This window comes from Carassius auratus, unplaced genomic scaffold (assembly GCF_003368295.1).
Source record: "Carassius auratus strain Wakin unplaced genomic scaffold, ASM336829v1 scaf_tig00216111, whole genome shotgun sequence".
NCBI classification, from domain to species: Eukaryota; Metazoa; Chordata; class Actinopteri; order Cypriniformes; family Cyprinidae; genus Carassius; species Carassius auratus.
Window position 1 is genome coordinate 418,499 of NW_020528413.1, and position 144,179 is coordinate 562,677.

General features: G+C 36.3%; 4 protein-coding genes across 4 annotated transcripts; all 4 read right to left on the minus strand.

The window, feature by feature from the left end:
• Window positions 1–40,089: 40,089 nt before the first annotated feature.
• Window positions 40,090–80,295, minus strand: LOC113097118 (complement C3-like). The gene is made up of 41 exons (XM_026262319.1): window positions 80,161–80,295; window positions 78,240–78,435; window positions 77,928–78,090; window positions 77,768–77,841; window positions 77,493–77,581; window positions 76,144–76,226; window positions 75,951–76,038; window positions 75,657–75,762; window positions 74,325–74,445; window positions 74,121–74,236; window positions 73,840–73,986; window positions 73,493–73,696; window positions 63,319–63,510; window positions 63,086–63,241; window positions 62,849–62,978; window positions 62,246–62,317; window positions 57,623–57,817; window positions 57,297–57,411; window positions 57,124–57,215; window positions 56,773–56,912; window positions 56,441–56,650; window positions 55,046–55,103; window positions 54,422–54,508; window positions 54,137–54,340; window positions 53,976–54,051; window positions 51,171–51,330; window positions 46,409–46,504; window positions 46,128–46,278; window positions 45,585–45,748; window positions 45,278–45,436; window positions 44,435–44,494; window positions 44,251–44,341; window positions 43,914–43,962; window positions 43,741–43,831; window positions 43,213–43,302; window positions 42,818–42,923; window positions 41,453–41,542; window positions 41,283–41,363; window positions 41,086–41,169; window positions 40,661–40,796; window positions 40,090–40,264 (listed from the first exon to the last, which is right to left on the minus strand). The coding sequence occupies exons 1-41, from the start codon at window positions 80,229–80,231 to the stop codon at window positions 40,126–40,128; spliced, it is 4,932 nt and encodes a 1,643-aa protein (XP_026118104.1). The 5' UTR covers window positions 80,232–80,295; the 3' UTR covers window positions 40,090–40,125.
• Window positions 80,296–88,267: 7,972 nt separating this feature from the next.
• Window positions 88,268–90,770, minus strand: LOC113097115 (CD209 antigen). The gene is made up of 5 exons (XM_026262315.1): window positions 90,548–90,770; window positions 89,452–90,390; window positions 89,266–89,369; window positions 89,090–89,193; window positions 88,268–88,837 (listed from the first exon to the last, which is right to left on the minus strand). Exons 1-5 carry the CDS (start codon window positions 90,687–90,689, stop codon window positions 88,702–88,704), a joined length of 1,425 nt encoding a protein of 474 aa, XP_026118100.1. The 5' UTR covers window positions 90,690–90,770; the 3' UTR covers window positions 88,268–88,701.
• A 660-nt stretch (window positions 90,771–91,430) lies between these two features.
• On the minus strand, window positions 91,431–112,700 carry LOC113097116 (complement C3-like). The gene is made up of 41 exons (XM_026262316.1): window positions 112,592–112,700; window positions 111,479–111,674; window positions 111,150–111,312; window positions 110,990–111,063; window positions 110,715–110,803; window positions 110,160–110,242; window positions 109,967–110,054; window positions 109,671–109,776; window positions 109,355–109,475; window positions 109,121–109,236; window positions 108,848–108,994; window positions 108,500–108,703; window positions 107,690–107,881; window positions 107,457–107,612; window positions 107,226–107,355; window positions 107,014–107,085; window positions 105,871–106,065; window positions 105,544–105,658; window positions 105,371–105,462; window positions 105,021–105,160; window positions 104,689–104,898; window positions 104,402–104,459; window positions 103,752–103,838; window positions 103,467–103,670; window positions 103,306–103,381; window positions 103,044–103,203; window positions 101,319–101,414; window positions 101,037–101,187; window positions 100,475–100,638; window positions 100,172–100,330; window positions 98,513–98,572; window positions 98,321–98,411; window positions 97,932–97,980; window positions 97,640–97,730; window positions 94,138–94,227; window positions 93,771–93,876; window positions 93,089–93,183; window positions 92,923–93,004; window positions 92,685–92,768; window positions 92,270–92,405; window positions 91,431–91,842 (listed from the first exon to the last, which is right to left on the minus strand). The coding sequence occupies exons 1-41, from the start codon at window positions 112,660–112,662 to the stop codon at window positions 91,704–91,706; spliced, it is 4,938 nt and encodes a 1,645-aa protein (XP_026118101.1). The 5' UTR covers window positions 112,663–112,700; the 3' UTR covers window positions 91,431–91,703.
• Window positions 112,701–123,916: 11,216 nt separating this feature from the next.
• LOC113097117 (complement C3-like) lies at window positions 123,917–142,154 on the minus strand. Its single transcript, XM_026262318.1, has 41 exons — window positions 142,020–142,154; window positions 141,725–141,920; window positions 141,478–141,646; window positions 140,964–141,037; window positions 140,536–140,624; window positions 140,333–140,415; window positions 140,153–140,240; window positions 139,036–139,138; window positions 137,663–137,783; window positions 137,385–137,500; window positions 137,133–137,279; window positions 136,845–137,048; window positions 134,835–135,026; window positions 134,554–134,706; window positions 134,357–134,486; window positions 134,206–134,277; window positions 133,942–134,136; window positions 133,228–133,342; window positions 132,870–132,961; window positions 132,655–132,794; window positions 132,075–132,281; window positions 131,873–131,936; window positions 131,702–131,788; window positions 130,391–130,594; window positions 130,213–130,288; window positions 129,956–130,115; window positions 128,861–128,950; window positions 128,621–128,777; window positions 127,396–127,559; window positions 126,834–126,989; window positions 126,602–126,661; window positions 126,434–126,524; window positions 126,301–126,349; window positions 125,882–125,972; window positions 125,677–125,766; window positions 125,394–125,499; window positions 125,073–125,162; window positions 124,872–124,952; window positions 124,600–124,683; window positions 124,373–124,508; window positions 123,917–124,178 (listed from the first exon to the last, which is right to left on the minus strand). The coding sequence occupies exons 1-41, from the start codon at window positions 142,097–142,099 to the stop codon at window positions 124,037–124,039; spliced, it is 4,944 nt and encodes a 1,647-aa protein (XP_026118103.1). The 5' UTR covers window positions 142,100–142,154; the 3' UTR covers window positions 123,917–124,036.
• Window positions 142,155–144,179: the final 2,025 nt, after the last annotated feature.

Sequence of the window (144,179 nt, forward strand, 5' to 3'; positions counted from 1 at the left end):
TAACACTTGCTGTTATTAAGAATTACAGAGGATCTGATGATTTATTAGTTAAAATGATGCCACCATCATGGAGATCAGTGTTTTCTTTAGTTGGGCTCTTGACCCTTTTAATAATTCAAAGTAATTTACTTTTAAACCCTTGTGGTAGTGTTACATGGTAAATATTAACACATTGCTGAACTAAAAGCTTGAAATTGCAAATTAAACTGCTCTTTTATCATGCAAAACATTTAAATGACCTTCATGAGGGTGTCTCTCTTTAGTTTGTTACATGATGTTCAGCTATTACTAAACTACAACAAAAGTCCTATTAAACAAATATTATTGTAATGCTTAAATGGTGGGGGATTGTGCAGGCTCAAGATTTTAGACATGAGCACTTATCATATGATCCTCAACAGTGGTTACAATAATTATTCATGTTACAGTGCATGATGGGAGTTTTTTTACTATGGTGTTACCCAGCATGCACTTCAGCTTGAAGCGTTTTGTTGATTGTCACCATTGTTGAGATTCATATGCTGGGTCGTGATGTCTGTGCGTCTTATTAGGACAAGGTTTCAAAAATGTATATGCATTACATACATTATATTTCAAATTAAGGACCACTATTAAACCAACAGTTCATTTGAATGTGGCAGTTCCACAATGTAGGTTACTTAAAAACTGAACATATGTTAAATGAAATACTGGTGTTTTTTTTTTTTGGAAATAAACAGGCTGAGGCCTAATAATTAATAAAGACAGCTAGTAGGAGTTTTCTGCACTGCACTCTTTTGTAACAGCACATGCACTTTTGCAGAGAAATATCTAACACAAGAAGCCAAAGGCCAAGAGGACAACTGAAGTAAACACTGATCTCCATGATGGTGGCATCATTTTAACAAATACAACATCAGCATCTGATCCTTTGTAACGCACAATAATGGCAGGTGTTCATCACTAATGCACAATCATAATTTAATTAGTCTCTTAATTATCTCATTGACTTTAACTATTTGAGGATTTGGGATTTGACTTCAGACTAGTTTGTGACTTGAAAGGAATGACTTAGTTCCTCCTCTGGTGAAATCAGCTGCTGAGTTCATGGGTGGAATAAACATATGGCTTTTACTTACTGACCCCTGGACTATACACATCTGCCTGTAATAAATATATCTGCTTTTTTGCACTCTTTGGCCACCAGGTGGTACTGTGAGCAAATTAAGGCTCCAAAAATTAACCCTTTTGTCAACCACTTCACTGAAAAGCTGAAAGCTTCATGAGGGTTAATTTCTCCATCACTGCCAATGACCCCTTTACATTTTTGTGATTTTACAATAACTATTCTGTACACATTTAAATTTTGTTTAAAAAAAGCTACACAGTCCTTAAGTTGACATTTTCCCCCTCTACTCTAAATCTTTTGAATCACTGAACAGAAAGTTCCAAATGGAAGTGTAGTATCTGCACTCAACATATAACCATGACAATGCAGCACTGCATCCATGGCTCCAAACAAAATGTGTTTACTATGAATCTATCGTTATTTATTAATGCGTTTCATGGACACACAATATCAGAAAAAATAGAGTGAATCAAGGCAATCTAAATACTTTAGACTTCTGTAGTTTACAGTGATTGTCTCCTCAACACTTCAGATCAACAAACGAGACTCACGATAACAGCTAGATAATATCATTTTAATATAGAGCTGCTTTTGATGGAGCAAAACATGAACACATTTGAGGTGTGGTGTGCCACATTAGCCACTGCCCCAGATTACATTAATTCACCCATGAGAAACAGGATGTTTCTTTTCAATTGAATATTATCTTTTTGACTTTTTTAAATACATCAAATTATGAAATAGCACTGAAAACATTGAGGTGGATTCTTTAAACGGAAAGTATCAATCAGGTTTTCAAGGCAGGAACGTCAGTTAAAAATTTTAACATCACACTGAAAATTACTACATAATAGAAGTCTATTTCTCACAAATCCCCTTTAATATCATTGAGCATGGAATATCATTCCAATTGTTCGGGTCTGAAGAAAAGAAAGACTGCACTTCAACGCAGTCCTCCCTCCCAAACTGGTCATTCGGCTCACCACTGGACCAAAACCTGAATTAAATGTGACACATCAGTTCTTTATAATCCTATTTATTGCTCAAAAGTGTTTACTCATTCAGCAACCAATAAACAATTACATTTACATTTAGCAGATGATTTTATGACAAGACCCAGCAGGCACAGGATGTAGACTCCAATGTCGGTTAGACTTTGGATTTTGGTTGAAAATGAAAATCGTGTTGACGTCTAAATCCAACGACTGGGCAGATGCTGAATGTCGGCTGGAATAAACACCCCCCCCCCCCCAAAAAACAAACAAACAAACAAACAAACATAAAAACCGGTGAAATGCATGGCACTACACATATTACCAGCTTCACTTATTACTAACCAGTTTGACTTTATTTTTGTCAAATGTGTACATAAGTTATTTTTGAGAATTAACAGAGGTTTTTATGTTGATGTTTTATTTGAAAATGTTTGATCACCAGATCAGTGTTTGTTTTAGTTGGGTAGTTTGACTCTTGGCTTAATAAGTTAGTGGTTCCTGTAATATTGTTTACAGAAACACTTAATTTATTAGTATAAGGTGATATAGTTTTTGTTGTCATGAAGAAAATTGATTGAGGAATATTATTTTTCTCATCGTTGATCTAAAGCGGTTATTTATTTCTAATGAACAATATTCAAGAAATAATACTTCCATCCGTTCTGACATTCAGAATTTTCATTTTTAGATACAGTTTGGGAGAAAAATCTTTCTAGACACATAGACATCAATAATCAGTATATGAATCTCAACAATGGTGACATGCTTCATGGTATGCTGGGAGCCACCATAGTATAAAGCATGTCACCATTGTTGAGATTCATACGCTGATTGTTGATGTCTGTGTGTGTGTCAGCGTAGGTTAAGTTTTTTGAACTCATGTTTGTTAAAAGATATTAACTGATTGTTGTAATACTGCTGGATCTCATGTGACAGAAACACAGGGTTTGTAATATGAATGTACTAAAGAACCAACATAATTGTTAGATTAAAAAACATTGGTGAATCAGGTTATTTCATGATGATCATAAAACCATTTACAGATAATCACCTGATCTCATGTCATTGTAACTTTTTTTGATGCTGCAAATGTGCTTGACAAACAGTCACGGCAGCCACAAAAGACAATTAATATAATAAGTGTTAAGAGCCCAACTAATGGAAACACTAATCACTGTTATGGTGTTTAACTGTTATCCTGTTATGGAAATTAAACACATTAGATTTAATCCCCTGTTAATTTTAAGAGCTTTTGTAGACGTCTGACAGAAATAAAGTACTTCTGATTAGTAATAAGTGAAGCTGGTAATGCTGTTTGTGTAGTTGTTTTTTAATCCTCCTCTGCTGAGATCTTGAGATATTTAATGTGCTGCCATGCATTTCACCCTTTGTTGCAGTGTGGTGCTTATTCCAACCAAAATTCAACGTCTGTCTGATGTCGGAGTTTGACGTCAAACAATGTTGGCTTTAGACATCAACCCGACTTTCATTTTCAACCAAAATATGACGTCTGACTGACGTTGGATTAGTTGGAGTCCAACATCTTCCTGACGTCACATTGATGTACTGTGCCTGCTGGGGAGTAAGATAAGTAGTACAGAACAGAAAACTTTTTTTTTTCTTTGAATAGAATGCCTTAATAGGAATTGTGTTTTGTGCTTGTGGGAGGTTTTCAGAAGTTTTCTGAAGATTTGGATGGTTTATTTATTTATATTTGATTTTTTAAATAAACAAATAAATCCATAGTGGATTTATGTGAATGTTTTAGTACTCACCCTTGATTCAGTGGTGAATTATCCACCCATTTCATGTTGCCCTCGTTTTCAAGGTCAGACAAACCAATCCACACACTCTCCTTGACCATTGAAGATATGTGTCTCTGTGTGAGAAATCAGGAATAAAGCTTATTCCTCTCATTCAGTAACAGACACACAAACTCATGCACACAAACTCACCTGCTTCTCTTCAGTGTTGATAATGACTAGATCTGCTCCACGATCCCTGCAGTACTGTCTGCTGTCAGACCAGCTCTTTGCATCAGTGGACATGAACAAGTCATCTGGGCCTAAAAGAAACACATTTAATAAAAAAATAAATACATACATCTTGCAAACTTATTTTTACTGACCTTGTTTAGATCCTTTCTTTAGTTCATCACTCAAAGATGTGACTTTACTTTTCTCAGTAGTGAGATCTTTGACTCTGGCCTCCAGCTCCAGTTTCTTCTGACTCAAAGATTCAATGTTTCCCTGTAACTTTTTTTTCTCTTCGGTAAGATTGTTGACTCTGGTCTCCAGCTCCATGTACTTGTGACTACAAGAGCTGAAGTTGCTCTGCAGTTGGTCATTTTCAGTCATTAGATCAGTGTAATTGTCCTTTAACTCTTCAACTGTGTTCCTGTAACTCTTCATCAGGTCTCTCTCTGCTCTGATGGTGATGTGCTGCAGTACGATGAAGACCAGCAGAAGAACACAAATGAGCCCGAGACCCCCTGTAACCAACACCAAACATCTACTTCCTCCTGACGAATAGGAAGAAGACACAGAAATATTAATTAACAACAATCCACCACACATGATCAAATCTAACCTTTCACCCTACAGGAAAATATGTAATCAGAACCTATAAAAAAGAGAAGGTAAATAAAAAAATAAATAAAAAAATGAGTTAATATATTTAATATAGAAGCAAAAACTTTGACACTTTGTCCCTTGAAAGCCATGACTGATATATTAAATGAACAATTAAAAGCTCAAACCTCAGTGCCACCGCCTCTGCTTCGAACTTACCTTTGGGCTTACTTTGTTTTTGAACTTCTCTTTCAGTCTTAGGGTGACTCTGTGTTGGAGATCTAGATCTGTTATTAAGATTTCTGCATACATAAAAGGTCCCTGATTCCATTATTTACTCTTACTTACAGTAGAGTACAGTATGTGTGCATAGAAGAGCTGTGGTCTTTATAATGTTTAGCTTGTTTTTAAATAGTGCAAGCCCTACACAGGAAGTGGTTTCAGAGAAGGTTGATTAATAATGTACATAAATGTGACACTCAGAGACAAAGAGTGTGTGCTGATGTAAAACACGTAGTAATACTCTCCATAATGGTGATAGGAGAACTGTTGAATAAAGTCATTATTTTTGTTTTCTTTGTGCACAAAAAGTATTCTCGTAGATTCGTAAAATTTGAGTTTAACCACTGTCATCACATGGACTGTTTTTTCAATGTCCTTACTATGTTTCTGGGCCTTGATTGTGGTAGTAACCTTGCTGTCAATCCATTAATCACTGTCCTGCAACTGTATTTACAGTGTTAATATGGGATTTAAATCCTGCCATGATTCAAAACTGAAAATACAGTTCTGAAAGGTTGAAACTAAGTGTTTGAAAACTCAAAATCTTACAAAAAAAAGTTTCGCAAGTTCGAAAAATAAGATTTGCAAGCTTGCAAAATGTAAAAAAAATTAAAATATCTCTGCAAACATTATGTTGTTTTTGAGATTTCCTTCTTCAGAACTGCAACATCTTTTTACGATGTTGCGCAAAGAATTTTTCAGAGTTTCAAATTTGTCAGTGTTCTCCCACTGTATTAGATTGTTTTCCAGGTTAGAAACCTTGTAAATGGTGATCTGAAAAATGGTGTGCGAATGTGTGAAAAAAAGTGATTTGTGGCAGTGTTGTCACGCAGCTCTGCTCTGAAACTCTGAAACTCAGACTGAGCGAAAATGAAGCTTCGCAACCTCGTAACTAAAAAAAAAAAAGCCTGGAGGGAGGGCCTTCTGCTCTTGGCCAATGCTTTGCTGTCTGCTGACGTACAGTCCAATCACAAGTCGTATTTACCTGAAAGGTGGGATTGACCGACTGCTCCGCCAATGACAAAAGCGCACAGGATACGCAAACAGAGGATGCGCAGATTTCTGGCCACAAGACGGTCCCGGATGGCTTGCGGTCTGGTTCTAAAATAAGGTTACCAACTTGTCGCTGGAATTCACCATACAATTGCCAGTAGCCACTGAGTTTACCACTGATAGTCCGGCGGTGCATCAGTATACACACTTTCCTCACCTGGCGACTCACTTTCCTCACGCATTCCTCATGCATCCAAAATAATATTTAGATATTATATTTAAATATTCAGAAAGGTGTACAGTGTATGTTTTACTTTTATTAAAATATTTCAGTAAAATTATAAATAATTGCCTATTACAAATTTATGAATGCATGGTTAACTTTTTTCTGTAATCATAGCCTATATGTATTGAGACATTTTAAAATCTATATTTTGTAAAAATAATAAAAAATAAACCTGAATTATAATCTGTATTTTCATATATTATATAAGTAGTATATATATATATATATATGTGTGTGTGTGTGTGTGTGTGTATATATATTGTGAGCCGTGTCCCGGGCACCGATCAGCGTCACCCTGGCAACAGAGGAGATCCACCTGCACACAATCACCGCGGGCTGATCGGTCCCAGCTGAAACCGCTCAGAGGACGACTACAAAAGCTGCACCCGAGAAGACACGGGTGAGAAAGTTCTCCAGCAGAAAGCCAGCTAATGGTGTGTCTCTTACCTCTCCAGAAAGCGAGTGACCGACCAGCCCGCCACCTGAGCACCGAACACCGATTCTCCTTGCACTCAGCCGGCCGGAGAACAGGATCACGCAGCACCGAGGACGAGCACCGGACACCCCTGGCATCTTTACAAACACAACCACCAATAAATACACCCTCCGGGGCTTTAAACTTTCACCACAGCCTGCCGTGTGATTCTTCAGCCCGCGACTATATATATATATATATATATACACAACTTAAAACCGATCTTTTCCAAATGTATTTGACCCTCTAACTCTAACACTCACTATTCTTTAAAAAAAAAAAAAGAAGAAGAATATTAAGCTTTCTAATCTTTTGTATTCTATTGGTTTTCTTTTAGTATTAACAAAGGCAAAAAAAGACCTCTAACACTAGCTTGCTCTGTAATGTTTCTATTCTATCTGTTATCTGTATTTCTTTATTATATTGTTTAAAAGCTTTATGTGTAAGCTAACTGAAACTTGTTATAGAACTTGTATATTTGTTGTTTTTTATTGCTTCCATTATCCTCATACGCTGTTTGTGACGGATTGAGAGAGGATGCTTACATTTTGAGTCACCGACAAAAACCCAACAAAAACACGTCCTAAGAGTCCGAAAGCATTCACTTCGCAATGAAGCTTGCAGAATTAATAAATACATTTAGAATGTCCTTATAATTTAAGCCATGAAAAAAAAAATGTTTTACATTTTTATATTCATTGAACATTAATTCTTGAGTAGCCAGTAACCAGGTGCCAGTACTACCAGCCCCCACCCCGAAAAAGAAACTGAGTTGAGGAAAGTGAGTCGCCAGGTGAGGAAAGTGTGTATACTGATGCACCGCCGGACTATCAGTGGTAAACTTAGTGGCTGCTGGCAATTGTATGGTGAATTCCAGCGACAAGTTGGAAACCTTATTTTAAATTTTAGGACCGTTTATTTTGCGTATCCTGTGCGCTTTTGTCATTGGCGGAGCAGTCGGTCAATCCCACCTTTCAGGTAAATACGACTTGTGATTGGACTGTACGTCAGCAGACAGCAAAGCATTGGCCAAGAGCAGAAGGCCCTCCCTCCAGGCTTTTTTTTTTTTAGTTACGAGGTTGCGAAGCTTCATTTTCGCTCAGTCTGAGTTTCAGAGTTTCAGAGCAGAGCTGCGTGACAACACTGCCACAAATCACGTGAGTCGCAAACTCACAACTGTGTGAGCGTATCTCCGCAAAGTGGGTGTTGTAAACTCGGCTCTGAAAAAATAGTCTGCATAGGAGTGCAAATGTAATGTAATGTAATAAGTTTCGCCCTTTCGAACCTCTATTTTCAGAGTTTCAAAACTTTTTTTCACCTATTTGCACACCAGTTTTCAGATCACTATTTACAGAGTTTCAAATCTTGAAAACAAACTATACACTGGGAGAACAGTGACAAATTCGAAACCCTGAAAAAATGATTGCACAACACCATTAAAAAGAGTGTTGCACTTCTGAAGAAGGAAAACTCAAAAACAAAATTATGTTTGAAGAGATTTAATTTTTTTTACCACTTTGCAAGCCTGCAAAGCTCTGTTTTCAGAGTTTCAAAACTTTTTTTCACACATTCGCACACCATTTTTCAGATCACCATTTACAAGGTTTCTAACCTGGAAAACAATCTAATACAGTGGGAGAACACTGACAAATTTGAAACTCTGAAAAATTCTTTGCGCAACATCGTAAAAAAATGTTGCAGTTCTGAAGAAGGAAATCTCAAAAAACAACATAATGTTTGCAGAGATATTTTTATTTTTTTTACATTTTGCAAGCTTGCAAATCTTATTTTTCGAACTTGCGAAACTTTTTTTTGTAAGATTTTGAGTTTTCGAACACTTAGTTTCAACCTTTCAGAACTGTATTTTCAGTTTTGAATCATGGCAGGATTTAAATCCCATATGTTAATAGTGTAGTACATATAATATCATAGGTTTTTTTTTCAGTGAAACCAAATTTTTACATTTAGTGGAAAATCACAATCACACATGAAAATAACGTTTATTTCATTATTAAACTGGTTTACGTGACAGATTTATTCAAACATGATTAAAAATGAAGACCAATACAGGATACGTAAATAAACTGGTTAAATACAAATATAATGATCTCACACATACACAGCAAAAAATCCAGAGTGAAATTAACTCTGTTGGGAGTACATGTGAGACCACATTCAGGAGTGTGAAAGTGTTAAAATAGGATTGTTAAATTAACACTGAAGCAGAGTTAAAATTAATGAGATAATGAAGTGATTAATTGAGGGATGATTGACCATTATTGACGAGACCTGATGTGAACATGCAGAATCAACAAAGATGAAAATCACTATTTCTATGTCACCAGTGTTATTGGTCAGTGTTTGGTTTAGTTGGGCTCTTGAGCCTTACATTTTTAAAGTCAGATTTGGTTTGGCTGTTACAACTGAATAGTGACAAACAGACAAGAGAAAATCAAAACATGGGCATTCACCAAACTCAATTAAAGCCTATCATTGATTATAACAACCCTATGATTGTGATTAGTAAACAAACTACTAAAAGTAACATAAAAAATTACTGAAACAATTCAGCTAATAATTTATGCATGCTGCAATGCATCATGGGAGCCATGGATGAATTTTGATAGGTGGCACCCAGAATGCACTGCAACATGCTTTTTTGATTTTCACCATTGTTGAGATTCACAGGTTGATTCTTGATGTTTGCATGTCTAACAGAAAGACTCTTTTGAAAGATTTTTTTAACAGTTAAGAAATTCCTCAGATTGTTTTTAAAATGCCGGAAATACTTTGTTGAAGAATCATAGGGCTGCAATAATTAACAGTGTAACTTTAACTCAGTAGTTCAGGAATAACAATAGTCTTCGCTTGTCCACCAGTTTTAGAACTCAGTTATAACAGCCAATTAACTTTACCATTTTAGGGGTCAAGATCCCAACTAAAGCAAACACTGACCACTATAATTGTGACACCATTAAAATAGTGATTTTCGTCTTTGTTGATTCTGCATGTTAACATCAGGTACCGTCAATAATGGTCAATCATCACTCAATTAATCACTTAATTATCTCATTAACTTTAACTCTGCTTCAGTGTTTATTTAACACTCCTATTTTAACACTTTCACACTCCTGAGTGTGGTCTCACATGTACTCCCAGCAGAGTTAATTTCACTCAGATTTTTTTTGCTGTGTACAGGCTATCAAAATGCTCCTCTCTTTTTCTTTACATTCTTCCAAAGACACTCATCAGGAGTCAAAACATCTCTGTTACTGGCATTTCTCAACAGTTATAGTCAGTGAATCTGATCGTTATGATGATAACAGCTAGAATAAGGTCATGTTGTCATAGAGTTGTTTGTGATGAGCAAACCATGAGCACATCTGAGGTTTTGTGTCCCAGATCACTCTAATTCACCTCATGAGAAACAAGTTTATTATAGCACAAACACAAATAATGACAGTTTTATGTTTTCCTTTTAGTTGAAAACCCACTCATGATTTTTTTTATATTATAGAAAATGATTGCCATTAAATTAAGGTTGATATCATAAAAACAGTTCATATACGATGAAATTAGCTGAATATTATTAGCAATAATATCTCAACTGACCTGTGCAATTAATCCACCTTTGTCTTTAATAATAGGGGCTTTTAGAGAGTATTTTCTTTTAGGACAAAAATTGTGTAAAATTTGCAAACGAACATAGTCTGAAAAGTAAATAGAAAAAAATATTTATCTTAATGCGCTTAATAAAAAATCAGAAACATTGACAAATTGGCTCCCCAAGAACAATAAGTGTAACTCTGTGTCCTTTTGACCTTAAGATCTCTAATTCCATTATTCACTGTGTCTTACAGTGTGTCTTAACAGAGAAGCTGTGGTATTTTGAATGATGAACAGTGTTTAAATAATCCTAAACGCCCACGGGAAGACAGCGGGGAGTCATGGGTTTGTGCATGGACAGCATCAGAACTGACATGTTTCAGGCCCAGAAAGGTAGTGTAGAAAGAATATAGTTAAAATCGTCCATGTGACATCAGTGGTTCAATATTAAGTCGACAACTGACAACGAATAGAAGAAATAGTTGAATAAAGTCATTATTTTTGGTTTCTTTGAGTAGTCTGGTAATATGTATAGCTTTCAAAAATTATGGTTGAACCACTGATGCCACATGTACTTTTTTAACAATAGTCTTACTACCTTTCTGGGCCTTGCATGTGGTAGTACTCTTGCTGTGTTTGCAGGATCAGAAAGCTCATGGATTTCATAAATAATATCGTAATTTGTGTTTAGAAGATGAACAAAGGTCCTATGGGTTTGAAACAACATGAGGGTGATTCATTAATGACATAATTAGCATTTTTGGGTTAACTATCCCTTTAAGGGTAAACAAGGAATGTTTATTTGACCAAAACCATTACACATATATCTCTCCATGCATGGGCCTCAGGTGACTCCCTGTATTGCCTGTTGGATGGGCTGGCACTGATACAATCAACATGTGAGAAATGGTCGTATGCACGTAAAAGATGAGGTACGCTTAAAATTAAAATATAGAAGTGCATACTGGTCCACTTCGGGGACTGTGAATAATAAAAGTACACACATGACAAAGATGAATTCTTTTTCTCACTATTCCCTGTTTTCTATTTGAGCATTGAAGATCATTCCAGCTGTACAAGTTAAAAAACAAAACAAACACAAAAAAAAAAAAAACAGATAAGACATCAGTTTAATACAATCCTCTTGCTTAAGGTCTTTTTGCTTTCTAGCTCCTTAGAATGTGGAAATGAAATCTTCAAAGCCCTGGAAGCTGATTGTAGCCTAGTGTAAACAGATTCAAAGCCTTCCAAACAATCCTGCAATCTGCTGGCATAAAGCCTGGTATGTATATTGAGATGGGTATAAACCTGTACATACCTCAACTGAAAATGTTCCTGCACAGCAAAAAAAAATCTGAGTGAAATTAACTCTGCTGGGAGTACATGTGAGACCACACTCAGGAGTGTGAAAGTGTTAAAATAGGAGTGTTAAATTAACACTGAAGCAGAGTTAAAGTTAATGAGATAATTAAGTGATTAATTGAGTGATGATTGACCATTATTGACGGTACCTGATGTTAACATGCAGAATCAACAAACACGAAAATCACTATTTTAATGGTGTCACCATTATAGTGGTCAGTGTTTGCTTTAGTTGGGATCTTGACCCCTAAAACGTTAAAGTCAAATTTTAATTGGCTGTTATAACTGAGTTATAAAACTAATGGACAAGCAAAGACTATTGTTATTCCTGAACTACTGAGTTAAAGCTACACTGTTAATTATTGCAGACCTATGATTCTTCAAAAAAGTATTTCCAGCATTTTAAATACAATCTGAGGAATTTCTTAAGTTGTTAAAAAAATCTTTCCGTTAGACATGAAAAATCAAGAATCAACCTGTGAATCTCAACAATGGTGAAAATCAAAAAAGCATGTTGCAGTGCATTCTGGGTGCCACCTATAAAAATTCATCCATGGCTCCCATGATGCATTGCAGCATGCATAAATTATTAGCTGAATTGTTTCAGTAATTTTCTTTATTCTTACTAGTCTATTTTTTATGTTACTTTTAGTAGTTTGTTTACTAATCACAATCACAAGGTTGTTATAATCAGTGAGGTCAATCAAATCTGTTTAGGCTTTAATTGAGTTTGGTTAACTCTCATGTTTTGATTTTCTCTTGTCTGTTTGTCACAATTCAGTTGTAACAGCCAAACCAAATATGACTAGAAATGTAAGGCTCAAGAGCCCAACTAAACCAAACACTGACCACTATAATGGTGACATAGAGATAGTGATTTTCATCTTTGTTGATTCTGCATGTTCATATCAGGTCTCGTCAATAATGGGCAATCATCCCTCAATTAATCACTTAATTATCTCATTAACTTTAACTCAGATTCAGTGTTAATTTAACACTCCTATTTTAACACTTTCACACTCCTGAGTGTGGACTCACATGTACTCCCAACAGAGTTAATTTCACTCTGGATTTTTTGCTGTGTGAATGGGGGAACTTTTTGTTGCAATGGAAATACTACTTATCAGATTGTGCTGACAAAAATATAATTGCTTTGTTTTAATGGTAAGGGTAGGTATGGACGGTTAGGTTATGGTAGGGGTAGGGATTGAAACATGAATAAGATGCTGGTAGCACAATCTGATGGGTAGAATTTTTCGCTATCGATTTGTGCTACCTACCTTTTTAATGGGAGGTAACACAATCTGAGCTGATGTCATTTGTAGTTTAAATATAAAAGCTTTCGGAACAAAAAAATAAATAAAAATGCCTCACTAAACACTATACACCAAAAGACGAAAAAAAATGTATACTAAATAAATTTGCAAATAAACTTGAAAGCAGTTTCACAGAATATAACAGTGTAATAAATGCATGGCAAACAGAGGTTGTGAGCCTATTATAGGATTAAAAAATCACAAGTTTCACACAAATATTCATATTTTCCTTCCATTTGAATATCCACTTGGATATTCATTACAGAAAATTCTACAACAAAACTGATATCATGAAATAAATATTAACACAATTAAAGTAGCTAACTGGGTTCAAGTTAGAATGCTAAATCAGAAATGACAATAAAATTATTCCATAAAATAAAAGCATAACAAGACAGGATGACCCTATTTCTCACAAAGTGCTTTTTTAATATCTGAGCATGGGATATCATTCCAGGTGTTCAGGTTGGAACATTGTGTGCATAATTGCATTTCAATGCAGTCCTCATTTCCACCTGCATCATTTGACTCAAGTGGGAAAAAAACCCTAAAGAAAATATGACAGATTTTCAGCTATTCAGGACCCCAAGTATGTAAGCATCCCAAAGCTTTTACTTCTTAAGTAGTCAAGAAATTATAATTAGTTTGAACAAATGCAAAATGACTAACAAATGAGAAACACTTAATTGAGAAAGCAATAAGCTGCAAAAAAGGAAGTTGCAAGAGGTACAGTACGTACAGTACATATAATCTGACTGAGCAAACAGCATGCACATTTTGTGTGCTCTCAAAGGGCTCAGTGCTCAGAATTCAGCCCGACCCAGAGAACTCGCCCCATTCCATGCTGGGGCAGGAATAGTAAGGAGTAAGGTGTTGGGGTGGAGGAAGGATGCCAGAAAACTGTTGTGGGACAAAAGTAAGTATACAGCAAAATCTCGAGTGTTAATTTAACACTCTGAGTGTGGACTCATATAAACTCTGAAGCAGCGTTAAAGGGTTAGTTCACCCAGATAGCAAATTTATGTAATTAATAACTTACTCATGTTGTTTCAAACCCGTAAAACCTCCGTTTATCTTTGGAACACAGTTTAAGATATTTTAGATTTAGACGGAAAGCTCTCAGTCTGTTTTTTTCTATACATTTTGTAGGCATCTCCAGCAAGCAATTCTGATTTCTTTATTATTATTATTAAGGAGTCTTTATTTTAAATTGTTTTAAAACTATCCTGCAGACTATCCTGCAGACTTAATTCATGTTAGCTAATGTATTAACTAACATGAGCATACAATTAACAATACATTTAGTACAGTATTAATCTTTGTTAATGTTAATGAAAATACAGTCAGTGGTTCAGTTCGTTTGTTCACAGCTCATTAACTAATGTTAACCAATACAACTTGTATTTATAACAAATGCATAACAAAATGTGTTAAGTGCTGCAAAAAAGCAACTCGGTATGGGAAGGTGAAGTGAAGGGTCAAGAGCCCAACTAAAGCAAAAATTGAACTGAGGAAACTGGATATTTTTATATTCTTGAAATGTTACAAATCAATGTTGCTAGAATGTTGAACTTTAAATAAAAATTTAGTTGAAGGAACGTTTGAGGAACATAATAACTTTTAAAAACTTTCCCCTAACATCAATAAATCTGGAAAAAAGTTTATGTTCCTAGAACCAACACTGATTACATGGAGAACATTCTTGTAACATAATTCTGTTAGCTGGGCAGCTACATAATCAGACTTCAGTCTTTGCAGAGGTGGGAAGTCCAGGGGCCAAAGAGTAAAAGTCCTGCAATATTTTTGCTTCACCCATATACCCAGCAGCTGATTTCACCAGAGGAGGAACCAAGTCATTCCTTCAAAGTCACAAACAAGTCTCAAGTTAAATCCTAAATCCTCAAAGAGTTAAAGTTAATGAGATAATTAAGTGACTAATTAAATGGAGATTGTGCATTAGTGATGAACACCTACTGTTTACAACATCACTGAAGAAAAGAGAAACAAAAGAACTACAACAGACTTTAAGCATAGTCTTGGATGAAATCATTTGGAAGGAAAAAAAAAACTTTGTCACCATAATTGTGGTGAGTCCACCATCATGGAGATCAGTGTTTGCTTTAGTTGGGCTCTTGACCCTTTTAATAATTCAAAGTAATTCGCTTCTAAACACTTGCGGTTGTGTTACGTAGTAAACATTAACACATTGCTGAATTAAAATGTAATTGTCCCTTTTTTCATCTAAAACATTTTAATTAACTTCATGAAGGTGGCTCTCTTTGGTTTGTTTGTTCAGCAATTACTGAACTACAAAAAAGTCCTATTAAACAAATATTATTGTAATGCTTAAATATTGTGGGGGAAAAATTGTACAGGCTCGGGATTTTAGACATGAGCACTTATCATTTGATCCTCAACAGTGGTGAGAATAATTATTCATGCTACAGTGCATGATGGGAGTTTTTACTATAGTGTTACCCAGCATGCACTTCGGCTTGAAGCGTTTTGTTGATTGACACCATTGTTGAGATTCATATGCTGGGTCATGATGTCTGTGCGTCTTATTAGGAAAAGATTTCAAAAGTTTATATTTATTAAATACATTAGGAAATGTATTCATTATAGTGATTAAACCAACGGTTCCACAAGGTAGGTTATTTAAAAACTGAACATTTGTTAATAATAAATACATAAAATTGTTTTGGAAATAAACAGGCTGATGCCTAATAATTACTTTGTCATGTAAAACCAGCTAGTAACAGTTTTCGGCACTGCACTCATCGCACTGTTTTATAACAGCAGACATACTTTTACAGAGAAATATCTAACACAAGAAGCCAAAGGTCAAGAGCCCAACTGAAGCAAACACTGATCTCCATGATGGTGGCATAATTTTAACCAATAAAACATCAGCATCTGATCCTCTGTAACAGCTGGTGTTCATCACCAATGCACAATCATAATTTAATTAGTCTCTTAATTATCTCATTGACTTTAAATATTTGAGGACTTGGGATTTGAGTTGAGACCAGTTTGTGACTTGGAAGGAATGACTTGGTTCCTCCTCTGGTGAAATCAGCTGCTGAGTTCATGGGTCGAGCAAAAATGTGGCAGGGCTTTTACTTTCTGACCCCTGGACTGTCCAGCTCTGATAATAGCACACAATGTGCATGAATTGTTTTGAAAGATAAACAAATGATCCCATCCCAGGGTGGAAATGGAGTTTGAAATTATGTTTGACATAGATAGATAGACAGACCTCATTCTCTATGTCAGACAAACCAATCCACACAATGTGCTTGATGAAAGATGATATGAACCTCTGTGCATGTGCAAAACAGGAATAAGTGTGATTCCTTTCATTTATTAACAGCCACTCCAGCAAACTCACTCAAACAAAATCACCTACCAAACTCACTCAAACAAACTCACCTGCTTCTCTTCAGTGTTGATAATGACCAGATCCCCACCATGATCCCTGCAATACTGTCTGCTGTCAGACCAGCTCTTCTCCTCTTCACATACAAACAACTCATCTGGACCCCACAATCTGGCTGAGAGAAACACACTTTTATATATACAGAAGAAAAAGGTAAGTTTATTTTACAAAATCATTGATCCTGTTATTCCACTTCAGATTCCAATTCCTGTGTTGCTGCTTTCCATCAGAATTTAGTAAAAACTTTATGTAAAATCTTCCTTGTAATAAAAACAAACATTCCCACAATAATTACAACTTTTTCTCTGATAAATAATATTTTTTTCTTGTAATAATGACTTAAGCAGTGAAGTGTGATGATTTGAAGAAAGATGATATTTAAACCTGCTATCAAATATTTCAGTACTTTTTACAAGTAGGTATAACTGCAGATCAGAGATCTCCAAAATATGGCATGAACTCTAAAAGTAATGTTGAATTATGCAGAGGTGGGACTTTCAAGTCACAAGCAAGTCTTGAAGTTGTATCCCAAGTCCTCAAAGAGTTAAAGTTAATGCAAAATTAAGTTACTAATTAAATGATGATTGTGCACTAGTGATGAACATCTGCTGTTATTTAGAATTACAGATGATGGAATCTTGATGTTTTATTGTATAAAATGATGCCATCATCATGGAGATCAGTGTTTGCTTTAGTTGCGCTCTTGACACTTAAGTATTTTGCTTATCAGCAATTGCAGATAATTTTTGGTACTGCAGTGTATGATGGGAGTTTTACTATGTTGTTACCCAGCATTCATTAAAGCATGAACATTTTGTTGTTTGTCACCATTGCACCATGAGCTTCATCTGTTGGTTTATGATGTCTCTGTGTGTCTAAATATTACAAATCTTGATGTAAATTATACAGATAAAAAAATGTTAATTTTAAACATTAGAGCAGTATTTTGTTTGTATGCTACAGTTCTTAAGTGTTGATTTTGTAAAACCTATAACCAGACCACCACATGACGACTATCTCATCACATAAAAAAAGCTAATAGCTGTTTACTGCACATCACTTCACACGTTGTAACAGAACGAAGTCTAATATAGTCAAGGATCATGAGCCCAACTAAAGCAAACAATTATCTCCATGGTGGTGACATATTTTTAACCAAATAAAACATCAAGCTCTGAAATTCTGTAGTTCTTAATAACAGCAGGTGCTCATCACTAATGCACAGTCATCATTTAATTAGTCACTTAATTACCTCATTAACTTTTAACTCTTTGAGGACTTGGGATATGACTTGAAGACTTGCTTGTGACTTGAAAGTCCCACCTCTGTTGGTCAGTAAACATGGGTTGTAACTGCAAACACATTTTACAATGAACATGCTGAATTTATGACACCGACAGAATTATTGTAGGCTGTCTTCGATCGCAAGATTGTTTCACGATGCCAATCTTTCGTCTGGGACAGCAAAAAATCATGTAGTGTATCTCAGGCTTTAGAAAAAAACCTTGTCTGTGAAACCAGGGGCCAATATCTCATGATCTCAGCAGCATTACAGTTTGACTTTATTTCTGACATATGTCTAAGAATATTTCATTGAGAATGATCAAAGATTTAGATATAGATGGTTTAGTAAAAATTATGGATTAGTTTAAGTCACCGTTATAGAGAGCAGTGTTTGCTTTTATTGGGCTTTTTTTTTTTTTGACTTCAATTTGTTTTTGGATATATGTGTATTTCTTTAAAATACATTAGTCAAGAAAAACCAATAGACGATGCAGTTACATGATATTGTATGTGTGTGATAATATATTAATCAGCATAGAATGATCAGTCTTATTAGTTTAATTCAGAGTTTGGTTTATATGATGCCTTGTGTTTATATTTTTAATAGGAATGTGTTTTTGTAGTATGAGATCCAGCAGTACTGTGATAATCAGTTGTTAACTGGTTTTAGGAGAGAGTACAAAAGTTTTGTGAAACAACCATGCATTTTTCCACAAAAAAAAAAAAAAGTACATTTAGGGGTTCTGTATTATGAATAACAGAATCACTTTTTTTTTTACTTGGCTGGGGTAGCTTCCAAAGATTTGTACTAACCTCCTTCAGATGTTCCTTTCTTCAGTTCCTCACTCAGAGACTTGACTTTGCTTTCTAACTTCAGTTTCTGCTGATTAAAAGAGTCAATATTTCCTTGTAACAGTTTTTTCTCAGCAGTGAGATTGTTGACTGTGATCTCCAGCTGAAGTTGATCTGCAGTTGGTCATTTTCAGTCATTAGATCAGTGTAATTGTCCTTTAACTCTTCAACTGTGTTCTTGTAACTCTTCATCAGGTCTCTCTCTGCTCTGATGGATATGTGCTGCAGTATGATGAAGACCAGCAGAAGAACACAAATGAGCCGAGACCCACCGTGTTCAACACCAAACATCTACTTCCTCCTGACGAACAGGAATAAGACACAGAAATATTAATTAATAACATTTTTACTGCAAATGTAGATAGACATAACACTTCAAATCAACCTTTGTAAATAATTTTTCTTTGTTGGTAGATCAGTGATGAGGCTTTTGATATATATAAATTTTTTACCCTCTGGAGTCTAAGGGTATTTTTGGGGCCTGGAGAAGTTTTGTCATGCCCTGACATTTGTGTTTTTTTCAGTTTCTTATAAATATCTAAATGGGTAAAGGTTAAATGAATAAGTCCATGAGTTCTGTAAGTGTTATTCGACGCAACCACCGCTAGCCTAGCTTAGCACAAAGACTGGATGTAAATGGATAATGGTAGCATAGTAATCCCAATAAGTGCAAAATAATGCAAACATTTTCTTATTTACATGTTGTGATCTGTATAGTCACAGCGAGTACAAAAAACAAGGCTATATGAGACAGAGCCCATTTTTAATCGTATAAATACTGGGAACTATATTCTCACTAGGCGTAGGAGCACAGCTAACGTTACTTGGGCGGAGTGGCTACTTGGGCGGAGTGATTAGCTTATTGGGATTACAATGCTAACAGTATCCATTTACATTCAGTCTTTGTGCTAAGCTAGGCTAGAGGCTGGGGGATACTGTGAATAAGCTAAAGTCCCAAAAAGTCGGAGTGTTCCTTTAATCTCACTGTAATCAGCACAAACTCGGCTATAATAAAATGTGAAATGCATGTATGTACATGATTGTGTTTTTGAGAAAAAAAATATTATGCATGGTTAGTGAAAAACTAAAAATGTTAAAAAACTTGAAAAGGCCATAAAACACATACAGAACATTGGTTCCCGGGATTTTGAGAACTGGAGCTTGTAGCCTAGAATTTTTCTTTCTAAATTTTGTGAAAATCATCTTGTTTACTCACTCACAGCAAACAATATATTGATTTAAATTTTCTAACACACTTTTTGTTGGTAAAAGTCATATGTGAGTAGGCGTCAACTACCATGAATATCATTGTGATTTACACCTGAGAAGACAAAGGCCTGCATAATGAGCTGCATAATGAGCCTCTCATTCAGCTGTGCCACTGTGAGTGAGGAGTTACAAGAAAGAATGTGAGAACAAAATAAAAGTATATAATTTTATGTTTGTAGTTTATTAAGAATATATTTAATTATCCCACAACATAATTTAATATCCACTTGGGGGAGCAGTTAAACAGTTTATTAGAAACAATCATAGCTTTCAAACTAATTGTTTGGCATCATTACTCCAGTCACACAATCCTTCAGAAATCCTTTTAACAATCTTATTTTCTAAAAAAAAAAAAAAAAAAAACATTTATTGTTATTATCATTATTATTATTATTAGTGTTGAAAAGAGCTGAGCATATTTTTCTGGGTTTTTAGGGGGAATAAATTGAAAGAAAAGCATTGTTTTTACATTTGTTACATTTATCTATATGTTACATTTATATTATTTACATCAAGCTTTTGAATGGTATAGTATTGTATATTGTTATTGAAACTTCATAATGTTTCATTTGATTATACATTTAGTCAGGAATTATAGTTTGGAAAAATCTTTGGAAAAAGTCTAACTAGTAAAATGTTTACACGTTATGTGAAAACTAGTACAAGTATATAAATAAATATAAAGAAACTTACTCATGTTTATGATCTCTGCTGAATAAAGTGCTTCATTCTTTTTTTTCTGAGGAAATCCATTTCTCAAATCCTCAACCACATCACATATTTTTGGGATGAATTATGTCTTATTCCTCTCATCGCGAAGCAAACAGTAAAATAAAAAAAAAAACTTGAACAGTCTGGCTGCTTTTTCTTCTGTGTGGGCGTATTCAAGCCGCGCTTCAGTTTGAATCTGAATAGCGCGTTCACCGCGGGGGTGTGGTCACATTAGATATAATGAAGGGTGACATGAAAAACAGACCTCGCATTGTTTTCATATGGCTTACTTTATCACAGAATATCTGTTTTTGGCGGCACTTGTTTAGTTTAAAAATAGACATGTCAAGCTTTCTATAGATATTTCTCATGTCTTTTCGTTGAGTATTCACGGAGTTACAGTTCATTATAATAACGTGTTTGTAAAAGAAGATCAGCGCAGACAAAGGCTGCAGACAGCACACCTTGTTTGTTATCTTTATTTTATAAGTGCACAAAGTTTTGTTGTTATTATGTCTGTATCCAATAATCAATCAATCAATCAATCAATCACCTTTATTTATATAGTGCTTTAAACAAAATACATTGCGTCAAAGCACTGAACAACATTCATTTGGAAAACAGTGTCTCAATAATGCAAATTGATAGTTAAAGGCAGTTCATCATTGAATTCAGTTATGTCATCTCTGTTCAGTTTAAATAGTGTCTGTGCATTTATTTGCAATCAAGTCAATGATATCGCTGTAGATGAAGTGACCCCAACTAAGCAAGCCAGAGGCGACAGCGGCAAGGAACCGAAACTCCATCTGTGACAGAATGAAGAAAAAAACCTTGGGAGAAACCAGGCTCAGTTGGGGGGCCAGTTCTCCTCTGACCAGACGAAACCAGTAGTTCAATTCCAGGCTGCAGCAAAGTCAGATTGTGCAGAAGAATCATCTGTTTCTGTGGTCTTGTCCTGGTGGTCCTCTGAGACAAGGTCTTTACAGGGGATCTGTATCTGGGGCTCTAGTTGTCCTGGTCTCCGCTGTCTTTCAGGGCAGTAGAGGTCCTTTCTAGGTGCTGATCCACCATCTGGTCTGGATACGTACTGGATCCGGGCGACTGCAGTGACCCTCTGATCTGGATACAGACTGGATCTGGTGGCCACGGTGACCTCAGAACAAGAGAGAAACAGACAAATATTAGCGTAGATGCCATTCTTCTAATGATGTAGAAAGTACATAGGGTGTTATGTGAAGTGTATCCGGTTCCGGTTTACCTAATTAATGCAGCCTAAAAGTCCTTTAACGGATTTGGATATTAAAAGCATATTAGTATGTTATGTGTATGCCAGGTTAAAGAGACTGGTCTTTAATCTAGATTTAAACTGCAAGAGTGTGTCTGCCTCCCGAACAATGTTAGGTAGGTTATTCCAGAGTTTAGGCGCCAAATAGGAAAAGGATCTGCCGCCCGCAGTTGATTTTGATATTCTAGGTATTATCAAATTGCCTGAGTTTTGAGAACGTAGCGGACGTAGAGGAGTATAATGTAAAAGGAGCTCATTCAAATACTGAGGTGCTAAAGCATTCAGGGCTTTATAAGTAATAAGCAATATTTTAAAATCTATACGATGTTTGATAGGGAGCCAGTGCAGTGTGGACAGGACCGGGCTAATATGGTCATACTTCCTGGTTCTAGTAAGAACTCTTGCTGCTGCATTTTGGACTAGCTGTAGTTTGTTTACTAAGCGTGCAGAACAACCACCCAATAAAGCATTACAATAGTCTAACCTTGAAGTCATAAATGCATGGATTAACATTTCTGCATTTGACATTGAGAGCATAGGCCGTAATTTAGATATATTTTTGAGATGGAAAAATGCAGTTTTACAAATGCTAGAAACGTGGCTTTCTAAGGAAAGATTGCGATCAAGTAGCACACCTAGGTTCCTAACTGATGACGAAGAATTGACAGAGCAACCATCAAGTCTTAGACAGTGTTGTGTTCTAGGTTATTACAATCAGAGTGTTTAGGCCCTATGATTAACACCTCTAAAAAGTAGTCCCTTTACAGATTCGATTGATGTATTGCTCTTATCTGTACGACTAAAATTGAAAGTGTCATTTAAGTTCTTTTCGGGGTTATCAGGAGAAAATGACTCAAAACACATATATGCGTTAATCGACTAGAAAGGGTTAATGACAAACATCTGGAATTATTGCATATGTAAAACTTACTGTATAAGGAATCAATAATATATGCTGAAAATGAAAACAGAAAATAACACACACACACACACACACACAAAACGATTTAGCATTTCTCTTCCCCGAAAACACTAGCGATACCATATGCGATGCCACCTTTGTTTCAATTGAAACTTTCTGCTTACTTTGCTTTCCAGCTTTTCCTTCATCCTGGCAGTGACTCTGTGTTGGAGGTCTAGATCTGTTATTAATATTTCTGCATACATAAAAGGTCCCTGATTCCATTATTTGCTCGTACTTACAGTAGAGTACAGTATGTGTGCAAGGAAGAGCTGTGGTCTTTATAATGTGCAGCGTGTTTTTAAATAGTGCAAACCCTACACAGGAAGTGGTTTCATTAGTTCAGACTCAGAAAAATCTAGACTTTCATTCTCATTCTAAAACTTTCTGTAAACTCATACTACTGTATGGATGAATATTTGCATATTTAACCTCATCATTTCAAAGCAATGTGGTGTTTTTCATGTGATCATGTTAGCAGCTACAATATCCAACAAGAGCAACCTGTGGCGATCAAAATGGACTCAAACACCCTGAAACAGGCCTAATTGGACCTTTGTATTGATTGACAACTGACTGGGATTGAAAGGCCTACGTCGTCCGCTGGAACACTTTCTCTCGTGAAGGTGTGTACTACAGTTAGCTGAAACTAGAGATTACGGTTTATAAAGTTGTAAATATGGATATTTTTCTTACACAAACACATTTCTTCAGAAGTCCTTTAACCTGATAACTGTCACTCACGTTTTTGAAGATAGACATGAATGTGCATGATACAAACCTAAATTTTTATAATTCATGACTGAAAACATTTTGTAACATGATTTTGATGTACCATTTACATGGTAATGCAATGTCTGATTTTAAAATGGGTTTTAAAGGAAGAATTTTGAGATTTTATGTTTTCAACTGATATATAACTTCTGATGATTTCTAAAATGTGATAGAGAAAAAGGCAACGAGGAACTCTTTTTTTTAAACAAAGGTCAAAGCTCCTTTTGTAATGTAGATTTCTGAGGGTGCACTCTTGTCATAAATTGATCTATTACTTTTCCTACATAATTTTTAACAAAAAATATTGGTATAATATATATTTGGGAGTCTTAGACCTTTCCAACGATATATAGTTTGTCAAGATTAGATTAGATTTGATTGTAAAATAGTATAGTCAACGTAGGCGTCCCGTATACGGGACGGGGTGACATTTAACAGGTTAATATTCCCTCAAAGACATGTGGAGTACTTTTTATGATGAATGGAGGCACTTTTTTGGGGTTTAAAATCTCCACATTCTATGCCACTATAAATCTTGAAAGAGCCAGGAGTTTTTAAAATACAACTTTGGTTATTCGCCTGAAAGAAAAATCAAATACACCTAGGATAGCTTGAGTTGAGGAAGTCATGGGGCAATTTTTATTTTTGGCTGGACTATCCCTTTAATAATATTTTTAATCTGTACCACTGCGACATTAAGAGACAGAGAGGATGATGGTAGAAAATCAAGATTGTGGGATGATGGCTTCCTGTTTAGAGCTAATAGATGCAAATGGGTGACATCAGGATAGTCGTTTTTATTTTCTGAGTAGGTGTCACTGTTCTGCCATTTTTAAATGAGATGGTATAAATAACTTGGAGTTGAATTTGAATGACAGAAGAACAGCAGAACCTACTTTATAGCCAGGAAACTGAAAAATAAATATGTTACTTACACTTCTCAACAATTAAAGTCATTGAATCACGTCTCCAACCGAAAACTTCTTCTCACAGAGTTGAAGTAGCCCTGAAGCTAGTTTCTTTCAGTAATTTGATCACTGTAACTGGCCTACAGTCTGAAACATTATCTGAGCATGAGAGATCTTTTATTATTTCAACAGAGCAGACAATTCACAAATTAACAATAATTTCAACACCATAAGGGCTAAGACAATGTCTTTCACACTGATCTGTATACATTATTTCTTTATTAATGATCAGTGGGCTTTCCTAATGTGTGTTAGCTTCCTGAAGGTCAGGTTATGGCACGTTCAGAAGAGGTCATACAATCAACAGATCATCTGACAATATCAACTGAAATCCTTTAGCTGAAGTTGTTTGTTTCACCAGTTGAAATCCACTGTTTTACATGATTTTACATGTGCAAAACTGGATATTAAGATAAAACTTGATCAGAGGTGGGTAATCCAGGGGCCAAAGAGTAAAAGTCTAAAAAAAAAAGTCCATATTTTTGCTCCACCCATGAACTTGTAATGAACTTGCTCCACCCATGTGTGCATGTAAGACTGTACCACACTATATCCACACTCTAGAGCACAAACATAATTTAATTAGTCACTTAATTATCTCATTAACTTTAACTCTTTGAGTACTTGGGATTTGACTCAAGACTAGTTTGTGACTTGGAAGGAATGACTTGGTTCCTCCTCTGGTGAAATCAGCTTCTGAGTTCATGAGTGGAGCAAAAATATGGCAGGCCTTTTACTCTTTGGCCCCTGGAGTTTCCCCCTCTGATTACATCTAAGATAAGGTCATATTAATATAGAGCTGCCTGTGATGGAGCAAAAAAATTAACACATCAGAGTATTTGTATTTTCCTTCTAAAAAAAGAGAGTTTTTTTAAAGACAGAGACCTCAATAAGGAATTATGAATTTGCAATAAGAATGACTATATTATATAAAGCAAAACCACAACAAGATGAGATTAACCCTATTTCTCACAAATAAATGTTCTTTTCTCTGAGCATGGGAAATCATTCCAGTTGTTCAGGACCGGATTTGAAGGCATCAGTTCAATACAGTCTTCAATTCCACCTTGGTCATTCGGTTCACCTTTGAGCCAAAACCTGAATAACACGTACCACATTCAGTTTTTCAGAACAACAAATTTATGTATCTAACAATACTCACAGTATAACAGCATGTTTTGAGAGTAAACTAAAGAAATACAGAAGCCTAAGCAGAAGTGAAAATGCAAAAAAGAATAAGAGAGGAAAACTTTTCTTAATATAATTTACAATATTTAAAGTGGTTTTAGTTGTGGCATTTTGGAAGAGTTTTGTCCAGCTATTTTTTGGAGGTTTAATTTTAACTCTTACCCTTGATTCAGTGGTGAATTATCCACCCATTTCATGATCCCCTCGTTCTCAATGTCAGACAAACCAATCCACACTCTCTCCTTGATGAATGAAGATATGTGTCTCTGTGTGAATAGGAATAACAAAGAATAAGTGTGATTGTTCTCATTCATTAACAGACACTCACACAAACTCACCTGCTTCTCTTCACTCTTGATAATGATCAGATCAGATCCACGCTCCCTGCAGTACTGTCTGCTCTCAGACCAGCTCTTCTTCTCAATGGATATGGACAAAACATCTGGACCACACAAAAGCATACATTTTATAAAACTGTGAACATGAAATATAAATTTTTTGAAACTGACCTCTTTTAGATGCTTCTTTCTTCAGTTCCTCACTCAGAGACGTGACACTGCGTTCTAACTCCAGTTTCGTCTCATTGAAAGAGACAAGATCACTCTGTAACTGGTCTTTCTCAACAGTGAGATTGTTGACTCTGGTCTCCAGCTCCATGTACTTGTGACTACAAGAGCTGAAGTTGCTCTGCAGTTGGTTATTTTCAGTCATTAGATCAGTGTAATTGTCCTTTAACTCTTCAGCTGTGTTCTTGTAACTCTTCATCAGGTCTCTCTCTGCTCTGATGGTGATGTGCTGCAGTATGATAAAGACCAGCAGAAGAACACAAATGAGCCCGAGACCCACTGTGATCAACACCAAACATCTACTTCCTTCTGACGAACAGGAATAAGACACAGAAATATTAATTAATAAAAAATTGTACTGCATATTTAGATAGACATAACACTTCAAATCAACCTTTGTAAATAATTTATCTTTGTTGTTACATCAGTGATGAGGCTTTATATATATATATATATATATATATATATATATATATATATATATATATATATATATATATATATATATATATATATATTAAATATTAAATTAATCTGGATTAGTCTAGATTAAAATGGCTCATTCGAATTCTGCCGAAAGCATTCAGAATATATGTTACCCAAATAAAATTGACAAACAGTAAGTCTTTGAGAAGGGGTTTATCAAGCTAGGTGGTGCATTATAAAAGGGGCTCATCTCCTGTTTCCAAAATGCATCACAAAGTGCTTGAAAAAGATGTAAACTAATTCCACATTTCACAAGGTGCAAACAACATTACTCCTGTTTCACACCAATGTTTAAGTTTTTTTTTTTTTTTTCAAATTTGTAGGTCAAGGTACAGAAGCAAAATAATAGCACTGGATAGTATTCAATGTAAAAATGAAATATACAATCACACCTACATTTATTCAGACACCTTCAACATTTCTCACATTACTACAGTTTTGCTATATATATAAAAAATTATATCTGGTGTCTGAATAATTTTTGGTTTGACTGTTAAAACTACAAAGTAATGCAGTCAAGAGCAGTGAGTGATTTTCATTTTCATTTTCTTGGATTAACATTACAGCAGCCAGTAGCTAAATTAGGCGCGGTCCCTTTAAGAGACGATGAACGCATCCAATATAATACACATCCCATTTTTTTTTCCCTCAACTGTTTACTTTCACTTAAGAAATAACTGACAGTTTTCGAGCATAATTTCCAAGGTGGATATTTTGACATATTTTGTATGTATTTGTCAGCACAAGAGCAAAAATAATCAAATTCGATGTTTTAAGTGTTTTGAGACGCCTTTCTCTGCGTGAGCCCTGAACACCATAATTATTTATCCGTATAAGGTAAAATATACAAACAAGAATGTATGCTGAAAATATAAAAAGAAAATAACACACACACACACACACACACACAAAACAATTTAGCATTTCTCTTCCCTGAAAACACTAGCGATACCATATGTGATGCCGCCTTTGTTTCAATTGAATCTTTCTGCTTACTTTGCTTTCCAGCTTTTCCTTCATCCTGGCAGTGACTCTGTGTTGGAGATCTAGATCTTTTAGTAATATTTCTGCATACATAAAAGGTCCCTGATTCCATTATTTGCTCGTACTTACAGTAGAGTATAGTATGTGTAAAGATAGAGTGCAAAGAAGAGCTGTGGTCTTTATAATGTGCAGCTTGTTTTTAAATAGTGCAAACCCAACACAGGAAGTGGTTTCATTAGTTCAGACTCAGAAAAATCTAGACTTTCATTCTCATTCTAAAACTTTCTATAAACTCATACTACTGTATGGATGAATATTTGCATATTTAACCTCATCATTTCAAAGCAATGTGGTGTTTTTCATGTCATCATGTTAGCAGCTACAATATCCAACAAGAGGAACCTGTGGCGATCAAAATGGACTCAAACACCCTGAAACAGGCCTAACTGGACCTTTGTATTGATTGACAACTGACTGGGATTGAAAGGCCTACGTCGTCTGCTGGAACACTTTCTCTCGTGAAGGTGTGTACTACAGTTAGCTGAAACTAGAGATTACGGTTTATAAAGTTGTAAATATGGATATTTTTCTTCCACAAACACATTTCTTTAGAAGTCCTTTAATATTCCCTCAAAGACATGTGGAGTACTTTTTATGATGAATGGAGGCACTTTTTTGGGGTTTAAAATCTCCACATTCTATGCCACTATAAATCTTGAAAGAGCCAGGAGTTTTTAAAATACAACTTTGGTTATTTGCCTGAAATAAAAATCAAATACACCTAGGATAGCTTGAGTTGAGGAAGTCATGGGGCAATTTTTATTTTTGGCTGGACTATCCCTTTAATAATATTTTTAATCTGTACCACTGCGACATTAAGAGACAGAGAGGATGATGGTAGAAAATCAAGATTGTGGGATGATGGCTTCCTGTTTAGAGCTAATAGATGCAAATGGGTGACAGCAGGATGGTCGTTTTTATTTTCTGAGTAGGTGTCACTGTTCTGCCATTTTTAAATGAGATGGTATAAATAACTTGGAGTTGAATTTTAATGTCAGAAGAACAGCAGATCCTATTTCATAGCCAGGAAACTGACAAATAAATATGTTACTTACACTTCTCAAATTTGAGTCATTGAATCATGTCTCCAACCTCAACTTCTTCTCACAGAGTTGAAGTAGCCCTGAAGCAGAGGTGGGACTTTCAAGTCACAAGCAAGTCTTCAAGTCATATCCCAGGTCCTCAAAGAGTTAAAGTTAATGAGATAATTAAGTGACTAACTAAATTATGATTGTGCATTAGTGATGAGCACCTGCTGTTAGTGATGGCAAGATGAAGCCTCATGAAGCATTAAGATTTTCAGCCAAGTGGTTCACAAAACGGTTAATTTCTGGAAACTTAATTTGCTCACAATACCACCTGGTGGCCAACAAGTGTAAAACAAGCAGATATATTACAGACAGAGGTGTAAAGTCCAGGGGTCAGAAAGTAAAAGTCCTGCCATATTTTTGTTCCACCCATGAACTCAGCAGCTGATTTCAACAGAGGAACCAAGTCATTCCTTTCAAGTCACAAACTAGTTTTGAGTCAAATCCTCAAAGAGTTAAAGTTAATGAGATAATTAAGTGACTAATTAAATGAGATTAAATGAGAGTGATAAACACCTGCTGTCATTGAGAATTACAGAGGATTGGATGATTTATTGGTTAAAATGATGCCACCATCATGGAGATCAGTGTTTGCATTATTTGGGCTATTGACCCTGTTAATAATTCAAAGCAATTTGCTTTTAAGCACTTGTGGTTCTGTTACATAGTAAATGTTAACACATTTCTGAGTTAAAAGCTTGAAATAGCAAATTAACTTGTTAGGTCAGGTTATGGCATGTTCAGAAGAGGTCAAACAATCAACAGATCATCTTACAATATCAACTAAAGTCCTTTAGTTGAAGCTATTTTTCACCAGTTGAAATCCACTGTTTTCCATGTGCAAAACTGAATATTTAGATAAAACTGGATGAAATGATATGTTACCTACAACCAGAAGTGGGACTTCTGAGTCACAAGCAAGTCTTCAAGTCATATCCCCAGTCCTCAAAGGGTTAACGTTAATGAGATAATTACATAAACAATTAAATGATGATTGTGCAGTAGTGATGAACACCTGCTTTTATTGAGAATTACAGATTATGAGATGTTGATGATTTATTGGTTAAAATGATGCCACCATCATGGAGATCAGTGTTTGCTTTAGTTGAGCTCTTGACCCTTGACTTGTTGTGTTGGATCTCTTTCTGTAGCCTTTGCATGAGGTGCTGTAAAGCAGAAAGAAAATATCAATTGTCTGTATGTGATAAGCTAGTATTCATGACCTGGTCTGATTACAGTAAAATGAACATCTGATTTATTTGAGTTTTGCATAATTGACCAAATAAAACTACAGCATGCTAGAGAAATTACAGTCGTTGAATTTTAAATTATTAAGTGAATACAAAATTGGAGCTCCACTACTCTGCAGACACACACAGACATAAAGAACCAGCATTTGACTCTCAACAGTGGTGACAATCAATAAAATGTTGCATGCTGGGTAACACCATAGTAAAAACTCGTCATGCACTGCAGTATGAAAAACTGTCACCACTGATGAGGATCGTATGGTAAGGTTGCATGTCTAAAAGTCTGAAATGACAGCTCCCTTTTTTGTCTTTCAATGTTGAAGCATTGCGCTGGTGTTTATTGGAGGAGCTTTTTATTTATTTTTTTTACTTCAGTAATAGAGTGTCAATCAACAATCCAAAGATAAAGACTATTTAATGATGTTCAGTCATCATGAGTTATAAGCAGAACAAAACATAAAATAAAAGTTACTGCAAGGTTTGATTCAGCAATACATACATGTTTGTTGCAAAAACAATACTGCAATTGTTTTGAATCAAATTGCTTTAAATTACTGAAAGGGTCAAGAGACTCCCTAAAGCAAACCTTGACCTCAATTATGGCGGAATAATGTTTTTTGTTGTTGTTGTTTTTCAGTTGGAGGCTGTGGCTAAATTCAGTTGTAGTTCTTGTGTTTCTCTTTACTTTAGTGATGTCGATTGTTAACAGCAGATGTTCATCACTTTTGCACAATCATCATTTAATTAGTCACTTAATTCTCTCATTAACTTTAACCCTTTGAGGACTTGGGATATGTCTTGAAGACTTGCTTGTGACTTGAAAGTCCCACCTCTGCCTACAACTGACCAGTTTCATTTTTTTATTTGACTTTTTGAAGCCAAAATACTTTGTATTTTTATTCATTAATCTTACATTTTGAAATTACTTAGGTGTTAAAAGTAATTCATAAGTTTGAAACATAAAATTTACAGATTGGTAGAAAAACATGTGTCTTGTCCAAATACCCACACTTGAGGTCTTTCACTTGAGAGCGTGTGCATGTAAGACTGTCCCAGGTCTGAAAAACGACTAAGCACAGTGCCCTTAATGTACACTAAATCCACACTCCAGAGCACAAACATCATTTAATTAGTAACTTCATTGTCTTATTAATTTTAACTCATTGAGGAATTGGGATTTAACCTGAGACTCGTTTGTGACTTGGAAAGAATGACTTGGTTCTTTTGAATTTGAAATCACCTGCTGAGTTCATGAGTGGAGCAAAAGTATGGCAGGACTTTTACTCTTTGGCCCCTGGACTTTCCACCTCTGATTACATCTAAGATAAGATCATATTAATATAGAGCTGCCTGTGATGGAGCAAAACATGAACACATCAGAGGTTTGTATATGTATTTTCCTTCTAAAAAAATCACATCAACTGCACAGCAAAATCACCATTATAGTGGTCAGTGTTTGCTTTATTTGGGATCTTGGCTTGTAACTTTTCAATTTTTAAGTTTGTGTGTCAAACCAAGAGCAAAAATCATCAGAATCAAAGGTGGTGGTTATTATGTTTTAATATAATTGTTGCTTGACCTTAATCACTGAACTCATTTTCATTCTCTTCTCTAAGACTATTGAGCATTATTGATTGTAACAGCTTTGATTTCACAACAAAAAGGGTCTGTTTTTTTTATACATTTTGTAGGCATCTCTTGCAAGCGACTTGCACACACAGATAACAAGAATCAGCATATTCAGATAAACAGATCTACTCTGAACATCACAAAACTAGATACAAAAAAATCACATTAAAACAGCAAAAATAAAATATAGTTAGAATAAAAAGTAAAAAAGACAGTTCAGCTAATAATTTATTCATGCCACAATGCATGATGGGAGCAATGGATGAGTTTTTATTTGCTACAACATGCTTTTTTGATGGTCACCGTTGTTGTAGAACTTTCCTTAAAAAAAAAGTCATATTATGGCAAAAATGCTGGATCACTTTCTTTTCCACCTAATTTATGTACACATTAAAGAAACCTGAACTCAGGCATTCAGGTCACTCTGTGACAATTAGTCCAAACCATACCATACCAAAAATACCATAAGATTGCCTTTACTCTGGTGTGTCTGTATGTTATAACTCAGTTACCACAGCCACACAAAACCTAAAGTTAATAACTGAAGGGTCAAGATCCCAACTAAAGCAAACACTGACCACTATAATGGTGACACACAAATTGTGATTTTTCTTGTTTGGCGATTCTGCTTTTTAACATCAGGTGTCTTCAATAATGGTCAATCATAACTCAATTAACTTCTTAATGATCTCATTAACTTCAATTCTGCTTCAGTGTTACTTTTAACACTGCTTCAGTGTTTATATGTGTCCACACTTTGCAATAAGAATGACTATATTATATAATGCAAAACAACAACAAAATGGGATTAACCCTATTTCTCACAAATAAATGTTCTCTTCTCTGAGCATGGCAGATCATTCTAGTTGTTCAGGACCGGATTTGAAGGCATCAGTTCAGTACAGTCCTCAGTTCCACCTTGGTCATTCGGTTCACCTTTGAGCCAAAACCTGAATAACACGTACCACATTCAGTTTTTCAGAACAACAAATTTATATATCTAACAATACTCACAATATAACAGCATGTTTTGAGAGTAAACTAAAGTAATACAGAAGCCTAGCAGAAGTGAAAATGCAAATAAGAATAAGAGAGGAAAACTTTTCTTAATATAATTTACAGTATTTAAAGTGGTTTTAGTTATGGTGTTTTGGAAGAGTTTTGTCCATCTGTTTTTTGGAGGTTTAATTTTAACTCTTACCCTTGATTCAGTGGTGAATTATCCACCCATTTCATGATCCCCTCGTTCTCAATGTCAGACAAACCAATCCACACTCTCTCCTTGACCAATGAAGATATGTGTCTCTTTGTGAATAGGAAAAACAAAGAATAAGTGTGATTGTTCTCATTCATTAACAGACACTCACACAAACTCACCTGCTTCTCTTCACTCTTGATAATGATCAGATCAGCTCCACGCTCCATGTAGTATTGTCTGCTCTAAGACCAGCTCTTCTCAGTTGATATGAACAAGACATCTGGAACGCACAAAAGCATACATTTTTTTAAACTGTGCACATGAAACATAAAAATGAACATTATAAAAATGTCGAAACTGACCTCTTTTAGATGCTTCTTTCTTCAGTTCCTCACTCAGAGACGTGTCTCTTCGTTCTAACTCCAGTTTCTTTTCATTCAGAGAGACAAAATCACTCTGTAACTGGTCTTTCTCACCAGTTAGATCTTTGACTCTGGTCTCAAGCTCCAGTTTCTTCAGACTCAAAGAGCTGAAGTTGCTGTGTAACATCTTGGATACGTATGTAACCCTCGTTCCCTGAAGGAGGGAACGGAGATGTTACGAATGGGGGGATCTCGCCCGAGAGCCCAATCACCTTCGTGTGGTACAAAACAAGCCAATGGTACACAAAGTACCTTGGTCTGCGGAATTATAGAAGGAGCAACGCGAGAAACTCGCATTCAAGTCTTCGCTGAGGAGCCGAGCCAGTGACCCGGCCGTTCAGCAGAACAGCGATGTGGCAAGGGGACGTAACGTCTCCATTCCCTCCTTCAGGGAACGAGGGTTACATACGTAACCAAGACGTTCCCTTTCAGTCGGTCACGTTCGACGTTACGAATGGGGTCCCTTACAAAACGCCACATGGCTGTCTTCCAGCGACCTGTGTGAGTGATAGCACGATGTCGTGAGGCCAGCATGAGTGAGGGCCTATAGCTCACACAGAATACACTGGGTAGCATATTCCAGCTGGACATATGCTAGCAGGCTGCCTGCCCGTGGGAGGACTTACAGAAGGCAGGTATCTACCAAGGTGGTGATACATAAGAACTCTGAGGTACCCAGCCCACAGGGTGGAAGTTTCAATGACAGAGCTGGCAAGGGGCTTGCCAAGGGAAAGACACATGCTGCGGAGAGACTTACTGTGGACATACACACATAGGATTACCCAGAAAGGGGAATCACGACACATGGAGGCACCTAGTCCCACACATGGCTGACCAAAGGGGCATGTACGCAAGTGTTGGACATCAACAGTGCTGGAGGAACCCAGGGTTATGACTGAGGAACTCACCTGGGGGGAATATCGCACGCATCCAGTCCGCGGAGTGGAATGGCGCAGCAAGCGGATTGACACCGGGCAGGTGTCGCCCAGCCCGCAGCTCTACAGCTGTCTGCTAGCGAGGCGCCCAGGAGGAAGCTACACTCCTAGTTGAGTGAGCTCTCATCCCTAGGGGGCATGGCAGGTCTCGAGCCTGATAAGCCAGGACAATAGCATCCACTATCCAGTGGGATAACCTCTGCTTGGAGACAGCCTTTCCCTTCTGCTGGCCTCCGTAACAGACAAAGATCTGGTCTGAGGTCCTAAGGCACCGAGTTCTGTAGCACGTACTGGACAGAGCAGCGCCAGGGCTGGGTCTGCCTCCTCCAGGTGCAGCGCTTGCAAGTTCACCACCAGATCCCTAAAAGGAGTGGTGGGAACTTTGGGCACGTACCCAGTCTGGGGTCTCAAGATAACGTGAAAGTTAGCCGGCCTGAATTCCAGGCACGCTTCATCAACTGAAAATGCCTGCAGGTCCCCGACCCTCTTTACCGAAGCCAAAGCCATCAGGAGCGCAGTTTTCAAAGATAAAAACTTTAGCTCTACTGAGAGCAAGGGTTCGAAGTGAGCTCTCTGCAGTGCTGATAGAACCACTGCGAGGTCCCAAGAGGGGACTTGCTGAGGGCGAGGCGGATTGAGCCTCCTTGCTCCTCTCAGGAACCTGATGATCAGATCGTGCCTCCCAAGAGACTTACCTTCAACAGGGTTATGGTGAGCCGAAATGGCAGCCAAATAGACCTTGAGGGTAGAAGGAGACAGCCTTCGTTCCAACCCCTCCTGAAGAAAGGAAAACACTGACCCAATCGGGCATTTCCAGGGGTCCTCACGCCGTGAAGAAGGGTGCCCTTGGTCAGGGAGTAAAACAACTGGCAGTGGGAATTTTCTGGAGAGGCAAACAGGTCTACCTGAGTGCCTCCGAAGTGTTCCCAAATCAGCTGAACCGACTGGGGGTGGAGTCTCCATTCCCCGGGGCTGCACGATTGAGCCTGCCCGGAATGTGAATGGCACGAAGCGACCTCAGATGCTTGTGACTCCACAGGAGGAGATGGCGAGTGAGTTGCGACATGCGGCGGGAGCGTAGACCACCCTGACGGTTGATGTACGCTACGGTCGCAGTGTTGTCCGTACGGACCAGAACGTGCTTGTCCTTCAGCAGGGCCCTGAAGCAGTGCAGAGCAAGACGTACTGCTAGCAACTCGAGGCAATTGACATGCCACTGAAGTCGGGGTCCTGTCCAGGAGCCTGACGCAGCATGCCCGTTGCACATGGCACCCCAGGCCGTGGCAGAGGCATCTGTTGATACAACAACATGTCTGGACACCGGTTCTAGGGGCACGCCGGCCCGTAGAAACGAGGGGTCCAACCACGGGGGGGAAGTATCGGCTGCAGGCCGGAGTGATGGTCACTCGGAGCGTGCCCTGTTGCCATGCCCATCTCAGGACTCGGTCGTGAAGCCAGTGCTGAAGCGGTCTCATATGGAGTTGCCCGAGCGGTATGACCGCCGCTGTGGACGCCATATGCCCCAGGAGCCTCTGAAACAATTTCAGTGGAACCGCTCTCTTGCCCTCGAATTGTCTCAGGCAACTCAGCAGTGACTGCACGCGCTCGTTCGTAAGCTGCACAAACATGGCGACCTAGTCTATTTCCATACCGAGAAAAGAGATCCTCTGCACAGGGGAGAGCTTGCTCTTTTCCCAGTTGACCTGAAGACCCAGTCGGGCGAGGTGTCTGAGCACCAGATCCCTGTGCTTGCACAACCGCTCTCGAGAGTGAGCTAGGATCAGCCAGTCATCGAGGTAGTTGAGGATATGGACACTTTGTTCCCTGAGAGGAGCCAGGGCTCCCTCCGCGACCTTCGTAAAGACGCGGGGAGACAGGGCCAACCCGAATGGGAGAACCTTGTACTGATATGCCTGCCCCCGGAAAAACGATCTGTGTCGAGGAAGAATGGAGACATGAAAGTACGCGTCCTTCAGGTCGATTACTGTAAACCAATCCATCGGATGAATGCATTCGAAAATGCGCTTGGGCGTTAGCATCTTGAACGGGAGTCTGTGCAGAGCTCGGTTCAAGGCACGCAAGTCCAGGATTGGCCTTAACCCACCTATTTTCTTGGGTACTATGGCCACTTCATGTCGGCTGGAGGGACCGGCGCCCTTTGCCAGCAGGGTCGTGACCTCCGTGCGCATGACAGAGGGCATGCAAAGAGTGCATGAGAAGGCGAAGCGTTCTTGAGCCGTCTTTGCATGGAAACTGGCAAGGGGAGAGGAGAACGAGAGCGGCGAGGAAGCATGTCGCCAACTGTCGTTCGTGGCCTCTTGGGACCCGGAGGTGGAGGAAACAGCTCTTTTAGTGAAGGTTTGGGTACCACCGGCCGCAGGGCCAGTGGCGGAACAAAAAGAAAACGAGAACAAAGGATTCTCCCCCGGGGGAAAGAGTGGTCCTGCTACCATCTCCTGATGAGCTGACGTCTCCAACTCCAGGTCGCCCGTCTCAGGAACGCTGCTTGGCCTGGCGTTTGGCAGGTTTAGGGGCAGAGATGGGTTGCGCCACCCTTCTGCGGCCATCTCCTCGCTGCGGCCGGGGTGAAGGCTACTGCTGTGGCCAAACGGGAGTGGAGAAGGCCACAGGGGGGCGCCCTCGGTGATGAGCAGGCTGAGGCGGTTGCACCGGCGGCGGGGTGGAAGCAGCAATGGGCCGCCGGGGCAGGATGTGTCTGATGGCCTCAGACTGCTTCTGGGCGGCAGAGAACTGCTGGGCAAAGCTCTGTACCGCGTCGCCGAACAGGCCATCCTGGGAGACCGGGGAGTTGAGGAGCTGAGCCCGATCAGACTCCCTCATGTCTGCCAGGTTCAGCCATAGGTGGTGCTCCTGGACCACCAAAGTGGACATCACCTGACCCAAGGAGCGCACAGTGACCTTCGTCGCCCGGAGAGTGAGGTCGGTAGCAGTGCGCACCTCCTGCAAAACCCCTGGGTCAGCACTGCCCTCGAGCAGCTGCCGGAGCAGCTTGGCCTGATAGACCTGAAGTAAGGCCATGGCATGCAGGGCAGAAGCGGCCTGGCCCGCAGCTCTGTAAGCCTTGGCCACAAGCGTGGATGAGAACTTACAGGCCTTTGAGGGCAGCTTGGGACCACCACGCCAAGCGGAGGCACTCTGTGGACACAGTTGCATCGCAACAGAACGCTCCACTGAGGGAATCCCTGCATACCCCTTGGCCGCCCCGCCATCGAGGGCAGTGAAGGCGGAGGAAGAACCATAACGGTTTCGGGCAGTTAAAGGTGCCTTCCATGAACTAGCTACTTCCTGGTGCACTTCCGGGAAGAAAGGAACCAGAGGGGGATGCTGGCGATCCGCATGAGCAGCCCCCAGGAACCAATCATCCAGCCTCGAGCGCTCGGGACAGGGTGGAGGATTCCACTCAAGCCCGATGCTCTCTGCTGCCAGGGAAAGCACGGCCGTCAGCTCGGGATCGGACTCGGACAACACTGGCACTCCCAAGGGAGGCACGACCCAGCATGCTTTGCATCATAAACCTTTTGATTATCACCATTGTTGAGATTCATATGCTGATTGTTGATGTCTCTCTTTGAGTGTTGCGGACACCGCTGCCCAAAATATTTAAAACTCAAACTTTTGTTAAAAAATATGTTCAGATTATCACATTACGGTTTATTCTCATAAAATGTAAGAAAAAAAAAAAATTGGGTAATTCACTCAAATATTGCAACCACAAACTAATATTTGACTACTATAGTAACACTTTAAGACATTCTAGTAGATCATGCCTAACAGAAACCGCCATAATCACTTGATTATCAAAATTAACATTGAAGTAACAGATGTACCATAAAGATACAAATACAGCAATGAAACAAAATTTAAAGCACAAAAGTCAAGGGTCAGGAGCCCAACTAAAGCAAACACTGATCTCCGCAATGGTGATGCTAAAATAAACTAACATTATCATCTACATCTCTGTAATTCTCAATAAGATCTTTTGATCTCTGATCTAAAAGAAATAAAGTCAGTCTGGTTAGTAATGAGTGAAGTTGGTAAAGCTGTTTGTTGATTGTATACATCTTCGGTTGATTTTGTTTTAAGCTGTGGCTGAAGTCAGTTGTAGTTCTTGTGTGTGTCTTGTTTCTTTTTTCTTCAGTGATTCTAATGGTTAACAGCAGCTGTTGATCATTGTCTGAATTCACTCATTAGTTTTCATTCTCTCTATCAGGTGGACTATATTAGTAAACTCATGTAGGGAATAGTGAATGAGGGTGTAGGGTGTGATACACAGCCACTGAGTGTTGACTTTGAACGTTGCTAATTTACGATATATAGCAGCAGGCTACCTTCTCGAAAACGATAAATATTACCCAGAATACACTGTTTTAATGAAAAACAGTATGTTACTGTCGAAATTTGGCCATTTTTTACAGCAATTTTTAACAGTGCATGTACTGCCAGCAGAGATTTCACTCAGATTTTTTTGCTGTGTGCAATGGCAGCCACCAGGAAAATGCACATGAGGCTAAAACAAACAGTGCTCAATACAACACACTTATTTTCTATTGACAAACCTCCTGCCAAACAGGAAAACATCAAAATTCAAATATAAATTTTAATAATTTTCTTGTTGAAATAGATCTTAAAGTGCACTACTGAAAATATGCATATGGCTTGTGCATCATACTACATGTCTTTGGTTTCGAGCTCTTTCTTCAGTGAAGCTGAGTTTTCGGTCCTTGTTTGCATAAGTATCTCCATCTCGGTTCAGTACAATCTTATTGGCTGCTGGTCTCATAGTTTTCACTTTGATAAATGTTTACTAGTTCCATGATCACTTCACTTCAGCTGTGGACTTTGGGAGGACGAGTGCAGGGTTAAATATAGAGAACTTCCCCTAGAATTTACATAATGCTGACTGACAAGAATGGAAACTTAGATGAACTGTACATCTTCACAAAAAATGTAGGGTTCCAGGAGACCCCTTCGCTTTAATCTTAAGAAACCTTCAAAAAAATCTTTCAAAACAACGACGTAAGTCTTTAATATAATGCACCTTTTTTAACAGCATTAACTTGTTACTGCATCTGCACTTATTCCACAAAGTCCATTCTGACCTTTCTACATCAGTATTATTTGCGCTCAGTGTCACTATGAGGTGATGAACTACAGACTGATGTGCTGTGCTATACACAAATGAACATTTCTCTCCAAAAATACGGATTCTATTTTGCTTATATTTATTTGATTTTAACTCTAAATCTTGCTGAGCTTGAATAACTGGAAGATTGAACTTGCATAAGATTGAACATAAGATTACTCTGAAATAAACATTATAATCAAGCATCTGAGTTTAATTTGTTTTATAAATAATAATATTATAAATAATAATAATAATAATAATAATAATAATAATAATAATAATAATAATGTGTATATCGCCATCCATCATATATACATTTTACTTTGTTTTGGAATAGTGAATAAGGGGATGATCAGAACAGAAGATATTGCTTAACCTTATTTATTATGGAAATTTGCTTAGACATACATATATCCCAACACCTTAAGGATGGTGGTGTAGCAACTCATGCTTAAGAATACATTAATTCATCACTGAATAACAGGATAATTACGGGAAAAAAGCAACAGTCAAAATGAGCTCACAACTCATATTTACATACAATTAAAGTTGAAAATGAAGCTATACTGATTTTCTGTTTTATAATGTTTCATTTAGTCACTGAGCATCTCAAAGCAATAATCTGGCATTTGACTCATTAGCTGCAGCCGAAGCGCAGATCCTGCTGGAGACTCAACATCCCGTTATATTTTTCTTTGAGTTCAGCGCTAGTCTTGCTTTCCTCCAAACTGGGCCAGAACTCCAACCACGTCCTCTCTCCCAGAGCATACTGACCACTGGGAGACATCAGAGGAAGAGCATGTTAAAGAAGGACTTACATCAAAACAGGCAAAAGAGGTTTATTATACAATGTGGAATATTCTAAAAAGTCAGTTTTATCCTGTTTGCTGCACTGTAAAGAATAATTAAATACTGTGAATAAATAGGTTAATGGAGTAAAAAAGAAAACTTTTGTATTTCTATTTAAAATTTACTACCAATTTCTGAGTGAAAATTGTTACAAAATTAATCCTACACCATGCCAGCATCTATACAATTTTACTTAAAAGAAACGGCTTGTATACATTTGACCATTCTAAATGTATTTCATATTTCGAGCTCTGTTATTAATACAGATGCTCATTCATAGATCATGGCACACACACTTTGGATCCGAGGTCAAATGAACTTACATTCTGCCCACGATTTGGACATCATCAGCCTGGCCCATGATCAGATAGCTCTCACCTCGCTTCATATTCAAAGCTTCTTTGCAAGACATCTGTAAGGAGAAAGTACGCTCCTCACCCTCCACGTTGATTTCTGGACCTACACAAATTCATGTGTATGACATGTGATATGTTTGATTTTCTCTCTCTTCCTCTGAGTTATCACTGACACATCATTGCAAAAAATAAATAAAAAATCACCAGTGTCTGGTAAGATAAAGACCAGTAAGACAAGACGTGAGTAGCTTGTTTTGTATGGATTAAACGTGAAAAAATTATCAGAAGTACATCTGTAAATCACTTTGCATCTTACTTCTGAATTAAGAAGAACATTAAAATGACATAATTTACAAACGTTTACACACTGTGGTTGGAGTGAGGAGTTATACCTGTTTTGAGGGCAAGTTCAATCCTCACATCGTAATAGACTGTTAATGCATCCTCACGTTCTCTCAAAATGACAGCTTTATAAACTGTAAAAAGATTTTGATTGATGTAGTATCTTACTGATCACCTCACTGACTATATACACATGCATAAATAAAAAATCACTCACTGCAAAACATGCACACACATAATGTTTTACCGTAATTTATTTTAGGATCACAGGCTTTCGTATTGCGATGAGCCTCAAGAATTTTCTCCTTCTTTTGAAGGCTGCAGTTTTCTGTTTCAGCAATGGAGAGAACAATTACAATACTGCAGATTAATGGTAGAACTTTTAATTTTTTAATTATTATTACACTGAAACGCTACCTTCGGCACACTGACAGACATCATTCTTACAGATTTTCTGAACAGCTCCCTCCTTCCTGGTTGGATGATAAAACCTCACACAGCGATTTTCTAAACATGGAAGAATGACATGGGTCACATGATGTTCATTGTCCTGCAGCATCAGCTATATTAAAGTAAAAAGCTGTGAAATATTATAAATATTATTATATAATAATATTATAATGTCAGTGGCTCATTGAGATTTTATTTTTGAATTTATGTAATATTTTTTTTTATTTATTTATTTTTTTTTTACAAATAAAATTGTTGCTCAATAATGATTCAGTAGCTATGTTTGTTTTAATAGATTTACTCTGGAATGCGTTTTGCAACAACATTATAGAATGATATTACCATAGACATTAGGGAAAACATGTAAATGGGGTGCTCTGTGAAGAGCAGAGTGAAGAGAGAAATGTTTAGTGACATGTTGGTTTCAAATGGCTAAATGTAATTCTACTCACATTAGAAGAGTACCAAACAAACAGACACAGGCGCGACCTCCAATGACTATTTAAACGATAATGGTTTTTCCATAACTGAAATCAAAAGTGTAATCTGCATGTAGGTTATTAGTTTCTTTACCCACCTAGAAATTTTTAATGTTCTAGGAATGTTTTCAGCGGCTATTTTTATTTTAATTCCCAAAATGTTCTGCTAAAAGGTAGGATAACATTCTCTAAAAACATTCCAAAAATATCTATTGATAACATTGTTACAACATTACTGACATTGGACTGACATTGCTCAGAAGTCAGATGTTGGTTGAAAGTGAAAACCCAACCTCTGGTTGGTGTCAAACTCTAGCGTAAATAACTCCAAAAACAGTATTACCAACTTCACTTATTATAAACAAGATTTATTTCTGTCATAAATGTAAAAAACGTTCTTATTGAGATTAACAGAGGTGTTGATGGTTAAAATAATAGTTTAGTTTGACGTCACCATTATGGGGATCAGTACTTGTTCAGTATGGCAGTATGAGTCTTTTTTAGTGTTACTGTTCTTTTAACTGCTGATGTTGGATACTTGCTAACATTAATAATTTTCTCATCTAATGATCTGATCAACTGGTTTTATCTGGAGTCAAGTCTGTGCTATCAATTTAACATTAGTGACTGTAGCAGATGTGTTGCAATGCATAAGAACCTGCAGATTTATATCGTATAGATTTTATTTACATCGTTCATAAACCACTTCTTTCTTATATATATAAATATATATATATATATATATATATATATATATATATATATATGCTTGACTTGTCACATTTTCAGACTAAATAAGCAAGTGTGACTGCTTAACCAGTATCACATGTTTGCATGCACATCAGCTTCATACCTAAGGAGTAGTATTCATATACAGTGACAGCTGCTGGTTGAAGGAAGCCTCCATTCATTATTCTGTGCAGCCGGAATGAAATCCTGTCTTCCCTGGTACGAGAAATCTGCAGAGAGGGGAAGGGCAGAAAGCAGAAACCTTATAGTAAGCATGCAAGTATGTGTGTGTGTGCACTTGCAGATGTACTTGTGTTACCCCAAATCATTTTAATTTAATACAGATACTGTTAATAGAATTTATGTTGAATTATATAATTATAGTAATTGGGTCTTTATCTCCTGTTCTCTTGATGATAGCCTCACTAAACCTTTGGTAATGATGGTACCATTTTTTTTTTTTTTTTACATTAAAACACTTTTATTCTACTGTTTTCAATGTAAAACAGAGACGGAGACCTTGTCCAGGTAGAGGATGAGGGATCCTCGCTCTGAAAGCTGCTTGTTCATCTCAAATTTCTGAATCATCCTGTCATGTCCAGTTGACAGCTACAAAAAGAAACAATAAGTTAGTATTGGAAAGTTTGATAATGGGCCACTGTTATATCCAGTTGGGCACAGAGTATGGCATTTGTGAGAAGATCAAGCAAAAAATTACACCCAAGAATGTCAGAAAAAAGCTATATTAATAAACCCACCTTTACACTAATGGTATGTTTTAATAAACTAAAATGTTTTTCTTGCTATAGTTAAAATATACAGTATTATAATAGAACATAGTTATTACAATACAACATTGTTATTGAAAGTAATTAAATAACAGAAAGAGTTTGCTACCACAGTTTGCACAGTTGGTGTACATAGAGTCTGTGTTTCTACACTTTTTTTGTAGTGGAAAACTACATGCATATTGCAAATAAAAGCCTCTGAAGTTACTAATTTAATTTTGTCAAAAGCAAATGTGAATAATAGAAATGTGATTCATACCGCCATAAGATCATTCTCATCCACAACAAATCCTGTCAGTAATGATATGTCCAATATAGACATGGTGGCATCTCTGTCAGCAGACAGATATCTGTGATCAAAGCAAATGTGAGCTTTCTTTAGCATCACCGGCACTGCAAAATTAGGGGTTCAGAAAGAGCTCCAAAACGCACCTGGTACTGATAATGAGTTTGTAACTCTCAGTTGCTCCTTGATATGTTACTAAAAAAAAGAAAGACAAATATCCAAGATAGTAATGGACAATTATTACAAAACAAATTGTCTATTATAATACTGTATATTATAACATATATATATATATATATATATATATATATATATATATATATATATAAAATATAATATATAATATATAATTTTAGACCATCAAGACTTCATGACAAATAAACATTAATTTTGCTCTGTAAGAAAAAAGGCCTTCATTTTCCTTTTTATGCAAAACATAACCACCAAATGACAACAGTGACAGAGCAGCATGAAATGATTAACCTGCATTAGCCCTTTCAAAAGCCAAAGCAAGCTCAAAGTTCTTGCAAGTGGTTTTGCTTTCTTTTGGTTTTGCATAGTACTCAGTCACAACCTGCAGAAGAGAAAACAATACAAAGCACAATTAAAGACAGGTCCAATGTAAGGTCAGATTTAGCTCTGATTATTGCTTTCTTCAGTCACTCACAGTTACAGAGGCCTCTCCAGAACCCTTAGCACTGATTGTGATTTGCCTGTTGGATAGAATCTGTTGATAAAATAAATAATAATAATAATAATTGTAGTGTCTGCTTAGGATCATTGATGATTGTTTAGGCTTTATTTCCATTTATTATATTTTTGTGTGAGCTATACCTTTAAAGTGACATACACATCTGTGCTTCTAAAGGTATAGGCCTACTGTTTTAAAAATTTCTGGATAATCTGTTAATATAATATTTCATACATCAGAGCTTGGTAGACATTATAATATTTTTAGCCGTAATTAACCAGATAAATTAATAAATTATAATTAAAGATAGGCCCTATTTAATTTATCATCTATATTAATTATATATATATATACATAATAAATAATCATATATGACATAAACAATTTGAGATTTTAAAAAGTAAAAATAAAAAATTCTAAATTGTTTAGATAAAAATGTGTGATTACATGATAATGTAGTCCTAATTCAAGCAAATTAATTAAATGGATAAATTAATAAAAATCCATCCCATCTGTAACAGCTGCAGAACTGTCAACAAATCCTACTACTACTAATAATAATTAATAATTATAAATAAGCTATTTTAAAATAAAAAAATATTAATGTGTTCTGCTGCAAGTTCACATACTTGAGCATGTTTTCTCATGGTTCATTGTTGAGCTATGAGTTCCTCACTGATTATTTTGTCCTTTTTATTTTCTTTTTTTTTTTGGGGGGGGGGGGGGTCATGAATGGGTGTCCCATATTTTCTTATTTTGCCTCACTGAAAGTGGCAACCCTACCCCCTAGTTCTCTTAAGATATTACTGACAAACCCACCTTTTCTGTTTGTGCGAGATAAGATTCATCTTTGCTGAACTTCCACACAATCGGCTGCTGGCTGCCGTCCACTCGGATCGTCATCTCCAGGTCCAACTGCCTCATATCTTTCACTTGAATCCTGTACTCTGCTACAGCCTGAAACACCATGATGGTGGCCTGGGATGGAGGAGACAAGTTTGAACGGATGTGTAGGCTTCACCTGAGGGGTAGTCTTAAATTGTTATGTTCTTTTCTTAAATGTTGCATATTGAACATGTGGACAGATATGCGATGAAGGTGTACATGCGGGATGTAGACTACAAACCTGAGTCGTGCCATATCCTCCACTGGACTGCCTCTGGTCATTGAGCCAGTTTACGATGGGAGCTGCACTCTGGAAGTCTTGAGCTTTTACGAGAGCCAAAAGTGCATAGGCCGAAGCCTCTAAAGTAAAGCTATTGCTTCCAGGGACAGGATAGTGACTTCCATCTGTTTGAGAATAATTCATTTAAGTTTTATTTGTAAAGCGCTTTCAAAATACAGATTATTTCAAGTATCTACACTTTTTGTTTATGAACAGCAAATGTTAATAAGATTTTATACTAGTTGATATTTAGTTGTTGATTTTTTTTCTGCCTCATCATTCATTCCCTTATAAGCTTGTATCCCTGTCTTTATTGCTTTAAACATAATGAACTGTAAATGTAATGTTGTTATGCATCTTAATGACTTAGGAAAGTACAACAAGAAATATTAATGATGTTAGGGTGAAATGAGTGCAGCAATGACATTTAAGCACAAATAAAAAGACAAAACACATTGTTTTCGGAACAGGACATGAATTCAGTAGAAATGGCTGTATCTTCACCTGCAGAGGCTTTTCTCAGTAGGACTTGTTTGTCAAGTGAATTTCCATTGGCAAGAGCATAAGATGTCATTGCCACTGCGTAAGGATTCGTCAGACCATGAAACTGAGATTTGAGGTATACAATGGCTTTATTTATGCTACTGTCAAGACTCTAAAAAAAAAAAAGAAAAAGAAAAAGAAAAGTTGATTGGAGAGAATTAATTACATGGAATGGCATAAAAAGAGCTAAAACATGTTAGCTTTTTCAAGTATTGCATTTCTCAAAGACTAGCAGGACCTACTGAGATTTGGTCGACACAAAGGGCTTTCCCCTCCTGCAGGGCAATGAGCACAAAAGCAGTCATGGATGCTTGAGAATTTTCCCCATGTACATTCCCCTGTACAGAGTGATGAAATTGTGCAAAAGGTGCAAGTAAAGGTATGGGCACATTTACAATTGCTCTGTGAAATTTTGTGAGTGAAATCCAGTCATGTCAATGAGCAATAGAGCAATATAGAATTACACCAAATAAACATCCAGCAACAAAGAAATCTCCCTATGCAATCTGGTAGTGCTGACCACGAACAAGCTTTCTGGTTGGTGTTCATGGATGACTTCTGTGTGGAAGGAAACTCAAAACTTAGCAACAAAGCAAAACAGAACTGCAGTTGAACAAGTGGCATCTCTGCCAGTTTCAGTACAATGCTTCAATTTAATGTTATAAAATGATCCATAAAAAAGGCTGTTTGGACTGCACTTGCTGAGGTTGGTCTGTTTGCTAGCTGGTACACTATCACTGTATGTTTATTTCATCATTTTTAATTACTGTATTTTTTCCATGCTATTTTGTCACATTCAGCCCCGTTTTTATCATTTAAATTTTTTAATGCTTTCATCTTGCCATCACTACTTGAGCCTGTTAATCAATGTATTTCGAATCATTAGAAAATCACAGGTAGGTGGGTTTTGATCAGGGTTGGAGATAGTGATGGCATGATGAAGCCTCATGAAGCTTTAAGATTTTCAGCCAAGTGGTTCACAAAAAGGTTAATTTCTGGAAACTTAATTTGCTCACAAAATCACCTGGTGGCCAACGAGTGTAAAACAAGCAGATATATTACAGACAGAGGTGTAAAGTCCAGGAGTCAGAAAGTAAAAAACATATTTTTGTTCCACCCATGAACTTGGCAGCTGATTTCACCAAAGGAAGAACCATGTCATTCCTTTCAATTTACAAACTAGTCTCAAGTCAAATCCCAAGTCCTCAAAGACTTAAAGTCAATGAGATAATTAAGAGACTAATTAAATGATGATTGTGCATTAGTGATGAATACCTGCTGTTATTGTGCATTACAGAGGATCAGATGCTGATGTTTTATTGGTTAAAATGATGGCCACATCATGGAGATCAGTGTTTGCTTCAGTTGGGTTCTTGACCTTTGGCTTTTTGTGTTAGAAGTTTCTCTCTAAAAATACATGTGCTGTTATAAAGCAGTGCAATCAGTGCTGTGCTGAAAACCATTAATAGCTGGTTTTACATGATAGAGTATATTTTTTTTATGTACAGTTTAAATAACCTACTTTATGGAACTGCCACATGCAAATGAACTGTTGGTTTAATAGTTTATAATGAATTAATTTGAAATCTAATGTATATAATGACTATACATTTTTGGAACCTTGTCACAATAAGACATCATGACCCAGCATATGAATCTCAACAATGGTGACAATCAACAAAATGTTTCATGCTGAAGTGCATGCTGGGTAACACCATAGTAAAAAAGACTCCCATCATGCACTGTAGCATGAATAATTATTGTCACTACTGTTGAGGATCATATGATAAGTGCTCATGTCTAAAATCCTGAGCCTGTACAACTTTCCCCCAATATTTAAGCGTTACAATAATAATTTTAAATTTTCTTTTTGTAGTTCAGTACTAGCTGAACATCACTTAACAACAAACCAAAGAGAGACACCTTCATGATGTTCATTTCAATGTTTTAGAAGAAAAAAGGGCAACTTAATTTGCTATTTCAAGCTTTTAATTCAGCAATGTGTTAATGTTTACTACGTAACACAACTGCAAGTGTTTAAAACCAAATTACTTTGAATTATTAAAAGGGCCAAGAGCCCAAATAAGCAAACACTGATCTCCATGATGGTGGCATCATTTTAACCAATAAATCATCCATCCTCTGTAATCCTCAATAACAGCAGGTGTTTATCACTAATGCACAATCATCATTTAATTAGTCACTTAATTATCTCACTAACTTTAACTCTTTACGGACTTGGGATTTAACTTGAGAGTAGTTTGTGGCTTGGAAGGAATGATTTGGTTCCTCTGATGAAATCAGCTGCTGAGTTCATGAGTGGAACAAAAATATGGCAGGAATTTTACTTTCTGACCCCTGGACTTTACACCTCTGTCTGTAATATATCTGCTTGTTTTACACTCTTGGCCATCAGGTGATATTTTCAAGTACACCCGGCTGCAGCCTGCAGATCGAGGCGGGGCTGCACCTGGGGTGGGGTTGCACGGCAGCCCCTCCCCACACCTACTCTGATTGGTTCAATCGTCTTTCAAAGACATACATGATAGGAAATGTATGCGTAGTTGGTGTAGGACGGAGAATGCTGTTTAAAAAGCTAAAAACGCTGGACAGTTTTACAAAGTCTTTACTATAATGCAGATTTTTATTGTTAACTTGACTCACTTTGTCTGATTTATTGAATCAATAGATGTTAGCTGCTGCAAGTTTACTCTTCTTGACCAGATTAATTCACAAATGAATAATTGGGACATTCAAAAAGCACGCTTAACATGAAAGTACGTGGTTTTATGCATTAAAACAGTGTTTTAAAAAGATCAAACTCAGTAAACAAATGATTAATAAAGCATTCTATTCACAGACAAGCAGATATGAGCACAGAATACGAACACAAAGCATTTAATTTCCACCCATAACCTGCTTGTCTGTAAATAAAATGTGTTATTAAAAATGTTTACTGAGTTTGGTCTTTTTTAAAACACGTTTAAATGCATTACGCCACGTTAGGCGTTTTCCTTTTAGTCTAATGGTTTTTCTATGGGAGGAAAATGCTTAACACGTAATTAAACACATTGCATTCTTATTCTGGACTCATCTGCCTGTCAGTGAATAAAATGCTTTATTATTAATTTGTTTACTGAGTTTGGTCTTTTAAAAACACTGTTTTAATGCATTAAGCCACATTAAATGTAGAATGTCCCGAATCATTCCAGCTGATTGAAAAGAATCAGCTCAATGGTAACAAAATGTATATCGGAGAATATACCAAATTAATATAAATAGATGATACTTTATAAAGTTTATCTCAATATTTGACAGTGGCTGTGAGACTGCACTAAAATAAGAGCACAATTATCATGAAATTGTGTTCGTTACTATAGCAACGGTTTACAGGTATGTCCTTTCAGAATCATCACTGGCCGATAGAAATAAAAGTTTATTGATTTCTTCACTTTCAAATAATGAGGAGCAAATAAAGGGGAGAAAAGTCTATGTTTTATAATTATATGTAACAATAATTGTCTTGTCATGCTATATAAATTAAAACAGTAATGATACACCCCTTTTATTTTCCTTTCTCATACTCTGATGATATGAAATAATCAAATTTTCTAAAATTATTTAATTCATAATTCATTCTTCTATCTGAAGACCTGGGCTGCGTTCAGTTTTTTAAACAGAAACGGTGATGCGTTGAACCAACTGTTCTGATGACGCAAGAGTTGCAACTATGGCAGCTGAGAAGGCCATTCTTTGTGTTCTTTGTGAAGAATTTTCGGAGCCATCTATTTAGCCTCACATACTGATTTGTAGTTCATATGGTTTTAATACCCTGTATTTTCTTTCTCATTTTTAGGAAAAGCACTTAATTACCATTGTTTATTTCTATACCAAATGTCATACACTTGCAAATGAAGCTAAAAATATAAACAACTACATCATTATGTTGATATCCTATATTTTTACAATAAAACTTAAGACAAACATGTCTTCTAATATCCTCAGTTGTTGCGTATACTGAGCTGCAACGAACACATTTGTACATTATTTTCCTTGAAGCCATTGTGCGAGTTCACTTTAATACCGCGTGCTTTGTATACATTTTGCTGCTGATTGGACTGCAGTTCTGACACACCCACCAAACAAGAGAAAATGCATCTCAAACCCTGTTGCACACCGGTGCACGCCGTTTCCAGGAAACATGACGTTCAACCCGGAAACCGTAGCAAAACGTTGCGCACCGTTTTGAACTTGAACATGCCCCTGATCGTCTGTGTATAATCAACCCAATTCATTTACTATATTCGTATGTTAGCCTAAAGATTAGCTTAATTTAACAAAACAATCATTTCAGGGACATGTTGAGTTATAGGCTAATGTTTTTCTTTTCTTTTGTGCATTATGAAGGCTTTATAAAACTGTACAGCGTTTTTAGCTTTTTAAACAGCATTTTCCGTCCTACAAGAACTACGCACACATTTCCTATCATGTAAGTCTATGAAAGACCATTGAACCAATCAGAGTAGGTATCTGCAGGCTGCAGCCAGGTGCTTCTTGATATTTTTAGCAAATTAAGTTTCCAGAAATTAACCCTTTTGTGAACCACTTGGCTGAAAAGCTTAAAGCTTCATGAGGCTTCGTCTTGCCATCACTAGTTGCAGTTCTCATTTCAGTGATGTTGATTGTTAACAGCTGGTGTTCATCACTAATGCACAATCTTCATTTAATTAGTCACTTAATTATCTCGTTCACTTTAACTCTTCGTGGACTTGGGATTTAACCTGAGACTCGTTTGTAACTTGGAAGGAATGACTTGGTTCCTCCTCTGGTGAAATCAGCTGCTAAGTTCATGAGTGGAGCAAAAATATGGCAGGACTTTTACTCTTTGGTCCCTTGACTTCCCACCTCTGGCTGTATGGACTAGGTGAGTAAAAGATTGGCAATGTTCATTTTGGGGTGAACTATCACTTCAGTGTTACAGTTTTTAAAACAGGTCTCACTTACAGTCATTCCTCCCGTAATTACTGGGGCATCTTCTCTGAAAACACCATCAGTTAACTGCTTATTCAGTACGAGCCACTTGAGAGCAGAGCAGATCACATTGCGGTCTATGTTTACAATGTTACTGGCCATGGCAAATACTTTAGCAACATATGCTGTCAGCCTTTAGGAGAAAGAAAACGAAACTTGAGTCTTAATTATGGTGAGATTCTTGAGTAACAGCTTTTACTAGGGCTGGACAATTATGGCCTAAAATCAAAACCTTGATTAATTGAACATTTTACCTCGATTACGATTAATGAACAATTATTTTGTTTCGGTTTTGTTTCTTTTTGCACTCATAGTTCACTGACAAGGTTTGTACTGTAAATATGATTGACTATCAGCAGTTATTTTGTCTACGTTCGTAAAATTTCTTACTAGGGTTGGGTATCATTTGAATTTTATCGATTCCGATTCTTATTGATTCCTAGTTTCGATTCCAATAAGATAAAAAATTAAAGTCAAACATTTAGATGACATTTATACAAAGCATTCTGTTGCAGCTGAATAACATGAGCAAAAATCAGCAGCCTACAAAACATTGCAAGAGGAATTTTGCCCGTGATTAAAAAGAAATACCATAGCAAAAACAACTAGATTAATATAAATTTCAAATATTAAAGTGTTAAAGACAAGTAATGAGATAGGTCAGTAATAAGAAAGCAACAAATAAATCAATAAGCAATTTCATAAATAAATACAACTAAACTAAATTTCAGGTACAGAAACTGTAATTAAATGTTTAAAACCACTGCATAGTTTTCTTTTTATAAATAAAATAAAGATTAATCAAGTAAAGTTATTAAATATATTCAGTCAAGTTCAGTGAATGATTTTCTTTTGTTCTTTGATTAACATTAATGACAGGCAGCACGTTTATTAGGCTGTTGTCTCTTTAAGGAAAAATACTCTACATGTGTGTTTTCTTTCTCATCGGTTTATGTTCATGTAAGACAAAAACGGCTGTGTTTATGATGATATATTGATGTAGTTTTCTGTATCGTAGTTTCGACTCAGAACAACCTTTTCTACAGTTAAAATACACAGAACAGTCCGAGAATGGACACAAACCGGGAACCCGCAGCGCGACCGCCGACCGCCGACCGCTGCTCTCTGTGCACGTGCTTGTGCTTCATGTGCGCTGCACACAAATATGTTATAATAAGTTTTGAGATTCTAAACTACTTTAGTGATAAATCACAGGACAGTTCTGACAACTAGTTTCTGTGTTCCTCTGTGTGCGCAATCTTCACATCTACTGTTTATATGAGTGTTCGTGCCACAATGCAGCTGAATACACATCCGTTCATCTAATCGCTTGAATGTCCAAACTAGGGCTGTCACTTTTAGTTCGAAAATCTATTGCACAATCGATCGGACCAACCAATAAAAGTTTAGAAAATGAAAATAGGGAATCGATTTTAGCCAAATATGTACACCATTCATTTTAAAAGAATTAAAGAATTATAAAGAATTCCGAAAGTGCAGTATGCGTTGCGAAAGCTAGACAGAAAATACCAGCAATTTTACGCAACTATAAGACCCAGTGATGTCGAAAGCGACCTCTTATGCTGCGTTCACACCAAACGCGAATAGAGCATCTGGCGCGAATGATTTCAATATTAAGTCAATGTAAAGACACGTTTACCCGCGTCTGGAGGTCCGCTGCGTGGTAGAAGCGAATTCGCCTCATTCGCGAATCTACTTATAGGAGATTCTGAGTTATGAAAAGGACCATTGCAAGCTGACAGCGACCGGCTTTTGTGGTGGAAAATTGGCAGTAATACCCCCCACCTTGCGCAGCTGTACCTGTGTGTCCCTGGGACATCAGTGCGGTCGGAGCGCGGCTTCTCAACAGCTGGACATATAGTGAATAAAAAACGCCCTGCTCTGGACCCCGAAAATGTTGATCGACTTGTTTTCCTGTCCAATAAATTTGTAATAGCTGCCTAGTGCCGCCTAGCCTAAGTGTCGGTTACGTTCAATAAAAATAAAAATAAAAAAAAACACACACATTGCCTGTTTCTCAAGTCCATTTAAAGTTTCATTTTTTGAACAGTTGTTTGAAATGGATTGAATCATTATTTAAAATAATCTTGGAGATTTTTGAATTGCCTAAATAAATGAAGCTGGGTTGAAGCCTGCAGTGATGTTTTTCTTTTGTTATGGCAGCCGTGCCCTCTGCATATATTATTTTGGAGAATGTTTCACTCCTGTTGCTGTTTGTTATTCTTCACGAAACTTCATTCCAATAAAATAGAAATATTGCTGACTTGTGTGTTTCCAGCGCTCTCTTTACGTTCGTCCATTATTTGACGTTGAAAAAGGAAAAGGAAACATGAATGCATTTTAGACATGGAAAATCGATTTTACAATCGATTCAATGAACACGTATGTCTTAAAAATCGAAAATGATTTTTTCACAAAAGTGACAGCCCTAGTCCAACCAATAAAACAAACACAACTGACAAAGTTTAGTGAAGACGCAAGGCTCACCGCTCACGCGCCATCAGTATGTGTTGAACCGGCGTTCACCTCCGTGTTTTGCTTTAATGCCACTGACTGGAGAGCAGAGTCATGTGGCTACACACACGCTAGTATGCTTTAAAGGGGGAAGTGTTAACAGGATAAAAAAAACGAAATAACCGACATGGGAAAATTATGTCGGTTAGAGGTTATGGATTTCGGTTTTGATTATTTTTCGATTAATCGTCCAGCCCTAGCTTTTACTGACCAAGCAGAAATATTGAGGAATATCTTAGTTACCAGGTGCTACTTGGACGACTAAGATATGCAGCATAGGACCCATCACTTTTACGATATGCCAGCTGTTGATTGTAACCTGTTCGTCAAGACGATAAGAGGGGTATACTATATGAAACAAACATTTAGGAGCAGGAAAGTTGACTTTGGAGTGTTTAGTTTACCTCTCGTGATGTACGTAGCAGCTGTCTCTCTAAGCCCAGCCTTCACTGTATGCCACTGATTAGTTTTATCCAAGTAATGTGTTGCAATGACAGGCATTGTTAGGCCAACCATGTTCTGCTCCCCACAGCCACCAGGCAGGATAATCAAGGAACCCATGGCCTGACCACTAATAGCCTTCTCTATTGTTATACTGATTGTATCTCCTGTGCAAAAGAGATTGACATACTGGTAAAAACAAGGCTTTTTTTATTTTACAAACTCATAGCAGATGTTAGAGGAGTCACCTATTGCAGATACATATGTGTTTGCAGGTGTGTTGGGCGCCTGGTCCCTCAATATAAGGCTCTTGATAACCTCTACATGTTCACCACCTGTTCCAGAAAGACAAGAACTGTACAGTCACACTTCACTCTTATTTTTGCATGCAAGACATGCATTTCAATGTGACTGGTGTGGCTTTTATTTAGTATTTGATTGAGGCCAGGAGAGAAACTGAGGTTCATCCAAAAATTCTAATTCTGTCATTAATTACTCATTCTCATGTCGTTCCAAACCTGTAAGCCTTTATTCATCTTCAGAACAAAAAAAAAAAAATCATATTTTGATGAAATCCGAGAGCTCTCTGACTCTCTCATAGACAGCAAGTATACTGGCACAGTTAAGGCCCAGAAATGTAGTAAGGACATAGATAAAATAGTCCATATGACTATTTTACATCAGTGGATAATACTTTTTGTGCTCAAAAAAAAAAAAAAAAAAAACATTGACCTTATTCAGCAAATCTTCTCCTAAATAATGAAAAAACAATCATAAAACTCGCAAAATTCATAAAACACTGAATGAGAAGAAAACTCTTCTTGCAACTCCTAATATTAAGAAATTAATGGGTTTTGTTGGAATCCCCTTACCTTTCTTAGAAGGACTGAATTGTAGATTTTCATTAAGTTTGGTCAAAACACCTTCAGACTAAAGAAATGAAGTGAAGAATGAGTGAGAAAGAGAACAAAGGGTATATAGTTCAGATTCATATGTAATTATACTAAACCTTTCATTGTAAACCCAACAAGTAACCTAACTCAAACCTCAGAATAAGGAGATATACAATGTATTTAATTAAGTTATTAATTAATTGATGATTGAGCATTAGTGATGAACACCTGCTGTTAACAAACAGAATTACTGAAGAAAAGAGAAACACAAGAACTACTACAACTGACTTCAGACACAGCCTTAGATGAAATCAACTGAAATAAAATACATTAAATCTCTCGAGATCTGATTAAACAACCCCAAAACTGCATCACCAGCTCCACTTATTAATAACCAGACTGATTGTATTTCTGTCAGACGTCTACAGAAGATCTTATTGAGAATGAACTAAGGTTTAGATGTTGATTTATTTTTTTCCTTCAAAGTAACCATGTTAGAGATCAGTGTTTGCTTTAGTTGGGATCTTAATGTCTGTCCTTCAGAATGAATGTGATCAGGAGTTGGCTGTACTATTTATGAAAACGTTTATCATTTAATTGACTGATTTCATAAAAAATAGATATTATATTGACTTTAGTAAAAAAAAAAAAAAAATTCTAATAGCCAACAGTTTTGTGAAAATCTGTTAATTAAAAGTAGTTTTTAAACAATTTATACACAAATGTTTTATCTACAGTATCATTCACACAGACATCAAGAATCAGCATATATACCTCAACAATGGTGAAAATTAACAAAATATTCAGATAAATCTCTGAACATCACAAAAAAAGCATCTAAAGTCAAAGCAACATAGCAAAAATAAAATGCTATGTAAAAAAAATAAAATTAAAAAATGGACAATTCACCTGTAGTATTTATTCATGCAGCAATGTAAGCTGGGAGCAATGGATGAGTTTTGTATACTGTATGATAGTGACCGACTGACCGTCTGAGTCCATGTATGAACATAAACTTGTTGGAAAGCCCTTTATATTAATTGTTGTTTAATAATCTAGGTTGTTTAATCAGATCTTGAGGGATTTAATTATTTTATTTCGGCTGATTTCATCTAAGGCTGTGTCTGAATTCAGTTGTAGTTCTTGTGTTTTTCTTTTCTTCAGTGATTCTGCTTGTTAACAGCAGCTGTTCTTCACTAATGCTCTATCAGCACTTAATGAATCACTTAATTGCAAAGTTTTAAAACTTGCATGGTTTAAGCCAATGCAATCTGTTTACTCAAATGTTTTGAGATATGTAACTTGTTGGGTTTTACAGTGTACACTCTGCAATGAACTGTCTTGTTATTTGATCAAAAGGCTTCAATTTCTTACCACCACTAGGAGATTTTTCTTCACTCCATCACTGCTATGTCCTGCAGCAGCTGCCTTCACTTCAATGGCGTGGCGTCCAAAAGCTAATGGGACGATCACAAAAGGTACAGAGTATGATGATTTAGCATCTACTGTCACAGTGGTAGAGAACTTTCCTCGCTTGCTAGCCGGGCTGCAGATGTCTTTGGTTTCCATCAGTTCCACGCGTACCTGCAAGAAGAAAGGAAACTCAGATATTCCTTATGAATAATTACAGGCTGATAGTGGCCAAAGCTAATTCTGTCATCATGCTGAGGGCCTGTGTGATGGGCAAATCATTCTTTCAATCTGACCTTTACTTTTGTGCTGTACAAGTTGTGGATAATGGCCTTGACTTCAATTTGCTCGTTGCGCACGGCTGAATATGGCAGCTTTAGGTCAATAAAGAAGTTTTTCACCACTGTCATTTCACGGACATCTGCCACACAGATACCTTTTAAGAGAAAAAAAATAGAGGAACATTTTTATAGAGAGCATGTATTGCAGTCCTGTGAAACCAAAGAATCCAGAGAAAACACACAACTAAATTATTGTATGGGGTAATCAGCAGCATGCCACTAATGCAATACATAAGATTGTAAATGGCTGTGAATATTACATTTATGTGTTCACATCAACAAATTGTTTACAACAAGAGTGTGTACCATGAGTGCTGGACAAGCTGATGGCTGTGATTTCCCAGGTGGTTATAGAGTCTTTCAGCTTGAGTCCATCCCTGGGTAAGGTGGTTGTTTGACTAAAAGAGAGATCATCTTTTACTAAAGCAGAAACATCACTGGCTGACCAATTACTGTTGGAAACTGCAGGTCAAACTCACCACTGGCGGTTCATTGAGGAACATTTGGGCAAAACCACTTCCTCCCAAAGCCAACTTTCAGGGAAGAGTGAACGTGTCACAATGTCATCCGAATTGACAAACTCCTCGCATTCACCTGAGGGTCAAAGAGTGGTTGATATATTTATGTAAAACAAAACCAACACTTTTTACAAAATAATTTCTGTAATTGTAGAACCAAAACTTGTGACATCTCTGGGGTAAATTATCCTTCTCAAGAAACACCTGAAGCACGATCTGACTTCAAGCAGATTTGCAAGAGTGAGTTTAAATAGAAATTTGTAGACTATTATTGAGAATGCTCTTACTGCGGGCTAGAATCTGTTCTTCAACTGATTTTTCGCGATGGTCGGCTGTCACATTGCAGCAGTGCAAGAAAGCCTGTGTGCACTCCTCTCCATCCACAATGAAAGATGCCCGATACTGACAGGTGATGCTCAAATCCTCGATATTCTTCAATCCATCCAAACAGCATTCTTTCTCAATGCCAGAATATTTGTTCGCTGGAGGTGATTACATAAAAGATTACAGTCTCTTGCCATCACCTATTGCACTGACTGACAGTCTGAATAGATATTATCACCATATAGTCAGTGCCATAAAATGGTCTTAAAATGACAATAATATTGTTCATCACGGCTATTTCTGGGGCAATATATAAGCCAACAAAAAGTAGCTATTGGGACAGGCCTGTGGACAGGTGGCTTCAAAAACTGATTGGCCATCTACCAATGGATAGTGATGGCGAGATGAAGCCTCACTGCTTTTCAGTGAAGTGGATGACAAAAGGGTTAATTTTTGGAGGCTTAATTTGCTCACAATACCACCTGGTGGCCAAAGAAAGCAAAACAACAACAACAAAAACAGATATATTTATTACAGGCAGAGGTGTAATGAACTCAGCAGCTGATTTCACCAGAGGAGGAACCAAGTCATTCCTTTCAAGTCACAAGCAAGTATTAAGTCAAATCACAAGTCAAAAAGAGTTAAAGTTAATGAGATAATTAAGTGACTAATTGATTTATGATTGTGCTTTAGTGATAAACACCTGCTGTTATTGAGAATTACAGAGGACCGGATGATTTATTGGCTAAACTGATGCCACCATCATGGAGATCAGTGTTTGCTTTAGTTGGGCTCATGACCCTTTTAATAATTTAACGTAATTTGCTTTTAAGCACTTGCAGTTGTGTTACATAGTAAATATTAACACATTGCTTAATTAAAAACTTGAGATAGCAAACTAAATTGCCCTTTTTGTCTTCTAAAACATTGAAATCAACATCATGAAGATGTTTCTCTATGGCTTGTTGAAATATGTTCAGCTATTACTAAACTACAAAAAAAGTCCTATTAAACAAATATTACTGCAATGGGGAAAAATAAAATTCTTTACAACTATTAAACCAATGGTTCATTTGCATGTGGCTGTTCAAAAGGTAGGTTATTTAAAAACTGAACATATGTTAAAATAAATATAATTGTTTCAGAAATAAACAGGCTGATGCCTAATAGTAACTTCATCATGTAAAACCAGCTAGTAGCGATTTTCTGGACAGCATATGCACATTTCATGCACACGTCAAGAACCCAACTGAAGCAAACACTGATCTCCATGATGGTGACATCGTTTTAACCAATGCAACATTGACATCTGATCCTCTGTAACGCACAATAACAGCAGGTGTTCATCACCAATGCACAATCATCATTTAATTAGTCTCTTAATTATCTCATTGACTCTAACTCTTTTAGGACTTGATTTGACTAGACTCGTTTGTGACTTGGAAGAAATGACTTGGTTCCTCCTCTGGTGAAATCAGCTGCTGAGTTCATGGGTGGAACAAAAATATGGCAGGACTTTTACTTTCTGACCCCTGGACTTTACACCTCTGTCTGTAATATATCTGCTTGGTTTACACTCGTTGACCACCAGGTGGTTTGGTGAGCAAATTAAGTTTCCAGAAATTAACCCTTTTGTGAACCACTTGGCTGAAAATCTTAAAGCTTCACAAGGCTTATATACAGTCTTGTTCAAAATAATAGCAGTACAATGTGACTAACCAGAATAATCAAGGTTTTTAGTATATTTTTTATTGCTACGTGGCAAACAAGTTACCAGTAGGTTCAGTAGATTGTCAGAAAACAAACAAGACCCAGCATTCATGATATGCACGCTCTTAAGGCTGTGCAATTGGGCAATTAGTTGAAAGGGGTGTGTTCAAAAAAATAGCAGTGTCTACCTTTGACTGTACAAACTCAAAACTATTTTGTACAAACAAAATTCTGGGATTTAGCAATCCTGTGAATCACTAAACTAATATTTAGTTGTATGACCACAGTTTTTTAAAACTGCTTGACATCTGTGTGGCATGGAGTCAACCAACCTGTGGCACCTCTCAGCTGTTATTCCACTCCATGATTCTTTAACAACATTCCACAATTCATTCACATTTCTTGGTTTTGCTTCAGAAACAGCATTTTTGATATCACCCCACAAGTTCTCAATTGGATTAAGGTCTGGAGATTGGGCTGGCCACTCCATAACATTAATTTTGTTGGTTTGGAACCAAGACTTTGCCCGTTTACTAGTGTGTTTTGGGTCATTGTCTTGTTGAAACAACCATTTCAAGGGCATGTCCTCTTCAGCATAGGGCAACATGACCTCTTCAAGTATTTTAACATATGCAAACTGATCCATGATCCCTGGTATGCGATAAATAGGCCCAACACCATAGTAGGAGAAACATGCCCATATCATGATGCTTGCACCTCCATGCTTCACTGTCTTCACTGTGTACTGTGGCTTGAATTCAGAGTTTGGGGGTCGTCTCACAAACTGCCTGTGGCCCTTGGACCCAAAAAGAACAATTTTACTCTCATCAGTCCACAAAATGTTCCTCCATTTCTCTTTAGGCCAGTTGATGTGTTCTTTGGCAAATTGTAACCTCTTCTGCACATGCCTTTTTTTTAACAGAGGGACTTTGCGGGGGATTCTTGAAAATAGATTAGCTTCACACAGACGTCTTCTAACTGTCACAGTACTTACAGGTAACTCCAGACTGTCTTTGATCATCCTGGAGGTGATCATTGGCTGAGCCTTTGCCATTCTGGTTATTCTTTTATCCATTTTGATGGTTGTCTTCCGTTTTCTTCCACGTCTCTCTGGTTTTGCTCTCCATTTTAAGGCATTGGAGATCATTTTAGCTGAACAGCCTATTATTTTTTGCACCTCTTTATAGGTTTTCCCCTCTCTAATCAACTTTTTAATCAAAGTACGCTGTTCTTCTGAACAATGTCTTGAACGACCCATTTTCCTCAGCTTTCAAATGCATGTTCAACAAGTGTTGGCTTCATCCTTAAATAGGGGCCACCTGATTCACACCTGTTTCTTCACAAAATTGATGACCTCAGTGATTGAATGCCACACTGCTATTTTTTTGAACACACCCCGTTCAACTAATTCAACTAATTGCCAAATTGCACAGCCTTAAGAGCGTGCATATCATGAATGCTGGGTCTCATTTGTTTTCTGAGAATCTATTGAACCTACTGGTAACTTGTTTGCCACGTAGCAATAAAAATATACTAAAAACCTTGATTATTCTGGTTAGTCACATTGTACTGCTATTATTTTGAACAAGACTGTATATGTTTGTGGCCTGTGATACTTTTTTTCAAGATTCACTGCTAAATAAAAAGTGAAGGAAAAAAAAAAAAACATTAGTAATTCAAAATAAAAGTTTTGGGTTACGGTATACAATACTATTCAAAAGTTTGGGGTCTGTAAATTGTTTATTTCTTCACGCCATCACTGCCACATCCTGCAGCAGCTATAATACTATAATAAAGAAAATAATACTTTTATTTGGCAAATATGTGTTAAATGGATAAAAAGTGATATAAAGATGTATATTGTTAGAAAAGATTACTATTTTTAATACATGCTATTCTTTTTACACTTTTAATCATCAAAGAATATAAAAAAATAGCAACACAACATTTTCAATACTGTTAATAAATAAGCATATTAGAATGATTTCTGAAGGATCTTGTTACACTGAAGAGTGGAGAATGATGCTGAAAATTCAGTGGTGCATCACATAAATAAATATTCACATAGGAAACCAAAATTTTATATTTCAAAATATTATTTTCTTCAGTTTTTTTTTTTGATAAAAAAATAAAAATAAAAAATACAACTTTGAGGAGCATAAGAGAGAGAGAAAAAAGATTTTGAATGGCAGTGTATATTAAAAAAAGATAAATTAATGCACCACATGCACCCACACTCACACACAAATCAGAGCACAGAAGTTGCAAGGCAGTGGGCCATAGACAACAAGTTTCTATTAATACAATATTATTGATACTGGAACGCCACAATAAATTACCGGTACTCAAAAAAAAGTACAACTTTTTTTTTTTTTTTTTTAAGTAACTAAACTCACAGCTTATTTTTTTGTAGAAAGATGCATGGATGCAGGTAATTCACAAACACAACTTTAATCTCTCTCTCTCTCTCTCTCTCTCTCTCCCTCTCTTTCTCTGTCTCTCTCAAAATGGCCATATTTCTAATGAACAAATCAGTTGACTGATATTAAATAATTAACTTCCATATCTTATTTCACTGTCTTATTTCAACATGAAACTGTCATTTTGTGCTGGATTTTGCGCTCTGATATCTTCAGGCTGGAGGTATAACTTTTAAATGTTTTTGTCAAACTAACAAGAGCGCTGCCTAATGGAGTGCAGCAGATAAGTTCAAGAATTTCAAATATTGGGAGGAACAGTTTGGCCACTTCTAATATTGGGGGGGTACTTGTCCACCTCAATGTCAATTGTGATTACAGCCCTTCTATAACGCTTTTTAGCTATACCTTGATTAATCAATCGAACAGTTGTTTAAAAATGGCATGCAACTTTCTTACATAGAGAACGCAGAAGAACTATTGAGGTTATATCTCGTCTTTTTCTTTGTGATGAAGATTGGCATTGATTATCTGGAAAAGAACAAAATCAAAAGTGGAGATAGGGTGGTCATTCATGCCATTTTCACAGGACACATCCTGGCCAGGAATTCCATATTGCCTAAAACATCCAGGTTTTGACTTTGGTTTCCTGTTTACATACTTAATGATGGTAATGATCACTTGACCAATAACCTGCAGACATTGTACGTAAATCGACCAATCGTGGTGCGTGAGAAGGTGGTACCTACAGAAAACGGTCAAAGCGATGCAAATACGTGTACATTTTATTGTTGGACTGGAAAGCAGCACTGATCGGTGTATGACATCAAAGAAAGCGATTCAAAAGCACAAGAAGCCATTGGTCTGTGCAGTGCAAACAAAGCCAAAATGAGGATATTTTTGGCAATATAAAATTCCTGGCCAGGACGTGTCCTGCGAAAATGGCATGATTTGCCACCCTAAGTGGAGATTAATTCCTTGATAGGTTATACAAATCAAGTTATAAAAGTCTGTAAATGGATGTTTTTGAATATGTCAGAAAAAACTAAAAAATGTAAGTACTTGTCCTGACATCAGTGCCTCCAGCAGAGCTGGACTCAAACAGCAGGCCGGCATCGCTGAAGACTTGCATACTGTCTTTTCCACTTCCTGCTGTGCAGCCAATGTCATGTGACTCAACAACATCCCAGATCTGTTGGGGAAAGACACAAGTCAAAGAGGAAAATGGCAATATATTCAGGTAAGAAAATGTAACTACTTTTCACTTACAATGGTAAGATTAAATGCTGATCTACAAACCTTTGTTTGAGTTATCCTGTTCTTATTGTTCAGAACATAGACACCTTTATCCACAGCCACCAACCCAACTTTAGCTCCAGGATCTCCTGTTATGCTTAGGCTAAAGTCTTTACCTGGCTCATACACATCGACCGGATCGTGAACTTCCACTTTAAGCTGGGAGATCGAAGAACATCGATCAACTTTACAAGCTAAGATTAATTCACAGAGTTTTGTCACCAGAGCTGAATTACCGTTCCCATGCATGTGTCCTTCACGTCAACCCAGACTGAATCAGACACCACCTCAGACGATCCCACATGATAATAAGCCACAAAGCGGAAGGATGGCACCATGTCTTTGGTTACAGGCAGAGACAGAGACACTAGAGATTGTCCTCTTCGTATAAACCTATCTGCTTGAATGATCTGACCTTTACTTAAGATCTGAAAATTAGGCAGATGAAACATCACTAATACATTTAAAACATTTAACAAATCACATAAGAACAGACTGCATACTTAAAGGGTAAGCACACGCGAAAATGAAAATTAGTCCTTTGTGATACTCTCCCTCAAGGCATCCTAGGTGCCAAAGCTTCAAATTTAAAATGAAATTAACATGGTTCTTTAACTTCTGCTAATTGTTGTACACTGTAAAGAACTGTGCCGTTAAATAACAGCAGCAGGGGTGCCAGTATAGTACTGTTCATTTACAGTTCTCATCCATTAATTTGCTGCTCTTATTTTTTTTTTATTTTTTTTTACAGTATTTTACGTAAATTCTAACATGGAAATTAACTCCACTCCCACTGCTTCAAACAGTTCGAGTTTAAAAACTAGCATCCCTACTATGTTAGTACTATGAACTTATTTAATTTGAGTCCACTGAGAAGGAATATTTCTTAATATAAAAATGCAAACACTTAATGTGTAGTAGTAAAGTAACAAAATGCATGACTTTTACTCAAATCACTGCAGCTCATTGTCAGCTACAGCACACATGTATGTGCTGAAATACTCAACACAGAGATCACCACTGTATCAGCAGCCCCACATTTACTGTCTTTATATAAAGCGGCAGAAGATCAGAATTTGTGTCTCAAAATTGACTGCAGCACAGGTTCTACTCTCCAGCACAATGGTGAACCACAAAACTAAATTAAACTTAACAGATCTCTCTTGTTCAAACACACATTAATACAGTTGAGTTCAGTATTTACTCTCTTTATCAGTGTATGACTTTGCATAACTTTTTTTCTATGGATGTTCACAAATATTTTAGTTAAATTAACTTTTTTCATTTGGTAAATCTGACATCTACATTTTACAGTATTTTACAGTTTACAGTGCTTTACAGTAATTACTGTTTTTCCTTGACTTAATGGCAACAAACTGTAGAAAAACACTTTTTTTTTTTTTTGCTGGCAACCATTCATTTATGGCAACAAACTGTAGAAAAACAGTTATTCACTGGCAGCAGGGGTGCCAGTAAATAACTGTTTTTCTACAATTTGTTTCCTGTAAATTAATTTCAGTTCATTACTGTAAAATTATGTTTCATGCTGTTTTTTCTTAATCTTCAGACATTATCACAGAATAATCTCATTAACTTCACTGATTCAGCTGATTACTCTAACACTCTGTAGTGTGCACACATTATAAGTGTTCATTTAAGATGAACAAAAAACATCCAAACCCAAATCATGCTGGATGGGTTTGTCTGACTTTACGTCACATCACGTCACTTCCTGTTTGTTGTTGGCGTCTGTACTGCGTTTGAGCTCCGTCACTAAATTATTTTTATCGACTATTTTTAACTTAAAATTGAATTTTATACACCATCGTTTCCGTTTATATAACGTGTGAATATATCCTCTATTGTATTCTGCAACAAAAACAATCACAGCGCCTCGCTATCACTAGTTTTATTTTGATCTCCCGGGTCCGCTATTAGCTTATAGCCCGTTAGCATCAGTGGCCTGGTTGCAGCTAACTGCGCTTACATTGCTAATACTCTATTCACACACATTACCACTGCTGTACTCACTGTTACTTGCTTTAATGGCGGATGAATGTCTACCTTTGATTGCAGGTGGGGACACGCACAGAATGCAGCTCGAGATCGAGGCCGTGGAGAAGCAGATTTGACTGGATTCACTAGAATCATCATGGGCTGACGCTCACAAGTCCGGGGTAAGTATACAGCATGCTGTTAACAGTCCCACCACGTCAACTCCGTGTGTCTCTGTGCACAGGCCCGCAGTGCACCCAGGACGCGATCTTCCCAGATGTCCTTCACTCCGACGCCGGGACACCACGGACCCTGGGTGCATCAACAGCGGAGGACACGAGCCGGGCCCCGGGCCCCGGGCGATGACTTCTCCCCCTCCTGTCTTCGAGATCTCCATCCGGAACCGCTTCGCTCCCCTCCGCGAGACAGGATGCGACGCTGTGATCATCGGAGACTCCATCGTCCGACACATCCGTGCTACGTTAGCCGAAGGTAAAGTGCACACTCATTGTTTCCCTGGTGCTCGTGTTCTCGATGTTTCTGCGCAGATACCTGCGATCCTGAAGGCCGACGAGAGCCCCAGAGCGGTCGTGCTTCACGCCGGGCTTAACGACACCACGCTGCGGCAGACGGAGACGCTGAAGAGGGACTTCAGCAGCCTGATCGAGACGGTTCGCAGCACGACGCCGCGGCGACGATCATCGTGTCAGGACCACTGCCCAGGTATCGACGAGGATACGAAAGGTTCAGTAGACTTTTTGCTTTAAATGAATGGTTGTTGTCATGGTGTAAAGAACAGAAACTGCTATTTGTTAATAACTGGAATCTTTTCTGTGAGGGTCCTAGGCTGTTTCGCGCTGATGGATTGCACCCCAGCAGAATCAGAGCGGAGCTGCTCTCTGACAACATCTCCAGGACACTTCGCTCCATGTGACTAGTAAGACAATTCTCAAATAACTATTATGATGAATTTTGTTCCACCCGCTTAAATGATAAAAGTACTTGCGCTGTAAAAACTATTAATACTGTGTCTGTTCCCAGAATAGTGAGGTCAAAATATAAATATAATGTAGGATCTAGAAAAAATCTTATCGTGATTAAACTAGAAACATGTAAAGCAAATGAACAAATTGTAAATGAAATGATCACAGATAATAGTTTTGATGTACTCTGCTTGACTGAAACCTGGCTAAAACCAAATTATGATTTTGGTCTAAATGAGTCTACTCCACCAAACTACTGTTATAAGCATGAGCCCCGTCAGACTGGTCGTGGCGGAGGTATTGCAACAATATATAGTGATATTCTCAATGTTACTCAGAAAACAGGATACAGGTTTAACTCTTTTGAAATACTTCTGCTAAATGTTACACTGTCAGACATGCAAAAGAAAACTAATGTATCTCTTGATCTGGCTACTGTGTATAGACCACCAGGGCCGTATACAGAATTCCTAAAAGAATTTGCAGATTTCCTCTCAGACCTTCTAGTTACAGTTAATAAGGCGCTAATCATGGGAGATTTTAATATTCACGTTGAAAATACAAATGATACATTTGGACTTGCGTTTACTGACTTAATAAACTCCTTTGGAGTCAAGCAAAATGTCACCTGGCCCACTCATCATTTTAATCATACACTAGATTTAATTATATCGATCTGAATCGATCTTACTGCTATAGATATTGTACCTCAAAGTGATGATATTACAGAGCATTTCCTTGTATCGTGCATGCTGCGTATAACTGATATTAACTTTATGTCTCAGCGTTACCGTCTGGGCAGAACTATTGTTCCAGCCACCAAAGAAAGATTTGCAAATAACCTGCATGATCTGACTTAACTGCTATTTGTATCCAAAAATACACATGAATTAGACGAAATGACTGACAACATGGGCACTATTTTCTCTAATACATTAGAAACTGTTGCCCCCATCAAATTGAAAAAGGACAGAGAAAAACGTACTGTGCCATGGTATAACAGTAATACTCACTTTCTCAAGAAAGTAACTCGTAGTCTTGAACGCAAATGGAGAAAAACTAACTTGTAAGTTTTTAGAATTGCATGGAAAAACAGTATGTCCAGCTATAGACATGGTCTAAAAACTGCTAGGGCAGAGCATATACACAAACTCATTGAAAATAACCAAAACAATCCAAGGTTTTTATTTAGCACAGTGGCTAAATTAACAAATTACCAGACGCCACCTGATTCAAATATTCCACCAACGTTAAATAGTAATGTCTTTATGAATTTCTTCACTGATAAAATAGATAACATTAGAAATACAATAGCGAATGTAGATTCTACAGCGTCTAACACTTCAGTTTCATTCATCGCACCCAAAGATAAACTGCAGTGGTTTACAACTATAGGACAGGAAGAGCTAAATAAACTTATCAACTTATCTAAACCAACAACGTGTTTATTAGATCATGTACCCACTAAATTACTGAAAGAGTTGTTACCTGTAGCCGAAGAACCGCTTCTCAATATCATTAACTCGTCGTTATCTTTAGGTCACGTCCCAAAACCATTCAAGCTGGCGGTTGTCAAGCCTCTTATTAAAAAAACCAAAACTAGATCCTAGTGTACTGGCAAATTATAGGCCTATTTCAAATCTTCCATTTATGTCTAAAATTTTAGAAAAAGTTGTGTCTGCTCAATTGAGCACCTTACTGCATAAAAATGATCTGTATGAAGAATTTCAGTCAGGTTTCAGGCCCCACCATAGCACATAAACTGCACTTATTAAAATTACAAATGACCTGCTCCTTGCGTCAGATCAAGGCTGCATCTAATTTTCTAGTCTTACTTGATCTTAGTGCTGCGTTCGACACCATAGATCATGACATACTCATAGATAGATTACAAAACTATACAGGTATTCAAGGGCAGGCTCTAAGATGGTTTAGATCCTACCTGTCCGATCGCTACCATTTTGTTTACTTAAATGGGGTGTCATCTCATTTATCATCAGTAAAATATGGAGTGCCACAAGGATCCGTCCTAGGTCCCCTTCTATTTTCAATATACATGTTGCCCCTTGGTAATATTATTAGACCAACAAGACCAGATGAAACTTCTCAATTATCTAAGCTAACAGAGTGTGTTAAAAATGTAAAAGATTGGATGACAAATCATTTTCTCCAATTAAATTCGGATAAGACAGAGATATTAATTATTGGACCAAAAAACACTACACAGAATCTTGTAGATTACAATCTGCAACTAGACGGATGTACTGTTACTTCCTCTACAGTCAGAAATCTGGGTGTTATATTAGACAGCAATTTGTCTTTTGAAAATCATATTTCCAATGTTACAAAAACTGCATTCTTCCATCTTAGAAACATTGCCAAGCTATGAAACAAGTTATCTGTTTCTGATGCAGAAAAGCTAGTTCATGCATTTATGACCTCTAGACTGGACTATTATAGTGCACTTCTAGGTGGTTGTCCTGCTTCATCAATAAACAAGCTACATGTAGTCCAAAATGCAGCAGCTAGAGTACTTACAAGGTTAAGAAAATATGATCATATTACCCCAATTTTACAGTCTCTGCAATGGCTACCTATTAAGTTCCGTATCAGTTACAAATTATCATTACTTACCTATAAGGCCCTAAATGGTTTAGCTCCTGCGTACCTAACTAGCCTTCTACCACGCTACAACCCATCACGCACCCTAAGGTAACAAAACGCTGGACTTTTGGTAGTTCCTAGGATAGCAAAGTCCACTAAAGGAGGTAGAGCTTTCTCACATCTGGCTCCCAAACTCTGGAATAGCCTTACTGATAATGTTCGGGGTTCAGACACACTCTCTCTGTTTAAATCTAGATTAAAAACGCATCTCTTTCGCCAAGCATTCGAATAATGTATCTCTTAAATTGTGAGTGTAGTTGCATCTGATCAAATTTGCATTTTTATTCATTAGCTTGGGTTAAACAAATTTTAGTTTGTTGGATCAGCAGCTATGCTAATGATGTCTCTATTTTGTTTCTATGTTTTGCCACGGGCTAGGAATTACACAAGCTCCAGTCTGGATCCAGAACACCTGAGAAGAGATGATGCTGACCCTGAGAGGAACTCAAATGATGCTAACCCTGAATCAACAAACAGAACTAACAAATATTGCTACAAGTGTGACCGCATCATATAATAATTATTAATTAATAATATTAATAATGTTCATCGTCTGGCTGACTACATCTTGTATTATTTTTTCTAAAAATCCTGTCAAACGTGCACAAACTGACAGTCACCACCATAAGCTACTACTAAATATTGTAGAAACATAATTTTCTGTAAAGTTGCTTTTGTAACGATTTTTATTGTAAAAAGTGCTATACAAATAAACTTGAATTGAATTGCACTTTCATACACTGATAATGAGAGTAAATACTGAACTCGACTGTATTATATGTGTTTGCACAAGAGATATCTGTTAGTTTAATGTAGTTTTGTTGTTCACCATTGTGCTGGAGAGTAGAGCCTGTGCTTCAGTCAATGATGAGCCACAAATTCTGATCTTCTGCTGCTTTATATAAAGACAGTAAATGTGGTGTCACTGATACAGTGGTGATCTCTGTGTTAAGTACTTCAGCACGTACATGTGTGCTACAGCTGACAATGAAGTGCGGTGATTTGAGTAAAAGTCATGCATTTAGTTACTTTACTACTACACATTAAGTGTTTGCATTTTTATATTAAGAAATGTTCCTTCTCAGTGGACTCAAATGAAATAAGTTCATAGTACTAACATCGTTAGAATGCTAGCAGTGGGAGTGGAGTTAATTTCCATGGTAGAATTTACGGTAAAGTACTGTAAAAAAAATAAGAGTGGTAAATTAATGGTTGAAAGCTGTGAATTAACACCCCTGCTGTCAGTAAATTACTGTTATTTAACGGCACAATTTTTTACAGTGTACCTTCTCGAAAATGATTAATATTACCCAGAATGCACTGTTTTAAAGAAAAACAGTATGTTACTGTCAAAATGTGGCCGTTTTTTTTTTACAGCAATTTCTAACAGTGTAGGCAGAAACTGTTTTCACAAGACTCACACGTGCATGCGCTATACGTCCTACATCATCCACCGGAAAGTCAGTCTCTCAGAAACGCACACACGACAGTTTGCGGAAGCTACATAAAGCTATTTAGAAAAAATAAATAAAAATAATAAAAATAATTGTATATATATATATATATATATATATATATATATATATATATATATATATATATATATATATATATATATATATATGGAGCTGTGTGATGCACGTTTTAATAAATAATAATAATAATAATAATAATAATATATATATATATATAAATTCCATCTATAACACTTCACTGGCATATTAAAAGTGATATTGTCTACATATAATGTAATATTTTTGAGTTATAAGATTGTTTAATAGTACTGCTATGTCATAATTAGTCAACCCATGTGCATGTGCTTAAGTTGAGTAACAAACATGTCAACAGAGATCTCACAAAAGCTAAAGAGAATAAATATTGTATTCTTTATGAAGATTTTCAAGACATTGAAAGTTCCTAGAGACACAGCTCTCAGCCTTATTCTTAAAGAGCCAGTAAGATGAAATTTCTAAGCTTCCTATCACTGTTTATAAGTCCTGTACATTAGGTTTAAATCCATCCAAGGTTAAATAACATTGTCATTTTGTCAAAATATCATTTTAAAATTACCTCAATTCTCAGAGATCCCCAAACGGTTCGCGCGAAGCTGTTCAAAAGATTCAGTTTCCTTAAACCCCACCTTTCGGTAGCATACTGTGTTCTGATTGGTCAACTGACATAGTTTTGATTGGTTGTTCCGCACACAACTTCATGGTAAACAATGCGTTAGCATCTGTTTGGGGTGAATTATGTCTTATTCCTCTCACCGCGAAGCAAACAGTAAAATAAAAAACTTGAATAGTCTCGCTGCTTAACTTCTGTGTGGGTGTATTCAAGCCGCGCGCTTCAGTTTGAATCTGAATAGCGCGTTCAGCGCGGGGGCGGGGTCACATTAGATATAACGAAGGGAGACATGAAAAACAGACATCGCGTTGTTTTCATATGGATTACTTTATCACAGAATATCTGTTTTCGGCAGCACTTGTTTAGTTTTAAAGTAGACATGTCAAGCTTTCTATAGATATCTCTCTCATGTCTCTTCGTTGAGTATTCACGGAGTTACACTTCATTTTAGTGACGTGTTTGTACATGACGATCAGCGCAGACAGGCTGCAGACAGCACACATACTGATAAGATGCTTGGGAGAAAACAGACACATAACTTCATAATCATACTTCGCGTTGTGATTCGGAGATGCTCGTTGGTCTAAATAAAGTTGGTAATGAACCCTCTTTTATGGCCAAACGCTTTGAAAATCCCGCCTTGTACTCACCGAGATTAGAAAAGCAGTCATCAGTGAAATGTTCTGTTCTGGTATTGTGGTGAAAATGAATTTTAGCCATTGGTTCTTCTGATCTTCATTCTTTGGCAGTGAAAATAAAACAAACTTGCCTTTACAATTAAAAACACACTGTCTCCTCGACATGATGCTATCACACCAACCAGTGCGTCTGTGTGGGGGGTGGGGCAGGTCAGAGTTCCGTTTCTCTCAAGATGGTAGGCGGAGATTATTATGCAAAGTGTTCCTAGTGACGTACATAGAGATGGGCAAAAGATTTGAAACCTATAACGACTCGTTTCAGCGATTCAGAGTCGACTCCTTACTTTAGAAGCCAATAACTTTATAAATCGTGTACTTTTTGGTTTAATCACTTTGCACATTGTTTACACTGATGGACAGCTACATCATACACTGTAATACAGGTAATTTTTGATTTCCCATCTGTGTGGCTCTTTAAGGTTAAAATGAAATGTACAGCCAAAGACTTGCAAGATGACCCGATAAAAGGAGGAAAACCATTTCAAGGTCACATTGCAGTGTGTAAGAAAAACACTAGACAAGTATGGCCTTCATATTGAGACATCTTGCAGAATACCACTCTTGATCAAGAAGAACAAAAGGCCAACTTGAACTTGATAAAATTCATTTGTGTAGACCTGTGGAGCTCTGGAGGAATGTTTTATGGAGTGATGTGACCAAACAGGAACTTTTTTGGCCCATGGATCAGCGGTATGTCTGCTGCAAAAAAGGCATAGCTCATAAGCAGAAGAACACCATCTCCATCGTCAAATTTGGATGTGGATCAGTCCTGTTATGAAGTTGCTTTACTGTAGCAGGAAGTGGAAGTCATTACTGTATGAAGGACAAAGTGGAGACTTTGAAGTATCATGACATTTTCACAAGAATTTTGATGTCTTTGGTGCAAAGAGAATACAAATCTACTTCTGCTTGGTTCAGGGATCCGTCATAGAATGTTCTTAAGTGGCCTGTTCAGTCTCCAGGCTTAATTTTCATAGCAAATATCTGATTTGAAGAAAGCAGTGGCAATGTGAAAACCAAAGATTATCAGTTATATGGAAGCTTTTGCAGGTGAGGAATGGGCTAAGACTGTAGTAGGACATTTATAGACAGCATTTATTGATGATTTTAAAGAATAAAGGAGGTTGAATAATTTTGAACATGAATGTTTAGAGCCAATTTGAATTTTATCATGATTCATCAATGTTGCATTCTCAGAAACACTCAAAGGTGTATTAATACACTTTCTGTAATACTTTACTGATAAAGTACTGATTTTGAAATTAAAATTAAGCATTTATGTTGCAATTTATGTATCAAATTATGCAAAATATATTTAAATAAGTTAGGTACATTTAGCAAAGAAATTGAGTAAATTTAACATGACCAGTTAGAGTCTGATGAGTAATATCTATCTAGATACTTTGTTAAATATGCAATCCTCAAGTACAATTTTTCTCAGTTACAGTTTACATAATTGACTCAAACAAGGTAGTACTGAAAAAAAAGTTTAAAAAATGTAGTTAATTTGCATACAAGCAAGTCATCTTCTAAAGATAATGTCCACTCCATATAATTTTTACCCAAATGAACACAGAGACCTCAGTACTTAGTACACCATACACAATGACATGTGAAATATGCTTATAGTTTCAAACTTTAATTTCTACAAGCTTAAATTGATTAGTAATATAGAACTTTTTCTGCTTTTTTAAAAAATTCTTGTCTGAACTTAATGTGGAAATTATATTAGTATATATATATATATATATATATATATATATATATATATATATATATATATATATATATATATATATATATATTAGTATTTACTTCACCACAAAATATTTTTTATCAGTGCAGAATGCCTTGAGGGTAAGTAAAACATGAGCTAATTTTCATTTTTGGGTCAACTAACCCTTTAATAATGTCTCCTCTTGAATCATGGTGTGACTGTCACTTACCATGTAGGTGAAATCTTGATCTACCACTCTTGGACTCCTTCCTAAGTTCAGATTGACTTTCATTTGATCACCGATCTGAAGCTCTGCAGCATCAATGCCGATGTGCAGGTAGTTGTTGGAGCCATCTTTCTGCTTGTAAGCCTGAGCCGTCATCTTCTTCACTGCCTGCTGTTCGCCACTTAATTGTGGATCTTTGGTCTTTACCTGGAAAGAATAAACATATTGTTTTCTAATGTGATGTGAACAATATGTCTCACTGCTTGTTTATCATTTTTAACTGATCTAGTTTTTCAAGATCACCAGTGAAGCCGACTGAACATTAGAGAAGTGTAGATGACAGGGCTTACAGTAATCTCCAATGTAGAAGATCCTCCCGGAGTGTTGACAGTAACTTTTGCAATGCCGTTGTCTTTTGTTTGACCACTGACCCCTCCAGGATTGACCTCTACTTCCACATTTTTAGCAGGTGTTTGGTCAGGATTTGTTATGTAGACCTTTTTGCAAAACCCAGACCATAACATATGGAATGCAGTTAGTGTTTTTTTTTTTTTTTTTTTTTTTTTTTACTCCCAATAAGTTTCCAGTAAGTTATGTTTTTTTTTTTTTTTTCCTGGATAAGATTTCATACCGAGACATCGAAGGGCATTCCAGGTTTGAAGAAGTGTGGTGTTTTTTTGAAGTGGATGGTGTATGGTGATGTAACAATCTGAATGCCTTTCTTTTGTGCTTCCACCATTTCACTGCCTGAAACATGTGATGATATTCAGAAATGCAATCATGCAATAAATTGTTGTCCAGCAAGAAGAGTCACCCGACTTTGTGAAGTTCTTACCAGACTCGGTTAACACGCTCACTGCAATGTACAGTGACTGGTCGACAAGCTGCATGATGTTTGGGAAGGTCTGCAGGATGTGTTTTCTTTTTAGCTCTGCTGTTCCACTTCCTTCCCAGATCTGACATAAAATGAACACATAAAATTGTGGGTTTACAGTGGGCCAATGAGGGTCAAATTTCACAAATTTGTTCCAAAATGAGGCAAGTAGGGGTGACCCCGAATAGTCGACGAATCCATGGTTTGATTCGTGGAGCCTGATTAGACTACCACTCTAACAGTCGAATATTCGCAGGCTGTTATGATTATGCCATTTTGACTATATGGGTGAGCACAAATGTCTGATTCCACATAGAACTACCGGTTTTATCCCAATAAGTTAATATACAGCCTATTATGATAAAGCTGTAAGAATCTGAAAAGAAAGTAGATTCAAATTAATATTTTAAAGTGCATGAATAAATCCAACCACCCCTATAGATTTATGTTTCACTTTCCATAATCCGTGACCGACAGAGGACCATCTTGACCGCAGGGATTTAAAACTTTAACAAGATTCAAACTGACAGAGACAGACACTGGATTTTTTCGAACAGGTAGGGTAAAAGTGATTTCAAAACATTTCAGCCAGTGTATATATATCGTGGATATATTATATACCCTTAATATAAATTATTTAATTAAAATCTCTTCAGAGCACAGCGCAAAAGACTACAAAATTAGATTACATTCAGAGCCCTGCAGATATGTTAATGTTCATTCGGTCTAAATATTAACATTATGATGTATAAATAATGAAGCGTATTCTATATTAAATTATGAGTTGAATCCAATTGATTAAAAACTTGCTATCAAATGCGTCACTCTACTGGTCATCTTCAGCATGCGTAGCTGAAAACAGAAATGCAGAACATTAACTGCTAACGTTTTAGGCTAACATTATATTGAGAGCACTACTGTAACATTTTTTTTTTAAATAAAATTGTTAATTGTTATGATTCCTCCGACCTTAAGTGTTAGCTATCTGTTAATCAAAACATAAAACATTATTTACCCCATTTATATCTGCAAGCTGTTCATTGCACATTTTCCCTGTGCGTTAGCATCAGGTATTATGTTAGGCGTTAATGCATTTTGCTCCACCCCAAACATATGATTTGACTATCAGTCGAATATCGGCAAGATTCGACAATTCCGATTCGACAATGAAAATCCTTAGTCGGGAACACCCCTAGAGGCAAGTAATTGTAAAATCTGATATCGGTCTAGTGTTTTCAATGTACATATAGCTATGTGCATGTGTGTGTGTGTGTGTGTGTGTGTGTATAGTACCTGCACTCTCTGTAAGGAGCCTGGTATACTTATCTTCCCTTTATCTTCAGTCACCACACCAAAAACAACAAATCCATGACCCCTGACTTTCTGCCCAAACAGATACCTTCAGGATAAACACACTTACATATAAAAGGGGGTTGTTTTACACTACCTTTGAGAAATTTTTCTGAAAGTATATTATAGACTTTTCATTAGATCAAATGATATCAACTTGTGAAAAATGGGCATCCGATGACCTTTTAAAGCTATTAGAAACATGAATATAGCCATAACACAACAAAAGTACTGTACTTGGCTTTAATATCAACTGAAAGACTATCATCGTTCACGTAGAAGAAGGCTTTCTGTGGACTCAAAGTGACCTCGAAGCTGGGCAGGACTGCAGAAGGAACAGGAAGAAGCTGAGTTGATATTAGCATATTGTAGATGTTAAGGGTTTATCTTTGTGTAATGTTGTTTCGTAACAGCTCACAGAGACACCTACCGTATTCTTTCACCTCAAACTCACTGGAGAAGTTCTTCTGTGGACTGTTCTGGTGCCATGCCACAAGTTTCCACAAGCCTGGGCTATTTAGACACCAGATTAAAATATCATTATCTGTCATTTCACATTGTTATTGAAAGAGCTTTGTGTTCAATCTTAGTTTGAACTGAACCTTAATTTTTGTAATTTCTTTTACGCCTGTTTCACATATAATCCGTCTGCAGTGCGTATGCAGTCTGTGTGCGTTAGGTATGTGGTGCTGAAGCAGCACGGACTCATTGTGCTTTCACACAGGACGCGTTTGCAGTCCGCTACTGATCAGCGGCTGTTTAAGCCACAAAACACAGGCTTTGTCCATTATTTTAAAATCAAATCATGTAAAAAATAAAATAAAATCAAAAAGCTTTTTCAGCATTGTGATACTCTTTCATCACAGTACAGTAACAATCTTTCATAGACACATTTAAATTCAAATATAAACATCGTATCACATTTGACTGCTATGTTTTTATAATAAGTTGCTGAAACAAGCTGCAACCCATTTAAACACAACATTAGCCTACTTTTTTTGTTAGGATATCACAAACATTCAAAATTAAAACTCACCACTGACAGAAACAGTCGACTCTCGTGCCTTTTGCATTTAAATCTTTATTACACGCAATCCAAAGGGTCTTAAATAACTTCGTTTTTTTCTGCCTCTATAAAAGTGCATATATAATGTTGCCTTGTTTCTCTAAAGTTGCTCCTTTTCTTGTTTTAAATCTAGCAAAAACCCATGTGTTGTGTGTGAAACACAGTAGGCTTTGATTAGTATACATTTATTGTGAAATGACTGCATTTCACATGACATGTTCATTTTTACCGCGAACAATGCGCTGTCACTTTAATTCAGCACATGCAGCACAGCAAAAATAGACTCGGTACGTAAACGATTGCCGCACTGCTGCAGACGCACTGCTCCTGGAACGCACTGACGGACCGCAACTGCGTGCAGTGTGAACGCTGTAGTCCGTTAACATGGGTGAGTAAAAAAATACGCAACGCATACGCACCGCAGACGGAGTATGTGTGAAACGGGCGTATATTAGTTTAATAGCAAAGAAATTATACATTAAATACACATTTTATTTATTTTTTTATTGTAAAACAACAAACATTTGACATAATGAAAGATAACAAGTTCTCTCCACATATATGATATTATTTTATTTTATATTATATTAAATAGCTTTTCATACTTTATTTCATGTTAACTCAAGTTAACTAAAGTATATGTTAGTTTTAATAATACTTTTCATTAAAAAGTAATACATTTTAAATAAAACCACACAGGCACTCGTCCTCACCTAGCTGGATCCGTCAGGCTGAAGGTTCCTGAAACTATTCCTCCACCGGGATAAACAGATTTGCTCTCAAGGCTGATGCCATCAGGTGTCTACCAACATTGAGGATGTTCAAACATTTATAAATATGCACTAAAATGTGAACACAAACAGCTAAACACATAAAAAAAAAGTGCAATACTGTGGAGTACAAAAGTCTCTAGAAAGAGACAAAAATCTAGCATCTTGCAGTGTCATGTTTTTCACCTTGTTGTACTTTATTACACAGACATATTTACCAGGATCTCCACTCTGACTCTATTTTCCACAGGCCGTGTCATGCCTGGACTCAGTGAAAACACCCGGTAATAAACTACAGGGAGAAGACAAGTATTAGGAGACCATCTTGGTGCGAGAACAATGATGGAAACAAATGCAGAGCAGCAAATACTAGCACACCTGTGCTGTCTGGAGTGTAGATGGTCTTGTCGGTCTGTAAAACTATGTTTCCAGACTGAAAGATCACCAAGACCTTTTTCTCAAGCAGCTTCTGTGGAAACTGGGCTTGCAAAATGGCATATTGCTGTACTTCTTTCTCAAAGGAAAACACATTTCCAGGTATCTACAGACACGTCATACACAGACAACTGAAATAAAAACATGCTGAAACACAACAAGCTTACTTTCATTGTGCTAATTATCACTGTAAATATGTCTGTAAAAAAATTGACAGTCTCCTTCCAAAACATTGGTGTGAGTGGAGCGCCTCACCTCTATCTCGACTAGATCCTGGTAGTTCTTGGTGGGTGTCAGAGTAACTGACTCACTCGTCACTTCACGGTTGTTATCTTTAGGGTTTCTTACTGAGATTTTAACATTCAGACTGGCTCCAGAATAGTCCTGTGCCTCCACGAACACCTTCTCTGGGGAGCCCACCTTCAGTATATTGGGCGCTGAGAGAATGTAGCTGAGCAAAACACATTAATTTAGGAGAAACAGATCTTGGCCTAATTTCACAGACGGCAGTTATTTACTGTAAATGAGTGATGCCCAAAGAGATACCTAATAGGATGAATTAAATAGATTTCATTTACTTTCAACTGATTTTGTTGGAAAATTATAATCGCTTCTTACAAAAGTGAATGCACAAAGCACACCAGGCTCTAAAGAAAAGCAGCTAATTTCTTTTTTCAACTCCAGTAAATGATCATTATAAGTAAATTAAACAATATAAATGATGGCAATAAATTGAGGTTAAAATTTGGCAATACAATTTAGCATTAGCAATTTAACAGTAATATTGGTATTTTATATCAATCTTTTTTGTTTTAACATTACTATTAATATATTGATTTTTTAATAGTAATTAATTGTAATAACTGTATTTCTATAGTTCATTTGTTTTAAAATATTTGCCTTAAACTTGAGACTTATTGTCATCTCACTGCATCAAAATCAGTGTCCACACACTAGAAAATTATATATTTTAGTTACTCAATAAAATTGTTTACATTTTTACATCCAATATTATTCATTAAATTTAATACGTTAGAATTCATTAGAAATACTCAAATTAGATGTTTACAAGCAACCATTCAAAATGAGTAGAACAACATAAAAAAGTTGAGTTAAATTGACTTTTACAGTTTAAGAGTCAAGAGCCCAACTAAAGCAAACACTGATTACCATAATGGTAACCACCATTTAGATTTTTCTCCTTCAGTGATTCTGTTTTTTAACATCAGGTGTCTTCAATAACTCTGTTTTGGGGATTTGAAAACATAAGCTTGTGAACATGATGCCTGTATCAACTCCATGTAAAAAAAAAAAAGAAAAACAAGATGATTTTGTGAATTGCAGGCTGCAGCTGGGTGCTTCTTGTTTTTTCCAACAAAACCAATATTTTTGTATAAATTTTACTCATATTTTTCATGTTATTTTACTAATTTTGAATGATTGCTTGTAAGCATCTCATTTGATTAATTCTAATTAAATCTAATGTATTAAATTGAATAATATTGCTTGTAATCTGTTGACACAATTTTATTGAGTAAATATAGAGTATCACCTTTTACAGTTGACAAGGTTTCAATAATTCATATGCTTTAAAATATATTGAAAACAGAGACAATAAGAGTTTGTTTTATAAAATGCAACCCTTAATAATATATTTCAAATCAAAGCAAGGCTGTATTTCATTTTTAACAAGGATTCAAATTTGTCTCCCCACTTTATCAAATCATCCATTAAAATGTTATAAAATCAGGGAATATCAAGAGCAGCAGTCACTCCAGACAACCCCTTGCCACAGTCCACCTCTGCAGAGCACATCGGTGTCAGAAAGGCTCTGGTAAGTTTTAGAGTTATAGAATATTTTCCAACCTAATGTTAATATTTTTCTGAGTATAAGCTTTTATTTTATTGATTTATTTTGAATTTTGCACCTTGTTTTGCCCCGCTTTTCAAGAATCAGTGATATAATTTATTGTTTGTTGAACTTTGCTGAACTTTTCCCAATGAAGTTGCTATAAGGTGCTATAAAGGCTATACAATTTGCAAAGAAATGCATCAATTTAATATTTGAATACAAAATGAATTCCGAAGCATTAGATCCGAGAAGGTTATACATTACATGCTACATTACACTACGTGTTTCATGGTGCAGTCCTGATGTGTGTGTTGTTATACTCACAGCGGGGTGGAGAGAGAGAGAAGTGGTAATGAAACGACAACAGCTGCCAGCCACAATGAGTCCACGGACATCGTGCCTGTGTGTCCCTGACAGGCTCTTAACTAATGTTTCAGTTGCTAATACACAATATATTCATCCTCCCTCATCATCACCTTCATCCTCCTCCTCCTTTTCCTCCTCTTCTTCCTCGCTGTAAGTTATTGGGTAAGAGAGACCTTGAGGAACTTGCGTTATGATTCAGCAGAGGACTATCCCGTGCGATAAAGTTGTGACATCTTCTCTTTCCACTTCTCTCTCTCTGGTTTGGGGTGTCACAGCAGCATCACACTGGGATGGAATCATGTGCTCCTAAATAAATTAGTCAGTAGTTATTTTTTTATATTGTGAAAATAAGTTTTGTGCCAATTGATGCCAATGCAACACCCAGCTTTAGAATTTGTCGTTTTCTATGCAAACTCACAGTAAACCTTTAGTTAAAAAACCACAGTTTCTCAATTGATCGATTTGCTCTTGGTTGTAACACAACCTGATTCATCCACAGTCAGTGGCCTGATCTGCAGTAGTGATACTGATAATACAGAGCAGTCTGATCATGTCATTTTCTTCTTTAAGGCTCTGAAAAGTGATGCAGTCATTCTGTCTTTCACAATCATCCACATAGCTGGGTGTTTTGCAATGATGTGAAAACTGAAAACAAATAAAATTAATGCATTCAAAGCTCAGCTGAATTAACTTTAAAATTATAATGAAAAGTGTAATCAGATGGGCTCATGTTAAAGTACCTCACAAAAATGTGCTCTAGCAGTGTTTTGGATGTCAGCAAAAAACATTTTTTTTTTTGTTTGTTTTGCATATTCAGTGCACATGCTGTTTTGTAAATTGATTGTTTTATTTACATTAGCATTGTTCAGTAGCATTTTCAGTGCTGGGTAGCAATGTAATCAGACTCCGTAAAAAAGCAATAAATAAAATAAATACTATGGCTACTTGTAATTCGATTGTATTATGTTTTGAAATGCTCATATTCAGATTACAGTTAGTTTTTTTTCATTAATTAATCCACTGAAGGCAAGCGTAGTGAAAAAACCATGTGCAGTTTATTTACAGATGTGATCTAAACAGAGCCGGACAGTAAAGGAGTACATTTACTTGAGTACAGTACTTAAGTACAATTTTGAAGGATCTGTACTTTACTCAAGTATCATTTTTGGGGAGTACTCATGACTTTACTCAAGTACATTTGAGAGGCAAATATTGTACTCTTTACTCCGCTACATTTCTATCCATAACCGTAAGTACACGTTACCTCTTCGGCCCCTCCACACGGAGACGGAGCTTACCCCAATCCGATTTTATTTTCCTTGTCTCAAGAAATATCCCCGTTCACACGGAACCGCAAAACAATGTAGTATACATGCCAGACCAGCATGTGGCACTGTATTTCTGGCACAGGGATACACTTAAAACAGAGAAGAAAACATGGACTTGCTCATAAACCTTGCGCGTGGTACACAAACGAACATGGAACAATACATTTATTAATCCGTGTTAAAGTTAGTTAATAAAAAATACAATCGTTTGTTCAAATATATCCATTCTGGGATTTGTGTGATGAAAAAAAAAAGGAAAAAATAAAAATCTCGGAAACCCTATCAAACGTGATTGGATAGTGTAGGGTTCTCTGATTGGGAAATCATATCAGCAATCACCTTCAGCTTTCTGCCAAAGACTTCATGACATTTGATTGAATTGAAGTACAGTACACACACACACTGACAACACAGAGAGTTGTTACACATAGATTGTGTGTGTGAGAATGGTGTTATTAAGCTGAAAGTATTTTCTCCTGCCTTTGCCTGTATGTCAATGTGAGAGGAAGGTGCTTAGTTAATACTGTAACTCAAAAGCTGAATTTTATTTTCCCTTTCTTTGTATACTGACCTAAACACAGCTGATTAACTGATTTTCTTTAATCATTATTATTTTCTCTTCTATGCTGGGTGTACAACACGGTCAGGTTCAGAGGTGTGTCAGAACATTGCAATATTGCTTTCTTCGCTGATTTAGGTTTATTGATTTGATTAATGAAAAAACAGAAATGCACATGTACACAATTGTTAGCTGAATTTTCTTTTCTGATATTAAACATTAATGTAAGCTGAGCATTTTCTTTGATGTTCTTGAGTATTCAGTGTGTTTAACACAGTCAGGTTCAAATGTGGGTGCAAAAAAATCCATTAAAACTTTAGCAGAGGTTTGTCAGAGCATTGCCTTGTGGGCAAGTGAGAAATGTTAAATAAAGAAACATAGTAAAAAGATGAAAATGACTTTATTTTACTTTTGATTCCTTTTACATTCTCCAAGGTATTAACATTAACATTTTTCATTACTCCATGTAGGACGTTTCTGTACATAAATGTAAGCACTGTGGCAGTAGTAATGCAATATTCAGAAAATGTACTCCTGTACTCTTGATACTCAAGTACTTTTAAAAACAATTACTTAAGTACTTTTACTTAAGTAGACATCTGACTGTAGTTCTTTTACTTGTACTTGAGTAAAATTTTGCAAGGGGTATCTGTACTTTTACTCAAGTAATGAAACTGTGTACTCTGTCCGCCTCTGGATCTAAACATAAACCAAGCAAGATACACAGACTTGAGGCATGAACAGACTTGACGTGTCATGAAAAGACTAGACTCACTGACAGCAAGTTACAACATCAATACACGACAACGAACAATGACAACATCATGACTACACTGTTAAAAGTCGCTGTAAAAAATTTTGACAGTAACATGCTGCTTTCCATTAAAATATAAAATATTTGTCATTTTCCAAAAAGTAGCCTTCTGCTATATATATATATATATTAGGGGTGTAACGGTTCACAAAATTCACGGTTCGGTTCGATACGATACACTGATGTCACGGTTCGGTTCGGTTCGGTTCGATACGTTTTAGATACAGCAAAATGTAAAAACATCTAAACTTTTCAGAATGCCGCAAGCGCACCGCGGGTCATGTGACAAGAACCAACCAATCAGCTTCATCCTTTCCCGTAACAACGTTGAGAGCTCAGCCAAGATGAAGGATCAGCTGATCATAGTTGTATATGGATTGCAATTTTGAAATAAATTTAGTAGCAGAGCTACTGCAAGCGATTTTTAGAGCTGCAAATCCATTTATCCTTCGCATAAATTTCCGCGTCTCATGGAGAGAGCACGTCATTGTTGCTTAGCAAAGACAGGCGCCTCATGAGCGCTTCTGCCCGAGCGCTTTGGAAAGGAGGAGAAAGACGCGCTTAGCGTTTTCCATGCGTTTTTAGGCACGATATGTGAACGGCCCCTAAGGCGCTCGCTCACTCAGCACGCGCTGAAGGCTCGTTGCAAAATGTCGAATGCATTTAACAGACCAGAAATATAAGATCCTAAAATAACCAACAGGTCTGGTGTTTGGGTTGGATTCCCTGTAAGCTATAGTGTCTAAATGCTGCAGGGATAGTTTGCTGCGTGGATGTTTCTCCTTTTTTTCGTCTTTTCCCAGATAGTACTGACGCATATATCCCAGATATTCCCGCTGGTGTTTTTTTTTTTTTTTTTTTTTTTGTATTCCCGCTGGTGTACCCTGTCATGTTGCAGATGCGACAGTGTCGGGAGTGTCAGGGGCGTTGCCTGTTACAGTTGTTTGGGTTATTGGGCTACCTTGTTGAACGCATATCATTATATTTCTCTCTCTCTTTTTTTTTTTTTTTCAAATATAATTAATTACTCCAACGAACCGTTCGGTATACATAATGCGTACCGCGTACCGCGTACCGAAAGCGTCGTACCGAACGGTTCAATACGAATACGCGTATCGTTACACCCCTAATATATATATATATATATATATATATATATATATATATATATAGTTTATTAACAACGTCAAAGTCAACACTCAGATGCTGTGTTTCAAATCACACCCTACACCCTCATTTACTATTCTCTATGAGTTATCTAATATCAGAGGTGGATAGTCCAGGGGTCAGAAAGTAAAAATCCAGCCATTTGTTTATTTCACCCATGATCTCAGCAGCTGATTTCAGCAGAGGAGGAACCAAGTCATTCTTTTCAATTACAAGCAGTTAAAAGCAGGTGTTCATTACTAATATACAATCATCACTGAATTAATCACACAATTATCTCATTCATTTTCCTGCTTCAGTGTTTCTATAATATAATGTATTTATGCACACATTTTATGTGTTCACTTGAAACTGATGATTTTGTAGTAGGGTACATCCCAAGTGCTCAAATGGTTAAAGTTAATGAGATAATTAAGTGACTAATTAAATTATGTTTGTGCAGTAGTGATTTACAGCAGCTTTTATTGAGAATTACAAAGTTTTAGGTGTTGCTGTTTTATTGCTTATAATGATGCCACCATCATGGAGATCAGTGTTTAGTGTACTTGTGCTCTTGACCCTTAACTCCTGTATTAGATCTATTTTTGTAACAATGCTTGAAGTTTTGTAAAGCTGACAAACAATATTAGCTGTTTAATTGTAATGAACTTGTTAACACTAGAACTGCCATGATGGTCAGACAGTTTTGAAATGTATATGTACATAACTTTGTTGAATAAAACAAATTAAATTTTGCTGGTTTGTGACTTTTCCTAAAAGTATTTCTGTTTTTACTTACAATAGATTTTATATAAATTATATAAAAGGCAAACAAATATGAGCATTTCTACCTATTAAAGCCAAAACGGTCATATTGACCACTCTAAATCTCACGCGATTCTATTCTTCTTTCCCGTGGTTTATTGTCTCTGTCAGAGTCTCCAGTACTATTAGCATATGCTCATTTGATTATAAATACAAATTCTTGGACTACAAATTATTATTGCCTTTTAAAAAAATAGATTTATAAAGAGTTTATAGGGAGCGTTTGGAAAATGTCTAATACAAATAATAGAATGAAGAAAAATATGACTTTTGCCATGGCCTTGGAAATGCTTCACAATCTGGACAGGGATGACACTGATGCTGGGGTGCTGTGTGAGGTGGAAAGTGACAGTGACCTTTCCTGTGTGCAAGACAACAGTTCATCCTCATCAGAGAGTGAGTCAGAGTCCGTAAAAAGGAAAAAGAGGCGGCTACCTTCCTCAGAGATTAGGGAACCAGATGTTCCGTTCACAGCTGACGTTCCAGGTAAGCTTGGATGCCCATATTAACTAGTTCTGCTGTTCATATTATTATTATTATATTATAATATTATAAAATTATTATTATTATTATTATTATTATTATTATTGTTATTATTAGAATATTACTATCATTGTTATGTTATTGTTATTATTATTAGAATATTATTATCATTGTGATATTATTATTATTATTATTTTATTTTTGTTATTATTATTCTTATTAGTGATATATTGTTGTCCTAGGCCTTCCTGAACCAGTACCTGGACTTGAACCAGCTGGCGTGCTCATGCCGCCCTTAGAGTCATCTCGGCCGGAGGTGGCTGTGGAAAAGGGAAAGGATGGGATGGTGTGAACCATCCTTCAGTCAACTGAACGTCCAGGGAGAAGGCAGAGCCAAAAAATTTTGACTGAAGCTGCCAGTCCCACTGCGCAGGCAAAGCGCACCTTTGAAGACTCACTGTCTTTCTGTGTTTGATGATGCGTGTTGAAACACATCAGGGACTGCACTGTGGCTAAGGCAAATCAGCACTGTGGTGACAGCTCATGGGACCTGACAGTGGCTGAACTGAAAGCCTTCATAGCTCTGTTATATTTCCGTGGTGCACAGGGTGCGAAGAGCATGGATTTGAGGAGCCTTTGGTCGTAGAAATGGGGCTTCCCGTTTTTCAAAGAAACCACAGCCATAAATCGCTTCAGGGAGATAATGAGATTCCTGCGGTTTGATAAAAAAGAAACCCGACGTGTGCGTTTGCATGATGACATGTTTGCCCTGGTATTGGCCACTTGGAACAAGTTTATTCAGAACAGCTGGTTACAAGCCTGGTGCTGACATAACCATAGATGAGCAGCTGTTCCCCACCAAGACCCAGTTCAGATTTCGTCAGTACATGGAGAATAAGCCTGATAAATTTGGCATCAAATTTTGACTGCTGATGTCCGTTTGAAATACATGCTGAACGGGGCTCGGTTTCTGGGAAGAGAAGAGGCACGGAGCACTATTCAAGGCTATCATGCATCATGTTCTGGATTTTTATTTTTATTTTCTTTTTTGCCAATATCACAAGATGTCACTGAAATCTTTTAAATGTAAGTTAAATATGAATAATAATTAGATATATTACGTATAATTTGGTAGTGCTACACATTTTATTGCTGCAAAGGTGAGTTAATTTGTACACCATTTACAACTGCTTTTTATTACTTAAATAGAAACACCAGACATTAAATTGTCATCTGTTATAAGGACTACTGAACAGACTAGTTTATTTTACAATTCAAAATATTAATAATTAAACTCTGTAAACACTTGCATTTTTACAACACTATAAGTGGTCCCATCAGGTAATCAAAAATGTTGTACACACACTAGTGGTCCACATGCTCACTTGAACAATTGGGCCTAATACAGGAAATACGCCATATACACAGCAAAATCCCCAGTGTTAATTTAACACTCTGAGTGTGGACTCATATAAACACTGAAGCAGTGTTAAAAGTAACACTGAAGCAGAGTTGAAGTTAATGAGATAATTAAGAAGTTAATTGAGTTATGATTGACCATTATTGAAGACACCTGATGTTAACAAGCAGAATCACCAACCGAGAAAATCACAATTTGTGTGTCACCATTATAGTGGTCAGTGTTTGCTTTAGTTGGGATCTTGACCCTTCAGTTATTAACTTTAGATTGTGTGTGGATGTGGTAACGGAGTTATAACATACAGACAGACCAGAGCTAAGCCAATCATGTGGTATTGATAATTGGTTTGAACTAATTGTCAAGAAGTGACCTGAACGCCTGAGTTCAGGTTTCTTTACTGTGTACTTAAATTAGGTGGATAAAAAAGTGATCCAGCATTTTTGCCATAATATGAGATGTTTTTAAAAGTTAAAAATTATTTCTACATAAAGAAAGAATTCTTTAGTTTAGACACACGGACATCAAGGATCAGTGTGAGCATCACAACAATGGTGACCATCAAAAAAGCATGCTGTAGCCAATAAAAACTCATCCATGGCTCCCATCATGCATTGCGGCATGAATAAATTATGAGCTGAATTGTCTTTTTAACTTTTTATTCTAACTATATTTTATTTTTGCTGTTTTTATGTGAATTTTTAGTATCTAGTTTTGTGATGTTCAGAGTAGATCTGTTTATCTGAATATGTTGTTTGTCACCGTTGTTGAGATTCATACACTGATTCTTGTTCTCTGTGTGTGCCTAAAATAAAGACTCTTTAATAAAAAAAAAATCAGAATCACAAGAAAGCCTACAAAATTTATAGAAAATACAGACTCTTTCGATTATAAAGCAGTTATAATCAATAATGATCAATAAAAAAAGAAGAGACTGTAAATGAGATCAGTGATTAAGGTCAAGCAACAATTACATTAAAACATAATCATCATCACCAGATGATTTTTGCTCTTGGCTTAACACACAAATTTGAAAATTAAAAAGTTACAAGCCAAGATCCCAACTAAAGCAAACACTGACCACTATAATGGTGACACACAAATTGTGATTTTCTCGTTTGGTGATTCTGCTTGTTAACATCAGGTGTCTTTAATAATTGTCAATCATAACTCAATTAACTTCTTATCTCATTAACTTCAACTCTGCTTCAGTGTTACTTTTAACTCTGCTTCAGTGTTTATATGAGTCCACACTCAGAGTGTTAAATTAACACTGGGGATTTTGCTGTGTATGTAGTCAAGTGATCAAGTGCAAAGACATCAAGTGTGGGTATTTGGACAAGGCAACTATCTGAATCTGATGTTTGTCTTCCTCTCTGATGACTTCAGTCTAATAAACCTGCTCTCTGCTGCACCCTGCTGGACTGCAAGCAAACCAGATATACAAGATTAAAGTATAAAATATAAACAAAAATGCTAAGTTTACTATGGTAATGATAATAACTGAATATTTTATTCAAACAGCAAGCAATTCAACTCAAAAGCAGTTTTACAGACACTCAGTATACACTCAATACACTTTAGACTTTTACTGTGATTGACTGTCTCCTCAAAACTTCAGAGCAAACAAGGCTCATGATAACAGCTAAGATAATATCATATTAATATAGAGCTGCTTGTGACGGAGACATGAAACATGAACACAATCAGAGGTTTGGGGTCTCAGATCACCCTGATACACACCATGAGGAACAGAAGACTATTAAAGCATTAAGAAAACAATATCAATTTTGTATTTTCCTTCTTAAAAAAAAATCACATAAACTGACCGTTTTTTTAAAGACAGGGACCTCAATAGAAAATTATGAATTCGCAATAAGAATGACTATATTATATAAAGCAAAACCACAACAAGATGGGATTAACCCTATTTCTCACAAATAAATTCTCTCTTCTCTGAGCATGGCAGATCATTCCAGTTGTTCAGGACCGGATTGGAAGGCATCAGTTCAATACAGTCCTCAGTTCCACCTTGGTCATTCGGTTCACCTTTGAGCCAAAACCTGAATAACACTTACCACATTCAGTTTTTCAGAACAACAAATGTATGTATCTAACAATACTCACAGTATAACAGCATGTTTTGAGAGTAAACTAAAGTAATACAGAAGCCTAAGCAGAAGTGAAAATGCAGAAAAGAATAAGAGAGGAAAACTTTTCTTAATGTAATTTACAGTATTCAAAATGATTTTAGTTGTGTCGTTTTGGAAGAGTTTTGTCAAGCTATTTTTCGGAGGTTTAATTTTAACTCTTACCCTTGATTCAGTGGTGAATTATCCACCCATTTCATGATCCCCTCGTTCTCAATATCAGACAAACCAATCCACACTCTCTCCTTGACCAATGAAAATATGTTTCTCTGTGTGAATAGGAAAAACAAAGAATAAGTGTGATTGTTCTCATTCATTAACAGACACTCACACAAACTCACCTGCTTCTCTTCACTCTTGATAATGATCAGATCAGCTCCACGCTCCATGCAGTATTGTCTGCTCTCAGACCAGCTCTTCTTCTCAGTTGATATGAACAAGACATCTGGACCACACAAAAGTATACATTTGATAAAACTGTGCACATGAAACATAAAAATGAACATTATAAAAATTTCAAAACTGACCTCTTTTAGATGCCTCTTTCTTCAGTTCCTCACTCAGAGACGTGACTCTGTGTTCTAACTCCAGTTTCTTCACTCTGAAATCACTCTGTAACTGTGTTTTCTCAGCAGTGAGATCTTTGACTCTGGTCTCAAGCTCGAGTTTCTTCTGACTCAAAGAGCTGAAGCTGCTCTGTAACTGTGTTTTCTCAGCAGTGAGATCTTTGACTCTGGTCTCCAGCTCCAGTTTCTTCTGACTCACAGAGCTGAAGCTGCTCTGTAACTGTGTTTTCTCAGCAGTGAGATCTTTGACTCTGGTCTCCAGCTCCAGTTTCGTCTGACTCACAGAGCTGAAGCTGCTCTGTAACTGGTCTTTCTCAGCAGTGAGATCTTTGACTCTGGTCTCAAGCTCGAGTTTCTTCTGACTCACAGAGCTGAAGCTGCTCTGTAACTGTGTTTTCTCAGCAGTAAGATCTTTGACTCTGGTCTCCAGCTCCAGTTTCATCTGACTCAAAGAGCTGAAGCTGCTCTGTAACTGTGTTTTCTCAGCAGATAGATCTTTGACTCTGGTCTCAAGCTCGAGTTTATTCTGACTCAAAGAGCTGAAGCTGCTCTGTAACTGTGTTTTCTCAGCAGTTAGATCTTTGACTCTGGTCTCAAGCTCGAGTTTATTCTGACTCAAAGAGCTGAAGTTGCTCTGTAACTGTGTTTTCTCAGCAGTTAGATCTTTGACTCTGGTCTCAAGCTCGAGTTTCTTCTGAGTCAAAGAGTTGAAGCTATTCTGTAACAGGTCTTTCTCTCTTTGATCTCTTGAACTGGACTGTAACATGTGTGTTGCTTGTACTTCTCTCTCTGCCATGAGCTTTATATGCAGAACTACAATGGCAGCCACCAGGAAAATGCACATGAGGCTAAAACAAACGGTGCTCAACACAACACACTTATTTCCTATTGACAAACCTCCTGCCAAACAGGAAAACATAAAAATTCAAATAAATATTGTAATAATCTTCTTGTTGAAATAGGTAGGCCTTTAAGAAACATGTTCGCTATAACAAAGATCTTAAAGTGCACTACTGAACATATGCATATGGCTTGTGCATCATACTACATGTCTTACTTTGGTTTCGAGCTCTTTCTTCAGTGTAGCTGAGTTTTCGGTCCTTGTCTGCATAAGTATCTCCATCTCTGTTCAGTCCAATCTTATCGTACTGGCTGCAGGTCTCATGGTTTTCACTTTCATAAATGTTTACTAGTTCCATGATCACTTCACTTCATCTGTGGACTTTGGGAGGACGAGTGCAGGGTTAAATATAGAGAACTCCCCCTAGAATTTACATAATGCTGACTGACAAGAATGCAAACTTTGATGAACTACATCTTCACCAAAAAAAAAAAAAAAAAAAAAATTAGGGTTCCAGGAGACCCCTTTCCTTTATTTTGAAAAAAACATATAAAAAAAAAAAAAAAAAAAAAAAAAAATATATATATATATATATACATATATATATATATATATATATATATATATATATATATATATATATATATATATATATATATATATATATATATTAACTGCATCTATTTTAATACAAAATATTTTGTTTCTTTAAAAACTGATATTCAAAGTCCATTCTGACCTTTCTACATCAGTATTATTTGCGCTCAGTGTCACTATGAGGTGTTGAACTACAGACTGATGTGCTGTGCTATACAAAAATGAACATTTCCCTCCAAAAATACGGATGCTATTTTGCTTACATTTATTTGATTTTAACTCTAAATCTTGCTGAGCTTGAATAACTGGACGATTGAACTTGCATAAGATTGAACATAAGGTTACTCTGAAATAAACATTATAATCAAGAATCTGAGTTAAAATAATAATAATAATAATAATGATAATAATGTTTATATCGCCATCCATCATATATTTATTTATTCATCTTTTTTTTTTTTTTTTTTGGAATAGTAAATAAAGGGAGGATCAGAACAGAGGATATTGCTTAACCTTATTTATTATGGAAATTTGCTTAGACATACATATATCCCAACACCTTAGAAATGGTGGTGTAGCAACTCCTGCTTAAGTATACATTAATTCATTACTGAATAACAGGATAATTACGGGAAAAAAGCAACGGTCAAAATGATCTCAAAACTCATATTTAACACACATTTAAAGTTGAAAATGAAGCTAGACTGATTTTCTGTTTTATAATGTTTCATTTAGTCACTGAGCATCTCAAAGCAATAATCTGGCATTTGACTCATTAGCTGCAGCCGAAGCGCAGATCCTGCTGGAGACTCAACATCCCGTTATATTTTTCTTTGAGTTCAGCGCTAGTCTTGCTCTCCTCCAAACTGGGCCAGAACTCCAACCACGTCCTCTCTCCCAGAGCATACTGACCACTGGGAGACATCAGAGGAAGAGCATGTTAAAGAAGGACTTACATCAAAACAGGCAAAAGAGGTTTATTATACAATGTGGAATATTCTCAAAAGTCAGTTTTATCCTCTTTGCAGAACTGTAAAGAATAATTAAATACTGTGAATAAATAGGTTAATGGAGTATGTCTTACAAAAAAAGAATACTTTTGTATTTCTGCTTAAAAATTCAATGTCCTTGTAAGAAATTGTAAATCAATTTATGAGTGATTATAGTTACAAAATTAATCCTACCCCATACCAGCATGTATAACGTTTTACTTAAATGAAACGGCTTGTATACATTTGACCATTCTAAATGTATTTCATATTTCAAGCTCAGTTATTAATACAGATGCTCATTCATAGATCATGGCACACACACTTTGGATCAGAGGTCAAATGAACTTACATTCTGCCCACAATTTGGACATCATCAGCCTGGCCCATGATCAGATAGCTCTCACCTCGCTTCATATTCAAAGCTTCTTTGCAAGACATCTGTAAGGAGAAGGTACGCTCCTCACCCTCCACGTTGATTTCTGGACCTACACAAATTCATGTGTATGACATGTGACATGTTTGATTTTCTCTCTCTTCCTCTGAGTTATCACTGACACAACATTGCAAAAAAAAAAAAAAAAATTCACCAGTGTCCGTTAAGATAAAGACCAGTAAGTCAAGACGTGAGTAGCTTGTTTTGTACGGATTAAACGTGAAAAAATAATCAGAAGTACATCTGTAAATCATCTTACTGAAGATGCAGAACATTAAAATGACAGAATTTACCAACGTTTACACACTGTGGTTGGAGTGAGGAGTTATACCTGTTTTGAGGGCAAGTTCAATCCTCACATCGTAATAGACTGTTAATTCATCCTCACGTTCTCTCAAAATGACAGCTTTATAAACTGTAAAAAATTATTACATTGATGTAGCATTCTTACTGATCACCTCATTAATTATATATATATATATATATATATATATATATATATATATATATATATACACACATAAAAACTCACTCACAGCACCAAAACAAGCACACACATAATATTTTACCGTAATTTATTTTAGGATCGCAGGCTTTCTTATTACGGTGAGCCTCAAGAATTTTCTCCTTCTTTTGAAGGCTGCAGTTTTTCTGTTTCAAAAGAAGAATTAAAGAAAAATTACCCTGCTGTAGATTAACTGTAACGGTAATTTTTAATTATTATTACACTGAAACGCTACCTTCGGCACACTGACAGACATCATTCTTACAGATTTTCTGAACAGCTCCCTCCTTCCTGGTTGGATGATAAAACCTCACACAGCGATTTTCTAAACATGGAAGAATGACATGGGTCACATGATGTTCATTGTCCTGCAGCATCAGCTATATTAAAGTAAAAAGCTGTGAAAATAATGTCAAAACAAGTCAAATAAAATAGTGTCAGTGGCTCATTGAGATTTTCTTTTTGAATTTGTGTAATAAATTTGTTCATTTTTTTAATGAATAAAGATTGTTGCTTAATAATGATTAAGAAGCTATGTTTGTTTTAATAGGAAAAATCAAATACTTTTTGCAACAACTTTATTGGATGATACTATAATACCATAGACAATCGGGAAAACATATGTAAATAGGGGTGCTCTGTGAAGAGCAATTTAAACAATGACAATTTAAACGATAATGGTTTTTCCATAACCGAAATCAAAAGTGTGATCTGCATGTAGGTTATTAGTTTCTTTACTTGTCCCAAATCAAAACGAAGCCACTCTCAGATGTCACGTTCCTCATTCAATGTAAATCTATGGGATTTCCTTTTATTTTTTTATTATGCTGGGCTTGTCGCATTGTCAGACTAAAAACACAAGTGTGACTGCTTAACCAGTATCACACGTTTGCATGCACATCAGCTTCATACCTAAGGAGTAGTATTCATATACAGTGACAGCTGCTGGTTGAAGGAAGCCTCCATTCATTATTCTGTGCAGCCGGAATGAAATCCTGTCTTCCCTGGTACGAGAAATCTGCAGAGAGTAGAAGTGCAGAAAGCAGAAACCTTATAGTAAGCATGCAAGTGTGTGTTTGTGTGTGCACATGTAGATGTACTTGGTTATGACCAAAACAGTCATTCTCACAGTTATGACTAATTATAGAAGAAGTATACATACTGTTCTTTTGATGACAACCTCACTAAACATTTGGTAATAGTGGCACCATTTTTATTTTTATTTTTACATTAAAACACCTTTATTCTACTGTTTTCAATGTAAAACAGAGACGGAGACCTTGTCCAGGTAGAGGATGAGGGATCCTCGCTCTGAAAGCTGCTTGTTCATCTCAAATTTCTGAATCATCCTGTCATGTCCAGTTGACAACTACAAAAAGAAACAATAAGTTAGTATTGGAAAGTTTGATAATGGGCCACTGTAATATCCAGTTGAGCACAGAGTATGGCATTTGTGAGAAGATCAAGCAAACGATTACACCCAGAATGTCAGAAAAAAGCTATATTAATAAACCCACCTTCGCACTGGTATGTTTTAATATACATTCACGAGTTCACGCTTAAATATAATTAGCTGAGGTATGGTATGCGTATTTGGCGTGCTGTCCGGGGAAGGGCTCCAAGCTCTGGAATGGCCCGAACCTAGAGTACCTCCAAAACGTAAATGGACAAGAGGACAGCCGCCAGATTAATAACATCCCAAAAAATAGCATTTAGTACTGGCAGGGGCTGATTTTATTTTCTGAGAAAATCATCTCGTTGGCGGGCCGGAAGAGCCTACGTACTCCAATGAGAGTGACTTAAGTGTTGGAAGGGTAGGCCCTACCGGTTGCAGGCACTGGACTATGTGGTTAGAGGTGCCCGGTCGGTAGGGCTCGAGCTGATGCTCAACGGGAGCTCATAGCGTTACTGCTGCGGCATTAGGGAGATACAGAAAAGGCTCCTACGGGAGCAGACACTGCTGCAACAGTGAGGAAATACGGGAAAAAGGCTCCTGCTGGGCAAGCTAAAAAAAAAAAAAGCCTGGGTAGCCTACTGTGTTGCCAGCTTAGCAATTGGTTGCCTGGTTTGACAATTCCTCAAGCCTTGTCCGCATTATTACGTTCCTGCTGGAAAAGCATATTTTCAACTCGTTGTGGCCCTACGGCCTTTTTAAATGGTCTCCAGAGAGGATACATTTGGAATGCTGTTTTAACGTTGTAGTATGGACTGTGGAAACAGAGGCTTTTGAAAACGATGAAGCATGTTTAGTCTTGTAAAATATTGTACCAATAGACATGATTATAAGAGTAATGATAATTGAAGTTATGTGCTATTCACTTTCAAGTGGTTTCTAAAGATATTTACTTTTTATGCTTTTCGTATTACAGTCCTAGAAAGACAACAGCAATTTTACTCACACTTGCTGTCCTGTGGCAAAACACAATGGTAGTTGTGTTTTAGATAAATTCTGAGTGATCACGCAAAATAAATGGTGAAATATGTCCCTAAATAAAATGGTCCTGGCAGAATAATTGCATGCAACTTATGTCATCTCAGTGAGGTTTAAACATGCACAGTAAGGCAAATGTAGGGGAGAGCAGGGGCGAAAGTACCATTTTTCAGAAAAACTTCATTTTAAAAGATAATGTTGTATACAGAGATATATTTCTGCTGTGGCCAGTAACTCAGAAGTGTGGTCTAACAATACCAGGTGGTATTTTGTAGAAATGTAGAAAGACTTCAGTATAATTTCACTTTGAACATAAGTTGAACATTGTTACTTTCGACCCCATCGGTTGGGACGGAAGTAACACACAGGTGGGTCAAAAGTAACACAACAATATAAGCTAGATTTTTTCTGTTAGTCTTATTTTTCTTAAGTATACCTGATTGTGACCTTGTTAATAAATAACTGCAAACATATTTTGTCCTTTATCTTTTCAAAAATTACATTTTCATATTTTAATTTTAAATTTAAGTTTAAGTTTCATCAGATGTCTTAAAACCTGACTGTATTTTTTTTATTGTTAATTTCAATGTATTTTTATATAATAATAAAAAAATTCAACAGAATGCACAATATAAAAATGTTATCACATTAGCATAATAAAAAAAACTCTAAACATAATGTAACAGTAGGCCTATTTATGTGTCCATCCAGTTGTTTTTATGCATGAATTGAAAATGTGCATTAAAACATCTGGAAACACTGCAAATTCACAGGTGGAGGTGTAAAGGCTAAGATATGGCTAAAACCTAAATATAAATGACGTAGCAGCTGCCCAGAGAGAGATGTTCCTCTATGTCCAGAAACGCCCTCTCAAAAACATCTGGATAAAACCAGACCTCACTCAGACATATTCTTTTGGTATAATATGACATTAACGTTTGAAAGAAATGATGCAAGACACAGAAATTCACAATATACTGGAACAATATAAATACTTTTTGTGACTGTAGCGGGACAAAAGTAACAACTGTTACTTTCGTCCCGACAGGAACTCCTGACATTTAAACTCGATTTAATTTTATATAAAAAAAAAAGTTTGAAAATGCAAACTTTAGGATGTGTTAAAGCACTAAATAACCTGTAAATTGATCATTACTGTGACACATGAAACAAGAAAAACAACACGACTAATAAAAAAAAAATGCCGCTTCTACAATTTACTTTTTGTACTCGAAAACAGTTTTACGGACCTAACTTCCGGAAACTATGAGGAAATCGCATTATGTTTCTCAGCTCCGTCAAGGATTGCATGCTGAATAGGCTGTCATAGCTGGGAATGCAAATGCAGAAAGAGGCTCGGAGAAAATCGCTTTGTTACTTTCGTCCCGTGTTACTTTCGCCCCGGTTTGGATGACTTGCCTTGAAAAAATGCCTTGGCTTCATGGTTAAAAATGGCATCCTCATCTGATAGGATTACGTCATAACGTCGTTTAACAAACTTTAGCCACGAAACCTGCATTAGCGTCTTCACCTGAAAAATTTATTGATTTAAGACACGCGCTCTGCTCCGCTAGAGAAGGCAGTCTCAAACTGCCCTGCGACCGGAAATGCAGCGGTGAAAAGATTGAGCCGCGGCGGGAAGTGAGAGAGACTTGCTGCAGTGAGAACTGGGGTGCGGCCCAGGCTAGTTTAAGCCTGCTGCTGCTGCTGTGATTCCAGCGCTTGAGGAGAGCCTGGTCTTGAGCAGGACGATCGTGGTGTCGAGCGAGGCGAGCTCGGGGCACGGTATATTGCCCACAACGTGTGGCTTGGCGAGAAGAGCAGCTGTCACAATAATGCTTAATGGTGCTCGGCGGCCGTGTTTGGCGAGGTAGGAGTGATCATGGGTCCGGCAAAAAGTGGCAGATCTGAAAAAATCTCCGGTACAGATCTCTTCGTTGGAAGGAAACTTGGGTCAGACAAAGCGAACCGAATGCTGATAAACTGTCAATGGATAGAGGTAAGTCAGCGATATTTATACTGTGGTATTGATTACTAGAATGAAGTCCACCTGTGTTGATTAGGCTAAGTATCTGACGCGCTCCTCCCGAATCTTATTACGAGAACATCATAAAATGTTGTTCTTGCTATAGTTATAATATACAGTATTATAATAGAAAATAGTTATTATAATACAACATAGTTGTGATTGAAAGTTATCAAATAACAGAAAGAGTTTTCTACTACCACAGTGGAAAAAAATGCAGTTTGTTGGGACTGACACTATATGCACATTGCAAATAAAAGCCTCTGAAGTTATTAATTTCCTTTTATCAAAAGCAAATGTGAATAATAGAAATATGATTCATACCGTCTTAAGATCATTCTCATCCACAACAAATCCTGTCAGTAATGATATGTCCAATATAGACATGGTGGCATCTCTGTCAGCAGACAGATATCTGTGGAGACATCAAAGCAAAAAGTTAAACTAAACATAGTGATACATTTGATAATTTTCAAGGATTATTCACTGTATCAAGCTACCATTTTGTAGAACTGAAATTTGAAAAGTTTAAAAATATTTTTTTTTTTTAAGTTTTAACTTTGATTTTCAGTTGATTCGGACAGAAACATGATGAAAATGGCACATATTTGCACACCTGATATTAATAATGAGTTTGTAACTCTCAGTTGCTCCTTGATATGTTACTATAAAAAAAGAAAAAAGAAAGAAAGACACATTTTCTGTTATTTTCCATATTTGTTATAATTCAAGTGCCAAATGAATGGGCAATTATTACAAAACATGTAATGCCTTTTTCAACCCCAAAATTGCAAACTTGCTTTATATTATATTTTGTTTTGCATCAATAAAATGAAGCCAATTAAGGACCATCAAGATTTCATGTAAATTACACATTTTTAATAATAATAAAAAATAAAAAATAATAAAAAATATTAAAAATGTGTAAAAAAATATATATATATATAAACACTGTAAGCAAAAAAGCTTCATTTTCCTTTTTTGAAATGAAATGAAATTATTAACCTTTATTAGCCCTTTCAAAAGCCAAAGAAAGTTCAAAGTTCTTGCAAGTGGTTTTGCTTTCTTTTGGTTTTGCATAGTACTCAGTCACAACCTGCAGAAGAGAAAACAACACAAAGCACAATGAAAGACAGTATCTACGGTCTAATGTAAGGTCAGATTTAGCTCTGAGTATTGCTTTCTTCAGTCACTCACAGTTACAGAGGCCTCTCCAGAACCCTTAGCACTGATTGTGATTTGCCTGTTGGATGAAATCTGTTGATAAAAAATAAATAATAATAATAATAATAATAATAATAATAATAATAATAATAATAATAATAATTGCTTAGGATTATTGATGATTGTTTAGGCTTTATGTCTTAGAGACCCTTTTAGCCTTTTGACATGAGACATGGCCTTACATTTTACATTCTAATGGTACGTACCCCCCCCCCAAAAAAAAAAAAATATCTTAAACAGATCAACTCTCTCTTCAAAGGCATTCTGAGAAGCCAGTCAAACTCTGTACCTAGCTAACAAACTAACCTCATGCTCATAATAATGCACGTGCATAAAGAAGTGTTCTTTATTTAGACTATAATTAATTGGTTACAAATGTATTTGGTACATGTTTGTATGTTTGGCTTTTCTTTTAGCCTAATTACCATTGGTTATTTGTATTAGTAAATCTCTAAATGCTTATATTCAGGTGTATGAATGTACAGTACCTCTTTTTTACAGTACAGTTTATTATCGTCTAGATGCTTCTTTCTTGGTATCAAAATTAGTTGTATGTTAGCTATAGTTTCATTTATTAAATCCCTTATATTCACAATTGATCGTCTCTTTTTACTGCTCATAATTCGGAGTTGTTCAATGTTGATCCTTGCTACATGCTAAATTACTGCTAGTACTGCATAAAGTAGGAAAGCTTTTCTTCCTTGCTCAGGAAAATAATCTTTCCTAGAACTTATAAATTATTACAGAGCATACTCGGTCAATGGACAGATCAAATAATTAGAATATTGATTCTGCTACAGTTAATTCTAATATCTAATCTTAAAATTTATTATTAATCATAACTAGTTATAGTTAATTATAAATATTTCCCCTTTGAATTAATTTGCTACATAATACTAGTACTACTACTAATAATAGTAATAATAAATACATACATTAATTTGTTAATCTTGATCAAATATATCAAATGTAGCTACTGTAAGTAATATTAGACTGAAAAGTAGTAGCTTAATCTTAAACCAGGTATACGTCAAATATACTTGCTCATACAATATGTTGTATGAGCAAGTTTAAAAAAAAAAAATCTGTCTTTCCAAACCCATAAAGTTTTTATTTTTTTTTATTTTTGATGCATTCTGAGAGCTCTCTGACCCTGTCATAGATAGCAAGGATCCTAACATGATCAAGGCTCAGAAAAATAGCAAGGGGATTGTTAAAATAATCCATGTGATATCAGTGGTTCAGCTGTAATTTTATGAAACTGCAAGAATACTTTTTGGTGTGCAAAGACAACAAAAATAATGAATTTATTTCACCCTATAGCACCATTTTGGGGAGTATGACATGCAGAATTTTCATTTTTGGGTGAACTATGCCTTTAACTTGTATTATAGTCTTAACTGCATAAATGAAATATAGCTTAATCCTTGTTAAAGTCCTTTTTTGATTAACTAATGAAACAGACAGAAGCAGGTATATTAGGCTGTGGTCACTTTAGGACCTAATACACCAATCCACTGTAATGAAACACATTTGTTCTCATCAACTGTTGATATTCTCTTTAGGGGTGTCAAAATGAATACATGCAATAAATGCAGACATGGTGGATATTTACTTTCGGCACAAACTCACCTTTTCTGTTTGTGCGAGATAAGAGTTGTCTTTATTGAACTTCCACACAATCGGCTGCCGGCTGCCATCGACTCGGATCGTCATCTCAAGGTCTAATTGCCTTATCTCTTTCACTTGAATCCTGTACTCTGCTACAGCCTGAAACACCATGATGGTGGCCTAGGATGGAGGAGACAAGTTTGAATGGATGTGTAGGCTTCACCTCGATAGTCTAATTGTTTATGTTCTTTTCTTAAATATTGCATATTGCACATGTGGACAGATATGCAATGCAGATTTGCATGCGGAATGTAGACTACAAACCTGAGTCGTGCCATATCCTCCACTGGACTGCCTCTGGCTGTTGAGCCAGTTTACGATGGGAGCTGCACTCTGAAAGTCTTGAGCTTTTATGAGAGCCAAAAGGGCATAGGCCGAAGCCTCTAAAGTAAAGGTATGGCTTCCAGGGACAGGATAGTGACTTCCATCTGTTTGAGAATAATTAAAAAGCGCTTCTCAACATACAGATTGTTTCAAAGCATCTGTACTTTTTGTTTATGGAGAGCAAATGTGAATCAAATTTTATAATTGTTCACTTTAAGTCATCATTTATTCCATTATTAGAATGTATCTTTGTCTTTATTGCTTTGAATATAATGCACTGTAAATTTTATGTTGTTATGCATCTTAAATCTATGTGTACAGTTAATTTAACCTGTTCTGAAAACAATTCATTTATGCTTAATTGCCCCCACATGATTGTAAAGCACTTTGGATGTACAACAATATACAATAAAGCACTATATAAATGCATCATTTATTTATTTATTCATTTATTCATTCAGATGCAAACAGCATTGTTTAACAGAAATGGCTTTATCTTTACCTGCAGAGGCTTTTCTCAATAGGATTTGTTTGTCGAGTGCATTTCCATTGGCAAGAGCATACGATGTCATTGCCACTGCGTAAGGATTTGTCAGACCTTGAAACTGAGATCTGAGGTAGACAATGGCTTTATTTATGCTACTGTCAAGACTCTAAAAAAAAAAAGTTGTTGGAGAGAATAAATTACATGAAGTGGCATAAAGAAAAAAATAAATAAATTGAGTTAGAAACATGTTAGCTATATCAAGGGTTACATTTTAACTCAAAGACTAGCAGGACCTACTGAGATTTGGCCGGCACAAATGCCTCTCCCCTCCTGTAGGGCAATGAGCACAAAAGCTGTCATGGATGCTTGAGAATTTTGCCCATGTACGTTCCCCTGTGCACAATGATGGAATTGTGATATTAGAAAAAATTTAAGGTTCGAGTAAAGATATGGTCACATTTACCATTGTGAAATTATGAGAGTGAAATCCATTAATGTCAATGAGAAATGGAGCAATATAGAATTTAGAATTTCACCAACTAAACATCCCCATGCAAACTGGTAGTGATGACCACTAACAAGCTTTCTGGTTGATGTTTGGCAGTGACTACCGTGTGTGTGGAGACTCACAACTTTCCAAACAGTTGGACAAGTGGCATCTACTTGGTACAGCCAGTTTCGGTACAACTCTTCATTTCAATATCATAAAACAAGCCTTAAAAAGAGGCTGTTTGGACAGGATTTAGTTTGCTAGCTGGTTCTATAGCACTGCATATTTATTTAATAATCTTTACAATATTTCATTCATGTTATTTTGTCACATTCAGGGATGTTTATTTTTTGTGCTTAATCTGCTAAGAAAAAACTCATTCTGTCTGTTTGAACCACGCAAACACATAACATTAACATCAACATAACAGCAGGTTGATGATGGACAGACATTTCATTGATAAAAAAAGACCAGTATTTAATGCCAATGTGATGTTGATTTACCACTGGAGTTTGGTTACACAACCTAAAAACAGCAAATATCAGCTGACGTCAGTATTGGACATCAAATTGAAGGGGTCATGTGATTTCAAGTTTTCCTTTGCCTTTTGAGTGTTAGAAGCTGTTCATGAATAGATAAGTTGCAAAGACTACAGTCTCAAACCCAAAGAGATATTCTATTTAAAAGTTAAGACTCGTCCACACCCTCCAAAAATGCCTCGTTTAGACACGACCCACATGTCTACGTCACTGTTTGGGAAGATTTGCATAATTGGCGCCCAAATGTTTACACAAAGAAAGAAGGCGTAACTTTGATTCTCTCTTTAGTATTGTTGTCATGAAGACATTTTGTGTTTCTTTGTGAAAGTGATAATACTTTCTTTGGCCTTCTAAAAGAGGACATAATTAAAAATCAGTGGTTAAGTTGTATTTACAACACCGTTCCAAAGAAGTTCAAGCCAAATATTCAGATGTGTACAGAGCATTTTACAGAAGACCTCCAGCCATGTTTTGATAAGAATTTGCCTCTGATGATTCAAATGCAACTTTTGAGCAATTTTACGAAATATCAACGTCTTGTGACATTGTATGCCTTCTGGGGAGGGTTCAAAACATCAGCTTCTAACTCATCTAACTTCTAACCGAATGAATAATTTGTGTTGGGATTATTTGGTTATTGGTAATATCAAAAAAAAATGCTTTGTTTATTCAATGTTCCCCACATATATAAGAGTAGCTTATAGGTTCAAAGTTCCTTCAGCAAAATACCAGGATGTTCTGACATTTACAGTGAATATCTTAAATTTTGATTTGTTCCTTAAATCTCTTATTGGCATAAGAGGACTTGGAATATAATGCATAAGATGTACAGACTATTCTTTTGACATTAATTATTAAATTAATGATACAATGCAGAAGGAAAGTTTTCACAAGTTAAGAACGACGTGAGGGTTAGTAAAAGATGAGCAAATTTTATTTTGGGGTTAACTATCACTTCAGTGTTATAATTTTTTTAAAACAGGTCTAACTCACAATCATCTCTCCATGAATCACAGGGCCATCTTCTCTGAAAACACCATCAGGTAACTGCTTGTTCAGTATGAGCCACTTGAGAGCAGAGCAGATCACATTGCGGTCGATGTTTACAATGTTACTGGCCATGGCAAATACTTTAGCAACATATGCTGTCAACCTTTAGGAGAAAAACAAACAAACTTGAGTCTTAATTATGGTGAGATTCTTGAGTAAAAGCTTTTACTGACCAAGCAGAAATATTGAGGAATATCTTAGTTACCAGGTGCTGCTTGGACGATTAAGATATGCAGCATAGGACCCATCACTTTTACGATATGCCAGCTGTTGATTGTAACCTGTTCATCAAGATGATAAGAGGGGTATACTATATGAAACAAACATTTAGGAGCAGGAAAGTTGACTTCACAGTGTTTAGTTTACCTCTCGTGATGTACATAGCAGCTGTCTGCCTAAGCCCAGCCTTCACTGTATGCCACTGATTAGTTTTGTCCAAGTAATGTGTTGCAATGACAGGCATTGTTAGGCCAATCATGTTCTGCTCCCCACAGCCCCCAGGCAGGATAATCAAGGAACCCATGGCCTGACCACTAATAGCCTTCTCTATTGTTATACTGATTGTATCTCCTGTGCACAAGAGATTGACATACTGGTAAAAGCAATACCAATTTTATTTTGCAAACTTATAGCAGATGTAAGAGGAGTCACCTATTGCAGATACATATGTGTTTGCAGGTGTGTTGGGCGCCTGGTCCCTCAATATAAGGCTCTTGATAACCTCCACATGTTCACCACCTGTTCCAGAAAGACAAGAACTGTACAGTCACATTTCACTCTTATGAATGGTGTGGCTTTGATTTAGTATATGATTGAGGCCAGGAGAGAAGTTCACCCAAAAAGATAATTCTGACATTAATTACTCACTCTCATGTCCTTCCAAACCTGTTAGACCTTCATGCATCTTCAGAACACAAATTAAGATATTTTTGAGGAAACCCGACAGCTCTCTGACCCTCCCACAGACAGCAAGGATACTACCACGGTCAAGACCCAGTGGTAAGGACATAGATGAAATAGTCCATGTGACATCAGTGGTTCAACCGATATTTTTATGAAGCTATGATAACACTTTTTGTGCACATGAAAAGACAAATGCTAACTTCATTCACCAAATCTTCTCTTAATTAATGACAGACTTTGCATTCTTGAGTGAACTAACTCTTTAACAGCAGGATCAGAAATTTACCAGGGCTCAAGACAAAAATCACAAAATGTACAATATTCAAAAAACACAGAATGACTCCAAAATATGCCCAAAGTAAAATGCCCATGTGGAGGTTTTGTTGGAATCCCCTTACCTTTCTTAGAAGGACTGAATTGTAGATTTTCATTAAGTTTGGTCAAAACGCCTTCAGACTAAATAAATGAAGTGAAGAATGAGTGACAGAGAACAAAGGGTATATAGTTAAGATTCATATGTGAATTCTTAGAAATTAGCATGACTGCTTGGTTTGTTGTCTTTAAACCTTGAGGAAAGCTGAAGGTTCATTTCTTTATGTCATCTTTTGGAAACTGTTTACATTATTCTAAACCTACACTGCAATGAACTGTCTTGTAATTTGATCAAAAGGCTTCAATTTCTTACCACCACTAGGAGATCTTTCTTCACTCCATCACTGCCACGTCCTGCAGCAGCTGCCTTCACTATAATGGCGTGGCGTCCCAAAGCTAATGGGACGATCACAAAAGGTACAGAATATGATGATTTAGCATCTACTGTGACAGTGGTAGAGAACTTTCCTCGCTTGCTAGCCGGGCTGCAGATGTCTTTGGTTTCCATCAGTTCCACGCGTACCTGCAAGAAGAAATGAAACTCAGATATTCCTTATGAATAATTACAGGCTGATAGTGGCCAAAGCTAATTCTGTCATCATGTTGAGGGCCTGTGTGATGGGTAAATCATTCTTTCAGTCTGACCTTTACTTTTCTGCTGTACAAGTTGTGGATAATGGCCTTGATTTCAATTTGCTCGTTGCGCACGGCTGAATATGGCAGCTTTAGGTCAATAAAGAAGTTTTTCACCACTGTCATCTCATGGACATCTGCCACACAGATACCTTTTTAGAGAAAAAAAAGAGCAACTTTTTATAGAAAGCATGTATTGCAGTCCAGTGAAACCAAAGAATACAGAGAAAACATGCAACTACATTATTGTATGGGGTAATCAGCAGCATGCCACTAATGCAAAAAATAAGATTGTAAATGGCTGTGAATATTCCATTTATGTGTTCACATCAGCAAATTGTGTTTACAACAAGAGTGTGTACCATGAGTGCTGGACAAGCTGATGGCTGTGATTTCCCAGGTGGTTATAGAGTCTTTCAGCTTAAGTCCATCCCTGGGTAAGGTGGTTGTTTGACTAAAAGAGAGATCATCTTTTACTAAAGCAGAAACATCACTGGCTGACCAATGACTGTTGGAAACTGCAGGTCAAACTCACCACTGGCGGTTCATTGAGGAACATTTGGGCAAAACCACTTCCTCCCAAAGCCAACTTTCAGGGAAGAGTGAGCGTGTCACAATGTCATCGGAGTTGACAAACTCCTCGCTTTCACCTGAGGGTCAAAGAGTGGTTGATATATTTATGCAAAACGATACCAACACTTTTTACAAAATAATTTCTGTAATTGTAGAACCAAAACTTTTCACATCTCTGGGGTAAATTATCCTTCTCAAGAAACACCTGACTTCAAGATCTGACTTCAAGCAGATTTGCAAGAGTGAGTTTAAATAGAAATTTGTAGACTATTATTGAGAATGCTCTTACTGCGGGCTAGAACCTGATCTTCAACTGACTTTTCGCGATGGTCGGCTGTCACATTGCAGCAGTGCAGGAAAGCCTGTCTGCACTCCTCTCCATCCACAATGAAAGATGCCCGATACTGACAGGTGATGCTCAAATCCTCGATATTCTTCAATCCATCCAAACAGCATTCTTTCTCAATGCCAGAGTATTTGTTCGCTGGAGGTAGATTACATAAAAGATTAAAGTCTCTTGCCATCACCTACTGTACTGACTGACAGTCTGAATAGATATTATCACCATATAGTCAGTGGCATAAAATGGCAGTTTTATGAAAAATTTTTGAATGGCAGTTTATATATAAAAAGCTATATTAATGCACCACTTGACGCATACACCCACACTCGCACACAAATCAGAGCACAGAAATTTGTTGTCTACGGCATACTGCCTTTCAGCTTCTATGAACAATATATTTGATACTGGAATGCCACATTACATTACTCAAAAAAATGGAAAAAATAAAAAACAGGTAAAATTGTTTTTTTTTTTAATTAACTGAACTCACAGCTTAATTTTTGCAGAAAGAGATGCATGGATGCAGGTATTCACAAATGCAACTTTCATCTCTCTCTCCCTCTCTCTCTCTTTCTCTCTCTCTCTCTCTCTCTCTTTCTCTCTCTCTCTCTCTCTCTCTCTCTCTCTCTCTCTCTCTCAAAATGGCCATATTTCTAACGTAAAAATCAGTAGGCTGATATTAATTAAACTGCAACTTCCATATCTTACCTCACTTTCTTGTTTCAACTTAAAACTGATGCTTTGTGTTGGAAATTGCACTCTGCTTCTGTAAGAGGTAAACTTTGATTTGATTGACCATCTCAATTAGTGTGACATTGACGAGCATTGTTAGGCAGAAGATATAACTTTTACAACTTTTGTCAAAAGGAGCGCTGCCTAATGGAGTGCTGCAGATCAGTGCAAAAATGTCAAATATTGGGAGAAACAGTTTGGCCACTTCTAATTATTGGGGGGGGGGGGGGGGGGGTGGGGGGTAGACTTGTCCAACTCAATGTCAATGGTGTTTACAGCCCTGCTATAGCTGCATTTAAGCTATACCTTGATAAATCAATCGAACAATTGTTTAAAAATGCCTTGCATCTTTCTTACATAGAGAACGCAGGAGATCCATTGAGGTTATATCTCGTCTTTTTCTTTGTGATGAAGATTGACATTGAGTATCTGGAATAAGAACAGCATCAATATTTGAGATTACTTCCTTGACAGGTTATAAATATCAGGTTATAAAAGTCTGTATATGGATGTTTTTGAACATCAGAAAAACAGACAGAAACAACAGAAAAGCAATAAAATGCAAGTACTTGTCCTGACGTCAGTGCCTCCAGCAGAGCTGGACTCAAACAGAAGGCCGGCATCACTGAATACATGCATACTGCTCTTTCCACTTCCTGCTGTGCAGCCAATGTCATGTGACTCAACAACATCCCATATCTGAAAGTCACAAGTCAAAGAGGAAAAAGGCAATATATTCAGGTAAGAAAATGTTACTACCTTTCAGTTACAATGGTAAGATTAAATGCTGATCTACAAACCTTTGTTTGAGTTATCCTGTTCTTATTGTTCAGAACATAGACACCTTTATCCACAGCCACCAACCCAACTTTAGCCCCAGGATCTCCTGTTATGCTTAGGCTGAAGTCTTCACCTGGCTCATACACATCGACTGGATCGTAAACTTCCACTTTAAGCTGGGAGATCGAAGAACATCGATCAACTTTACAAGCTAAGATTAATTCACAGAGTTTTGTCACCAGGGCTGAATTACCGTTCCCATGCATGTGTCCTTCACGTCAACCCAGACTGAATCAGACACCACCTCAGACGATCCCACATGATAATAAGCCACAAAGCGGAAGGATGGCACCATGTCTTTGGTTACAGACAGAGACAGAGACACTAGAGATTGTCCTCTTCGCTTAAACCTGTCTGCTTGAATGATCTGACCTTTACTTAAGATCTGAAAATGTGACAGATGAAAAAACACTGAATACATTTAAAACATTTAACAAACCACATAAGAACAGACTGCATACTTGAAGGGTTTGTGCAGCCTAAAAAAGTGGTCAAATAAAATGCATCTATCCATATTAAAACATTCACCTTACCGCTCAGCATGTGCGGCGGTGATTTGTGACGAATGCAGAAGTGCGACGGAGAGACATTAAAACGAAACACCTTACTAGAAGCACAAAACGAGGATTTGTAAAGACAAAATATCAGAGGATTTTGATTAAAGCCAAGAGGAGACTGGTTTTCCTTTGGTAAAAATTAGGAAACCTTGCTTCCTTTGCTCCTGGAGCCACGTGATGCAAATTTTAATATGGTTAGATGCGCTTTATTTGACTACTTTTGGACTGTTGAACAAAAACACCCACCCATGGTATTATAAAATTATAAATCTTGGTAGAGCAATAACAAATTTTTATATAGCTTTGATTGGATTAGTTTGAGAGAAGATAGTCATATACACATAGGATGCCTTGAGGGTGAGTACAACATGGACTAATTTTCATTTTTGGGTGAACTAAACCTTTAATAACGTCTCCTCTTGAATCATGGTGTGACTGTCACTCACCAAGTAGGTGAAATCTTGATCTATCACTCTTGAGCTTCTTCCCAAGTTCAGACTGACTTTCATTTGATCACCGATCTGAAGTGCTGCAGCATCAAGGCCGATGTGCAGGTAGTTATTGGAGCCATCTTTCGGCTTGTAAGCCTGAGCTGTCATCTTCTTCACTGCCTGCTGTTCGTCGGTTAATTGTGGGTCTTTGGTCTTTACCTGGAAAGAATAAACATATTGTTTTCTAATGTGATGTGAACAATATGTCTCACTGCTTGTTTATCATTTGCTAACTCATCTAGTTTTTCAAGATCACCAGTGAAGCCGACTGAACATTAGAGAAGTGTAGATGACAGGGCTTACAGTAATCTCCAATGTAGAAGATCCTCCCGGAGTGTTGACAGTTACTTTTGCAATGCCGTTGTCTTTTGTTTGACCTCTGACCCCTCCAGGATTGACCTCTACTTCCACATTTCTAGCAGGTGTTTGGTCAGGATTTGTTATGTAGACCTATTTGCAAAACCCAGACCAAAAAAATATTGAATGCAGTTAGTGTTTTTCTTTTTTTCTTTTACTTCCAATAAGTTTCCAGTAAGTTATGTTTTTTTTTTTTTTTTTCTGGATAAGATTTCATACCGAGACATCGAAGGGCATTCCAGGTTTGAAGAAGTGTGGTGTTTTTTTGAAGTGGATGGTGTATGGTGATGTCACAATCTGAATGCCTTTCTTTTGTGCTTCCACCATTTCACTGCCTGAAACATGTGGTGATATTCAGAAATGCAATCATGCAAATTACATGTTTTGATGCCTAAAAAGAAAATAAAATTTTTGTCCAGCAAGAAGGTTCTCCAGACTTCGTGTAGTTCTTACCAGACTCGGTTAACACGCTCACTGCAATGTACAGTGACTGGCCGACAAGCTGCATGATGTTTGGGAAGGTCTGCAGGATGTGTTTTCTTTTTAGCTCTGCTGTTCCACTTCCATCCCAGATCTGACATTCAACATAAAATTAACACATAAAATCGTGGGTTTACAGTGGGCCAATGAGGGTCAAATTTGCACTTCCTTTTGCATTTTTTAAAAATGTGTTCATAAATGGGGCAAGTAATTGTAAAATCTAATAACAGTCTGGTGTTTTTACAGAACAAAATATAGCTATGTGCATGTGTGTGTGTGTGTATAGTACCTGCACTCTCTGTAAGGAGCCTGGTATACTTATCTTCCCTTTATCTTCAGTCACAACACCAAATACAACAAATCCATGACCCCTGACTTTCTCCCCAAACAGATACCTTCAGGATAAACACACTTACATATAAAAGGAGGTTGTTTTACACTACCATTGCGACATTTTAATGAAAGTATATTATAGACTTTTCATTAAGTTCAAATTATATCAACTTGAGGAAAAATGGGCATCCGATGACCTTTTAAAGCTATTAGAAACATGAATATAGCCATAACACAACAAAAGTACTGTACTTGGCTTTAATATCAAATGATAGACTATCATCGTTCACGTAGAAGAAGGCTTTCTGTGGACTCAAAGTGACCTCGAAGCTGGGCAGGACTGCAGAAGGAACAGGAAGAAGCTGAGTTGATATTAGCATATTGTAGATGTTAAGGGTTTATCTTTGTGTAATGTTGTTTCGTAACAGCTCAAAGAGACACCTACCGTATTCTTTCACCTCAAACTCACTGGAGAAGTTCTTCTGTGGACTGTTCTGGTGCCATGCCACAAGTTTCCACAAGCCTGGGCTATTTAGACACCAGATTAAAAGATCATTATATGTCATTTCACAGTCTTTTTGAAACATCTATGTATTGTATATTTGTTTGAAATGAACACTCTTTTTTTAATTACTTAACTTTCTAGCAAAGAAAGTATACATTAAATACATATTTTTTTTTATTTTTTTTATTGTAAAACAACAGACATTTGACATGATGAGAGATAATGAGTTCTCTCCACATATACAGTATGATATTATTTTATATTATATTGAATTCTAAAAATATTTTACATATTTTTTTGTTAAAAAAATCTTTTTTTTTTTAATTAAAATTGGCCTCTTCTAATGGTAAAATATGTTAATTTAAATCATTAAATCATTTTTCATTCTTTATTTCATGTTAACTCAATTTAACTGAGGTATATGTTAGTTTAAATATTACTTTTCATTAAAAAGTAATACATTTTAAATGAAACCACACAGGCACTCGTCCTCACCTTGCTGGATCCGTCAGGCTGAAGGTTCCTGACACTATTCCTCCACCGGGATAAACAGATTTGCTCTCAAGGCTGATGCCATCAGGTGTCTATCAACATTAAAGATATTAAAACATTTATAAATATGCATTAAAATGTGAACACAAATAGCTAAAGACATTCACAAAAAGTGCAATACTGTGGAGTACAAAAGTCTCCAGAAAGAGACAAAAATCTGGCATCTTGCAGTGTCATGTTTTTCACCTTGTTGTACTTTATTACACAGACATATTTACCAGGATCTCCACTCTGACTCTACTTTCCACAGGCCGTGTCATGCCTGGACTCAGTGAAAACACCCGGTAATAAACTACAGGGAGAAGACAAGTATTAGGAGACCATCTTGGTGCGAGAACAATGATGGAAACAAATGCAGAGCAGCAAATACTAGCACACCTGTGCTGTTTGGAGTGTAGATGGTCTTGTCGGTCTGTAAAACTATGTTTCCAGACTGAAAGATCACCAAGACCTTTTTCTCAAGCAGCTTCTGTGGAAACTGGGCTTGCAAGACAGCATATTGCTGTACCCCTTTCTCAAAGGAAAACACGTTTCCGGGTATCTACAGACACGCCATACACAGACAACAAAAAAAAAAAAACATGCTGAAACACAGCAAGCTAGAATTTATTGTGCTAACATAGTCAAATTTCACAGTAAAACATGTCTACATTCAAACATTTTTGACAACCTTCTCCCATAACATTGGTGTGAGTGGAGCGCCTCACCTCTATCTCGACTAGATCCTGGTAGTTCTTGGTGGGTGTCAGAGTAACTGACTCACTCGTCACTTCACGGTTGTTATCTTTAGGGTTTCTTACTGAGATTTTAACATTCAGACTGGCTCCAGAATAGTCCTGTGCCTCCACGAACACCTTCTCTGGGGAGCCCACCTTCAGTATATTGGGCGCTGAGAGAATGTAGCTGAGCAAAACACATTCATTTAGGAGAAACAGATCTTGGCCTCATTTCACAGTTCATCCAGTTTATGAGAAAACTATTTGAAATATTTAGATAATTTTGTTTTCTCCTGAAACAGGTTATATTAGCATCAACAGAAAAACAAAACAAAATGGCTATTTTCTGTCTGACCTTGGTGATGGGCCATTGACGGAGTTAACAGTCAACATCAAGTCATCATATTTTTTGTGTTTTTCAAGTAATTTTTAATTGCATTAAATAGAAAATAGTGTTTAATTTGTTGTATCAATTGTTTAAATTGTTGTTTAAATTGATGTATAAATACTTAATATGTGACCTGACATGTTTATTTTGTAGATTGATATACAGTAATTTATTGTTTTTTAACAGTTAAAATGACTATAAATTCAGGATTTCATCACCACCATCAGATATCAGATGAATATTTTGATAATATTTGATTATGATATTCTAGATTTGGTGAGGAATTGTTGGTCACACGTGAAAGTGTAATCTTTCTGTTAACATGAGAATGAGTTTTGAAATGTTAAAAACATCTTGTTTTCTGTTAAAGATATGGTTAAAATTGTATTACACAGTCCAAGATAAAAATTTGATAAAAAACGAAAATAGTTAGTAGGTTGCATCAAAGCATTTTTTTTCAATAATTTATAATTTATTATTTGTTATTATTTATTTTTCAGAAATTTTCGTCTGAACTTTTCCCAATAAAGTTGAGATCTTTAATCAAGCGCACATAAATATTGAAAATATAAAGTTTGGCTAAGAAATACATCAGTTTTATATTTGAATACAAAATGAATTCAGAAGCATTAGATCTAGAATACGTTATACATTACATGTTACATTACATTATGTGTTATATGGTGCAGTCCTGATGTGTGTGTTATTATACTCACAGTGGGGTGCAGAGAGAGAGGAGCGGTAATGAAACGACAACAGTCGCCAGCCACAACGATTCCACGCGCATCGTGCCTGTCTGTCCCTGGCGGACTCTTAACTAAAGTACCAGATGTTAATTCACAATATATTCATCCTCCCTCATCATCACCATCCTCCTCCTCCCTCTCCTCCTCTTCCTCGCTGTCAGTTATTGGGTAAGACGGGTGGAGGGACCTGCGCTATGATTCAGCGATTGACCATCCTGTGTGATAAAGTTGTGACATCTTCTCTTTCCTCTTTTTTTCTCTCTGGGTCAGAGTGTCAAAGCAGCATCATGCTGGCATGAAATCATGTGGTTCTAAATAAATTAATCAGTTATCTATGTTTTATATTGTGAAAAAAGTGTTGTGCCCATCCCAGATAGCAACATATTGTTGGCCCAGATCTGACCCACATCCGACACATGTGGAATGATGCTCCAGCCCACATGTAGCGTGGATGACATTTGGGCAGACTGCTCCTGTTTGCCAGATCTGGGCCACAAGCAGGCCATAGCAATGGAACATGTCACTGGACCTTAACAGAAACTCCACAACAACAGCAGACTGAAGCCACAGCTTTAGATTAAATCAACTGAAGATAAAAAAAAAAAAAAAAAACTTTAAATCTCTGAAGATCTCAGCAGAGGAGGATTAAACAACTCCACTAACAAAATTACCAGCTTGGCTTTATTTCTGTTAGAGGTCTACAGAAGTTCTTATTGAGAATTAACAGGGGTTTAAATCAAACATTTTTATTTAATTTGAAGACACATTTATGGTGATTAGTGTTTCCATTTGTTGGGCTCTTAACTCCTATTACAATTAGATTGTCGTTGCTGACTGATATGATGGTGTGTTTATGGAAAACATTTGAAGTAGCAAGTAAATTAAAAATTAGGTCAGGTGATGATAGTTTCAGAATCAGTTAAGATATAAAAATAGCACAAAAAATGAACTACAATAACATTCAAAGACAACATCAACAAATGAACCTCTAAAAAGTGTAGTGTCGCATGCATGCTGTATACCATAGGACAAAACACCAAGCATGCATCACAGCATGGATAAATTATAGCAGATGAATTGTCCTATTATTTTCTTTCATTCTAATTATTTGGTTCGTGTATTTATTTTGCAAGGTTTGTTGTTGGGTCTTTTAGAAGCTTTTTGCGATGTCCAGAATTGATCCTATTATCTGAATATTCTGTCACCATTGTTGAGATTCATATGCTGATTGGTGATATCTGTGTGTGTGTCAGTAGGTTTTTTTTTTAATCCCTAACTCACATTGCAGTAACACAGGGACTCTAATGTGGAAACATTAAGTTACACAGCTACACGATTAAATTGACTTCAGTGGATTAAACCATTACACAATAATAGTTAGACCATAAAAATCAAACTATCATGTACTGCAAATGTGTCCAACACACTATCACAGCAGCCACAAAAAACATATCAGAATAAGAGTTAAGAGCACAACTAATGAAAACAGTAATCACCATTATGGTGACTTCAAATTAAATAAAATTATATTTAAACCCCTGTTAGTTCTCAGTAAGAACTTCTGTAGACCTCTAACAGAAAAAAGCCAATCTGGTAAGTTATAAGTGAAGCTGGTAGTGCTGTTTGTTTAGTTGTTTAATCTAAAAATTTAAACTGCAAACTTATAATTAACCTAAAGATGAAAACCACAATTTCTCATTTAATCAAGTTGCTGTTGGTGGTTGTAACACAACTGGATTAATCCACCATCAGCAGCCTGATCTCCATAAATGAGTATAATACAGAACAGTTTTATCTTGCATAATTGTCCCCTTTAAGGCTCTGAAAGTTGATGCAGTCATTCTGTCTTTCACAATCATCCACTGACCCTGTGTTTTGAAATGATGTTTGTTTTATATTTTGAAATGTTCATATTCAGATAACAGTTGGATTTTATGAATTACAATGTGATCTCATGATAATTTGTACACTGTTAAAGTTGCTGTATAACAAACAGCCAATTTTTGACAGTAACATGCTGTTTTCCATTAAAACATTCTGGGTAATATTCATAATTTTCGAGAAGGTAGCCTGCTGCTATATATCGTAAATTAACAATGTTCAAAGTCGACACTCAGCGTCTGTGTTTCAAATCACACCCTACACCCTCATTCACTATTCCTTACATGAGTTTACTAATATAGTCCACCTGACAGAGAGAATGAAAACTAATGAGTGAATTCAGACACTGATCAACAGCTGCTGTTAATGAGTAGAATCACTGAAGAAAAAAGAAACAAGACAAACACATGAACTACAACTGACTTTAGCCACAGACTTAGATGAAATCAACTGAAGATTAAAACAACTCAAAAAACAAGCTTTACAAGCATCACACATTACCAACCAGACTGATGATTTTAGTTCTGCCAGACTTCCAAATAAGATCATATTGAGAATGAACAGAGGTTTAGATGATGAAATTGTATTGTTAAATTTTGTATGACTTTACCATTGTGAAGATGAATGTTTGCTTTAGTTGGGTTTTATTTTATTTATTGGGAATTAATTTTAGCACCATTTAGTGCCATTGCCATTTTACATTTAATCATTTATCAGTCACTTTTATCCAAAGCGACTTAAAATGAGATCAATAGATGCAATCAGAGCATTGAGAGAACAACAATAGTATACAAGTGCCACGACAAGTCTAGTGCAGTACACGTAGCTATGGTGATTTTAAAAAATAAATAATAGAATAGAATAGAACAGAAAAGATAAGCAGTAGTATTAAATGTTCATGTGATGGCGAAAAAGATGTGCCCTTTAGATCGTTTTTTTGGGAAATAACTAAAGACTCAGCTGTTCAAATTGAGTTCCACCAGCTGGGCACAGTCCAGGAAAAGGTCAGTGAGAATGATTTTGAACCCTCTTTGGGACGGCACAAGGCACCAAGTCACTTGCAGAATGCAAGCTTCTGGAGGACACATAAGTTTGAACTAGTGAGCTTAGGTATATTGATTCAGCACTAGTGTTTGTCTTTTAAGCAAACATCAGTACATTTAATTATATGCCAGCGGCTCCTGGTAGCCAGTGTAACCTGTTGAAGAAAGGAGTAATGTGAGCTTTTTTTGGCTCATTGAAGACTACTCTCGCTGCTGCATTCTGAATCAGTTGCAGAGGCTTGATAAAACATGCAGGACACACTGCCAAGAGAGCATTACAATAGTCCAGTCTGGAAAGAACAAGAGCTTAGACATCAGGGATGGGTCTTATCTTCCTAATCAAATCTGCAGAACTGGGCTGTTGTAGCAATAAGGTCTGTGGAACTTAACTGACCATCAGTCACGACTCTTAGGTTTCTGGCTGCCCTGGAAGGAGTTAAGGTTGATGGACCCTGCTGCACTCCTGTATAGAGGAGTTGTGATGGAACAATGGGTTTGCTTGAACCACAAGCAGCTCTGTCTTAGTAAGGTTGAGCTGAAGGTGATGGTCCTTCATCCAACTAGAATCTCTCTCAGACAGGATACAATGTTAAATGCAATGCTACCATCGGATAATCTGGTTCGAATGAGAAGTAGAGTTGAATATCACCAGCATAGCAGTGAAAAGAAAAGCCATGCTTCTGAATCACAGATCCTAATGATGTCATTTAAATGGAGAAGAGAAGTGGTCCAAGCACTGAGCCTTGAGCAACCCCAGTAGCAAGAAGTTATGACTTAGAAACCACATCCCTCCAAGACACCCTGAAAGACCTACCTGGGAAGTAGGACTTGAACCACTGGAGTGCCATTTATTATTTTGGCTCACTACACATGTATACAGAAAAAAAAAATCTAAAATTTGAGCCAGGGACCTTTGGTTGATCTGTATCAACCAGAATGAATCTCATCAGAATGACACTATTATAATGGGACTCAATATTGGTATTTGCAAAAGTAATAAATGCTCTTCATTGCCATCATTTGTAAGAAATTCATCAGCAAAAATCTTCTCCTAAATTGAGAGAAATAAAAAAATACAGTCTTAAATAGAACATATATGGAATATAAAGTAGACTATGAGTTTTTTTAAAGCAATAGAAAAAAACAAAAAGTACAATTTTACATTTCTTCTCCAGTCATGTTTTAAATTACAGAATATATATACAAAAAAAAAAAAAAAATAGACATTATGATACAACAGCAGTTAAAATGCAATGAAAGTAGAAGACAGGAACCATGTATGATTCCATAAAAAAAGATAAAATCATAAGAGCAGTTAATCCACAACACAAAAAACGAAATAAAAGAAATAAATACAAATAAAAGAAGCATTATGCTTCCAATGATTTTTCACATATTTATTTCTGCAGGAGGAAAACAACAGTTTTTTTTTATTTTAACAAGTTTTATCTTAGACACTCTAGATATTGGAAGGCACGTGAAATAAAAATGTAAATCTCTCTCTCATATATATATATATATATATATATATATATATATATATATATATATATATATATATATATATATATAACATAAAATTGGTTAATAAGTTATTTTAACAAACTTCACTAAAAATCAATCACAAAAACACACACACACACAAAATTATTTTTTGAAGAAACAGATGAATTCTAAATCTCGCAAACCCATTTTCGTGTAGATGAGCATGGCAGATCATTCCAATTGTTCAGCTTGTCTTTTGTAGGAATCAGTTCAATACAATCCTCATCTGTACCATGAAAGCTGTTCGGCTCACCTGAGCTCCAAAACCTGAATAAAAAGTGTCAGATTCTGTTTCTGTACAGCTAAAAATAGAAGTACTTTAGGATGGAGATATGAGAATAAGGATGCACCTACAAACAAATGCCCCAAAAACATGTGGTCTTACCCTTGATTCAGTGGTGAATTATCCACCCATTTCATGCTACCCTCGTTCTCTGAGTCAGACAAACCAATCCACACACTTTCCTTAATGAATGAAGATATGTGTCGCTGTGTGTGAATATAGAAATAAAGAAAGAAACAAACACCACAAAAACAAAAACAAGTTGATTCCATCTCATCTTCTTTAATACACACACAGGCAGTGCTTCCTAAAATGATAGCTATGTTGCAATCTCATAATGCGAATGTGAGGGTCAAAAGAGGAATACAGGTTAAAAATCTCAAGATCAGAGGCAATGAATTGAATGATTGCCACTGAACTCACCTGCTTCTCTTCAGTGTTGACAATGACCAGATCACCACCATGATCCTTGCAGTACTGTCTGCTGTCAGACCAGCTCTTCGCTTCATCGGAAGTGGAAAAAAAATCTGTACAACATAGAAAAACCCATCTTTTAAAAATGTGTACATAAAAGACAGCAAAAAAAAAAGACAAATTTGTACTAACATCGTTTAGATGCTTCTTTGCTTAGTTCATCACTGAGAGATGTGACTCTGCTTTCTAACTCTATTTTCTTCTGAGTCAAAGATGCAACGCTTCTCTGTAACTGGTCTTTATCCGCATTGAGGTAGCTGACTGTGGTCTCCAGCTCCAGTTTTTTCTGACTCAAAGATTCAACACTTATTTGTAACTGGTCTTTCTCAGCAGTGAGATTGCTGACTCTGGTCTCCAGCTCTAGTTTCTTCTGGATCACAAAGTTGAAAATATTCTACAGTTGGTCTTTTTCAATCATTAGATCAGTGTAATTGTCTTGTAAGCTGTTGATAGTTTGATTGAGCTCTTTAACTGTGTTCTTGTAACTCTTCATCAGGTCCCTGTCTGCTGTGATGGTGATGTGCTGCAGTATGATGAAGAACAGCAGAAGAACACGAATGAGCAAGAGACCCACTGTGATCAACACCAAACATCTACTTCCTCCTGACAAACAGAAATTTTAATTATTATCAGTTCACTTAATTTAAATCCACTAAACAACAAAATCCCCAGTGTCAAATAAACACTGCTGACTGTCTATGTGTCCAAACTACTGAGTTTTAAAAGTAAAACTGAATAAATGTTAAATTGAATGAGGTAATCAAGAGATTCATTGAGTGATGATTGAACATTGTTGAAGACACCTGATGTTAACAAGCAGAATTACAAACAAAGCAAATATATTTTAAGTCACCATTATAGTGGTCAGTGTTTACTTTAGTTGGCTATTGACCCTGGACTTTCTTAATAAGAATTTTTTTTAGCTGCTATATCTGAATTATAACAACCAAACTTTGGCAAAAAGCTAAATTCATTTGGTGCAGATGATTATAATATAATGTAATCTTTATTTGTCCTGAATCACTGAACTCATTTAGACTCTAGTCTCAGATTTTATGTTTCCTTTATGATACCACAGTGAGATATCTATTTTTTTTCTATAAATTGAAAAGATTCCTTAAAAGATGTCCTGATCCAAAACAAATTATTATTATTGTTTCAATTAGGCACACAAACATCAAGAACAAGCGTATAAATCTTAACAATGGAGACAAACAGCATATTCAGCATATTCATAAACAGATCAGCTCTGAGCATCACAAAACAAGCTACTAAACAGTCTCATAAAAGCAGCAAAAAAAAAAACAAAACAAAAAAAATAAAATAAAACTAGGAATTAAAGAAATTACAAAGACAATTCTACTCATAATTTATTCATGCTGTATGAAGGGAGCCAAGGATGAGTTTTGATTGGCTACACCATGCTTTTTTTAATGGTCACCATTGTTGTGATTCTGACGCTGATTCTTGATGTATTTGTGTCTAAAAATACAAAACATCTGAAGTGAAAATATCATTAAGAAAGTTCCCATTCTCAAGTTGTTCATAGTGTTGATATAACCAGAAAATTATGTTTAAATTTGTTACTCAGGTCATCAAATGTTAACTTCACCACAACATAAAAACCACAACTTGATCAGAATCAGAATCAGAATCAGAATGAGCTTTATTGCCAGGTATGTTTACACATACGAGGAATTTGTTTTCGTGACATAAGCTCTGCAGTACAACAGAATGACATCGACAGAACATAAAACACATAATAAAAGAATAAAAAAAATAAAAAAAAAATACAAATAAGTAGATAGTGAATGACAATATACAAATTGGCAATTGTAGGCAGGTATATTTACAAAATGCAGTTATGTATGTACATGTATATTATGTGCAAAATTTAAGTGTATACTAAGTATGTGTGTTAGATAAATAAGTGTATGTGTATATAAATATAAAGTGTAGTGTGTTCGCACACTACATTTCACACTACATGGTGGTGATTTCAGATCTTTGTTAAACTTGCTTATATACAGTAATTCAGTTAAAGCAGCCAAACGAAATAAAGCAACTAAACTAAAGCAAATACTGACCACTATAATTGTAACTAAAATTTTCTTCTTTGGTAATTTTGCTTGTTAACATCAGGTGTCTTCAGTAATTGTCAATCATCACTCAGTGAACCTATTGATTACCTCATCAACTTGAACTCTACTTCAGTATTATTTTTACTCTGTAGTGCAGACATATATAGACACCCAGCAGGCTTTTAAACAGTACATCCTTTTAATGACAAATAACTGGAATTGCTATTGAAAAAAGGATCACATGCTTAAAAAGTAAATAGAAAATTAATTGCATGGTAATACATTAAATATAAACGCAGAAATATTGTTCTTAAAAATAATGATTGAAATTTTAAGTTTCAGTTTCCAAACATTACTGCACCATTATTGACACCATCTCTACTTCAGAATAACATTTATGCTTACTGCAAATTTGCGCTTTTCCTTCATCTTGGTGGAGACTCAGCGATATAGGTCTGGTTGTGCCCTCATTTTCTCTGTTTTCAAAATTCACATTATAGATGCCTGAATTCATTATGTGCTCTTACTCAGTCTTGTAGTAGAGTAGCCTATGATGAACTTTAGTCTCTACAGTACAGCACTAAGTACCTTTTTTAATATCTTCCTGTTTTCAGTCGTTTAACCTGAGTTACAACAGGTCATTTGCATAAATATTTGCTTCTGCCCAAAATGCAGCTAAAAAAATAACAAGGGATGCTAAAGGAAATTCCCCTCCACATCCATAGCTAATCTTTGGTAAATATTTCAAGCCAATCAGTGTCATGTTATACAGTGCATCATCAAACCTGCTTGTCAATACAACTATAGTGAAGAGAAAGAAAATATGAATGATTCCATTAAATAATGTATCTAAAAGCACTGTTATCAAAACAAAATATATTTTATGGTATCTTAACATGAGAGATTATTTATCATGTCAAAAGGCCTTTATTTGCATCTGCGTCATTCAGCTCACAATTTATGAATTAATAATAACCACAATGCTGTAGTGTCCATGGTAAAATCCAATAGGGGCTTTCCTGCTGATCTGTACATTTTTTTTTTTTTTTTTTCATCAGTGTGTGTCAATTCACTAAAGGTCAAGGAGAAGCATCCACCATCCATAAACCAGATACTCAAGAATTATTTATGAAATGATAATGATAGTGATTGAATATTTTATTTAAACAGGAAGCAATTCAAATAAAAAATGGACACTCAAAATACACTCACTACACTTTACTGTGATTATCTCCTCAACACTTCAGAGCAACAAATGAGACCCATGATAACAGTTAGAATAAGATCATATAAAAATAGAGCTGCTCATATTAGATCAGATGTTTGGTGTCTCAGATCACCCCGATACACTTAACAAAGCCTTAAGAAAATTATGACAATTTCACATTTTATAAAATTGAAGAAAAAAAAAATGATATCAACATTTTTTAAAGAATTATTATATTATAAAAAGAAGCAAAACCACAACAAGATGGGATTAAACCTATTTCTCACTGATACATTTTTCTCTTCTCTGAGCATGGCAGATCATTCCAGTTGTTCAGGACCGGATTTGAAGGCATAGGATCAATACAGTCCTCATTTCCATTTTGGTCATTCGGTTCACCTTTGAGCCAAAACCTGAATAACATGTATCATTTTCAGTTTTTAAAGAGCACAACTTTATAAATCAACAATACTCACAGTATAACAGCATGCTTTGAGGATAAACAAAAGTAACACAGCAGAAGTGAAAATGCAAAAAAAGAATAAGAGAGACCATAAGAGAGAGAATACAATTCTTAATAGAATTTACAGCATTTAAAGTGGTTTTAGTTGTGGTGTTTGTGAAAGAGTTTTGTGGAAGAGGTAGATTTTTTAACTCTTAACCTCTATTCAGTAGTAAATTATAAACCCATTTCATGTTGCCCTCCTGCTCTTTGTCAGACAAACCAATCCACACTCTCTCCTTGATTAATGTACGTTTCTCTGTGTGAATAAGAATAACACGAAATAAGTGTGATTGCTCTCATTCATTAACAAACACTCATTATTGAAAATTATCAAATCAGCGTTTCTTCTGATTCAAAGAACTGAAGTTTTTCTGCAGTTGGTGTTTTTCAGTCACTAGATGAGTGTGATTGTCCTGTAAGCTGTTGATGGTTTGATTGAACTCTTCAACTGTGTTCTTTTAACTCTTGATCAGGTCTCTCACAGTTTTAATTTCGCAGTAAGATATACAGAATTTTAAAGCTGACACTGTTTCATATTGCAAGCGGGGAGTCAATTTGGCGTGAGATTTACATGGACAGCACATCTCATGATAGATGCATGGGTCTGATGTTTGTCTTCCTCTCTGATCACTTCAGTCTGATAAAGCTGCTCTTTGCTGCATCCTGCTGGACTGGAGGAAATCTTTCCAAAGAGCAATAAAGCAGATACACAAGGATGAAGTATGATATTAAAACAGAAATGCTGTGGTTATTACTGTCAAATGATAATTTTATTAAAACATAAAGAAATTAACCCTTTTAGCCCTGAGGACATTTTTGCATCACTGAAGTTGATGTTTATTTATTATTATTTTTTTCTGAGTGACATTTACAAAAATAATGACTAATAACTTGGGTAACACCTTAGAATAATGGCCCATTAGTTAATGCTAGTTAATTTATTAATGAACATAAACAATAACCAATACATTTATTACTGTATTTATTCATCTTGGTTCAACTATTTAAAATAGTTATTCATTGTTAGTTCATGCTAGTTCACAGGACATTAACAAATGTTAACAAGCTCATCTCTCAATTTGAATAATGCGTAAATAAATGTTGAAATTAACATTAATTTATAAATTTTTAAATACTGATTTATAAATACCGTATAAGGATTCATAAAATATTTTTACATTACTAAATGCTCAGATACACACAGAGATCAAGAATCTGTGTATGAATCACAACAATGCTGACATTCTTCATGCTGCAATGCATTCTGGGAGCCATGGATGACTTTTGTATGATGCAGCCAGAATACACTGCAGCATAGAGCATGTCACCATTGTCAAGATTCATACAATGATTCTTGATGGTTGTGTGACAAAAGAGTCTTATTTTGTATAGTCTTTATATGATTTTATTAAAACTCTGTTTGAGTTTCAGTCTGTTAAACAAAGAAACAGTTAAACAAATGAAACCCATGTAAATGGTTAGTAAGATCTCATTAACATGAAGCTGCTTGTGATGGTGCAAAACATGAGTAAGCCAACTGTTAGATGTCTCAGGTTGCATTAAGTAACACTACGATGAGTAAAAGATTATTTTAGCCCCATTCAACAAGGAATTCACAGAGTGCATGTGCATCAAGGGACCCCCTGAAAAAAATACATTCAGAAAAAAATCGAACTTTGAAGATATCAAAATGTAATCTAATGATCAAAAACAAATCCATGTGAGTTTTAGATAAAATCATGTTAATATCTATTAGCTACACTGCAAGCTTAAATAATAAATGAAATAACTTTAAAGTCTTTAAAAATCGATTAAATTAAAGCAGAAAACATTTTGCTCTCAGATGCATATTAAGCGATCCTAAGAGGTATCTCTCTGTCACCTCGCTTTTTGGCATTTGTTGGCACTTACCATAATCCATCTACTCCTTATTATAGTGTATTTAACGGATAACCTGTTAAATACATTTACAGTATATTTTGTAATTAAAGTGTCATACTGTACTGTAAGTCTGCAGTAATCTGCTTTGGTTTCCATGCTTTTTTCACATCCTCTAGTAGGGTTTAGAAAATTGACCTTTTCATTGGTATTTCTTTACTAAGTAATCATAAAATAAAATAAATCAATAAATCTTAAAAGATATTGGCTAATTCCCCATTCTGCACAGAAGTTTATAAAACTGGAATTTAATCTTTAAAAAAAAGTGACTGTGAAGATTTAAGAATAAGGACTTGTTTATGTTTGCAAATTTTATTTGACAAATGGCTTCAAGTGGTTATATTCCATTAGACTCATAAGCGAACTGAGCATTAACTTTTAAAACATAAAAACCTGCAACTGTTAATAAATCTGGCAATTTACTAGAATTAAAAGCAAAGTTCGATCAGTAAAACACTTTAAGTGGAGCATCCAAATTGGCTGAGCTTGTTGGCAAGCGAGGTGATGCCAATATATTTTGCTCGATGTATTGGAGTCTGGCCCTCCTTGTTTGTTGGCCAGTATTCAATCCAGGTGTCCTCACCCAACTGATACCTCAACCTAAGATGATTGAGAAAAGTGGGAATGTTTTTCATTAGAAACATCCATACAACAGATATATATATATATATATATATATATATATATATATATATATATATATATATATATATATATATATTAAGATTTCTACTTAAAATGAGACCAACTACAAAATCATCCAATTTCCACATAAACCAAACTCAATGTCATACTTTCCGCCAATCCTTGGAAGGGTTTTGGTTTGGCCCATGATCAGGTATGTCTTGCCTTTTTCAAATTTCAGAAAATCTCTACAGGAAGGATGAGCCAAAAATGATCTCACATTTCCCTCTACACCTGGATCAGAGCCTGAAAACAAACACAAATATAAACTGTTGAAGATAAAGCCAGTGCAATGGAGCTGTCACGATCCAGAGTCGTAGAAAATGGCAACCCATACCTTCCTTCAGCACTTGCTCAACTGTCATGTTATAGATGTCCGCATACAATGAGAAGCCCATTTCCAACACACTGGTTTTATAAACTACAAGAAAATTGTGTGACATGATCATCTCCTGTACATAACAGCTCTACTGGCAAATACTGACCCATACTGGGTCTTCGTTAAGAAAATAAGACAGTCCTGAGAGGGACGGCTATGGCACAAGACATGATCCAACATTTCTTCAGCAATTTACTCAAACACACACAGAAAGCCATAAAGATGTTTACCATATTCCACTTCACGTTCACAGGCCTTATCCTCACGTTTCTCCTCATCAATGCGTTCACTCTTTTGCAAACTGCAGTTCTCTGTCAGGATATGTCATTCATTTACCATGCTTTGTCTCTCTTTATTTCTCATGGAGAGTTTATTAAATTATATATTTTTAAGCATGCTGTATGTTAATCTTGCATTTAAAGTATACAAACCTTCCGCACACTGGCATAGCTCCTCATGACAGAGTCTGTTCAGCGATCCATCTTTCTTATAAGGATGGTAGAACTTCACACAACGCTTATCTGTCAAAATATGCAGGTTAGATTGAATATGTCAGCAGTAATGTGCCAAAATGGGCAATCATATGGAATTGTGTGCTTTAATAAGTGTTTCCATATGCATAAGGGAAGAGCTCCGCTGTTAACTTTCTATCTGTGTCATTTACTTTATATGTCAGTGGAACTGAGTTGTTTTAGGTGACTGTTTTCTAATTCTCCAGATAAACTTTTGTTGGTGACTGTAACATCACACACCTGGAGCGTTGTACTCGTACACAGTGACTCCGGCGGGCTGCAGCATTCCCACTTCATTGAGCTTGTGCATTCTGAAGACAACCCTTTCCTTCTCTATATTAGAAACCTTAAAAGACATTAAATAAAACGTTTATTAATGTGAAGCAATCACTACACCAAACAGCTAGTCGCCAAATTACTTTTAGCAAAAGAGGAGAAAGAATCAGTTGCAGTCACCTGCATGTCTACTACATGCAAAAAGATAAATAAAAACCCAGCACATATGGGAACAGTGGCACTGTACCTTATCTATGTAGATGATAAGAGATCCTCGCTCTGACAGCTCTTTGTTCAGCTCAAAGCTCTGAATGTACTTATCCTTACCACTGGATAACTGGTGGCAAAATCGTAATTTTAATGTCCATAAGTTATGAATTCAAGTAAGCATTTTAGACTCAAATATTTAATGATTGTATTAACTTTCCCAATCACTGACGCTGTTTATTCACCTTCGAAAGATCCCGTTCATCCACTTTGAACCCCGTCAGCAGACTGATATCCAAAATAGACATGGTTGAGCTTCTCAATGGGTCTTTGAAACTGCAAAGGAGGATTAATATGATGAAATAATCTATTAATAATATATTTGCTGGTTGGGTTAAAGTTGACCAACCTCGCAGCTTCCCCTTGTGCAAAATGATCACATGATCACATGTAAAGCATCATTTAACATCGCTTCATCTGTTTTTCTTAATAAAGTATCACAACGTTTGATGCCATGACACATTCTTTATGAATTAATAAACAGTTATCTGAACTTGTGGTCTTTCTGGAAATTTCAGAAAAGACAAATTAATGGAACAAATGCCCCTGATGAATGGGTTACTGAGAATCTTGTTTAAAGTTAGAGTAGTTAATATATACTCACATGTATTCAAGGGTGATCTGGTAACTTTCAGAGGCTCCATCATAGGATACTACATACAGAAGATACCATCAGAATTCAACCTTATTTTGCAACAAAACGTTTTACACTGATGTCTTGTTCTGATGAATTCTACCTGCAGACTCTTTCTTCATCTGCACACTGAGATCGAACACCTTACAATCGTAGTTTTTCTCTTCAGGCAGAGCATAATAGACAGAAAATACCTGACAGGGAAGGACAGGAATTATTTTACACAGAACATGCTGGTGAAGACATCATGAGTGTGCTAATGAATACTCACAGAGAGCATGGCCACCCCCGTCCCTTGAGCTGTGACATTGAAACTCTTTGTAATGTCGAACTGTGGTATTCAATCCATGAAGTAGACAGATAAGAAACGACACTTTTAGGGTGAATCAGTTAATGCAAACAATGCATGAATCAGACTGTGAATGTTGTAAATGTGCTTCGGACAACATTTTAATTCTTTTTCTCAACATTAAGGGTGCAAATATTTATTAATGTTTCCAGACCTTATCTGAACGAGCAAGTCCAATGTTTCCCATTCTTATTCCGAATCTGGTTTTCTCTTTTCTCTCCTGCACAGCCAGCTCCAAATCCAATTTAACGTCTGTCTTCTTAACCTGAACGCGGTACTCAGCCACGGCTTGGAAGACCATGATCGTTGCCTAAACAATGAGATAATAGGATGAGAACAAAATGTTTTTGGGTATCACGGTAAAGGACATCGTCATTTAGTCATGTTCGTGTGTGTGACTGTGTGTGTGTGTGTATATATACAAGAAAGTTAAGCTTCTGAAAAATTTAAACCCATTCTATTTCCTGGCATGGAAGACACACACACACACACACACACACACACACACACACACAAATCTCATTTGCACTTCACACTTATTCAGATATTCAAAACGTTCTCAGTGAGGGTAAAGATGTCTCCACATGGATGTTTTTGAAGTGCATAGATAGATAGTGGTATATCAATAAAATGCCCTTCAATTAAAACAATGATGAGGACAACATAAATTATAAACTAATCAGTCCACAAAATTATTCATTTGTCACTTAAAATACCTGTGTTGTGCCATAACCCCCGTAGCGGGATTGTTGCCTTCCCAGCCAACGCACTGCCAGTCCAGCTGTCTCGAAATCCTTTGCCATCACCAGGGCGAGCACTGCATATCCTGTGGCTTCTAGAGAGTGATAGTGCTGCCCAGGAACTTGCCAAACTACTCCATCTAAAAGAGGGTATAAGCACAACATGACGTTGCAGTTTTGATTTCAATACAATTTTTTTTTTATCAAAAAACATAAACATAAATTAAAAACATACCCTTGCAATAGAGAGAGAGAGAGATTGAAAACATACTTTTATTAACAATTTATAAACATCACCATTATTTTATAATCTTTACACAATCTTCAAATTATTAAAAAGATAAAACCAACTCTCTATCACTATCAACAACACAAAGAAGTTGAGTGACATACAGCCAAGTTTGGTGACCCGTACTCAGAATTCAAGCCCTGCATTCAACCCATCCGATGTACACACACGCACAGCAGTGGGCAGCCATTGCTTCAGCTCCCCAGGGAGCAGTTCGGTGCCTTGCACAAGGGCAGCTCAGTCATGATATTGGCAGCCCAAGACTTGAACCCACAACCTTAGGGTTAGGAGTCAAACTCTCTAACCACTAGGCAATGACTTCCCCCAAAATACCTTTTTTTTTTTTATTTCCAACAGACCATTTTTTAATGAAGGCCTGTAAATTGTTGGTTAATTTATAATGAACATACCATAGAGATGAGACAGCATTTCTAATTATCATAATGCCTGAATTTCACATTGTGGATTTTGGATTTTGGATGAGACTTTACAAGTTCAGGTGTCAGGTTTATAAATATATCTGTATAGTTTGTATTATTTTTTCAATTCAATTTTTATTATTTTAGTACATCAAGTTAAACAAAATGAAAATGAGAAATGTTTTTATAGGCAACTAGCTGTAAATAAGTTTTTAAAATTTTATTTCAATTAGCATTTATTTTATTTAAAGTAACAAAAATGTTTTTGTTTTATGGTTTCAGTTTTATAGGTATAACTACAGAACCCCATACATGACATTCAAGAAAAAAAAAAATTGTGTGCACTATTTACTATTGTTTCCCTGAATTCCATGTGCGAGGCTCCATATATAACAACACCAGTACGCTTATTTGGGAGAACACAAGCTTTCGCCATGGAAAAGTGACCTCAACTTTATTAAAGAGTCTGAGGTAAGACTATAACGTTACTGACCTTTGCTTTGAGTGGAAAAACTCTTCAAGATGTCTTTATTGAGTTTTCCAGCATGGGCCAAAGCGTAAGAAGTCATAGCGACAGCGTAAGTGCTGGTCAGACTGTGAACTCTCAGCAGCAGGTAATCAGTGGCTCTTTTCATACTGTTCTGAAGATTCTAGTATTGAGAGAGAGACTGAGTGAGACGTGTTTGAGGTGAAGGTCACGTATCACTGCACGGTTTCCAGGAATCAGACTTACAGATCCAGCACAGATCTTGCTTCCTTCTTGCATGGCAATCAGGATGAATGCAGTCAGGGAGGCATCAGCGTCTTTCCCACGTACGTTACCCTGCAATTGACATGTACTCAAATAAGAAGATGTTGTATAATGACATAACAAGACTGCTGGGGTGCTTCTGAAAAATATGCAGAGCGATATGTGCTACACACAGCCAGAAACAGCTCACAGTTTGGCACACTTTCACATGTTGCAACACGCTCTCACTCCCAACTTTTCAAATATTAATGCTTGGTCAGTACTCCTTGGTGTTGCATTTTGAAGCTCAATGTACACCTTTACCATCACTTTTCGACAGGCAGGGTCCTCCATTGGTTTTAGATGTTTGTCTTTATTTAATGGTTTGCATGCATTTGTAAAAAAAAATAAAAAATAATTATATATATATATATATATATATATATATATATATATATATATATATATATATATATAATTTGATATAAATCTATACTTTCATTGGGGCACCTAACCTCACTCCAACCCTAAACCTACCCAATTCTGAACAATATAATGCAAATAAAATAAAAGTACAATGACAGGTATTTGTTGTAAAATTTTACCATAGGAAAGCAGTATAAAAGCATTACAAACATTCCAAGTCTTCAAAAAGCCATTAGATATATTTATGTGCAGAAGAGAGTAAAACATAAGGTTTTAATCGCTGAAAATCAACGAGCTCACATCTCATTAAAAAAGATACTCCAATCCTGTAGCATACAAGAGCCGACAGCATTTCACAACCAAGGCTTTTTCTGGCTGCATTTTAGTGAAAGTGTTGGCAGGGCAAGTAAAAATTCGAACCACTGTCCCTTCGTGCTGAGACCTGCATGATGTATTGTGCATAAAGCCATGACTTTCAGGTTACTGGAAGCATCTACCTGTTGATTGTACTTGATTTATGGGCTTTTTCACCTTTATTTTGATAGGACAGTAGGAAATAATGTGAGAAGGTAGAAGGAAACAGGACCAGGAGAGGACCACAAGCTGGGAATCGCCAGAGTGCAACATATCTGACATTTGTGCATTATTTTCGAAGTGTAATTTTTAACTTACAACCATCTCGCTGTGATACGCAGGTGCATCTTCTTTAAACGTGCCGTCTGCCAGCTGTTTTTTTGTGGCCAGCCAGTTGAGGGCACTGCAGATCACATTCTCCTCTATGACAATCAGATCACTGGCCATTGCGAACACTTTAGCCACATATGCTGTCAGCCTGTAAATAGACGCAAGAGAGGAAGCCAACTTCGGCATAGTACAAGAAACATGCAAGAAAAGCAATCATTATCTCTGAATAAGATGCATTATTTCACCATGTGCTACTCGGCACGTGTAACCAGGCACCGTACGACCCATCAGCTTTACGGAAGGTCAACTCCCGCTGATAACCTTGACCGGAAGAACAAATTAATGACATAGTGAGGAACACTCAGCTCTCCATTTAACAACCGGGGGAACATTAAAAGGGTATGTTGAGGGTGGTCAGCTGACCTGTTCTGATATGGTTAACAGCTTCATTACGGCGCTCCATACCAACACCCTCCCACTGCTTTGTGTTGTCCAGGTAATGAGTGGCAATGAGAGGTAGAGTCATATAAATCATGTTCTGCTCTCCACATCCACTGGGCTGAACAATGAGCTGACCCATAAACTGTCCACTGATGGCCTGCTCGACTGTGCGTGTTATCTCCTCACCTGCAAACATGGAAGGTAACTGACTGCGACTGGGGTTTTTAGGTCATATTGACACCAGTAATGTTGGTGCAAACCCTGTATGAACTGATATACCCAGGAACCTATGATTTTCATATACAGAATTGTGGAATGAAGACAGAATTTAATGTGGAATGTCACAGAAGTTGGCAAATTTTGGATGAGTAAATCAAAAGTAGTGCTGTACAATTAATCAAACATGATACGGACCAGTGTCTGTTAAAATGAAAGTGAAAAAAAAAAGACAGAGTTCATCTACTACACACACTGAGCTGCTTTGAGAGTCACATCACCAGCATTTGACCATTTCAGTTGAAAATAAAAATACATTTTCAGTTCACACAAAAACTCAAAGATCTTAAAGAAGAAGAAGAAGAAGAAGAAGAAGAAGAAGAAGAAGAAGAAGAAGAAGAAGAAGAAGAAGAAGAAAGAAACAGACAAAATGCATTACTATTGAACAGTGATGTACATTTCAGGTTAAATATAAATAATTATCAAAATAATTATAAAGATTGAAACTATTTTTAAGGACAACAGTTCATGTGTTTTCTTCCATGGTTCTACTAGCTGTTGTGCAGAACTATGTTTGCCAAAATATAAAAGGAATGTTTACATTTTTGTTTGATTACATATTAAAAGGTTAATTAAATTGTTAATATTTTACACCTCCTTTGTTTGACACACTTTTTGATAATACATTTTTAGAATTTGAATTCAGAAAAAGAAATAATGTCGTTGTGAAAATTATTAAATTGTTTGTTTTAAAACTCCAAAGTTGTATGAATTCAGTGATTTATTATCAATATAATTAACTTTTAATTGATAGCAAAATTAAATTAAACATAATTTAGAAAAATAAAATGAAAAAAATAAACATGGAAGTTTGGGAAAAGATTGACTTCACAGGGCGACCTAAATGTAATTTTGGTCAAATGAATCATAATATAATTAAGTAGACATGTTTTTTTTTTTTTTTACTACTAAAATGTAACCATTCAAAAAAAAAAAAGGAATTTGGGAAAAAAATAAAAGGGATTTTATGTTTGGCCCCATATGCTTCAGAGAAGGACAGTGCAATGAGATTTTCACCTATCACTGTGATCACTGTGTTAGCAGGTGTGTTTGGAACCTTTCGGCGCGGGATGTCGCTCCTCATAGCCACGACCTGCGTGCCGCCTGTTCAGTCAAGAGGACAGGTGTTTAAATAGGATAATATATTCATATTCAGTGTCATATTCGGTGTCTGTAAAGAAGCTGCACCTGGATGCTCGGATGGGTTGATCTGCACAATTTTCTCCCGGACTTCAGTCCGCACACCTTCAGGCTGAAAGAAAGATGGACACAAATGCAACTTGGTGAAGACATTGAAAAATCTCAAAATAAATTGTCTGAAGATCGTTCATTATTGACTCCTGCAGAAACCCCCAGAGCAATCCTCTAAATGTTGACTTGGCAGACTCACCACCACCTTCAGATTCTTTCTAATTGCGTCATTGCGATTCGAGCTGTATGCTTCCACTGAGATCCACTGCTCTCTCAGCTCCATGGGGATGATGATGAGGGGGACGGCTATGGAGGACATGGAGCCAACAGAAACGGTTACCCTGCCTTTCTGTTTTCTGCTGGCACTGCTGCAAACACCCTCCGATGTCTTAAATCTAATATTTGTCTGGTACAAGACAAAAAAAAAGATCTTTAGCACGTGGAGAAACTGTCCTGCACAGTTAAACCTTGTAAATGCATGACATATTTAATAATAATAAAAGACCTCTAACACAGTTCTATTCAGAGGCCAAAACTGAGCATACTGTATATATGCACTTTGATGAAGCTTCTGATATTTGAGCAAAAAGTAAGATGAAATTCTGATGCTTGTAATGTAAATCAATGAGATCTTTATAACAGTATAGCAGATAATTATATACATTCATACAACTAAATCAGCTATCACTGCATATTTTCAAATAATATGCCTGAAATGCTTAGTTTTCTGATCAAAACTCTGTAGTTTAAAAACATATTATGCAATAGAACACACATACTTTCAGCTTCTGATTGCTGTAGTTGTGAAGAACAGCCTTTATTTCCAGTTGTTCATTGCGCACCACCGAATAAGGCATCTTCAGGTCGATAAAAAAGTCTTTCCTAACAGTGATCTCATAAGGATCAGCCACACATATTCCTGCAAGGAAACAAAGGGAGTGTCAAAGAACAATAATTAGTAATAAATAACAAGCGAACAAGAGCATCTTTTTACCAAGGGTCTTGGACAGGCTGATGGCTGTGATCTGCCAGGTTGTGATGGAGTCTTTCAGGAATATTCCAGTTCTTAAAGTAGATGTTTCAGTACTAAGCAAACACAAAAAGACACTGTCATGATCAAACCCTATCAACATTCATACAAGTCCCTCCAAGATTTTGCAAACAAATATCACTATGCCACATTATTTTGCTGACCGCCAGTTTTCATTTGAGGATCTGCATTAAAATTAATAGTGGATCATCTGATAAAACTGTGTCTTATATTGCCATCTTCTTGAAAGAACAACATCTTGGTTCCCACAAAAGGTTCATGTTTTATTATTTGTAAACAATATCATAAATGGTTTGCTCACCACATCCGGTTTTGTGGACAAGAAGGAAGATCAATCTCCTCCCAAAGCCAGCTTTCAGGAAACTGTGTGCGTACCATCACATCTCCTAGTTCCTCATCAAAATCATCTTCTTCACCTGAACAGGAAACAAACAAACAAACGAGTAGTCACTACTATTCAAAAGTCTGGGGTCAGTAAGTTTCTTTGTTTTGTTTAGTTTTTTAAGGAAGGGCACATTACATTGATGAAAAGTGATAGTAAAAACATTTACATTGTTACAAAAGATTTCTATTTAAAATAAATGTTTGAATTTTTTATTAAAGAATCCTTCAAAATAAAATGTATCACATTAATAATAAAAAATGTTTCTTGAGCAGCATATTAGAATGATTTCTGAAGGATCATGTGACACCGAAAGTTCAGCTTTGCATCAGAAATAATTTACATTGTTACAAATTTACATGAAAAACTGTTATTTTACGAATTCATAATTCAAATTTAAGCTACGTGAAATATTAGATGCAAGTGCAATGCAAGTGATATTATTAAAGCAATTCATCTACGTTTATTCTCTGGTGAGATGTAATAAAGCACTCACAAACTTTACAACAGTTTCTATTTATTATCAATATGTGAAAATGCAATTTAGCATGAAAAAGCAATGAAGAAGCATTTAAAAGTTGCATAAAGTAGATAGCTAATTCTCTTTCTGAAATCATGAGGCTAAAATCTCACTGCGGGCCAGAAGAAACTCTTTCTCTCCGAAGCCATTCGCCTGCCGTTTCAACTCCTTGCAGCAGTACAGGAAAGCATTTATACATTCCTTTCCATCTTGGATGAATGAAGCCCGCCGTTCACAGGAGTAGCCGAGTTCATTCTCCTGGAATCCGTCCACACAGCATACCTTCTGTTCGCCAGAGTACTGACCAGCTGAGAAGACAATGTTAGTGTAGAAACAATAAGGACAGAAGAAGAAAAGCATATAAAGGGCTTCCTTACCCAGCGTAGTGGTGACCTGCAAAAGACTCTGTGCTCTGCGTTTTCTCTTAGATGGGACAGGGCACTTATTATCTACAAGAACATGACAGATATGTGTGGGAATATGACAGCACCGACACTTCAATTTCAGCTAAATTAACTGTTCAAGTACATGTTCTGATGTTGGTTCCTCCAGCAGAGCTGGACTCAAACATAAGACCTGCGTCAGTGAAAACCCCCATATTGTCCCTTCCACCTCCTGCTGTACAGCCGGTGTCATGCTTCTCTATGACATCCCAGATCTAAATAAACAAAGACACCAGGTCATTTTAAGTCTGAAACCAGGTTATAGTACGTAAGGTTAATTACCTTTGTCTGAGTGAGTCTGTTCTTGTCGTTAAGGACATAGACACCCTTATCTACAGCGACCAGCCCGACTTTAGCTCCAGGGTCTCCAGTGATTTTCAAGCTGATCTGATCTCCTGGGCCATATTGTGTCGGGTCCTTCACCTCGACTTTGAGCTGTGATTAAAAGCAGTAAGAACATGCTTATAAATGATGATTATTATTATTATAATTATTATATTATTATAACATTATATGATGTTATTACAGGCACTCATTATGATATGGTTTCTGGGTTCACTCACCGTTCCCATGCAGGTGTCCTTCATGTCTATCCAGACTGAGTCAGACACCACCTCAGACGAGCCCACATGATAATAAGCCACAAAGCGGAAGGACGGCACCATTTCTTTGGTTACAGGCAGAGACAGAGCCACTAAAGACTGTCCTGTCAACTTAAACCTGTTCACTTTAACAATCTGACCTTTACTTAAGATCTGTGGGAATAATGACAAATGCAGGCAGCATGAATTACGTGAATAGGTTTTTATATTTCTTATATTCACTGTTTTAGAAAGTTTGTTGTTTTTCTCCTCTATGTAATCTTTATTTATTTTAATTAGAGTTTTAGTTATTTTAGTACAGAGTAAACTAAATGATTTTTTTTTTTTAATGGTTTTATTTGGAGTTAACTGTAATGACTTTGCCAGCTACACATTTGAAAAATAGTTAGGTACAATTTAATACACAAAATAAACTACAAAACAGCAATTAAGGAGTCAAGCACAAGAAAGACAAAATTAGATTAAGCATGGCAGCGAGCATCAGACCAACTGCAGCAATGAGTAATTAAATTTATTTTCACACGTGATAAGTGAAGCCTGTGATTTTACTCAAATTTACTGACTTATCTCCTGGATACGATGTCAAGGCTTTAAGAGTCCATAATCCGGTTAGATGGAGAAATAAACTAATATAGTTTCGTGCCATGTGTCATTTACATTTTACCAGTTTAAAATAATATCTCAAGCTCTATTCTTGATTTATTTGAAACACATTAACCTCAAAACCTTTTCAGCTTTCTCTTTCTGCAAATTGTATAGTGTAGCGATATGACAGCACCCAAGATGCAATCAAACAACTCCATTCTTCGCGAAAAAAAAAAAAAAAAAAAAATTAAGAAATGATATACGACCTGCCAAATCACACAGATGCTGATTCCCAAGGGACTAATATTATCACAGGACCTCTGTGTTAGGTGAAAAATGGTAGGTCATTTGCAGTGGAATTTTTACTTTACAAATTGCATAGCCGATTCGCACGGAATTATGATCACAGATAACCTCTGCAAATTATTAGAAATGATTAGAGGTCTCTACTAATCCTGTGTGAATAGCGCTAATGACACAAAATAAAGACTTGTGTCAAAATATGAAAGCTTTTAGTTTTCATATAGCAGTTTTTCAAAGAAAATCTAAATGGTGAACAGTAAATTCAGCCGATTATGGCTTGAATTCCATGTAAAGCTAAATTAAATGTTTTAAATCACACCATGAAAAATGTGTTATTAACCACTCAGCAAATTTGAAAACAAACAAACAACAAAAAAACGGCAAAAAAAAACGGCAAGAAAATGAAATAAGATAGCAAAATATTGGGGGCGTGTCTACTGTCTGCGCTAAAACAATGCCCACTCGTGGGAGTGCCTCCTCTCTCAACTGTCAAATACCTCTCCAACCTGAACTCCCTCTAGCAGTTTAACTGCATTTACATAGCCGACTGTTCTGTAAATTACGACAACCAGGTAATTTGCATTACGCGAGGAAGGGATATCTAGATAGCAAACTGTGGACTGTAGTAACTAACGGTAGTGAGAGTAAAATTCAATTGACGGGTGAACCACTGATGCTAATTATATGTTGGTGAGGGATCATGCTCAATGGCTCCAGTACCTCGTCAAGACATGATTTCAGCACGCCCCCCCCCCCCCCCCAACTTTCGGACTATAAGTCGCATCAGTCCAAAAATACGTCATGATGAGGAAAAAAACATATATAAGTCACACTGGACTATAAGTCGCATTTATTTAGACCCCAGAACCAAGAGAAAACATTACCGTCTACGCCCTCTCGCGGCTGGAGACGGTAATGTTTTCTGTTAGTTAATTTCTCTCTGTTTATGTCAAATTAATTTTGATAAATAAGTCACACCTGACTATAAGTCGCAGGACCAGCCAAATACGGTACATAGTACTACATAACAACTAGGATGCAAACAAAGCAGCACATGAGTGATTTTTGGCATGTGTTTCTCACCATATAAGTGAAATCCTGGTTTTTCACTCCAGGGCTGTTTCCTAGATTCAGATTGACTTTCATTTGATCACCGATCTGAAGCTCTGCAGCATCAATGCCGATGTGCAGGTAGTTGTTGGAGCCGCCTTTCGGCTTGTAGGCCTGAGCCGTCATCTTGTTCTCTGCCTGCTGTTCGTCGCTTAATTGTGGGTCTTTGGTCTTTGCCTTGACACAATCATATTGATTTAGTTGATTTACAATATTTTTTTAAAAGCCAACAAGACTTTGACATTTTTCATTTAAACTTACAGTGATCTCCAGTGTAGAAGATCCTCCTGGAGTGTTGACAGTAACTTTCGTAATGCCATTGTCTCTTGTTCGACCTTTGACCACTCCAGGATTGACTTCCACTTCCACATTTTTAGCAGGAGTTTGGTCAGGATTTGTTACATAGACCTTAATAAGAAATACAAAAGAAACATTAACCAATACCGTCATGTATCATAGCTCACCGGAGGTGAGTATGATCCCATTCTTAAATTTCTAGTGATTTTTTCATACCGAGACATCGAAGGGCATTCCAGGTTTGAAGAAGTGTGGTGTTTTTTTGAAGTGAATGGTGTATGGTGATGTCACTATCTGAATGCCTTTCTTATTTGCTTCTACCATTTCACTGCCTGAAACACATACACACACACACACACACACAAACATAGTCATCAGTCGTTTTTCTGAGGTGTCTCGTCTCCTTTTGTGCTGGTATAATATAAAAACCTTCCAACAACTCTCAACTATCAAATCCAGCTCTCAATCCACCAAACTCTGAGTTCGGCTCTTACCAGTTTCTGTTAAAACACTGGCTGAAATGTAGAGAGATTTCCCAACTAGCTGCTGGATGTCTGGAAAGTTCTCCTTGATCATTTGTCTTTTCAGCTCGGCCTCTCCTTCTCCATCAATTATCTACAGAGAGACAAACAGCAACATCACGTCCCTTTACAGTAGTTTTTGCTATTTTATAAAAGTTATATTTGAAATAATGTAACTATTTTATTAATTAATTTTGCAATAACATTAGAGATTTTTATAATTTTATAAAATTATCTTTAACTTTTTATATTTTATGAAATTAGAATTTTTACTCATCTTTACTGTTTTAAAATAATGGTCACACACCTCCCATTGCAATCACTTCAGAAATATTTGTATACTTATTTATTTATTTATTTATTTTGCAAGAGGTTACATTAGCGTTGCAAAATGAATTGCACATCTAATGTCTGTTGCTTAATACAAACAAAACGGCATAAAATTCACAATGAAACAGCAGAAAGAATTCACAGCATTTCAATTTCCCCAAATTAGGTTATGTTACAGCCTTATTCCAAAACTGATTAAATTAATTATTTTCCTCAAAATTCTACAAACAGTACCCCATAATGACAATTTAAAAAAGAGTTTGTTTGAAATCTTAGCAAATTTATATAAAAAAGAGGTCCCACAGTTAACAGTGCATGTCAGAGCAAAAACCAAGCCATGAAGTCCAATGAATCGCCTGTAGACCTGATCTTACTAATTTAACAGATCGCCTGTTAAATTAACACTGGAGATTTTGCTGTGTAAGCACACAGCCAAGATAACAAAGGAGCATCTACGGGACAACTCTGTGAATGTCCTTGAGTGGGCCAGCCAGAGCCCAGACTTGAACCCGATTGAACATCTCTGGGGCGATCTAAAAACGGCTGTGCACCAACACTCTCCATCCAACCTGATGGAGTTTGAGAGGTCCTGCAAAGATGATTGGGTGGAACTGCCCAAAAATAGGAGTGCCAAGCTTGCAGCATACTCAAAAAGACTCAAGGCTGTAATTGATGCAAAAGGTGATTAAACTAAGTATTGAGCAAAGACTGTGAATACTTTTGTACATGTGATTATTATTAAGTTTTTTTTATGAATTTGGAAAGATTTCAAACAAACTTCATTCACATTGTAATTATGGGGTATTGCTTGTAGAATTTTGAGGAAAATAATGATTTATTTATTTATTTATTTTTAGAACAAAACAAAATGTGGAAAAAGTGAAGGGCTCTGAATACTTTTCGGATGTACTGTATGTTGAACCACAAACATGTAAGCATTGCCTTTGGCTCCAAGTTGTGCATTGCATGGGACTATAATTAATAAAGTTATAAATCTCAGCTCTCTCTGAACTCACCTGAACCTTTTGCAGAGAGGCAGCAATGCTGATCCTCTTCTCATTGTCTACCACACCAAACACCACAAATGCAGTTCCTCTCACCTTATTACCAAAGAGGTACCTAACAAAACCAATATACACATCAAACACTGGAGAACATCCCTTGTGATAAATCTTTAAATAACTAGTGTGGACACAGAAATAAAGTACATATAAGATATGCAATAACTCTAGACTAGAGTACTATACACAGCAAAACATCCAGAGTGAAATTAGCTCTGTTGGGAGTACATGTGAGACCACATTCAGGAGTGTGAAAGTGTTAAAATAGGAGTGTTAAATTAACACTGAATCTGAGTTAAAGTTAATGAGATAATTAAGTGATTAATTGAGGGATGATTGACCATAAAGAATCAACAAAGGTGAAAATCACTATTTCTATGTCACCATTATAGTGCTCAGTGTTTGGTTAAGTTGGGCTCTTGAGCCTTACATTTTTGAAGTCAGATTTGGTTTGGCTGTTACAACTGAATTGTGACAAACTGATTTGATTGGCCTCGTTGATTATAACAACCCTGTGATTGTGATTAGTAAACAAACTACTAAAAGGAACATAAAAAATACACTAGTAAGAATAAAGAAAATTACTGAAACAATTCAACTAATAATCTATTCATGCTGCAATGCATCATGGGAGCCATGGATGAACTTTGATAGATGGCACCCAGAATGCACTGCAACATGCTTTTTTGATTTTCACAGGTTGATTCTTGATGTTTGCATGTCTAACAGAAAAATACTCTTTTGAAAGATTTTTGAACAACTTTTAAGAAATTCCTCAGATTGTATTTAAAATGCTGGAAATACTTTGTTGAAGAATCATAGGGCTGCAATAATTAACAGTGTAACTTTAACTCAGTAGTTCAGGAAAAACAATATTCTTTGCTTGTCCATCAGTTTTATAACTCAGTTATAACAGCCAATTAAAATTTGACACTCCTATTTTAACACTTTCACACTCTTGAGTGTGGTCTCACATGTACTCCCAGCAGAGATAATTTCACTGATTTTTTTTTGTTTTTTGCTGTGTAGATTAGTGTGCACAGTAAAACAGTTAAATACTAATGTTTCATACTTAGCTGATATGTCCACTGTCAGCGAGGGCTCATTCACATAGAAAAAAGGTTTGCGTGGATTTAAAGTCACTTCAAAGCTTGGCAGCACTACAAAAATACAACAACTTTTCAGCCATTCTTCAATATTTCCTACATCCTTACCAACATAATTGGTTCTCGAGAAGACACAGTTAACATACCATATTCCATAACCTCAAATTCAGTGGTGAAGTTCTTTTGCGGTGTGTTTGTGTACTTTGCGATCAACTTCCAAATCCCAAAGCTTCAAAACAGAATGTGCATAAAACACAAGAGTCTGATTAACAGAGAGTACCTGCATTGGGACAGTCTGTAGTTCACTGATCGATCTTAACTGAATGGTGCACTTTAACAGTAAACAAACCTGGCAAGTTCAGGTAAAGCAAAGGTTTCGGTTCTGATGCCCTGCCTTGGCTGGAATTGATCTCTGTCCAGTGTGATGCCTTGAGGATTCTTGTTAAACATAAAAAATAAAAAAAAATCAGTTGTTGTTCGTTTTATGCAGTTATCAATGATGGGGCAATTTTGGTGGTAGTTACAGCACACGTGATGGGGTTCAGTTATTTAATGTAGTGATCCACCGAAAATTTGCCAACTGAAAATATTTGACCGACAAATAATTTTCAGTTTGGTCTGAAGCAGTTTTGGAGGGCCGAAATCATTGCCCAAAATATTGATGTTTAATTTGCACTTCTCTAATGCTGCCTTTAGTTTTCAATTAAGAAAAAAACTTTCAGTGCATCAATAATTTAATCTATGCTAGTATATACTGAACAGCATTTATTTGCATACCATGATATCGACCGAGATGGAAACTCCATCAAATGGATGTTGATCAGGAGTCAAGGAGAAGATCCTGTAATTAACTGAACAAAAAAAAAATAATAATAATGAAAAAATAATAATAATAATAATATATATATATATATATATATATATATATATATATATATTCAAATATCATTATGTGTGCTAAAGCTTTATGTAAAACTCTATGCATATGGTGACAGCAAAAGTCATGTTTACACAGCTGAGAAATATATCTAGTTTTCTCTAAGTTTCCTTTCTATACTTAAAAAGGATTCTGTTGTTTTATTGTCACAGAAATCATTATAAGTTATATATATATATATATATATATATATATATATAGATATAGATATAGATATATATATATATATATATATATATAATTAGAATATTCAGGATTACAGAACTGAATGCAACAACATGTTTTTTTTTTGTTTTTGTTTTTTAAACCAGTTAAAAAAAATGTGTTAAAAGCCAATTAAAAACTCAATCATACCTGTGCTATCAGGTGTGTAGATGGGCTTGTCTGTTTGTACAAAAATATATCCAGACTGGAATGAGACCATGACCACTTTCTCCAGAGTGGTGGATGGAAACTGGGCTTGCAGATACACATACTGCTTCTCCAGAGGATCGTCAGTGAAGAACTTCTGATCATCAGGGATCTGCAGAACAGAGAATCAAACAGATTAAATTTAATCTGATAATACAATAATGAGAAGTAGACATAACTGCACTCTCACCTTTATATCTGTAAAGATCTGGAAACTGTTGGCTGCAGCCAGTGTCACTGATTTAGACAGTATCTCCAGGTTCTTCTTCGGGTAGTTCTTTACTATGATCCTCACATTCAGGTTTCCACCAGAGTAATCCTGAGCCTCCACAAACACGTTCTCTAAGGAACCCACCCTCAGCAAATTAGGAGCTGACAGAACATACCTGACGAGATATGTTAAGATTTACATTTGTCTATATCTCAAGAAGGATTTTCATTAATTTCAGAAATAAAAAAAAAAAATGAAAAATGAATGTACTTACAGTGGGTCACATAATGCAAGCAAAGGGAAGCAAAGAAAGACGACAGTCCGCGTCACTACATCCACATGCATCGTGTTCATCTTCTGGCTGCAATAGTAACTAAAAGCAGAGCACTATTTCGACTTTTATCGTTTATCTACCTTTCACGATATCATCATTGTCCTCAGAACTGTTGAGTAACTCGGGTGGAGAAACTATGTCCTCCACCCAGTTTCACAACACACTCTGTCTATTCTAGTTTTTGAAACTAAGGGTGACATGACAAAACAAACCCACCAGTGCAAGGCAATGGGTGCTTCAGTTGCTTATTTCCACATTCTTCTTTCCTTTTGAAGAATGAAGGTGTGAAGAAGCATCAGTTAGGATATTAAGAAGCACCCAACTGTCTGAATGTCCGTTTGAGAAAAGCAGTCTAATGACAGTTTCTTGTGAAGTGAAAATCAATTATTAAATTGTCTGCTCTCATTGTGCAATTAGAGAACGTCTAAAATGCATTCAACTACAAGCTGTTACTAGTTTTTTTCCAAAATGTACAAGTTGATAAACGTTTTGCTGACTTCCTGTTTTCTCAAGTTATTTCACAAAAAAAGCCCAAGGGTCAATAAAAGTGTACGTTAGACTCTATCACTTATTAAGCTCTGCAACATAACAGAAAAGTACATTTCTATCTTGATTGTCTTGTTGACATGAAGAATGAAATTAGAAACATAAACCCATCGCCCCACCAGTTGCTGTGATTTTGCCAAGTATGACATGTTCCTGGATCAACATCTTCTGATGATCCTGGATCAACATTATTGTCCAAAAATATAGACTTAACCCAATCCCTAACCCTAAACCTAACCCTAGCCATAATTTATTCCTAAAATCAGTTGGAAGTGGTAGCTGATTAACAAGAGTGTAGAATCACCTAACCCTGATTTTAAGCCAAAAACTGATATTTTCTGAAAAGTTATATCTCAATTCTGATTGGAATGTTGTTGTATTTGTCGCCATCCAACACATTCAAGTGTTGTTTTTTTTATGTTTTATTATTATTTATTTTATTTTTTTTTATGTTGGAATATCGGTTTCAAAATCATTCTAATGATACACTGACTTCTAAAAAGGCTTCTGTTTCTTTCCCACACTCCGGCCCAAACAATTGTGACAGTGAAGTTCTCCTGCTGACAAACAAGGAAAATATAAGAACATCTTATATAGGGAAAGGATGGTAATAATTTCAATTCTTTTTTTTTTTTTTTTTGTAGAGCTATGTCCACTAAAATATATTAATAGAAAATAAGTTCAAATACTCAAATTTATCAAAATATATAATTTTTATTTTAAGGTTTATAAAAATGTGTATATATTACACTGTAAACAATTTTAACATCAGTTCAATATACAGTATAAGAGATTTAAATTAAAGTTAGTTAATTTTCCTGTTTTTCTTACTATTTTAACACTGGAGTCAAATATTGCACAAAAACATACACATATTTTGAGTGACAACTGAAAAAAAAAAAAAAAAAAACACATCAGCAGTTGACCTTTCACAGGGAGTTTGATTGACAGGCGCTTTGACCAATCATAACGCAGAATCATGACTTTTTTATTTACCTAATTTATTTCAAAATAAAAGTTTGCTAAAAAAGTATTTTTAAGGCTCAAAACAAAGAAATTTAGTATAAAATTATTTGCAGTGCATGTTAATCTTGAAAATCTAATTTTTTCTTTGTGCAATTCACACTATTTTAATAGGATAACCACAAACGTGGTGCCTTTATATAATGTTTTTTTGTTTGCTTGTTTGTTTGTTTTTTTTCTGAATTTTTTTGGTTGATCTCTATGAGTTTAATAAACCTACCATAAAAACAACAAACCCTTCATTTCTTTAAAAATGGGCAAACTTACAAAATCAGCAGAGAGTCATATAAATATTTTCCCCACTGTGTGTGTGATGAACACAGGATGGTATTTTTTCTATAATTTGTGTCACATGTACGGCATGTTTAAATTTTTAGAGTGACAAATTGTTTGACAAGAGTTTAACAGTTCAAACTGAACTATGCTGTAGGATCTTTCTTACAGACTCGTAGGATCTTTTTCTAGTTTCCATACTGACTTTTGTATGCAAGTCCTGTGACAATCACTCAGCAGCCACAACTTTTTCATGAT

What these genes read in the sequence shown, in the direction of transcription:
- LOC113097118 (XM_026262319.1), bottom strand. Translation starts at nt 80,231, where the DNA reads ATGTCCGTGGACTCATTGTGGCTGGCAGCTGTTGTCGTTTCATTACCA. An exon ending in CTTCTACATTGGAGATTACT is followed by an intron (nt 73,697 to 73,839) that starts GTAAGCCCTGTC and finishes TATTCTTTCCAG; the next exon opens with GTAAAGACCAAAGATCCACA. An exon ending in AGTTCTTCTGCGTTCTCTAT is followed by an intron (nt 57,818 to 62,245) that starts GTAAGAAAGTTG and finishes AATCACCTCCAG; the next exon opens with CGAACAAATATTCTGGCATT.
- LOC113097115 (XM_026262315.1), bottom strand. Translation starts at nt 90,689, where the DNA reads ATGGAACTAGTAAACATTTATGAAAGTGAAAACCATGAGACCTGCAGC. An exon ending in AGAAAGAGCTCGAAACCAAA is followed by an intron (nt 90,391 to 90,547) that starts GTAAGACATGTA and finishes CCTGTTTGGCAG; the next exon opens with GAGGTTTGTCAATAGGAAAT. An exon ending in GAAAGAGGCATCTAAAAGAG is followed by an intron (nt 89,370 to 89,451) that starts GTCAGTTTTGAA and finishes TGTGTGGTCCAG; the next exon opens with ATGTCTTGTTCATATCAACT.
- LOC113097116 (XM_026262316.1), bottom strand. Translation starts at nt 112,662, where the DNA reads ATGCGCGTGGAATCGTTGTGGCTGGCGACTGTTGTCGTTTCATTACCG. An exon ending in TGTACAGCAGAAAAGTAAAG is followed by an intron (nt 104,899 to 105,020) that starts GTCAGACTGAAA and finishes TTCTTCTTGCAG; the next exon opens with GTACGCGTGGAACTGATGGA. An exon ending in CGATCCTAAAATAAATTACG is followed by an intron (nt 92,769 to 92,922) that starts GTAAAATATTAT and finishes AATTTTTTACAG; the next exon opens with TTTATAAAGCTGTCATTTTG.
- LOC113097117 (XM_026262318.1), bottom strand. Translation starts at nt 142,099, where the DNA reads ATGAACACGATGCATGTGGATGTAGTGACGCGGACTGTCGTCTTTCTT. An exon ending in GAATGCCCTTCGATGTCTCG is followed by an intron (nt 137,280 to 137,384) that starts GTATGAAAAAAT and finishes TTTCTTATTAAG; the next exon opens with GTCTATGTAACAAATCCTGA. An exon ending in GCAGGTCACCACTACGCTGG is followed by an intron (nt 134,137 to 134,205) that starts GTAAGGAAGCCC and finishes TTGTCTTCTCAG; the next exon opens with CTGGTCAGTACTCTGGCGAA.